The 134,188-nt window shown below is 40.4% G+C and overlaps 2 protein-coding genes across 3 annotated transcripts; one reads left to right on the top strand and one right to left on the bottom strand.

The window, feature by feature from the left end:
• Nucleotides 1-19,328: 19,328 nt before the first annotated feature.
• mlip (muscular LMNA-interacting protein) lies at nucleotides 19,329-96,213 on the top strand. Of its 2 annotated transcripts, none has more exons than XM_082153890.1 (12): nucleotides 19,329-19,502; nucleotides 54,127-54,243; nucleotides 55,700-55,825; nucleotides 56,996-58,669; nucleotides 59,272-59,343; nucleotides 59,763-59,843; nucleotides 60,500-60,583; nucleotides 60,680-60,739; nucleotides 61,153-61,203; nucleotides 71,983-72,027; nucleotides 72,325-72,459; nucleotides 94,191-96,213. In XM_082153890.1, the coding sequence occupies exons 1-12, from the start codon at nucleotides 19,467-19,469 to the stop codon at nucleotides 94,344-94,346; spliced, it is 2,637 nt and encodes an 878-aa protein (XP_082010016.1). In that variant the 5' UTR covers nucleotides 19,329-19,466; the 3' UTR covers nucleotides 94,347-96,213. The 2 variants fall into 2 exon arrangements, with proteins under 2 accessions (XP_082010016.1, XP_082010017.1); XM_082153891.1 differs by lacking the exon at nucleotides 19,329-19,502 and adding an exon at nucleotides 25,006-25,047.
• LOC309486550 (piggyBac transposable element-derived protein 4-like) lies at nucleotides 20,591-25,022 on the bottom strand (the record flags this gene model as incomplete). The annotated part of the gene is made up of 2 exons (XM_082153899.1): nucleotides 20,591-22,620; nucleotides 23,772-25,022. The coding sequence occupies 2 exons, from the start codon at nucleotides 25,020-25,022 to the stop codon at nucleotides 22,174-22,176; spliced, it is 1,698 nt and encodes a 565-aa protein (XP_082010025.1). The 3' UTR covers nucleotides 20,591-22,173.
• Nucleotides 96,214-134,188: the final 37,975 nt, after the last annotated feature.

Below are 134,188 nucleotides of genomic sequence, written 5' to 3'. Positions count from 1 at the left end.
ATTGCTGCATTAACAAAGATTAATAAATACTGTAACAAATACATTGCTCATTGTAAGTAAATGCATTAACTAATATTAACAAATGAGACCTTACTGTAAAGTGTTACCATCATTTCTAGTTGCATATTCTTTTTTTATGCCAGTGCCAAAGACAAATTTCCATAACATTGACATGGATAAGAAGTAATTGACTGACAGCTGTGACCGGGGGGGAAATCTGAGGAGTTTCAATTGAATCAATTTGCATTCATAAAGCAGAAATCTTGGTGGCTTCACTGCAGAATATTTAACCTAATTTCTGAGGCTACGTCTACATTAATCCGAAAACATTTAAAAATGCTCTCCATCCACCCTAGCGTTTTCAGGTGAGAAACGCATGAAAACGCTAAATTCACCTTTACTGTGCATGTGTAAAACCTCTCTCTCAGATGATACAGATGGAAATAAATGATAAAGTTGTCACGCAATTCTTCTGGCAGGATCATTTTATTTAGAAAAATATCTCAGTATTCACTGAAGCGTCCAGGTCACACACACTCACCATTATAATGTTTGGTCGCAGGACAGCAAATGTTTTTGAGAAAGGTCTCTGTGTAAACGACAAAAAAGTGAACCTCTGAAAACGATGATGTCGTGCACATGCGTATTACGTGTTCAGTCTACAGTAGAGGTCTTCTCGGGTCCTAAAAACTGTACCCGACCCGAATCGACCCGATTCACTACTTACCCGAACCCGACGTGCATAAATTAATTTTTTTTTAAGAAAAACCCGACCCGAGACAGACCCGATAAAATTAGACCCGAGTCCGACCCGACCTGACGCCATTTCCTTTAGAACCCGACTGGACCCGAACGTAAACGGCATTTACATTGTGTACAGCCTGCAGCCCTGCGTTTCTCAAAAATGCACTTAACATAGGCCTACGCGCTGGAGTGCTGAAATGTCAATCACACATCACGGTAACCCATTACATCCTATAAAATTTGGCATAATGTTATTTACCGGACCATACGATGATTAACATTAGAACCACCATAGGGTAAAATTTACCGATGGCTGTTTTTCAAATGTAGCCTATAACAGATTTTCAATAAAATATCCAAAGTCTCCCAGTCATTGACTTTTACTAAAATTGTGTTATTTAGCCTACAATCCCGTTGTTAAAAGGTTGTTTAGATAAAACCAGATTAAAAACAAGGCATTAGAACCGCCATAGCAGGTCAAATACCATGTAGGCATATGTCTTTATTTTTGCAACTTTTCTTTATTTGAGCAACGTGTCTGCTTACTGTAAACAGTCACACAATGCACGTTCAAAATAAGATGTTTTAGCCTGCTCATAAATGTTCAAACTTTGGATTAATTATAAAAAAAATTTTTGCAATTTTTATCGTTTATTGTTTGCTGCTATTTATTCAAGTCTGCCCGTTTCCTGAAGAAAATTCCGATCTATGATGTAGCCTAATGGATTTTTTTTTTTTCTGATTACCCCAAGATTATTGGGGTTGTTCTCTTATTCAAATGATAAATTATATAACTAAGCAAATTAATAACTGAGTAAATAAATGCGGAGGCAACCGTGCTTATAGCCCATTGCACTTAGAAGCGCGGATTCGCTCTCTCACTTAGAAAAAGTGAGAGAACGGTGTCATAGAGTTGTTTTAAATAATGCAATTTTGTTAAATGCCCAACATAGTTTGGGTCTTCTCGGGTCCATTTGGAAAAAGCATATTTATTTTAAATTACCCGAGACCCGAGGCCACTAATACCGAACCCGACCCGTGTCCGAGACATTCGTCTGAGTTTTGGACCCGAAACCGCTCGGGTCTCGGGTCGGACCTCGGGTTTTCAGATCCAAGTGGACCCGTGAAGACCTCTAGTCTATAGTGTTTCATCGCCATCTACTGGCCTGGCTGAAGAATACAGCGTTTTTAGTCGTTTTCGTGGATCCGTGTGAATGGGGATCGTTTTGACAATGGTGTCGTCTGTACGTGGAAAACTCAAAGGAAAAACTTCTGCTTGACAGGAAAATAAAACAACCCGATTGGCTGCAATCACAAAATCCCATCCTCTGAAATTTCTCTCTGCCATATCTAAGGAAACAGAGAGAGATTTCATCCCACTGAGCGGCAGAGGTGAAGTGTGTCAGTGGGATAGGCATGACTCGAGGTTACGAAGTGATTATTCCAGCATTAGGAGGCTTATAAAGGCTCGCTGAGTGACGGACAGGACCAGCTGAGGCCAGAACCCACAACACGACATGCTGAGAAGATTGTGGGCCTTTCTTTTAGTCCGGCGAGGTTAAGAATAATAACGCAAGGTGGACGCGCACAAGAAAAATAAATTGATTTGTTTGGAAACTCAAAATTATTTTGCAGTTGTACGCTGAATAAGCCAGGCAGTTGAAGTACTACATGTTTACTGATTAGCCAGGGGATGGTTTGTTTTTTCTTCCACCTTTCTTTTCCCATTCCTGTCAGCCTCCCAGGACATATCTATGCTTTTTCCATTTCCACGGACAACTGAGTACAACAGACCGAGAACAGTTCACGCTTTTCGATGTTGCTTTTCAGCTCCCTGGGTTTCAGGCTCACTGAGCACATTCTCCTGACAACAGTATAAACTCATTTTAAAATCACTGGAGTTTACAGAGAACGATTGATTTGGAGGCAGCGTCTACAATAGAAGAGTAATGTCGTGATTCGGTCATCATTGATCAAGCACAACGGCCGTGAATCTAAGGTTAAAGGTGCTGTCTGTCAATATGGATGTGTGTGTTCAGTAAAGCAGATGCTAATTTGTTTGATTAATCCTGCAGTAATACCAGAGTTAAACAAGAACGGCATAAAGCAACATCCCTCATACGGAAGACCAGAAGACCTCGCACTATGCTCTCTCGACCACTGATTATTCACGAGTTTACACGTACATGAAATCAGATGTAGTCATTTATGCATATTTGGCGTGCTGTCTGGGATAGGGCTGCGAGCACAGAATTTGGCCCGAAGTCAGAGTACTCCCCCCTTTTGACTGAGATAGAAATCCAGCCAAGAGTGAGATGATGGAGTGGTGGAGGGATGCTGTGAAACTGTCATGGGACATCAATGTAACTATTGCAAGTCTCAATTAAACTACTGCATATTTAAATTAACCCCTGGGGTCGGCGGTATCGCCGGCGATACCAGCTCGCTTTTTTTTTTATCAGTTCAAAAGAGATTCATTTTGCTCTGTTGACTTTGATATTACAAACAAGTTTCATACATCAATCGATTCTGTTAAATGTGTATTATTTTTGTGTATACTCACAATAAAAACAAAGTGTTGTGCTTTTCGCCAAATAAAGAAAAATAAACACGAAGCGAGTTCTGCCTTCTCTCTGCCAGTGAAGTCCATTCTGAAACGTGTCCGAAAATATACAATAACTCAGCGAATACTCAGTCAAACAGGCATACAGACACACAGGCATGAAGCTTGAATTCTCTTCTTTTAAATGAAGTAATTTATATAAAAAAAATATATTCTCTGTTTATGTAATCTTTATGAAAAGAGAGAGATGTCAGTCGTTCTCATCTCAGCTCATTACGTTTTAATCGGCCACGCCCACGGAGAGCGCGCGCTATTCAAACGCAAATGACTGAGACGATCCCATACAAACTGTGAACGCCCCCATATCAGCTCGAGAAAACACATCAAGTTTATTCAGATCATTGTACTTGTTTACACTGTCTCGCAGCGCTGTGAGGAATAATAATAATGGAAAATGTACCTCAGAAGTGCTGGTATTTCGAGGAGCAACGGATGGAATACTGTAGTAAGTTTTTTTTCATTCTCAAGTAAATCGCGTTTCTGTGTGTGAATGAATGATCTGCTTTTAGCAAACTATTTAGCTATACTGAGTAAAAATCGACTGAAATATGTTGAAATAAAATGTATTTGTATAAGCAACGTATTAAACTGCAAATTAACATTTATATTCCTTATAATAAAAACGAAAGACCTATGTTACAGACAAATGAAAGACAACATTTCATTGATTAGTTTTGGATAGATTACACATTTTTACTGTAAAATATCTGCCACCTCAAATAAGCTTTTGTTTGCCAATTTTTGCTAATATGTTAAATATAGTATGTTTTGTCAATGTAGGCTATATTCGAAGTAATGAATCCTTAACTTTGAAATATGTATGATAAAATGTATACTTTAGTTTTTACAAAGAAAGATTACACTTCAATTGTTGTTGTAATTGTAACCTTTTTAATAAAAAATATATATTTACAAGGTAGATGTAAACAAATTTTAAAAGGTAAATATAAGCCTTTTCTTTAAATAATTTTTATTGTGTTTTATTATTGACAAATTTGGGGAGAGGATACATATTCCAAAACTGAAAATACAGTATAAGAATTAACTGCACAATTACTAGACATGTTTTCAGATATTATAAAATTTGCAAGCACAATTTGTGAAAAAAATAAAATAAAAATGACATGCTTCCAACTGTGAACCAATTTGGTAGAATATATATATATATATTGCTCTTGCATTCTTTCTTGTGGCTATAGGTGACACACCTGAATGAATGGCTCATTAAGTATGCGGGCCCCATTGTCTCCTCAGGTGTGAATCACTAAATATGCATGATGGTGTTGAATCGTTGACGCCCCTTGCGCATATTTCCTTTACAAACAAAAAGTGTTTTACAAGATTTAAATCAATGTATTGTGTTATGTGAATGATTAGGTAGGATGATTTTCACATCATTTTGAAGAAAAAACTCTAGGCAACGACATCCATTAGTCAAAAGTCTTATTGACACATATTTAGTATGTGTTTTGTGGCCTTATTTCAGAAACTTTAGTTTTTAGTTTTTTCAATAACCATGCATAAACATTATTCTCTCAAAAATACAAACATGTACATGCATGTTGCTCACATATTATGGTAGCCCTGTTTGTGCTAAATAGAGTGTAACTAGATGTACCGCATCGCGGTACAAAATATGACCGCCGCTCAGGCCTGCACTGGCTTTCCACAAAAATAAATGACGTGGAGTAATTTGGCTGTATTGCGTGTTTATGTATATACCTAAAAAAAGTAATAGTATGTGCATGTCTGTCTGTGTGTGTGTGTGTGTGTGTGTGTGTGTGTGTGTGTGTGTATGTGTGTGTATTTGTGTATGTGTGTGTCTGTGTGTGTGTGTGTGTGTGTGTGTGTGTGTGTGTGTGTGTGTGTGTCTGTGCGTGTATGTATGTGTGCGTACATGTGTGCACGTGTGTGTTTGTGTGTGTGTGTGTCTGTGCATGTGGATTTGTATGTGTGTGTATGGGTGTGTGTCTGTGCGTGTGGATGTCAGTGTGTGTGCATGCTTGCGTTTGTTTGTATTCCTGCATGTGTGTGTGTGACAGTATCATCCTAAACCAGCAACCCTTCGCTCAACAGCACCATCTACAGGCCGATGAGTGTACAGTCACTAAATGTGCACATAAATGAATTTATTTTATACCCCCCCATGGATGAAATTCTACAAAACTTAGCAGAGGATACCCCCAGAGGTTGTCAAGTTAATCATACACATGAAATATGGTGCAGTTCTGAACATCTCCACTGAAGATAGGGGCGATTAAAGCAGAATAATATTGCATTTTCATTTTTTATGGGAGGGGCGCAAATCACAAATGAGTGATTATGGGCTAGGTTGATGTGCTATAAAAATTTCTTCATCCTCGGTGCCACGGTTCAGGTAGTTATTTAGGAAAAACTGAATTTTTTTGGGTTTGGGGGGGCCCAGCGCGGGGGGGGGGGGAGTGGCCCCCGGGGACCAAACGAAATTTTTCCGTAGAAGTCTAGTGGGGCTACATGCCCACCAAATTTCATGTTCCCCGGTGTTTCGGTGTCCCTGGTATCGTTGACGAAAAATGTACGGGGGCCCCAGCGCAGGGGGGGGAAGTGGCCCCCGGGGACCAAACGAAATTTTTCCGTAAAAGTCTAGTAGACCAACATACCATAAAAATTTCTTCATCCTCGGTGCCACGGTTCAGGTAGTTATTTAGGAAAAACTGCATTTTTGGGGGTTTGGGGGGGCCCAGCGCGGGGGGGGAGTGGCCCCCGGGGACCAAACGAAATTTTTCCGTAGAAGTGTAGTGGGGCTACATGCCCACCAAATTTCATGTTCCCCGGTGCTTCGGTGTCCCTGGTATCGTTGACGAAAAATTTACGGGGGCCCCAGCGCGGGGAGGGGGGAGTGGCCCCCGGGGACCAAACGAAATTTTTCCGTAAAAGTCTAGTAGACGAACATACCATAAAAATTTCTTCATCCTCGGTGCCACGGTTCAGGTAGTTATTTAGGAAAAACTGAATTTTTTTGGGTTTGGGGGGGCCCAGCGCGGGGGGGGAGTGGCCCCCGGGGACCAAACGAAATTTTTCCGTAGAAGTCTAGTGGGGCTACATGCCCACCAAATTTCATGTTCCCCGGTGTTTCGGTGTCCCTGGTATCGTTGACGAAAAATTTACGGGGGCCCCAGCGCGGGTGGGGAAGTGGCCCCCGCGGACCAAACGAAATTTTTCCGTAAAAGTCTAGTAGACCAACATACCATAAAAATTTCTTCATCCTCGGTGCCACGGTTCAGGTAGTTATTTAGGAAAAACTGCATTTTTTTGGGTTTGGGGGGGCCCAGCGCGGGGGGGGAGTGGCCCCCGGGGACCAAACGAAATTTTTCCTTAGAAGTCTAGTGGGGCTACATGCCCACCAAATTTCATGTTCCCCGGTGTTTCGGTGTCCCTGGTATCGTTGACGAAAAATTTAAGGGGGCCCCAGCGTGGGGGGGGAAGTGGCCCCCGGGGACCAAACGAAATTTTTCCGTAAAAGTCTAGTAGACCAACATACCATAAAAATTTCTTCATCCTCGGTGCCACGGTTCAGGTAGTTATTTAGGAAAAACTGCATTTTTGGGGGTTTGGGGGGGCCCAGCGCGGGGGGGGGGAGTGGCCCCCGGGGACCAAACGAAATTTTTCCTTAGAAGTCTAGTGGGGCTACATGCCCACCAAATTTCATGTTCCCCGGTGCTTCGGTGTCCCTGGTATCGTTGACGAAAAATTCAGTAAGGTGACGAAAAAAAAAAAAAAAAAAAACTTTGACAATCCCTATATGACCGGCTAGCTACGCTAGCGGCGGTCATAATTATACCTTTGCCATTAATATGTTTATAAGCAACTGAAAAAAGCACAAATGTCAGGGCATGTCAGAACATCTCAAGGACCCCAAAACCCCTCAGATCCCAGAGGGTTAACCAACAATTAAACTATGTGGCACAGTGACAGTTCCCGTGTTTCAATTAAACAAACATTTCAGTCAGCAATGTGATCTGAACTAGCTTAGGTACTTTTTGGGAGAATGAGAGGCAGGTTCTTTTTGATGAACAAAATCATCTCTGCATGATCAGCTGTGATTCTGTTTCTGTCGTCATTCACAATATGTGACACTGAGCTGAACAGCCTTTCACTGTCAACACTACTGCATGGTGCTGAGAGGTATCTGGATGCCATTTTGGCCAGAGTAGGGAACCGCACTTTGTTAACTGCCCAGTATTGTAGTGGTTTGTCTTCTCGAGAAATTGTGGTCTCCCCTAGGTATGTCTCTAATTGTGCAGTAGAACCTACTTGAGCTCTGTTTAGAGAGACTGGTGCTTGCTCATCTGCTATTTCATCAAATATACTGTCCAGGCTGCTGCTTGCCTGGTCCCTGCGTGGTTTTCTGGCAGGAGGTTCGTGCAGGTCATGATTCTCCTCTTCTCCAGACGACCTCAACAGCTCACGCATCAGCATCTCCTTGGCATTTGCAGCAGTGTTGGTGTTAGAGAAAAAAAGATTTGTATACCTATAACAGAGGGAGAAAAAAATGAGGCTATCTGACAATAGGTATTTATTAAAATAACATAGCCTAATCAAATAATTTATTAAATGAAAATGAAATACTAAAATGTACTTTTCAGCAAGACATAGGCAACTTTTAACTCGCTATCTAGCACACACACAGATACACACACAGACACACACACACACACACACACACACACACACACACACACACACACACACACACACACACACACACACACACACACACACACACACACACACACACACCTACCTGGGGTCGAGTAGAGTAGCGATGCTGTAGAGGGGTTGTTCTTCCACATCAGAAAATCGCCTCCTGACAGCTGCAGCTAAAGTCCCTTTCATAGTTTTGATGCCATGGTCATCGTCGGTCTCTCTAGACAGAAATCGCTGCAGTACAGTGACAGCAGGAATCACATCTGCTGCCATAGCTTCAGAAGAGCTAACTTTTCGTGTTAACTCCTCAAACGGACCCAGAAAAGTTACAGCCTTCTCCAGCAGTGCCCACTGGTGAGCCGTGAGATTATCAGGGAGTTCATGTTCGGAAACAAAAACTCCTAGAGCCCGTTTCTGCTCAATCAGGGACTGGATCATGTAAAATGTACTGTTCCAGCGGGTCTGTACGTCCTGCTGTAGTCGTTTTGCAGGCTGACCGATCTCTAACTGAATGTCTTCGAGGCAGGAGTAGGCTAGAGGAGAATGTTTAAAATGGCCAACGATTTTGCGTCCGATAGCCAATGCATCAGCAACACTTCTCTGTGACAAAAGTCCTTCGTGGACCACCCAGCTGGAGAGTGTGAGCGGCACAAGGTAAGCTGGGGAGTCCAGCATCATTCATGCCCTTAATCATATTTTTAGCGTTGTCTCGTAGCACAACGTGGACAGAGGTTTTCGGAATGCACCAGGTCTGAAGCATCCCATCGAACGCACCTGCTATGGCTTTGCTGGTGTGCGAGCCCCGGAACGGCTTTGCTTGTAAGGTGGCTTGGCGAAGAGTAAAGTTGTCATCAATCCACTGTACAGTTAAACTGAACAGAGACATTGGGCAGACACTGCTTGACCAAATATCTGTTGTAAAACTGACGGTTGAAACATCACGCAACAGGCCACTGACGTGCTTGTTCACGTCATGAAACACTTTCGGTAGCATAGCGGTTGTAATGTAATGGCGACTCGGAATTTCGTATCGCGGCTCCAGTATGCCAAGAAGATGTCGAAATCCTATATTTTCAACAGCCGACAATGGCTGGTCATCAAGTGCAATAAAGTATGCAATTCCCTCTGTTATTTTTAGTGCCTGTGGATTATCTCTGGACATCTTCTCGCGCTTCTGTAAAACATGTGTTAATGTTGGCTGCTGAGTTGCTTGTTTAGCTTGACTAAACTGTGTGTATTCAGCGCTATGATGCGTCTTCAGATGTTTAATTAGATTGCTGGTGTTAAACGATGTACTTTCTTTTCCTCCTCTCGACACCTTAGCTGAACATAACTTACAGTCTGCCTTGCTGCTGTCATCATCCCTTATCTTGAAATGAGCCCAAACCGCCGACATTTTACGTTCCTATGCCTCAGTTCACCTAGACAAAGCGGCGGCTCGCGGCGGCCAGTTTTCTAAACCTGCGGTCATCGCCGCTGAGGTCACCGGCGCTGCCGGAGGATTGTGAGTGGGGGGGGAACACCTCGCGCCCACGAGGTGGACTTATAGTTATGAACCGTGATTCTGCGCTGCTTGAGGGCAGGACGAGTGACACAGTGTAGGGTTCAAGAGGGAGAAAAGGCTCTTTTTGTGAAGATATAATTTGCTTTATTGAAAATTTTGTTTGAACACAAGCAACAACATTCACACATTTTGAACACACGTCGCTCAGACTCGAACACTGAGGGACTATGTGCGTTAGAGCACGACGGGGGGTCTCTTGCCCGGATCTCTTGCCCGGATCGTCAGGACGACTGCTTTGAAGCCGCCGCGTTCGTAGCTGGCTTCCCACTTTCTCTGCGCGGGCTGTTCCTTCGGGCTGCCCCCCTCTTCCTGGCGCCTTGCCACTGGCCGGTTCGACCGCCACGGCGATCCGGATCGGTGCGGGGGGTTGTTGGCTGCCTGGCAGGAGCTTGAGGGCGGCGTGAGGCCGACGAAGAGCGGGAGCGAGGCTGAGGTGGCGGTGCGCGGCGAGGGATGACGTGACTCATCGCTTTCGCTTTCTTCGCTCCGTGACTTTATCCACCGCGTCCCCGAACAGGCCGGTCGAGGTGATTGGCGCGTTGAGTAGCGTCTTCCTATCGCCGTCCTTTACATCCGATAGGGTGAGCCAGAGGTGCCTGTGAAGGACCACCAGATACCCCATCGAGCGGCCGACAGCCTGAGCGGCGAGCTTGGTAGCCACGAGCGCGAGGTCTGTCGCTGAACGCAGGTCTCGGATAACGGCAGCATCTGCCGAGGCGGCGCCATCCATAGACTTAAGCAGTTTTGCTTGCAGGACTTGTAGGATCGCCATAGCGTGAAGCGCGGATACCGCCTCCCACGCTGCCCCGTAAGGCCTTGTCCGCCTGGTGGGCCGTGAATCTACAGGGTTTGGACGGCAAAGTGCGGTCCGAGCCCAGGGCAGGTGTCGAGTTCGGGCAGAGGTGCGCGGCGACGGTTTCTTCGACGGGGGGCATGTGCAGGTATCCGTGAGCCTCTGCATCGTCCACAGGGGCGAACATGGCCTGCGTAGAAGCGAGGGTGCGCGCCGACTGGGGTGCAGCCCAAGACTTCACTACCTGGTCATGTACGTCAGGAAAAAACGGGGTTCCTTTTTTCGAAGCGGCCTGACGGCGGCTCGATTGGAGGAACCACGTGTCGAGCTTACTCTTGGACGGCTCGTCTGGAGCGTTCCATGAGAGGTCGAGCTCGTCGACGGCCATGGATAGGATCCTAAGGAGCTCCTCCTGGAGGTCCGCCGGATTCTCCTGCTCCGCCCGGGTGTACTCGGATCCCCAGTCCTTCTCTGATGCTGACAGGGACATCGAGTCGCCCTCTTCAATGGCCCTGAAGGAGGGCCCCTTCAAGGGCCCCTTCAATGGCCCTTTCAGGCCGCCATTGTAAATAAGAACTTGTTCTTAATGACTTGCCTGTAAAAATAAAGGTAAAAAAAAAAAAAAAAAAAAGGAAACAAAGTCAGCGACTTCGAGAGGGGCGCGAAAGGTGGCGTCGGGGAAGCTCACCGCTTCCCGTTCCCTGTCCCTTTGGTTGGGGGGGCTCACCAGCGGCTCTCTGGCGGCGGTGAGCCCGATCCCCGCTGCTGCGCGAGCCTCGCCCCGTCTGGCTTTGAGAGCTCGCATCGGCAGGTCCGCGCAGTTCTCGCACGACATGCCGTCCGATAGGGCTGCCTCGGCGTGAGCCAGTCCCATACACGCGACGCAGAACAGGTGCGTGTCCGGAGGCACAATGGGGCCTGAGCACAAGTTGCACGTGGTCGCCATCGGATGCTGAAGACAGTAATCCTTCGTATCTTCCGTGCACTTTCAACGACGGCGAAATCGATAGTAGGTTGTATGGTTAATATCTCAGTTAGCACACGATTTGAGCGTGAAGAGAGAGATTCTGATGAAATTGACGCGACACCTGCATTTATACTGCCAGCGGGCTTGTCAGTATTTGCATATTTGCGTCAATTGGCCAGCTGTCAGCTGGCGTTAGCCATAAGATTTCAGCAGAAGTGGAGTAGGGGAGGAGTTCCCATATACAACATCCGTAATGTCGAAGTTCCGCCTTGAAAGGGAACTCTTTCTCGCAACTCTCACAACTCTTTTACTCTGTTTCCAGGTACAAAAAGATGGGATGGCTCGCCAGTCCAAACCAGGGACAAGAATCGACAGCCAGGACAGAAGTCAGGATCACAGCAGCAATTCAGAAACTCACAAAAGAGAGAAATAAAACAAGAAACAAAAAAACCCGGCCTTGCAAAAACAAAGCCAAAACAATCATTAGTTAAACTCATTCAAATAAACAGTTTCAAATTACTAATATGTCTGTTTCAATTATTTGGATACAGGAAACCAATACATGCTAGTCACCATGTGCTTGATTAACACACTAGAGTCTAGGCCTATGAGCTAGCAAAGCTAGCACCGCATGGCACACACTTTACAATAGAGAAAAATATAATCTCAACCAAAAGTACGTCTTTCAAACATTTAAACATAACTATATGCACTCACATATTATATCAGAAAACACTTAAAGCATTTTCAAACTATTTTTTACATCACTCATCACTTTTCAAATGTATTTTACACATTAAGATTGCAAAAACAGCATCCACATTCCCAAAATACATTTCTTATAAAGAAATTGGTACTCACCAAGGAGAAATATAAATCAGAGAACAAAAGAAAAAAATTTGTTTCAAGGAAAAAGATCGCAATATTGATCCTATCACGTTAGTGTTATCTTCTCGTCACAATCAGGTTCACAACGAACTTCTCAAAGCTTAAACATAAATCTACTTCTCACTTTTTAATGATCTATTGCTGGATTATTAAACAGCTATTCTCAGATCATTTAATCTGCTATCACTGTTGTGTCGTTCGCAATCTCTCTCAATCTCACTCATTTCTGCTTGTAGGGAGAACGGGGTAATGTGAGACATCGGGTAATGTGAGACACCCCCTATATCTAGGCAATGGAACACAATTGTGGTCATATGACCATTATGTTTTCAAGCCCCTTCCATTTCCCCTTGACCATGAAGGAGAGGACCTCATGGTGCTGTAGTAAGCATGTTTTTTTCACAAAAATATTTTTTTTGCATGTAAAAGTAAATTTTCTTGCTGTCAACTTAATCAACTGTTGTGCCAAAGCCAACTGATTCAGGTAGAAAAACTTATATCATACATGTTGATGAACTACCAACATATAAAACCATGTGATGATGTTAGCTGAAGATAAGCCTGAATTGCTAAGAGAGATCGTTTTTTTCTAAAATGTGGCGGTGGGGTAAAGTGAGACAAATGCTGTGGGGTAAAGTGAGACATGAGGCACAAGTTAAGTTTAGTCTTAAACATATTTTAATGTAATATTACATGACATATGTTTTATTTTTAATGTCATAAACATAGTAGAAAAGCCATCATGCCAAGGCAATACACCAGGAAGAAAACCTGGGGCAAAACACCCCTCGAGGAGATGGAGAGTGCAGCTGCTGAGACCAAGGAAGGAAAGAAGTCTATAAGAGCAGCTGCAAGGGAGATAAATATTGACAAGTCAAGCCTCCTAAGATTCATAAAGAAAAAAAAGAAGGGGGAAGTATAATCAGTAGCCTGGGGTGCAGTAGCTTAGGCAAAGAGGTGGAGCACCTTCTCCGTCTCACCTTGTCCAAATGGAGCGTTTGTCCCCTCCTCGACAAAACCCCCAAGGTCCGTTTTAGGACCGAGGTCGCTCCGACAGGAGCTCCGCACTCTCCCTGGGAGCCTGCTAGGGAGTAAAGTCAGCATGGGAATCTCGTCCATCTGCAACCTCACGGACACTGTCCGTTTTTGTTTTCGGAGGAGGACCTTCCTACACTGTGTCTCAAGCCCCTGGAGTCGCTTCGTCGTTTACCCAGACCGACTGTTCAACAAGCGTACGTTTTACCTTTGGGATCAACCGAGAAGCCCCGGACGGTGAACCGCGATGCGCAGGCTCCTTACACACGGGTCTCGCTCCACTCGGGCCTAGGCTCGAGACGACATGGCCACTCATAGGGCGCATGAGGAACCATCCGCCGGGGGCAGGGGCGGGAGGCATCTGGATCGAGGCTGTAACCGGGAAGGGTGCTTTCAAAGCGGGGGGAGGCGCAGGGCATAGTTCGGCTCTTAAGACGTGCCAGGGGGGCCCCAACTAATCCAAGCCTCCCGACGCGCCCGCGGCCACCTTTGCGGACATCCGTTTCAGACGGGCTATCTGAGTCTCCCGAGGTCAACGCGCAAATCGGGGAGGAGCAAGCTGCTCCATCCCCAGGCGCGTCCGAAGCTCCAATCGACCGGGCACCCCGACTTGACGGCCCGAAGGAGAGGGTGCGCTCCTCTGGGCCCCAGGCAACTCGGAGGCGCCTGTTTTCCATTACCTAGTCCAATAAGAGCTCCAGACGGACAAATCCGAATCTGGCTCAGGACGGGCCACCCTCCCTGGGCTGGCCAGGGGAGGTCTGACTGCATTGATTTTTCCAAATGTATCACAATAATTTGGACATAGTTCTTTTTTTTTTAGGAGGAATTTCCTCCAGTGTGCCATTCACCCGTAGCACGCCAAGGGCGTTGCACCTTCACTTGGATGCGCACCGGTGGGTCATCCAAAAAATTTGCTTAATTGACCAATCTCCATGATTCTGTTACTAGTCCGACATTAGTTCTGGAATGTGTGGTTGTCAAGCTAGCTGTCAAGATTCTTACTGTTACAACATGTGTTGTTATGGAAGTTTCAGAGTGGAAAAAGTAAGTGTATCAGTTAACCCCCAGCTGGTTCACTTTACCCCCTGATTTCTCTGGTCTGTCTCAGTTTACCCCTAAGCTGGGGTAAAGTGAGACACAAGACCACTTTTTTAAAAACAATCATATTTTCACTGCCCTTCATCCTGAATACATTGTAATAATTTCCATTGCTAGGAAACATCCTGAATTAATGGGAAGTGTGTAAATTTGACTGATATATCATTTTAGCTCGCTTAGATGGGAACAAATGTAAAAAATGTCTCACTTTACCCCACTCTCCCCCTACGCGATCTTCTGGTAACTTTCCAACAGGGGCGGAGATAACCTTTCACCTCACCAATAAGGATTCAGTTCAACTTCTATGTTTTGGATTATTTATAATAAAATAAATACATTTTACTTCATGTTCTTCTTTTCTTACTATTAATTTTATAGTGATATAAATAAAATAATACTAATTATTAATATTAGTGACCCGAGTTAATGACCTGGGTTACATTATGCATTTCAGAAATGTACATATACAAATCACAGTTAGCTAAAACTTTATTAATTTAAACAATGTAATAATTTAAGGCAGAAACAATGAGCTCACTGAAGTAATGAATACTTGTTTGTTAAATGAGTATGACAGAAAATTGTAGCATTGCTGCATTAACAAAGATTAATAAATACTGTAACAAATATGTTGCTCATTGTAAGGAAATGCATTAACTAATATTAACAAATGAGACCTTACTGTAAAGTGTTAACATTATTTCTAGTTGCATATTCTTTTTTTATGCCAGTGCCAAAGACAAATTTCCATAACATTGACATGGATAAGAAGTAATTGACTGACAGCTGTGACCGGGGGGGAAATCTGAGGAGTTTCAATTGAAGCAATTTGCATTCATAAAGCAGAAATCTTGGTGGCTTCACTGCAGCATGGGTTAGGAGTTAGAAGGTGAATAAAATTGCATTTAATCAAATCTGGCCAATTTTCCCTAATACAAATAACATGAGGTGTTTTTTTTAAGCATACAACTATGACTAAACCTTACATTCACTATATAGGCTAATCTAGCATGTTCCCTTTCCCTGCAACACGCGTGTGTTTCTATAATCACATGGATAAAGGGACATCTTAACGGGAATACTTTCAGCAATGCTAAAAGCCAATCTTTCAATGAAATCCAGCAAGCTTCAGAGAATGTATGGGGAGATAGATTAAGTGAAGGCCTCTGGATGAAAGAACACAACATCTAAAGTCTTCAATAACGCTAGAAAGTGTCCTTGAGCACATTATGAGGTGCTGCCGTAGATAGTCCTATTCACAGTGTTTTTTTTTTTTTTTTTTTATATGCTACACCTGCCTGCTTTATCAACATATAAACTTTGTCATAACCTCATTTCTGAGGCTACGTCTACATTAATCCGAATACATTGGAAAACGGCGTTTTCATTTAAAAATGCTCTCCATCCACACTAGCATAAAATATCTCAGCATTCACAGGTCGCACTCACCATTATACGTTTGGTCTAAAACTGCTCTCATGTTTGGCCGCAGGACAGCAAATGTTTTTGAGAAAGGTCTCTGTGTAAATGACAAAAAAGTGAACCTCTGAAAACGATGATGTCGTGCACATGCGTATTACGTGTTCAGTCTACAGTGTTTCCTCGCCATCTACTGGCCTGGCTGAAGAATACAGAGTTTTTAGTCGTTTTCGCGGATCCGTGTGAATGGGGATCGTTTTGACAATGGTGTCGTCTGTACGCGGAAAACTCAAAGGAAAAATAAAACAACCCGTTTGGCTGCAATCACAAATTCCCATCCTCTGAAATGTCTCTCATCCATATCTAAGGAAACAGAGAGAGATTTCATCCCACTGAGCGGCAGAGGTGAAGTGTGTCAGTGGGATAGGCATGACTCGAGGTTACGAAGTGATTATTCCAGCATTAGGAGGCTTATAAAGGCTCGCTGAGTGACGGACAGGACCAGCTGAGGCCAGAACCCACAACACGACATGCTGAGAAGATTGTGGGCCTTTCTTTTAGACCAGCGTGGTTAAGAATAATTACACGAGGTGGACGCGCACCAGAATAATAGAATAGAATGAATAGAATAGAATGAGGCAATTATATAGCGCTTTCATATGTACTACTGTACACCCAAAGCACTTTGCAATCATATCAGGAGATCTCTCCTCAACCACCAGTGTGCAGCATCCACTTGGATAAATCTATAATAAATAGATTTGTTTGGAAACTCAAAATTATTTTGCAGTTGTACGCTGAATAAGCCAGGCAGTTGAAGTACTACATGTTTACTGATTAGCCAGGGGATGGTTTGTTTTTTCTTCCACCTTTCTTTTCCCATTCCTGTCAGCCTCCCAGGACACATCTATACATTTTCCATTTCCAGGCACAACTGAGTACAACAGACCGAGAACAGTTCACGCTTTTCGATGTTGCTTTTCAGCTCCCTGGGTTTCAGGCTCACTGAGCACATTCTCCTGACAACAGTATAAACTAATTTTAAAATCACTGGAGTTTACAGAGAACGATTGATTTGGAGGCAGCGTCTACAATAGAAGAGTAATGTCGTGATTCGGTCATCATTGATCAAGCACAACGGCCGTGAATCTAAGGTTAAAGGTGCTGTCTGTCAATATGGATGTGTGTGTTCAGTAAAGCAGATGCTAATTTGTTTGATTAATCCTGCAGTAATACCAGAGTTAAACAAGAACGGCATAAAGCAACATCCCTCATACGGAAGACCAGATTAATGCATGCGTATCACAATTTATCAGACAGTATTACATCATTTTTGTTAACAATATATACTGGGTATTTATATATATATATAGCTCATAGAGAGAGAGAGAGAGAGAGAGAGAGAGAGAGGAAAAATGTATATATTAAGAGGTTATTGTAGAGAAAGCTGGTATTGTTGCAGTATTCTTCATCATATGCATCACTGCATCATTTTTTGCAGACAATTTAGAAAACTTGGCATGAGGTTTGACAGTCTGAGGTTTCACAGGGATGAAGAAGAGCCCCAGAGCCACAAACAAGCACCATCTGTCTCGAAGTTAGAAAGCACAGCATGCAAATCTATTATAATTCAATTAATTAGTTTCTACAGCAGAAAACTATTATATATTGTTTTTTGTTTGTTTTTTCAAATCTGAATATGTAAAACTCTTCCTTTTTTAACCTTTTATTTGATACTATTAAGTCTACAGTGACCTATTTTTTTGGGATGTTTTTATATAAATATATATATATATATATTAATATATGCTGGTAAAATATATGCACTACCAGTCAAATGTTTGAGATAATTAAGAACTTTTCATGTTTTTGAAAGAAGTCTCTTCTGCTCACCAATTCTGCATATTATTTGATCAAAAATACAATAAAAACAGTAATACTGTAGCCTGGAAATCCAGACCTAAATCTAAAAGATTAATGGTCTGGCGTCGACTAATGAAAATCGGCCAGCTCGAGGGGCGGCATCAAGCATGCATTTGAAAATCTCACTGCACGCAATTGGATAACACTACGACCAATCACAACAAGCCCCATACGCTTAGCTACCAGCGGAGCTAACTGGTAGATTAGACTCTTACCGTATCCGGTCGGCAAAACAGCAAAAACGTCCTTCTTGCAAAGGAAGGATTCGAGTGGCGTCTTCTGTTCCTGTTTTAGATAAAAAGCCAAGTCTAACTCGTTCATTGTAGCGGCCAAAGCCGTTTCAAACAACTGGTGTTCATCCATAGCCATCTTGCAATGTTTACTTATGACTTCGTCGTCACAGCGCTGTCGTCATCTCGCCTCTGGCCCGCCTATATCAGATAACCCGATGTGATTGGTGCAGCTCGGATACAAGGGCATATTTAATGAGCATCATTACTCGACACCAGAGTAACTCGCTGAGCAAATTCAACTTGTGCTCTCGCCAGAACTCTGGATTACCAGGGTAGTAATATTGTGAAATAACATTTAATATATAAATCTTTTGTAACATTATAAATGCCTTTATTGACACTTGTGATCAATTTAATGCGTCCTTTCTTAATAAAAGTAAGGTAGCACTTTAGTTAACAGAATGCTTCTTATGTTAATTTCAATATTTACTAATACATTTTTAAAATCAAAAGTTGTATTTGTTAACATTAGTTAATGCACTGTAAACTAACATGAACAGTTCGATTTTTATTAACTAACGTTTACAAAGATTAACAAATACAGTAACAAATGTATTGATCATGGTTAGTTCATGTTAGTTAATCCATTAACTAATGTTAACTAATGAACCTTATTGTAAAGTGTTACCAGTATTTCTTTCTAGACTTTTTAATGGTAGTACATCATGGTTTCCACAAAAATATTAAGCAGCAAAACACTGATAATAATGATAAATGTTTCTTGATCATCAAATCATCATATTAAACTGACTTCTGAAGGATCATGTGACACTGAAGACTGGAGTAATGATGCTGAAAATTCAGCTTTGATCACAGGAATAAATTACAGTTTACTAGATATTCACATAGAAAACAGCTGTTTTACATTGTAAAAATATGTCACTATTTTTACTGTATTTTTGATCAGATAAATACAGCCTTGGTGAGCAGAAGACACTTTCAAAAACATTTACAAGTTTAATTATTTCAAACTTTTGACCAGAAGTGTTGAATTAAATAGAAAAAAAAAAACAAAAAAAACATTATGACGGGGACCAATTTCTTGCTAATAGGCAAATGTTGGGTAAATGTTTTAGACCGAAAGCAAAAAATACATCCCAATGCTATACAGTAACTCCCAATTATTACAGCTGCACACTTTCACGTTTTATTTAACAGCTCAAAAGTAAATGATCCATCTGTGGTAATCCAGTGGGATCGTCCCGTCATCACGGATGGCTGTTATTGTTGTCACAGGCTCCTGATGTCTGTGGACTATTTGTGGCTTTCTAGGCTCTATAAATGGAAACCTGCTGCGCTCAAGAGTTATCGGGACACCACACACTCTCACTCATGTCAAAGCTGAACACGCAGGGCACGGGAATGCCAGTATAGCAGCAAACAAGCCTTCAGCACAACACACACACACACACACACACACACACACACACATGGCCCTGGAACAGCCACACCGGACCTGGGGAAAGGTAAGCCCAAACGCCTGGGATCTAGAAAGGAAAAGCAGTCAGTTGTTGTGTGGATTTGGTCCTTCAGGATTGACAGTGTCTCTGTTTAAACAAGAACATTTTCTTTCGGTGTGTGTGAAGTGCGCAGTTGAGTGGAATTAGTCGTTCGGTTTAAGCAAATGTTTAAGATGTTTGAGTGGAGTAGAGAGTCATTGTCAATGAAGATGGAAGAAACAAATGTTGCTGGAAAGTTCATGGTCAGAAAGGCAACAGGTGCAACTTGTATTGCTTGAATTCTTCGCAAACCACTTGACTATAGTCATTAATATTTTCTCATTAACCAAATCACTGAGATGAGTTTTGGAGTCTTATTTTAAATTAATTCAAATATAATATATGACAGGCAGAACATGGAAAACACACACATAGACACATATGGTAACGCTTTAAGGTTTCATTTGTTAACATGAACTAATGATAAACAATACATACAGCATTTAATAATCTGAATTAATGTTAATTAAAATCCAAAGCATGTTCGTTAATGCATTAATAAATGCTAACAAATTAGATCATATTATAAAGTGTAACCTTATATATTTACACCATTTAAAGTCCCCCTGTGGTGAAACTCAAGCTTTTAATGTAGTTTATGTGTCTATGTGGTGTTATTAATGTGCTCTAAGACAAACCATGTGTAAATTCATAAGTCGACAGCATTGCTGAGTATTTCCTCCTTAAAACTGCAGTGAACCAAAGACAGTCTCAAACACACGCTTTGAAATCGCTGGTGTTTCTGACGTCACAAACTACCTTGTAACCAATCAGATCAACGTGTGATCGTCAACCAGTGGATCTCTGAGCTGAGTGAGTGAGTGGAGGCGGGGCTCATTTGCATATTCATAGAACCGCCGCCGCGCATACTAAATGAGGCAAGGGTGTCGAGTTACATTCAAGATATTTTAACCCTTGTGTGCTGTTCGTTTGGGACTCGTGCTGTTTGCGGTCTTCAGAAATCCCAGGCAATAAAATGTAATTTTGTAACAATTTTTGTTTTAGACAAATATCATTTTACTCAGGTTTTTATACAAAACAGCTTTTTATTTAAAATTCACTTTATAAAAGACCCACATTTCTAACTTTAGTTCATGGGGATCACATGGATAATTTGACATGGTTTACAGTAAGATTTTTTCCCATCTTTTAGAAAATGCCATTTTAAAAGTAAAAAATTATCACTTTAACCAGTAGATGGCTATAGAGCTCCACTATTTACTATTTGCTATTTGACTAACTGAAAGACATCTTTTCACAAATTTTTCCAGTTGGATTCACATTTCTACATATTATGAAATCAAAATTCTAAAAAAATTAAATAAAATTTTTTTTTTACTTAAAGGTACAATATGTAAGAATTTTGTAATAAAATATCCAGAAATCACTTGCACAGTGTGATATATTTCCTGCAGTTGTGTACTTACAATATCCCAAAAGTTCCCAAAGATTTTTAATTTCAGAGAAATTCCGATTTTAAATAATTGGCCGTCCCGGAAAACCTGTTCACTTGTCGCCTGTCACTGACGTAATATCCGCGTTATCCCTGGTTTCCGCTCAAGTACTGCCATAGTAACCATGACGACAGACGTGGACAACTGTGCATAATGAGTGTAGTGCGTAACCTCTGGCTGCACGCTGTTGTTGTTTCGTTCAAACATTATGGACCATGGCAAGCAGACTTTGGGAAAAAAGGAGAACTAAAACGAGGATCAATATCAGCGACTAACTTGGACTTGACAGCGCTTCACGAGTCACGACTTCACACAGACGCAGCTCTTGTATGTACTTTATTAGACAGGTGAGCAAATGTACATAAAACTAATCAATGTTTTATAGCTCAACATGATGAAATGTTAGAATATGATCAGTGTGTTATTCTAATGTTGATCTAGCTCACTGCTAGTCTCATACAGACAAACTAACACATAGAATAACATTATAACTTTAACACACTCAAATGCAGTTTAGTGTGATAGTGTAGAGCAAGTGAAACAGCGCTGCGTTACCTCACAAGTTTCATTCGTCTAATACAGGTCTAATACACTGACCTGTGTGAGCACTAATACAGCACTTGCGTTTGGTAGAATGAAATCTCCATTCCTTTATATCGGTGGGACTCGCGTGTGGCAAGTGTATTCACTCATCCATAAACATTATTAGATCCATTGGCTTGACGACAAGTTCCATAATTCCGTCATCAACTTACGCCTTTGTTATTGTAAGAGGTTAGCGACCCCTAGCGGCGAAAAAAATTACATATTGTACCTTTAAGTAAACAAACAAAACAGTTTTTCATTAATGTTACATTATGATTAGAATCAAACCTAAACAAGATGTTACAAAGTGAAAATTTGGAGTGTTTAGAGTTTATTTATCTATTTATCTTTGTTTATCTATTTTTCATATAATTCTACAAATGTAATCTACTTCAGTTACTAAATAAAGAGAACATTATTTTACATATTGAGCATACACAACGTGAACATCAAAATGCAATGAACTGAACAGCAAGAACAAATGAGAAAATAAAGCAGTAACAAATGAAAAATTCGTAAATATAAAAAAAAACCCTTAAATATGTAAAAATCGAACACCTAGGAGGGATAATCGGTGGTCTCGTCTCATACAGTGTTGATCACGAGTCAGCGCACTGCAGGCAATAGGCATGGTAAACCGCATGACTTCTGCAGATGGGGTTAGTGCAGGTTCTGCACATCACTGTGGTTTTCCGATCCTTTTCACGGGAACAGAAGAAGCATCTCATCTTCTTCCTGGGAGTTGCTTCTGTGTGTGATGTGGAAGCTTCATTCTCCACCTCCAGAGGTCTTCTGGCTTTGTTCAGGACACAGAGAGAGGCTGGTGTGGGTGGAGGGTGCTGTCGATTCTCCATAAGCGGAGCCACCAGAGCTTTTCCAAGCTCCTCCAGAAATAGCCTTCTCCTGAAGCTTTTCCCCGAGTGCCATTCTGGACGGGTGTCACACCACAGCACGTAGGAATTCAGCGCAGAGACGTCAAGCATGTTGAAAAACAGCGCCATCGGCCAACGAGCCGTCTTTCGTTTGCAGGTGTGAGTGGCGACCATCTGAAATATTACAAACACACACTTAGTTCATCTGCTGCTGTCTGATTGCAAAATTAATATGATTAGGGCTGCAACAACTAATCGATAAAATCGTTTATTATCGACAATGAAAATAATCGACAACGAATGTGATTATCGATTAGTCGCGTCTGCGTGCTGTGACCGGGAAAACACCAGCAAGTCACGTCGTTTTACAGTAGTGAATACTAGGGCTGCACGATTAATCGCAACTTACATGAAATCGCATGTAAATCGAGTTGGCTTATCATGATTATGAAAGCCTGCGATTATTTGTTATGCGCAGCTTGTCAGTGACGTACGGCTCTGTAAACGCTGCTCCATCTACAAACACAGAGTTTGAGTCACTTATAACGTGCATTTGAAAAAGCAAACATTAACATTTATGAACCTCTTGACAAAAAGACAACATTTAATAACATGCTTTACTCCAAACTCACTTCATTACAACAGTCGAGTATTTCCATTTTGCATATTCTGACAAGTGTCTTGTTAAAGGGATACTCCACCGTTTTTTCCTATTAAACTATGTTTTTCCCTTAACTAAGACGAGTTGATACATACCTCTCTCATCTCAGTGCGTGCACTTAATCGCTCTGGCGCGCGGCGACACTCTGATAGCACTTAGCTTAGCCCAGTATATTCAATGGTATCTAACAGAAATGAATTTAGAAGTGACCAAACACATCAACGTTTTCCCTATTTAAAAACAGTTACACGAGTAGTTATACGACCAAGTATGGTGACACAAAATAAAACGTGGTGCTTTTCTAAGCGGGTTAAAAAGGATAACTATAATGTATGGCGGAATAGCACTTTTGGGGGTACTTCGACTCGGCGAAGTAAAAAGTCACGCCTGATCCTCTTCCTCTCACTTCTGTCAATAGTGGGAAGAGGATCAGAAACATCTTCAAACAGATGAAGCGCAGTAGAATAGGAGCGCAATTCAATAATAATAATTAAAAAAATTATCGAAGAATTAATTCTCCGATTAATCGAAGAAACAATCAACAGATTAATCGATAATCAAAATAATCGTTAGTTGCAGCCCTAAATATGACACTCACTTTATAACTACTATTCACATTTCAATAAAAATAAATAAATAGAAAATGCAATAAATAAATGAATACCTTATATAGGTTGTCCACTCCTCCTTTGGATTTGTTATAATCCAGGATTATGGTTGGCTTCTTGTCGTGTCTGCTGCTCACTGAGGCGTCCCTGTGTAGTGTGCTCAGCAAAAGCACAGTTTCCCCTTTTTTGGGACAGTAAGAAACAAGGGACTGTGTTTCCGTAAAGGCAAACATTGACGAAAAGCAAGCTCTGCCTTTTGTTGCAAGCAGGGCAGGAGGGAGTTCGGGCTTATTTTTTCCAATTATCCCAACCATTGTAAGCCTCCTCTTTAGCAGCTCCTGGGAAAGAGCATGTGATGTGAACGAATGATCACAGAAGATCGTGTGACCCCGCAGGCCTTCGGTGACATCAAGCACGACTCTCGTCCCCGGGTCCTTTTTCTGATTTCCACTCACAGACTTGCCTGTGTAAACTTGCATTTGCCAGGCGTAGCTTGTTTTTGAATCGCATGCTGCGCAAATTTTGATGCCGTATTTCGCTGGCTTACTGGGCATGTACTGTCTGAATGGACAGCGCCCTCTAAAGGGCACCAGGAACTCATCAACCGTGACGTTCGGGCCAGGATTGTACATCATGGGCAGACGTTCGACCCATTTGTTCCACACGAGCCGGATTGGTGCTAATTTATCTTTTGAAGAAATTCTTGTCTGCTTATTGTCAAACCTGATGATCCTTGAAATTTTCCTGAAGGTTTTTAAAGGCATGACTGCACCAAAAATTGCCCTTCCGGAATCTGGATGCCATAAACTTGCCATGGCCTCATTGTTTGCACAGTAAACACCAGCGAGAATAACAACACCAATATAGGCCTGAATATCTGCCAAATCCAGATCCGTCCACTCATCAGCAAACACTCGTCTCCCCTCCACATTTGACATTTCAAGCACAATCTTTTGAATTTCCTCTATCAAAAACAGCTCAAAGGTTGATTTGATGTCCTTAGCATGAGAAGATGTGTACATGGTTATTCCTGTGGTCATCTGCAGTGCTGGCTTTGATTTTTTTGCACGAGAAGGTGATGATGTCCAGCCAATGCTTCTATCTTTAGAGAGGTAAGTGTCCTCATCAGCATCCTCTTCATCTGCATTTTCCTCATAAGTTTCGTTGTGATCTTGGTCCTGCTCTAGGTGATCTTCTGTTTCAGAAGCTTCATCAAAGTCCTCTGATTCAGCATCGGCCACATCTTCACCATCACTAGAGTCTAAAACATAACCCAGGGTCTCCTGAAGACTGAACTGTTTCGCCATGATGTTGAATCAGAATGAACTGCATGTAAGTCACAGTTACACCTGAGGCTTTACTTGTCAAACGGTGTTGGATTTTTCTGGACCTCAGCGATTAACTTCTCCGCAGTGTCATCTGCCATTTTAAATGCATGGGCCCTTAAATTAGAATGGATTCTGATTGGCTGTCAGTGTTTTATCGTTCAACAGCTGGAAAAAAAATCGTTTTGAAAGTGATCCCTATGATATAGTTTCTCTATATTGTTATTGTTATAGATGTGGTGTGAACTCTGCTATTCTTTTAATATTGAGAAAGATTTTTAGAACTATATCTTTATTGTTCCCTATCTTTATCATTATCGTCCTTGGTGTGAACGGGCCTTAATTCCAATTATCCCACAAATAATGTGGCCAAATAACACAAAGAAATGTGAATGGGGGATATTATACAATTTACTTAAGTAAAGGTGAAATTAAGTATTCAGTACATGTGATTACATGTGTATGAAGTTGAAAAATTCCAATAGGAACCCTCAATTCAATTGACACCAAGATCAATGAAAATGCAAATCATTAATAATAATAATAGTGAGCCCACACACTCATCCATGTCTCTCATTCATTCACAGTCTTAAACAAAATAAATAGTCAGCGTGGTGGCAAAAAAAAGAAAGAAAAACACAGTGCGCTTCAAAATTAAATAAATAACTTAACTGCACGTGCTTAGTAGTACTCACGACCCGAGAAGATTGCAACTGTACAGGGCTGCAAGTTCAGTCAGCCAACAGTTTAGCAGATATGTGTGAATATAGTGAAGAAAACTCGCGAATCATCAGAGAGAATGAATGTCTTTTCCCATGGACGAGGAGGTTATCTCGGTCAATAAACAAATAACTAAAGAAACAACTGTCCGTTTCCTGTGCAAAATATTATATCATCAGTCCATGTAACTTATAAAATAGATTACAAACATTACTGGGTGTACTTTATTATATTTTTAGAGAACTAACGCGGATTGCCAGTTCCTTTCACATTCTCCTCGCGAGCTGCATAGATAAGCCCCGCCCCCTCACGACCAGTAAACATGGGAATTGACCATCAGAAAACCAGTACAATAAAGATGGGCAGGTATATCAGTGCAAGCATGTTAGGGTGTATAAACACATGTAAATGCTAGTAGCCTACTGTAAAACCAAACTTATTAACCCTTTGTAGTTTGTATTTCTATGCATGAATAAAATCCCATCTGGGCTACACAGACTAACTCTGATAGCAGGAGATCTTCTGCCTCAAACTCTGTGATCTCGGTATTTGAACCGTTTGTCTGTGTGTTTGTGCTAAATTGTATTGTCTCAGACAATACTTAGATCTAAAAAAAAAAGTGTTGACAACAGTACAAAGTCTCATACCATTTGGACAAAGAGAACATTGTTTATTTATTTCGGCAAACGTCATTTGGGGTCACAGCGCACAAGGCATGAATAATTTTTTTTTCCAAGGAAAAAACGTTTAAATATGTAATTTTGATGATCAAATATGAGTTTTATGGGACACAATTATTGACTACAGGGGGACTTTATTTAGAAATGAATGAAATTTTAGTATGACTACAGTGGAAGGTCTAGAGCAACAACGTTTAACGAATGAATAATACTATTTATTCACAATATAATGTGACTGTTTAAATGCTTGACTGACTCTCATTAGCATTACGGGAGTGTTGTGTGCATAACACCTTGTGTTGGCTCTGACTCATGTTGCATAAGCTATATTTATCTATGAGGAATTATGCCAGACGCTTCACCTTTTACTCTTGGTTTAGCGCCAACTTTTAATGTTTGTCAAATAATCCAGGCAGGTTACCATGAAATAAGTTTACAACCATACACAATCAATGATATGTTTGACAGATGAGTTCTCAGGCAGCTTCTCATTGCAAAGCGATGCATAATGAAAGGGTTAAGGCAGCAGAATAGGGGAGGTACAGAACTGCCTCTCCGAAGAAAAAGCCCTGCTAGTGTTTCCCAGCTTTGATGCAGTCTCTTATCATATGGCAAAACCCAAAAGTCCTTGACAGCCTTTGGACTCTTTGAGGCGAGCTGGAAGCTGATGGGTGTGTTCTGGGGTATAAATTCTCCTAAAACCCAAAAACACACCCATCAGCTTCCAGCTCGCCTCAAAGAGTCCAAAGTTTTCAGACTCCCGTTGACATGACTGCTTAGGGTAATATTTTCAAAGATGAATTCAGGCAGGATAGAATGAAAATAGATGGTTATTTACAGTGCAGATGCCAACAGGGCCAGTTATCAGCTTCAAAAGGTCAGAGTAAACACAATGAAAAGTTAAGACAGCATGAGCTTAACCCTCTACTGCATCTACTTCATTAAAAACAAATACATATAAATGTCTTGTTAATATGGATGCACGATATATCGGCCACAATATTGGTATCGGCCGATATGTTCATTTTGAACTTTATCGTTATCAGCCCGGTAAGAAAATTTGCCCGATATATTAAAGACGATAAATAATGTATTATTTGCTTCAGCTGAGACACTTCAGATATTCACCATTGAATTGCTTGAAATATGATTGGAATCACTTCAAAAAAGAAAAAAAAATACAGTTCAGTGCATTATGTGCAGCGCAAGTCTGTCATATGGGCTACATAAAATTATAATGACAACATTATGATTGTGTGTTTGGGACATGGCCTTTAATGGTGAGACTTTGTTTTTGTAATCAGTCTCTCAGAAAGTATATAAAAAAATTGGATTTTGATTGATCGGCCCAGTGTTGGGGGTAACCAGTTACAAAGTAAAGGATTACAGTAACGATATTACTTTTTTGGATAACGAAATAAAGTAACGCATTACACTAAAAATATCGGTAACTACACTACTTTACTAGACTATAGGAACGCGCTTTCCTGCGTTACTCAAGCCGTGCTTGCCTGCGTGTAAAGCTCTGATCTGTTTAAGTGGTGCGTGCATGCCTGTGTGTGTGTATGTGTGTGTGTGTGTGTGTGTGTGTGTGTGCTTGCACCGTTGTCATAGAGATCGATTTGAGTGACGTAGCTGCTGGTGCGAAGGGGAGCGGGAAATGGAGACGGAGACAGGGGGGTTTCGGCCAGTGGCGATAGTACATTACTTTCAGTTTACTGCTCGAAAGGACAAAAATATTCGCGTGAAATGCACTCTATGCCCAGGCAGCAAGTACTGGCCATCGGGACTACCGGGAGATTCCCAGTGGGCTGACGTGCCTTTTGGGCAGTGTTGGGGGTAACGAGTTACAAAGTAACGGATTACAGTAACGATATTACTTTTTTGGGTAACGAAATAAAGTAACGCATTACACTAAAAATATCGGTAACTACACTACTTTACTAGACTATAGGAACGCGTTTTCCTGCGTTACCCAATTCGTGTTTGCCTGCGTGTAAAGCTCTGATCTGTTTGTGCTGCGTGTCTGTCTGTCTGTGCGTGTGTGTGTGTGTGTGTGTGTGTGCGCGCACGGCACCGTTGTCATAGAGATCGATTTGAGTGACGTAGCTGCTGGTGCGAAGGGGAGCGGGAAATGGAGACGGAGGAGACGGACAGAGGGTTTCGGCCAGTGGCGATATTCACATTTCTTTCAGTTTATTGCTCGAAAGGACCAAAATATTCGCGTGAAATGCACTTTATATGCTCAGGCAGCAAGTACTGACCATCGGGACTACCGGGAGATTCCCAGTGGGCTGACGTGCCTTTTGGGTCGACATCTCATTTTTTTTTAATTTTTTTTTTTTTTTTTTTTTTAACGGACCATAAAACTCGTACATCAGCGGCCCATTCGTTTTGCTTAATTGGCGGCGCTGGGTTAAGTAAGTGCGTGCCGGTGTAATGCATTAGTTAAAAAAAGTATTCGTCAGTTTGTTTGTTTTTCCTGATAGCTGACCGGCCCATGAAACACCTTGGCCCATTGGATCTTTTCTTGATTGACACTGGGCTGGTCCAATCACATCTTTAAACACCTCCCCCTTTGGGCTTTGAGCGAGCGTGCAAGTGTGTCAGTGTGTATCTGTCAAAATAGTCTGAGAGATGGAGAAGAAACGCAAGGAATGTGCAGAGAAAATTAGCGTGAAAAATAGACACAGACCCTTCAAGCAGACGCTGTAAACTGTGTCAAAATGTTTTCTGCAGCAGCAGGACCTTCATCAGCTCCCGTGGCTGATGATGAGGATCAGGACAGACATGAGAAAGTGTAGAGCCTGCGGTAAGCAGAACTAACAGTTACTTTCAAAACACTTAGGCTATCCCATAAACAAAATAAATACATTTTAAATATATTTTCAGAGTATATTTTGGAATATATGCAAATATTTGAAATTGGCCCAATAAATATATTTCACACTTAACATCATATATTTTTGTTATATTTCAGAATATATTTCAATGTACTTTTTTTCTGTATGGGTCCCCAAAAGTGTCAAAATATATGTGGCATATATTCCAAATACATTGAAATATATTCTGAAATATAACAAAAATATATGATGTTAAGTGTGAAATATATTTATTGGGCCAATTTCAAATATTTGCATATATTCCAAAATATACTCTGAAAATATATTTCAAATATATTTATTTTGTGTATGGGATGTCATGAGTGTAGGAACCCATTACCCAGTAACACATTATTTCCACATCTGCATAGTTGACGATTACCGTAATTTACTATAAATTTAATGAGACGCGTTTGTAAACCATGTTTTCCATCAAAATAAAAGATCATGTGCTTATATCTCTTTCAAGTATAGAAATTAGTACAAAACTAATTATGAAAGTTTCCTTTATTTTTCAGTGCATTTGTTTTACAATATATGCATATTAGTGTGCTATTATTATTATGGCCAAAATGCCAGGGCCGATTTTTTTTTGTCCCAGTCCAGCCCTGATTATGTGTCTACCACCGCAGACATTTGTCCTTTATCCTGTTGTTTGTGGATTTTACAGTGAGGCATATTTCTTTGTGCAGACATGTATATTGTTCTTTCATATGGTTTTACATGCCATTTTGTATAGGCTACATTTATAAACACTATGCGGACAGGCTAAGTGATGATAGGGCTATGATTTTGGTCCGTATCTACAGGGTAAATTAAGAAATGGGAAAGTAAAGTAATAAGTAGTGAAGTTACTTTTCAAATGCAGTAACTAGTAAAGTAATCTCATTACAATTTACAGAAGTAACTAGTAACTAGTAACTAATTACTTTTTTTGAGTAACTACCCCAACACTGCTTTTGGGCCTCATACTTTTTTTCTTTTTCAGTTTTTTTGTCGCAAGGAATGTGCAGAGAAATAGCGTGAAAAATAGACACAGACCCTTCAAGCAGACGCTGTAAAATGTGTCAAAATGTTTTCTGCAGCAGCAGGACCTTCATCAGCTCCCGTGGCTGATGATGAAGATAGTGAGGAGGATAAGGACAGAGATGAGAAAGTGTAGAGCCTGTGGTAAGCAGAACTAACAGTTACTTTCAAAACACTTATAGGCTTTGTCATGAGTGTAGGAACCCATTACCCAGTAACGCATTATTTCCACATCTGCATAGTTGACGATTACCGTAATTTACTATACATTTAATGAGACGCGTTTGTAAACCATGTTTTCCGCCAAAATAAAAGCTTGATGCAGTTTCCGTCAAAATAAAAGATCATGTGCTTATATCTCTTTCAAGTATAGAAATTAGTACAAAACTAATTGTGAAAGTTTCCTTTATTTTTCAGTGCATTTGTTTTACAATATATGTCTATTAGTGTGCTATTATTATTATGGCCAAAATGCCAGGGCCGATTTTTTTTGTCCCAGTCCAGCCCTGATTATGTGTCTACCACCGCGGACATTTGTCCTTTATCCAGTTGTTTGTGGATTTTACAGTGAGGCATATTTCTTTGTGCAGACATGGATATTGTTCTTTCATATGGTTTTACATGCCATTTTGTATAGGCTACATTTATAAACACTATGCGGACAGGCTAAGTGATGATAGGGCTATGATGTTTGTCCGTATCTACAGGGTAAATTAAGAAATGGGAAAGTAAAGTAATAAGTAGTGAAGTTACTTTTCAAATGCAGTAACTAGTAAAGTAATCTCATTACAATTTACAGAAGTAACTATTAACTAGTAACTAATTACTTTTTTTGAGTAACTACCCCAACACTGGATCGGCCAATATATCGGTTATCGGCTTTCAAATATAAAGAATTATCGGTTATCGGACATAATGTTCATATCGGTGTATCCCTACTTGTTAACGTATAAATATCAGAAAATGGAATTGAAAAGTTTTTACATTGTTTAAAATCTGTAATTCTTCCATTTCAAGGCTTTATGCAAAATTTATCAAATAAATTGCTTGTAGCAGAAAAGAATATCAATGTTGCCATATTTTGTGCACATAGTGATTGGAGTGTCTTCACATCCGGCATACGTCTGATTCAAAATCAGGTCCCCTGAAGCACAACTGCACTGTGTTTGAGGGACTTCAGTGGTTTAAATATACCTAAAAACGACATTGTCACTCACCATCAGGTGTTTCCCTAAACTGATGCCCCACCTACAATCAGGGCTCCTGCTGGCCAAACGGGGATGTGAAAACATTAAATTTCAGGACTGAGTTATCAAAGATAGTTTAGATTCAGGACCTGAGCTATTCAAAATTTTAACTTTGCGCAAGTCCTTAATTTCCCACACTTGATATAATAATTTAATACAAGTGGCCATGTGTTGCAGTGATTTGCACATGGGTAAGGGGTTAAATTTTTTTGTTTCATTAATAACTTTAATAGTTTGACAATGGTATCAATGAGCAAATATTTTCCAGTACATATCTGGAAATTCAGTACATATTTAGGCAATAAGGTGATGCTATATTTCGCGTATATCTAACTGGCCCTACTCACAGCACTCAGAGTAGGATTCGAACCAGCGTCAACCCGAATGGGATGTAGACACACTAACAAGGACACAAAAAAAAAAAAAAAAACTCACTATCCGGGTAACGGATCCAGTGTAACTGGTCCCAAATGCACCACTCCGAGTGGGATTTGAACCTTGTCGACCGGCACTGGAGGCATAAGAAAGACGTCTTAAATGCGGTGAGTCTATCTGCAAGTACAAACACCAGGCGAATTGAATAAATGGGGTATAATGTATATGCCCAGCTACAGGAGAAAGTGCAAGAATCAGATTTTTTTTGCATTACCACTGGACGAGAGCAATGACGTACAGGACACAGAACAGCTGCTAATTTTTCTTCGTGGAGTTAGCTCAAACTTTGAAGTGTCCGAGGAGCTGGCAGCCCTACAAAGTCTGAAGTGGGAATTGATCATGAAGGTGGTGGTGTCATGTATAAACTTCATCAGTGCAAACGGATCTTCTCTCCGAGCTAGAGACAGTCTGCTCACGGAGATGTGCTTTACTACACAAGAGTCAGATTTGAGAGTTGAGAGGCGTTTTTACGAGCTTCTAACCGAAATCAACGCCTTTCTTCTGACAAAGGGCAAAACGGTCCCAGCACTGATTGACACAGAATGGAAATGGGACCTTGCCTTTTTAACAGGTTTGACAAATGTTGAATGGCCTCAGCTTGCAGCTCCAAGGCAAGGGGAAACTTATATGTGACATGTACTCCCACATAAAAGCATTTGAGGTGAAACCAAGCGGCAACCTCCCTGTCTCTCTCTTGAAACCAACACGGAAGTGAATTAAACGGCAATTCAGCTTGAGACCGGCTGCAAAAGTGAGTCAAATCTGCATCTCAACATGTTGAAATGCCCAACTTTACAGCAGAAAAACACGTTTACACCCTCGAGCAAAAAGTGGCTTTGGTCTATACAGCTCATTTTGCCCTTCATGACAACTGTGAGGGGGGTGACTCATCCATTTAAATTATATTAAGCCTTCAATTTCTGCATAATTAAAGGTGTCCACTTTTGAGTGACAGGTGGATTCCCGCTGCTGTGGTCATCAGTTATCATTAGCCGTTTGTCTGCTGTCTGTTAGCCGTCACGTTACCTCAGCTCATTGTCTGACTGTAAAAATAAATAAATTCGGGAGTGACGCGCTGCCAAGATGGCGACGGTCGGCCACGCCCACTTTAGGCTTCAGAAACGGTCTTCAGAAACCCACGGGTGACGTCACGGACACTACGTCCATATTTTTTTACAGTCTATGGGTGAAACTAGCACTGCTTGTGAGACAAGTGTAAAAGCAAGACTTCGCCCATCTCCCTGTTACCCAAAGCCTCTCAGCTGAGAAACCAGCAGCCCCATTCCCAGCTGAAAACTCAGTGGAAGTGCTGGAGATGCTGAAGGCAGAGTTTGATGTGCCTTTCCATGAGGTACATGTCCATTGAATTCAATGCTGCCCTCCCTAACGAGACATAATACCCAAACATCAAAAGCCATGCAATGAAGTCCACACTTTTTGGCAGCGCATATATCTGTGAGCAAACCTTTTCACGCATGAAACTGATGAGAACTCAGATGAGATCGAGACTCACTGATGAACATTAGCATCAGTCGTTGAGAGTGGCTGTGATTGGAGTGGAACCTGACATTGGACTTTTAATAGGCTATAAATCTCTTCAAAAGTAATGCTCATTTGTCTATATGAGATAATAAACTAATCTAGCATTAGGAGGCACAATAAATACATTTTAAATCATAAAATCTCCACTAGTGTTGTCAAAAGTACCGACTTCGGTTCTGAAATGTAAAAACGTGACGGTTTGATCGCTGTTGAGTGGAATCATAAACACCTCTGATTGGCCATTGTACTCACACGCTCATCAAATATGTCTGTGATTGGCTACAGTGATGAGCGCACAGAAGTGTTTGAGAGTGTTTTGGAAGCGTGAGTGTTTGAAAGCACAAGCAGGACTCTATCAGCGGACCGGTGCTGCTTTCAAACACTCCCGCGTGTATCTGTGTAAGCGCTCGGTGAAGAGCGATGTTGATGTATATATACAACATGTTTTTGAAGTGCTGATCATTGTAGTCACAGACATATTTAATGAGTGTGTGAGTACAATGGCCAATCAGAGGAAATTACGATTCCGTTCATCAGTGCTCAAAACGTCAAATTTTTTACATTTCAGAACCGACTTGGTACTGAAGTGATAATAGATAATCAAAGTAACAGAGATTTTTTGGCCTTTACAGCAGCTCTATAATAAAGTTATTGTCCAGCTAAAGTTAGTTTTTGATTGTTTCACTTTCATTGCAAAGATCATTAATTATTAACTTACACAACACCGTTTAAACTGAAAACAGAAAACTTTTAGGGCCCTATCTCGCACCCAGCGCAATTGACTTTGTACACCGACGCATGTATCATTCCAATTTTGCAGCCGCGCACAGCTGACTTTTCCCTCCACAGACGCACGTCAGTAAACTAAGGAATGAACTTGCGCTCCCGGGGGCGGTTCAGCGAAAAGAGGAGGCGTGTTCCAGCGCAAACGTTCCCTGGTGCTATTTTGCAGGTTTAGAAAACAATTCCGCCACAGACCAGGAGAAACCTAGTCTAAAGTCAGTGGCGCGTTGCGCATGTTATTCATGTGCTATTTTAAGAGCGCATGCTTGGCCATAATCAATGTAGCGTGTGCACAACGCATACACTTTGATTCTCTCATCTACACACTGATGCAGCAGTTCTCATTTTTGCAAATCATACATTATTACAAGGAAAAATATTAACACACGAGGGAAATCATTGTTGTGTCCATGAAGATGTGAAAAAACATGCATAAATCTAGCTTACACATTTACCCAAATTATTATACGCCTGTTTAACCGAAGTTAATTTGGGTGTGTTTCTCCATCCCCAATGTCACTTCTCTGTGTTTTACGGCCCTGACGAGAGCGTCGGTCTCCTCGGCTGTGAACCGCTCCTGGCGCGCGTCTGGCAAATCCGCCGTTATAATAGCAATCCGCCATGGAACAAGCGCGCCTGCTCTTAAAGGGAATGTGAGATGATGCTCTGATTGGTTTATTTCACGTTACGCCCAAACCACACCTATGAGTAATGAAGCTACTTCAGACCAACACATTTTAGATTTGCGTCGGGCGCAAGAGTCATTTATCCCGCCGGTATAATAGCAACAGCGCCCGAGATCCGCCCACAAAGTTACTTGCATTTCGCGCTTGATACTTTCGTTTCAGATCGTTAAAATAGGGCCCTTCATGTGTTCTGGCCGTTTATTTGCACGACAACAGTGTTTGATGGCTCGAGAAGGAAACTTTGAAATGGGTTCCAAGGTGCAATTTCTTTTGAAAAAGGTTATCATCTCCGTGTAAACTTAAAAAACGTGAATCTGTGTTAACAAGGACACTATAGACTACAGCCTCTAGCATGAGTCACTTGTGAGGAGTGTGAGGTTTAGTTGCTGTTAAGGCTGAAGTGCATTATTAGGCACAATGAATATTAAATTGAGCGCCTAATCCATTGCCATTGCCATGATCGGCTATGGGTACTGTACTGTCATGAACATAGTAGCTCAAACCAGTGTATTAGAATAAAAAACAAACAAACATCAAATCAAGTCCACAACAGCTACAGTATCTTTACAAAAGATAAATAGATATTGCAGGTCGACTGTAAAAGACTGATTAGACAGCACAAGACAACATCCATTTGTTTGTTGTAAAGTTGAAGTGTGAAGTTTTTTTTTTTTTGAAGGAATCAGTGTTTCTGAACAAGACATAGCTTTATTGTTCACTTTTAATATACTGACTTATGTTTCTCGTACACACAAGTCTTGTTCTCTGTTCTGCTGTAAACAACTCTGGAATGAGGCGTCAGCTGCGTTTTAAACTCTGATGCCAAATGCTTTATAGGCCAAGAGCGAAAATACAACCAAAGGTCAACTCAGCATTATTGTTGTGTGCGACCAAATCATTACTCAAACTAAATCTGGGCTGTAAACAGTTTCTTTCAAAGCCTGTAGAGCCACAGCGATTATTTTTAGAGAACAACCTGTGCAAGACTAACCGGTGAAAACTGCCCAGTTTTCAGTGCATCGGTTCTTCAAAGTTTGTTGAATTGCTAATCAAAGAGATGCTGGATCTGAGTCCTGTGTTATGGATATAACACTATGCTGGGAACAGCTTGGGACAAACACACCCCTTGCTTGGGTATGGCATGGAAATGTGAGACTTAAGGAACGGTATGATCCACATAACACTGTGGGATACAGAGAGAGATTTTCTAGGCGAGTAGGAAATGCCTGCTGAGGCCTTTGACTGCTTCTGTTTGTTTGAGGCGTCTGCTGTCACTGTGGATACACTACAGGGGTGTTGCAAGCTCTGTGTGTAGCCCCCTTTTGCTGATAGTGTAAAAGTTTCTGTTATAAATATAATGTGAAGACTATAATCTTTATTTGCAGACACTCTGGAACTGCATGATAGTGTTACTGCATGTTGACTGGCTGATGAAACTACCAGGAACACACAGTCCCAAATCCTGCACTAGTGACTGTCCTGTGCTTGGACAGTCAATCCCTCCTGGTATCTTTAAAAGTATAATAACATTCTTGCACTTTAATGTCTCTCGCAATGGAACAAATCAAAGCTACTTTTGACTGGCCATCAGTGGAGAAGTGCCCCACCATCACACACACATACCAGTGGCGGAGATTAACTGGGGCTTGGGGGAAAAATGCCACTAAATTTAATAAAAAATGCCTCCAAAATCCATGATATGGTGCAAAAAAATCTTGCTGTTTAAGTTCTTGTTTTCAATATTTATAAGTAATACCACATATGGAAGAGTGCTGTTTTCACGAATATCAGCATGATTACAAATATGATATTGATTTTTACAACAGCTCAATAAACAAGAAGTTAATATTAGGTGACTTACATATTAGACTCACAATACTGTATTGCTTTTGGGTCTATTTTGCCAACAAAAATAGCTCTAAACAAATCCACGGTGGAGCGATTCTGCGTCTCCGAGCAACACAGTGATGTTTCGTTACTGAACGAATCCACATTTTTGAACAAATCGGTCTAATTAAAAGTCTGTGAAGTCGAAAAACGCCTAAAGATTCAGCGACTCACTCACAATAGCTTTATCCTTAAATGAATCAGCCGTTTTGAACAAATTGTTTGACTGGATGATTCAATGACTCATTTACTAAGACAATGATTAGTTTTAGTTTCACGATTAAAAGTATAATTTCATTTTAGCTGAGAGAGCGACTGAGATTGAAAGCTGTTTTGTTTGTGAATGGTTGAAGATATAGAATGAGTTTATAGATAAAATTAAGAGTGAAATATGAGATAACATTGTTAAATATAAGAGAGATAATAATTTAAGTTGTGCTTTTTTTCTCATTGGGGAGCCTCTATTACTGTGCATTTGGTATTGGAGATCATTATAGAGATCATTTGACAGGACACAATTTTGATCATTTTGATTGCTTGCTTTTATGCAAAAATTATATTTAGCATATTGCAGTGCTGTATTAACAACTGCTATGATCATGTCTTTGAAATGTTTAGTCACAGCATACATAAGAATATTTTTTATTACACAGTGAACATACGTATGCATGATGCATGTAAGGAAACGTTCAGTGGATTCAAAAGACAAGCAGCCTGATCTACTTTTTTCCTAGACTCTGTCTGCTACCATTACAGTGCAACTTTCTCTCTCTGTTTGAACACCAAACACTTTGACAAGAACTTCATGGTCGGCCTTTAAAGTCTATTTTTACCCTGCATCCGTGAGAGAAGGAAAGGCTGAATGTCAGAGCCAGAATCAAAGCTATTTTAACTCACATGAGGCTTGAAACGTATGGATGTATTGCACAAAAAAAAAAGAAAAGAAAAAAAGCGTAGGGTTCATTCGTTCTCATCACCAATGCCATAAGTATCTATTATCATCATCAGTAAATGAAGGACATGGCAGTGCGAGAAGGCGAATGATTTAATATGAGTAACACACAGGAACTTTGTAAAAATGCTGTCCTCTTTTGTAACAGTCATTACTTGCTCAAGAATGAGAAGACCTCTGTTGATTCCTGTTATTTCGTTTATCCGCTCTGACTAATTCATGGCTAGAGGGTTGAAAATCTCCTGCTAAGCTTTATTAGTTATCTTCATTAAGAAGATACTCAAGCCTATTGAATTTAAATTGACGAGAGACACTGGAAGGCAACGAACGGCTCTATGCAATCACATCTCTTTTTAAGCCTTCAGATTGTATTGCAAAAATTAGATGGTAAATTATGAGTTAATTCCATTATCTGGATTTGCTCAACGTGTGTGATGTACCTTGCATTTTAAGTGATAATTAATGACGTTGTTTGATGGGAAAATCTCTTTGACAATCCTCCTTTGTCTCGATTAAAAAAACAAAACAAGATAGCGTTTCTCAACTGACTGATGGTGCGTCCCAATTCGCATACTATCCATCCTAAATAGTATTCGAAAATAGAATTAGTACGTCCCAAATCGTAGTATGTTGAAATGAGTGTTCCAAAGATACCCGGATGGTCTACTATTTCCGGTCAGAATCCGAAGTGCAGATCGATGCGCAATATAACGGCTAATATTGCCCACAACCCATCGCGCGTTGGACGAGGATTCGGTTAGAACTACAAACACGAGTGAAAAGTGTTAAAAAAAAACTACAGACATGGAGGACGCGCGAGTCCGGCGGTTATGTAGAGAGGTTTAGATAAAGGGGATTGAGTGATTAATTATATCTGAGTATCTGACCTTACGAAAATGTATTTTTTCAATGTTGTCCACATTATACTGCATCTGCAGCAGCATTGAGAACTTTTGTAAAGATACGTTTAGCCATTAACTTTTAAATGCATCATTATAGTCAAATTGCAAACACATGAGGAGAGTCTCCGCATGAAAGACTCACGACTGGCAGATCAACGTGCAACTACATTTCTCTCCGAAACGATAAGAAATTAAATTAGATTGAATGGAGGATTTTAACTGTGACAAGATGATTGACAGGGCAGTTTACGGTGACAGGACGCACGCAACAGATCTGTCCGTTAAAGATGACGCAGTAGTATGTCCCAAAGCTTGCCTACTCTTTTGCTACACACTCAAAAGTATGTCTTTTTTCTTCACAAAAAGAGTACATACTTTTAGGGCGTAGTATAAGTAGGCGAATTGGGACGCAGCATGAGTGACAGAAAATATGACAAAAAAAATAAATAAAAAATTGTAGTCATGAACATACAGCGAGATAATAGTGGGAGAACTTCCAAGCTCAAGAGTAATTGTCTTGTTAAATGTGCCTCAATGTGGTTTTGTTCTTGAAGAATGATGCAGCGCTTGGGAAGTGGCTCAATCAAATGATTGAAAAGCCTGAAATCACATGTTAAATCCTCTCAAATATGGCTTTGGACTTTTTCTTATCTGATACAAAAATAAATCATAGCTCTTCTACATATTACAAAAAGAGATCAACCCTACTGGAACAACCTCGAGGGCCAAAGGCCTGTCAATTTACCATCGGGTTGAAACTAGGAATATTTACATCACCAATCATATGTTAAATAAAATTCAAGTTTTGGGCACTTGTGATCCATATCCAGCATCTGCTGCAATATTTCAGTCACTAAAAACAGCGGGATGTTCTAAACGCTTAACATGAAAACACTTAAAGTGCCTTAATGTAATAAAACAAGTGATAATTATAAAAAAATAGTCGATCTCCGTAACAGGGAGGAGAGTAAAGATGGAAAGCTCCTAAAGCTTAGTTCAATATAAATTCACGGATAATTAGTTTTTTTCTCGTTAGTGAAAATCAATATTGACCAATAACTGATCCTCATATAAGAAACAATATTAAAATTCAGAGTCAGTTCATTCGCATTCGGCATTTTTGACTGTCAAAATGCCGACAGACACAGAGACAGTGAGTTGTTCAAAACCTTTCTTTTAGTAAACTCTGTGTACACAAACACTGTTCTCAATGCTGGAGTTCATGTGTAGAGCCCCTGGTGAGACTTCCAGCAAAGTTTCATGTTGTGTCGAGCCTTCTTAGTGTTTTAAAAATAGCGATTTTTGATGCTATCATAAAAGTGCCCCATTCACTCCCATTCACAAGGCATTTAACCTAAAACGAAAATACTGTCAAACTTAAAAGTGGCGTTTCCATTCTAATTATGCTTTTACACGAAAGTTTGACTCGGGTAGATTAACAAAAAGACCCTAGGTTGCATTCTGGCAAGAGTTACCCTTTAAAAGATCAAATTCAGTATACACCTTATTGATAATGCATACTATATTTAATTGAACAGATGTTCCCAGAAAATTCTGGGTTAGTGTACTTGCCTATACATATGCATTATCAACAAGGTGTATATTGAATTCTTACTGCATTAGTACTGAGTAGAAACATAGTAAAAATAACTGTCAGGCAATGGAGAAAAGTCTTGTTTTGCCGTCCAGGTTGGCGTTCCTATAAGGGTGTGATGTCACGTTAAATCTATCAATTAATTGGTTGTAACATCCATCGAATATTCAAACAGACCACTGAATAACAGTTGTGGTCATACTGGAAGTTTACCTACACCTTGCATCTAATATTAATTAATACTAATTAGATGCGTTCAGGAGGTCATTTGTTCCGGCTGCCATTAGATTGCATAATGGATCTGATTGAAGTGCATCAATTATTTTCTACTAATTGTTTTGTGACTCTTTGTGTGTTTTTATGAGTGTCTTGTAGTGAGAATGTTTGTTGGTAACAGCACACACTGTAGGTTGCTGGACATCTGAATTTCCCCTGTGGGGATGAATAAAGGCATCTATCTATCTACTAATTAATATTAATTTGCTAACAAACAATATTGAGTAATTTACATGTATGACAAAAATTGACTTTTCAGCAGCAAAATTGAAATGAAGCACAACAAACTTTTGCCAAGCAGGAGTGTGGCTGTTTCTTTGAAGCCTCAGATTTATTGTCTGCTTATCAGTGTTAGGTCATTTTCACTTCTTTTCCTTGTTTGCACAACAGCAATTGCAATGACAATTTATTTAATATCCAAAGGCGGTATTTTTGCATTCCATTGACTCTGCGAGCGAGGTTTGAGACTGCTTTGTTGATTATAATTGGAGGGTTTGCGGGAGTGCAGAACAAAAAGCCACGTGAAACTGTTCAAGGTACCCCAGTCTGCGTCATCACAGGTTATGATGATTATAATGGGAGCGATCAAGTCATTAGCAGTGTGAGTGGGGTCTCATTCTGCACTCAAAGACAACCTTTTTTTTTTGTTCTTGAAACTGAATATTTGGGTGATACCCCAGCTAACTAAAATTCTTAGAATATGTTTTGCTAAAATATGTTTTGCCATTAAGTTTTGAAAACATTATTTCTGCACGTTCAAAACATCCAGTTTAACGTGTTAAGAACGTTTTTCTTGGTTTATGTGAACGTTTGAGGAACATTCATTCTATCATTTTGATAATATCATGAAAACATTATTTCAGAATGTTTGTGTCACGGTTCTGTTATATTTGGACTTTTAGTTTGTTTACCTTCAATCACATGTTTCCTTTGTTGTAGTTTTCCGCCACTCTTTAGTCGCTATGGTTTCTGTAACACAGTATGTTATTCGGGGAAGACAAAATTAAAAGCGGCAGCCCCTCATGGACGACTGCCACACACATAACCAAAACATAACGTAAAATAGTCCAAGCCTGGTCCTCTCTCATCCTTCACTGAAGAACATGCAACATTTCTACAGAAAGGCTCAGCTGGGACTCGAACCGGGAAAAGAGTACCAAAAACTGGGTTAAGACACACTTTTTCCAGATTGTTTACATTTTACCAGCGTTTAAAAGTTTTTTACAAAAATAACAGATAAGACTTTACTTTAAGATTGACATTTTACTGTAGTAGTACACTAAACTGTGTAAAAGTCTCTGGGAAGTACACAGTCCAAAACATGGAACTGTGAAGAGCAAAGCTTACAATATGTTTTCTAAACCAAAAACACAAGAGGAAAAAGAACACAAACTCAAACAGCACACTAGTCAAATCTAACAAGACATGTGGAAAACAACACAAAAGAGCAAGAAAACACCACAAACACCATTGTGTTCTGTGTATATGAACTGTTTCATACAGAGTTTCAAAGATTGTTGTTGTGATGCTTCAGGTTGAAGAGTGACTGAGAGGAACACTTGTCTGCAGAATCTGGATGTTCGGTTTAAAAATGGCGTGGAATGGATCCGTGAATGATAGAAAGACAACGAGAGAATTTAGTTCAGAATCAGATGCTGTTGCAGAAGAGGAAGTTCAAAGTCCTGTTTGCTTAGTGTAATGCATTAGGTTTAATGAAGTCGGTGTATAATACCTGCTTGTATATTTAATATACAACTTGCATTCATTGTTTGTTCCTTATGCATGTGTCTTGTGACTTCATGTTCTCTTCTCTTCAATTCTCTTTATTGATCAAAGAAGTAGTAACGCTAACAAAATGTTAGATGAACGCCAAACTAAGACATTCCAAAAAACACAATCCATAAACAGTGTATATATAAAAAAACGTTGTGCTAACGTTTTTAAAGACCAGATAACTCTGTACAAATGTTTTATTAACATCACTGGAAGAACATTTGTTCATAACTTTGAGAGAACCTTGCCAGAATGTTAGCTAAAGTTTGGAGAACGTTCCCTGTTTGCTGGGGATCTACTAGATGTGCATATAAGGCATGACGATACTAAGATATAAATATTATAACATCATGATTTTCTGTAAAGCTGCATTGAAACAATGTGTGAAAAGCGCTATACAAAAATTTGACTTTTATAAATAACACTCTAAGGATGTTTCATTAAAATTGTTCTATCAAAGTTTATCCAAACATTCCAAAAACATTCAGCAAATATCAATAACTTCATAAGGACGTTGCAAAAACATTGTTCTAAGAATATTTTCTCTCTACATCACGAGAACGTATATTAACTATTCATATCGTTATAAGAACTTTCCATACAGATCATTTTGAGAATGTTTTGTCCCAACATTAGCATAACTTTTAAAGAAATTAGCATAACTTTTATAGTTTCACTTATAGTGAAAGTTATGGGAACGTTCCCTCTTAGTGGGACTGTCCCCGGCAACACAGTTCATTTTCCTACTTTAAAGTTTGTGCAAGTCGTTCACAGCAAAAATGACAAATAGACAGGCAAAAGTGAGTTTTCTCAAAAGCATCCCCACTGGCGGATAATTACAGACAATAATGGTGCAGTAAGTGGTTTCTGAGAAAAACTGTTGATATTTAGCGGTGTTCACACCATGTCGTAATTACTGCAATTGTATGATGTAAAAAGTGTTCACTTAATTAGGGTAAGTGTACCCATTAGGCCCACTTTCAACTCTAAAGTCAAATTGAAAAAAGAGAAAATAATATTTTATGCTGATCATTATTTTAACCAATCCAGTGATTTGTTACTTCCCTGGCATTTTTTTTTTGCTTGCCAATCACATTTGGCAATGTTGAGTTAGCCCCACCCATGTGCTGTCTCAAGGGACCTCAAAGTCACCCCAAAACTTTGGTGTTTCGGGAAACCTTCAGAAATCAAATAAGAGATAAATGTATTGTTTTTTGTGTATGAACAAATAGTACTTCATAATTTTATATCATTTTCCTTTAAATGGAAAGATGAGTTTAATTAGCTTGCGTTCAAAGCTAATCTCTAGGTTAGCCTTACTGAAAGATAGACTGCCAAAGAATTAAGCATGTGAACTGCAAACAATAAATGTTTTGTGATTCATTTGACATTAATTTACAAATAAATACATCATGAATTGTTTTGTAGAGAAGATTATTTTCATAAATTAACTTTTTTTTAAAAGATGGGCTTAAATGGTACAGTGCCACAAAAGACATGCAAACTATAGCCAACACAAGCTAACCTTGAATGAAAAAAACTTAACATTTCTCAATGTGAGCACAATGAAAATTACTATGATACTAGTCCACAGTATATTTGAGCTCCATGCATGTATTTGTAAACATATCTTACATTTTTAAAGGAAAACATTGTCTTTTTTCTCCATTACTCACTGTGGAACCATTTAAGCCCACCTTATGTGTTTCAATGAGGACTCCCTCTAACTGCAATCTTTGATACATTTTCTGAAAGTGTTTAATGATAACATTTCTTTGTGTGCTTTTACCTTACTAACCTTTTTAACCTTACTTTACTTACTGCCTTCATTTACAACTATATTTAGATAGGCCTACAAATTACACACATTAATTAAAATGAGATCCTTTAGAGTCCTTTATGTATAACTGGGCATAATTCGGGAGCCAAGCCGAGTTAAGACTTGAGATTCCGGTTATGGAGAGGTCCCAGAGGGACCCTACATTCCCCACAGTCCTGAGTCCCTGGGACCATCCGGCTCCAAGATACCGCCACTTCCTGTCCAGCTTTGACCAGGCAAAACTCAGGACCCATAGTGGGCCCACTGGCTGACCCCTCCATGCCTGGAGTCCAGAGCCCCAACTCTGCTTTCTTCCCGAGATATGGTCACTTCCAGTGGAACTTTGATCGGGCATAACTCCAGAGTCAAGCCGACCTAAGGCAGCATACTCCCGGTGTGGGGGGCCCACTAGAAGACCCCCCGAAACCCCAGAGTATGGAGCCCAAACTCGGCTTCCTTTCAGAGATACACCCGGTTAAACTTCCACCTTTGACCAGGCATAACTCGGGAGCCAAGCTGACTTAAGGCTCCAGACTCTCGGTGTGGGGTGGCCCACTAGGAGGCCCCCCTAAGCCCAGAGTATGGAGCCCCAACTCGGCTTGGCTCCCGAGATACACCCGGTCAAACTTCCAGCTTGACTCCAGCAACTCCAGTCAAGCCGACTTAAGGCTTCAGACCACCGGCCACTAACACCTACCCATCCCACCCAGGGCTCTAATCAAACATTAGCAAAATACATTGTTTTAATACTTCCCTGTCACTGAATAAATATATTGATGTTTTACTTCTTTAAAATCAATACATTTTTATATTTTGTGAATTGTAAGGCACGCCAAATACGCATAATCTTTACTCTGTTTAATATGATGTAATTGTGAACTCGTGAAACACCAGATGGCGCTGTTTTCGACACTCTCGAAGCTTTGAATCTTTTCCTAGAAAAATTAGGGGAAAGCCTCAGTGCTTCATTTGCCCATTCCTACCTATTTGTACCATGTGACCACTGTACCACCTGACCTCTGCAGATTCATTTAGGCATTGATATCTGGTGCCATAAGAGGATGTTCTCTCTCCTCATCATGAGTGGACACGCCTCCTACTGCTGATTGGTTCTCTCTCCTCTCTCATCATGAGTGGACACACCCCCTACAGCCGATTGGCTCTCTCTCCTCCCTCATCATGAGTGGACACGCCCCCTACTGCTGATTGGCTCTCTCTCCTCCCTCATCATGAGTGGACACGCCCCCTACTGCTGATTGGTTCTCTCTCCTCTCTCATCATGAGTGGACACGCCCAGTGGTTAAATTGGCTTTTGTAGGGAGGGGGAGCCCTTATTTACGGTGGTCATCATTAAAAATCGCACCATAAAATGACTTAATGTGTTTTACACCAAAGGGGCTATTTTTCCCGTATTAATGTGTAAGGTAAGGTTGAGTAGTTATTCAAACAAAGATAAATACTTTACCATTTTAAAAAAAAAAAAATTCCCTTAATGTTAACAAGCAGGCAACGGATTTCACCCTCGGAAAACGTATGAAATTGAACATGTTTGAAAATATTGAAAATATTGGTTGGTTGTTTTGTAATGCTAGATAGGCCTATATACAGTGGTGGTCAGAATTAACGGCACCCCTGGTAAATAAGATCAAAAATGGCTGTAAAAAATAAATCTGCATTGTTTATCCTTTTGATCTTTCATTCAAAAAATGTGCAAAAATCTAACCTTTCATTGAAGTAAAAGAATTGAAAGTGGGGGGTAAATCACATTATAAAATAAATGTTTTTCTCCAAAACACGCTGGCCACAATTATTGGCACCCTGTTATTAAATACTTTTTGCAATCTCCTTTTGCCAAGATAACAGATCTGAATCTTCTCCTATAATGCCTGATGAGTTTGGAGAATAACTGACCAGAGATCAGAGATCATTCCTCCATACAGAATCTCTCCAGATCCTTCAGATTCACAAGTTCATGTTGGTGCTGCTTCTCTTCAGTTCACTCCACTCATCAGGTCAGGGAACTGGGACGGTCATGGCAGAAGCTTCATTTTGTGCTCAGTTACCCATTTTTGTGTTGATTTTGGGGCTGTTTACACCTGGCCACTTCATGCGTTTTCTCAGATCGGATAGCTATCTGATTTATCAAAACGATTCCATTTACACCTGGTCACATAAATGTGTTTTTGCAAAACGGATTTAAATTCGATCTTCAGTTCCCGACTTCCCGCTCTATATGCAGATTTAATGGAGTGCACATCACCGAAAGCAACAGATATGAGCTGCATTTTGTTGATCATCAGCTAAAATAAAAAAATCAAAGACAGCAATAAGAGAGAGCAGTAACAGCCCTGGTAAGATCATTTCGTTTCTTTACTTTTAATGATGATGATTGTGTGATAAGCGTCTGCGACTTACTTTCACTTTGATTTGCGATAGTTTGCACGTTTCTCATCTGCGGTGATGCGTGTTCCAGTAGCGTCGTCATATCTGGCTATAACATTACATATAGCCTATAACACGCTCTCACACGCTTATTTTTGGGAGGAGTACAATTTACATATGTGGTTTCAACAACCAGATGCATTTACACTTGTCCAGTTTTGTCTGGAATGCGGCCCAGACCACCTCCTGAAGTGGTTTGAGCGATCGGATTCAAATCCGTCTCGAATGCGTTTCGGAGGGCATTTACACCTGGTCTTTTCACGATCGGATAGCTATCCAATCTGAGAAAACGCATGAAGTGGCCAGGTGTAAACAGCCCCTTTGATGTTTGTTTTGGACCGTTGTCCTGATGGAAGATCCAACCACGGCCCATTATAAGATTTCTATCAGAGGCAGTCAGGTTTTAATTTTTTATCTGTTGGTATTTGCTAGGATCCATAATACCATGTTTCTGAACAAGAAGTCCAGGACCTCCAGCAGAAAAACAGGCCCACAACATATAAGATCCAGCAGTATATTTAAACGTAGGCATGGGGGACTCTTCATCCCTGTGCGCACTGAACACATCTGGTGGGTTTGCTGCCAAAAAGCCCTTTTTTTTTTTGTTTCATCTGACCACAGAATCCGGTCCCTTTTGAAGATCCAGTCGTGTCTGACAACTGAATATGCTGGAGTTTGTTTTTGGAGGAGCGAGGAAGATTTTTCTTGAAACCCTCCCCAAAAACATGTGGGGATGTAGGGGTTGTTTGATAATTTTTTTTAGGCTTTCTGACCCCAAGACTCAACTAATCTCTGCAATTCTCCATCTGTGATTGTTGAAGAGTCTTTGGCCACTCAAACCATCCTCCTCACCGTCTATTAAGGCAATATAGACACACGTCCTCTTCCTGGCAGATTCGTAACATCTTTAGTTGATTATAACTTCTTAATTATTGCCCTGATGGTCAAAATGGGGATTTTTCAATTCTTTAGCTATTTGCTTACAGTCACTTTCTATTTTGTGATGCTCAACAATCTTTTGATGCACATCAGAACTATATTCTTTGGTTTTACTCATTGTGATGGATGATTAAAGAAATTTGGCCTTTGTGTTTCCTCATATTTAAACTCCTGTGAAACAAGAAGTCATAGCTGGACAATTTCATGTTCCTAGTCACCCTGGTGTGCTAAATAAAGGTAAATATTAATGGGAATATACTTCAGAGATATTTACTTGTAAAAAATTCAAGGGGTGCCAATAATTGTGGCCGACATGTTTTGGAGAAAAACATTTATTTCATATTGTGATTTCCTCCCCACTCTCAATTCTTTTACTTCAATGAAAGGTTAGATTTTTGCGAATTTTTTGAATGAAAGATCAAAAGTATAAACAATGCAGATTATTTTTTTTACAGCCATTTTTGATCATATTTACCAGGGGTGCCATTAATTCTGTCCACCACTGTATAACCACCATTTAGCATTTAATATTTTGAGGTTAATTTTGAATTAGTCAGATGTTAGATAATTATATACTTATAATTATATACTTTAAATATTACATTAAATATATTAAATATATTTAAAAATATTTTACATTTTTATTTTTAAATATCAAATTGGTGTAAAAAAAAATCTGAACATTTTAGTAACTAAGCAGAATTGTATTAGGTTTATTAACAACAATTTATATTGTTTACATGGAACAATTTCTGATAAGCTGCTTTTTTTATTGCTTGACACAAATTTGATGATTTCAATTCAGTTCAGTGCTTGTGATTTGATTCAATATTGACTCATTTGGATAAATATTAGGTAGGCTACACAAGATAGGCATTCATTTTTCTCAAGACAAAAAAAAAAAAAAAAAAAAAAAAAAACTCACCTAATCAGCCCAGACATAATGCGTTTTTTAATTTATTATAACAACAACTGTATTTAACATTGTTCATTAGCTAGAGATCATCCGTTCACGTGACGCTATGGGAACTGTCACATCATATTTACAAGCGCCAAAACGGTATTTATTGCTTGAATTTCGAAATAAAATTGACAGAATCTGAGAGATGAGATTATTTTTTAGTAACCTGCTCTGTCTTGTCTGTGTCCTCTTTGCTTTGCGATTTTACTGTGCGTGAGAAAATTTATGTGGGGCGTCACGTGAGCGTGAATGCGTGAGAGTTGGCAGCTATGGCCTTAGCAGACAAATCAAATGAAAAACTAAACAGTGCGAGCGAGGCTACATTAGTCACACTAGAAAATGAAGTTGTAGGTCGTGTTTGAATAATTACGTATCTTATTTATCTGAGGTAAATTAAACCAAATACTCACGTATGCTCGATAAAGAATTAGACAGCACAATGAGCCCATCGGGCGGTTGAATTTAAAAGACTGACTTTCGCGGGTTTCCATGGTAGCGTCGATGGTGGGCGGGGTGCTGAACCAGAGAACGCAGGGATTAATGCATTATGACGTCTGATAATTCCATGTAGCCTGGGTGTCTCTGTCTAGTCTTGCTAATTATTTAGTCTCATATGCCATGTATTGCCATGAATAACAATATTTGGTGCTGAAGGAGACGGAGCTGAGCTCCGGCATGGTGTGTTGTGGACCCGAGGAGGCGGAGCTGCGCTCCGGTGCGCTCCGGCCCAATTTAACCTATGGACACGCCCCCTACTGCTGACTGGTTCTCTCTCCTCTCTCATCATGAGTGGACATGCCTCCTACTGATGATTGGTTCTCTCTCCTCTCTCATCATGAGTGGACACGCCTCCTACTGCTGATTGGTTCTCTCTCCTCTCTCATTATGAGTGATGCCCCCTACTGCTGATTGGCTCTCTCTCCTCCCTCATCATGAGTGGACATGTCCCCTACTGCTGATTGGCTCTCTCTCCTCCCTCATCATGAGTGGACATGTCCCCTACTGCTGATTGGTTCTCTCTCCTCTCTCATCATGAGTGGACATGCCTCCTACTGCTGATTGGTTCTCTCTCCTCTCTCATTATGAGTGATGCCCCCTACTGCTGATTGGTTCTCTCTCCTCTCTCATTATGAGTGATGCCCCCTACTGCTGATTGGCTCTCTCTCCTCCCTCATCATGAGTGGACATGTCCCCTACTGCTGATTGGTTCTCTCTCCTCTCTCATCATGAGTGGACATGCCTCCTACTGCTGATTGGTTCTCTCTCCTCTCTCATTATGAGTGATGCCCCCTACTGCTGATTGGTTCTCTCTCCTCCCTCATCATGAGTGGACACGCCCCCTACTGCTGATTGGCTCTCTTTCCTCCCTCATCATGAATGGACACGCCCCCTACTGCTGATTAGCTCTCTCTCCTCCCTCATCATGAGTGACACGCCCTACTGATTGGCTACAAGTGTGTTGTGTTGCTCAGTCCAATCCCCTTTCAACAGCGTTTCGACTTCGAGTGTGTTTGGGAAATGTCACGCACCTTACCATAACTGCGAGTTTCAACACACTGGCTGTAACAAAAGAAGTATGTCTGAATTCACAGTACTCATAAAAGAGCACTAATACCCGGATGATCTACTTCTTCCGGCGAGATTCTCTAGTGCGCGTATGATGGACACTTTACTATCCCATGAGGCCACAGGAGATGATTTACGAATGACAGTGAAGCGACGCAACTGACGCTGGAAGGTCACATGATAACAACAACATGGCGGATGTAGTACGTCCAGATTACATTCATACATTCATTCATATTACATACCCCTCAAGGCAGCCCAACTGTTTATGCATGCCATGATATTTTCCCATCTTTCTTATTGTGTTACTGTATGGAGCCAGGCTTCACAGTCAACTGTTAAACCCATTATTTCACTATATAAACAAGCATTGAAAATAATGGATCAAAAACAAACGAAATGGCATCATTGTATAATACTGAAAAAGTATAATTTGCTTAGTTATGATAGTTTTATTAAGTTCTCTTTTATCAAATAGATTTTTAAATGTGTGAATAATCTCGCACCAGCTGTACTTTGTCCATATGTGACAAAAACAAATACTAATAGAATCACCACTAGGGGATCAGCAAATGGCAACTGCAGGGTGGCACAGCGCAAAACCACTTTCGGTCAGTCATCTTTTTCTGTAAAAGGGATACATTTTTGGAATGCCCTACCAACAGAAATAAAACCACAAACCAATCGGAAACCGTTTAATGAAAAGGTGAAACACTGGCTGAAACAAAACCAAATCTGTGATCACTGATTATGTCACTGTGCAGACGCACTTATAAATGGACATGTACATACGGATAGAGAGATAGACGCGCGCCCACACACACACACACACACACACACACACACACACACACACACACACACACACACACACACACACACACACACACACACACACACACACACACACACACACACACACACAGATATATGTATATAATGTTGTGTTTTTTTTTATTTTTTATTGTTGTTTCTGGTGTTTGTTTCTGTTTTCTTGGTAATGGTGATGTATGTAGCCTAACCAGGGACAGGGGTTGCAAATTAGCTTCAGCTAGAAACCCTATATGCAACACATCTGTTCAAGTTATTGTAACCTGTTATAATGTGTCTCTTTTGCATTGTCCCTGACAAATAAACAAATAAATAATAAATACTACACACATGCCTAGTATATAGAACATGCTTTTTTTTTTTTTGCGGCCATGAAGTAAATACTTATTCAAAATAAGTGCCTACTCAAGAGAGTAGGTGATTTCAGACACTGCCACTACTAACTAACTAACTCAACCAGGCCCCACCCCTTTATTCCCGCCCCGGTAATTATTTAAATGAGGAATATCGTGTACTTTGTGCTTCGTAACATAATTTTCACGCTCAAACAGCAACATTACAAAAAAATCTGAAAATGTTATAAAAAACATAATAGGTTGTTCTTTAATGCATAATGCTGAATAAAATAGGAATAAAACATTAGGAATTAGCCTACACTTTTATCAAAGGTATTCTGCCAAATTGAACAGAGACATGTTCAGTACATAATTTAACTTAGCCAAGTCACAGAATATATAATATTTCATTTATACAAAATATCAGAATGTCTCTGTGCTCATGAGATTAAAGAACCAGATATGTTGTATAATCTTCCATATACAGTATCTGTTATGGTTTGTGTTTGTTTGTTCACTTTAGAGTTTGTTTTTGATCTCTTTTGCTTATGTCTATTTCTATAGGGTTAGGCTTATGCGGCTTAGGGTTAAACCTAACTAGGGCTAGGGCTAACCCTGGTTTTCAGTCTGTTAATAGTTCCCTGTGGTTTCTAATTGATTGTTGGTTCTGGTCAGGTGTGTCTTGTTTATTAGCTCCTCAGTTGTTGTCTATTTAAGCCTTGAGTTTCTTTCAGGTTTTTGTCAGGTCTACGTACTGTTAAGTTTTCTGTTCTGTTCTGTTCTTGGTCCTGAGATTCTGTTTTGTAAAGTTTGAGTTTGTTTTTTTAATAAACCTGCTGAACTTCGATCCTGTTTAATCTCTGCTGCAACCTGACCGTGACAGCATCTAATCGAGATTGTGAAAATAATGTTATGCATGTGTTCAAGGGCTCTTATTAATGCTTCAGGGATTTTTTATTTTTTTATTTTTTTTATCTCATTCCAAAGCTCTTAACAGGAATATCAATGAAAAGAGAAGATATAGATGATGAAACAGCCAAACAGGGACAGAAAGAAGAAAAGTGTCATAACTGTGTAGTTGGAACATGGCTTAAGGGCCGGAATTGTTGTGTAGGATCACAGGACAAAAATAACTCGCACTTTCACATGTTGAGATCACAGTGTTTTGATGGGAGCCACAACAGAGAATATAACTTTCACTTTTTTTAGAGCTCTTGTTTCTGGAAATATTTTCCCCCATTCATTTTCACAACTGGAAAGATTCTTCAGTAAAGAGTTCTACACCATAAACCAAACCAACCAGCTCTGAGATTAATAAATCATGATTACACACTTTAATTACAATCCCAAGAAGATGTGAATGTCATAATCAAATAAAGAACACAATAAAGAACAAAAATAACATTATTTACAGTGAACTTGAAAATCTCAAGGATTTGATGCCACTTACAAGGCAGTCGCAAACTAGTGATCATTTCATCTTCAAAAAAGCTTGTATCTTGTAAGCACAATTATCATGTAAACACATAATGTTTGCTAGGCAGACAAAGCCAGCCAATCAGATAAGAGCTTGCCAGATCGAGAAAAATCTTTGCAGTTTGTGCACAATATGCATGAGGCGGTCAGTGAATGGATTTTAGGCGGTTAATTGATGGTCAGCTTTAAGGCTTGTGAGCCTCTTGCAAAAGCAATCTGTCCTAACTAATGAAAGGGACCCGCTATTGATGATGTATCATTTATTGATTTTTTTCCACCTGCATCATTATTTATTGGCCTGTAATGTTTTTCAAATGAACCCCTAAACACAACATAAAAATGCAACAAAATGGTTTGTCAGTTTACATATTGGTTAAGCAGACAAGAAACATTAGATTATTCAAGAAATTCATGCATTGTTTTTGTATTCATGAGTTTGATTGGATTGTGAAAGATTAAGAGACAACAAGAGTCCAGGATGCATGGGAAATCCTTCACAACAACAACAACAACAACAAAAAAAAGCATAGTTTTAGTAACAACGCAATATTAATAATAAAGAATAAGTAGATGTATGTGCTTTAAATCAGATAATTATGACATCTGCTAGTAATCATACGCATGTCAAGAGAGCAAGCCAACAATCGTTAATTGTCCGATTTTAAAATGCGAGCAGGAAAGGGCCGTCCCTGACGCCTACATTTATACGCTGAATGGACCCTCTGTTGTTTCTGCATTCCAATGAATATACAACAGCTTGAAAGCAATCTGTGAGACCACACATTATAATCCTCCAATCGCTTCATGTCGAGTCAGCAGAAGGTAAAACACTTCCATTAAAGTTACTCTGTTCAGACAATTTTGGATTAGGATGCAAATGTGCTATGCAAGCGTTTTTTACTCATTTAAAATTTTGTCAGAAATGAAGTATGTCAAACTCTTGTCATCTCAAAAATGTCATCATTTTTTCAAGTACTTTGTCACTATTAGCAAGACAGGCACTTATTTCATCCTCAGGAGCTGCTAAATGATCAACCGAAATCCAGAAAAGGTGTGATTGCAAAATGAAGTGGTATAAATGGCTGTAGCATGATTTTATAATCACAGCTCTTGATTTGTGTTTCATTTTTTTTTCTTCAGTTTTCAGTTTTTGTAGCACTGAATGCTCCAATCAGACAAAATGAGGATGAAACATTTCACTCATCTGGAGACAGCGCTTGCTTTGTTTCTATCGTTTGTTGGTGCAGACAGAGGCTTGATGGCTCTCTGCTGTTTTCATTGGCTTCACACTGTTTCCCTGAAATTACTTTGATCTTATGTCTGTTTTTACAGGTCACCACTGTATTTGCAACCAAGCTCAAGTCTTTCACCTTTGTGCCACTTCTAAAAAGACTGCCCGTGGAGAACAGGATCTGGAAAAAGGTGCTTCAGGCAGGCAGACCAAACCAGGTGAGAAATACTCTTGAGATGGCTCAGTTTGGTTCCTGTAAATGAATGCCACACTGTGTCAATCAAAAACATTTTTTTCCATGGAACATGAATGTTTTGAAGAATTTTAAATAATCCAGCTCTTTGTATACAATGATAGTCCGTAGTGAACATGGGTTTAACCACTTAACTGTCACCCCCCTTTTTGAGAATAGACATGAAAATGCACTATCCAGACTTTGGTCTTGTTTTAAAGAAGACAATCAGCAGATTATTGCTGAAGTGAAAGCACCTCATAAAATGAAATTATGAAAAAGTTATGGAAGTTTAAATTGACTGTAAATCAAATTCACTGTACTAAATATTTATTTTATATAATATATATATATATATTTTACAAAAATATTTTTACTTTAAAATTACTATAAATCAAAGCCATATGTCTAACCAAGTTGTGTTCCAAATTTAAAGTTCATATCATAAAAATGTAAGTTCCTATGAGATTTTGCTTAGACACTGTACTACAAATAGCCACCGGGTGACACACCCATTGCATTGAATTTTGTTTTGATGCATTTTCCTGTAACAAATTAATACATTTCTGTCCAAATATCACTTCTATCACAAAATATGGAACCAGACTCAGACCTTTCCAACGGTGTTTTGTCAAGATTTGAAAAAGTTTTGATTATAAAGTAGTTAAAATACATTTTGTAATATAAAAGTTGACACCGCCCACTAGGGGAGGAGCCAGCTAAAATAAATTAGAGTACCGTTTCCATGGTAACACAACATTCAATTTCAAAACGTTTTTTACAGGATGAATTTTGAGTTCATAAGCTTTCAAATGATACCTAATTTATGATGATTCAAGCACTACATAAGTATCATAAAATCAGCTAATGACATCTGTGCTATTTGTATTCTGTAGAAGCTTTTTTGGAGGAACAGACCCAAATTTAAGTCATAATTCACAAATTGTTACCTCTACTGAAGCTCTCAAATATTTTTCACATTTAGATAAAAAATTCACAATCTTTTTTTTTTGCAGTAACGCTTTGCTTTGATCTTAATAACATTGTGTGTGTTAGGGACAGTCATATTTGAGTGAACTGTTCCTTTAATTAGCAAATACTTCTCAAATCTGAAATCAGAGACTTCAGTGATTCCCAGAGTCCCTTAGGAGAAGATGACCTATGTTTGTGTTAAAGGGAGACTGCAGAAGGCATTTGCTGAAGGGCTTACACAATCAGGGTGTGTCATGCGTTCTTGCATGTGAGCAATACATGAGGGACATGGACTTCTGGTAAAAAGATGTCCGAGCTGGAACGGGAAACACACGCACACATAAATGCATTCACTGACTCTCTTATATCGTCAAGATGCTCAGAAGCTAGAAATAGCCATGTGTAGCTTTGGTCACAGCTGCCATTTCAGGTTTGGAGTCTCTTAGTAACATTTCCTTTTCCAATGTCAGACCTCACGAGAGCCAGGGGACTTTGAGAAGAGCATGGCGGAGGAGGGTGTCTACAAGGCTGAGGTTATTTACGTCCAAGACCCTGAAGAGCTGGGAGAAACGCTAAAGAACACCACTAAAAGTGAGGTTAGTATTGTGGTATATTCTGTCAGAGGGGCAAACGCAAATTCCTCATGACATTTTTAAGCTAACACTTTACAATAAGGTTCATTAGTTAACATTAGTTAACTACCTTAGTTAACATGAACTAAGAATGAACAATACTTCTAAAGCATTTATTACATAATACATTATTAAAATCAAAGGTTGTATTTGTTAACATTAGTTAATGCACTGTGAACTAACATGAACAGACAATGAACGGCTGTATTTTTATTACCTAACATTAACAAAGATGAACAAATACAGCAACAAATGTATTGATCATTGTTAGTTCATGTTAGTTAATACATAAACTAATGTTAACTAATAAACCTTATTGTAAAGTGTTACCAAATTTTGTTCTTTAACTTCTTTAACTGCTGAACCTTCTTTAAAAATGCCACAATTGTATATACTTAATACGCTGTGACAGAATGATTGACAAGAAAACAAGATATTGAAGCAGTGACTTTCCAAGTAGTAATTTAAAGATGAAGGACTGTTTGTAGAGTACAATGTTCAAGTTGCTTTGGGACGAATCCTTAATATCTTTTAGCCGGCTCTAATGGGAGACATCATGATAATGAGTATACTGATCACACACGGCTGCTTTCTGTGTTGCAGTCCCCTGTTAATTAAACACACACATTAGCGTGCTTACACAGTAGATAAAGTTCTGGCCGAGCAATTGATGGATAGGTGCGTTTATTGTGTCTAATTAGTCTGTGCCACTAGTGTTTATCAGAAGCTTAAAAATAATGTTTTTAAACATGTTTCCAAGACTTCTCTCGCCAATGGCATATCCAGTAAGTGTCACTTAAACATATAAACCATCATGCATTTGGTGCTGAAATTACCAGCTTGCCATTTGAGATTGGATTTATGAAAGAACAATTGAATCGACTTCACTAAATTCTCATTGGGCAACAAGTGCCTCTAATTGGGCAACAAGTGCCTCTCATTGGACAACAAGTGCCTCTCAATGGACCACAAGTGGACCACATTTTAATGTCTACATAGACTTCTAATAATGAGTTATACTGTAATGGGCAATCAGGCCTGTTAATAAACAGTTTGCAGAAAACACTGATTAATCATCATTGCAATACCCAAATGAGTTCTGTTTATGGCTCTGTAATTTTCTTTCTTTCTCAGATTCAGTCAAGTGACAATGTAACCCTTAAACCACCCACCACCCTAGTTGGTCCTCACGCTGAATTCGGTAGCATAACCCCTGCCATGGAAACCACTGTTAACAAACACCCTGGCATTTCTCATCTAGGATTTCACAACACTGCTGAGGTCAGCTCAGGTCTGTTTTTAAATAGCGCGTCCCAGAGAGAGGAGGTCCTTAGCCCTGCCAGCTCCATGGATTTCCTCACATCCCCTGCTTCTTCCAAGGAGTCGATTCTCTCCGAGGGCTGGGACAAGGAGAGGAGCTGGTCTGCGCTCCACATGTTCTCACGAGACGGTTCTCCGAGTCCCTTTAGTCGCACAGTTTCCCCGTGTTCGTCTGTGCGGTCAGGGACTTTCACACCCTCTGTGGTGAGAATCAAGCGGCTCTCTTTGGCTCCGGGCTCCAGTTTGCTACAGATGTCATCTGTTTGCGGTACACCCTGTGACAGTCGTACAGCCTCACCCTGTCCTCTTTCGCCCCGTGCCCGGCACAGAACTCCTCCAACCCAACTCTCCCTGCTAACGGCAATCCTCAGGAAAGGCCGTCTACCTGTCCTGTCCTCTTCATCTCAAAGACCTTACACGCCCTGCTGGCCCATCAGTCCAGTTAACATGTCCTCCTGTTTAGCGTGCTCAGCTGCCTCTTCTGTCGCACCAATGAACGTGTCCAAAGCAAAGTCTTGTACCTCTATAGATACAAAGTCTTTTCAGATTTCAAAGCCACAGATTTGGAAACAAGAGCTGGTTAAGGCACCTGACGAATCCCCACTCATGAAACCACCAGAAAGACCTGGCTCATGCAGACATTTCACCAGTACTAGTAGCGTCATCTTACCTACAAATCACATCTCTTCGCCAAGCTCACCTGCAGTCCAGGCTGCCAATGCTCACCTGTCTAAATCAGGTCCCAAGGGAAACCGTTTGCCGACTGTTCCTAGCTCTCTTTTGTGTAGCTCCAACTCATGCACGAGATCTCCTAAATTAAGCTATCTGTCATGTTCCAGCAATGAGAACCATAAAAATCCATCAGTGTCAGGGGATTGTCCTGTATCTATGGATCCATATAAGTCAGGCGAATCTTTAATACATAATGATGAAACAAAACCCCATGATAGGCCAAAATATTCATTGCCACTGAAACAGAGTCAGAAATCATCTGAGCTCTCCAATGAACCATATCTGAAACACATAGGAAGATCATCTGACAATTTAGACTCCTCTGTACCAAAACCCACTCTGAGTTCATGTAAATCTTCATCTCCTACTCTGAAACACACTTTCGAATCACACAGTAATTCCATATCTCCCGTTATAAGCAACAAAGAGAATAAACAAAGTACTCTTTTCCAAAATGCTCGCATAAATGACGTGGAAAGAGTGCACCTATCATCCCCGGATTTTAGGCTGTCTCCTTCTCCTAGACCCATGGGTCTCGCCCGCCTGTCCTACACACCTCCAGCCTCTCCTGCTTGTCCTCCCGTCCACCCAAGCTCCCGGTCCTCCACCCCAGATCGCTATGCCCTCTCGCCCTCCCCGGCGGTCCCGAGCCGTCAACTTTCCCCCTCTCCCTCATACTCTTTCTGTTCATCACCCTCTCCATCCCTATGGGGAAGCACACCAGACTGCGCAGATGGGGACTGTAAAAATAGAAAGGTACAGTGCATGGCCTTTCGCTGTTACCTGCAAGCTACTTGCATGCCCTACCACTGATAAGTGGCACTCATTCCAGCAGTGACATGCCTCCCGCATTGCTGGGAAACATGATATGCATCATACTCTTGCAAAAGCAGTAAATCTTTAGCAAAGGGCAAGTTTTGCATGTTTCGTGTTTGCCGGTGCCCTTGGTTCGAACAATACACGCATGGTATACCACAGTAGAGATGTTTGCACGGCTATCTCTGGGGAGTACGGTTTTAAGCTTTTTCCACATAACACGAATGCAGACTGAGATATTCTGACCTGATGGTGATGTTTAAGTTGATCTGCAGTCACATGCATGGGTATATTGGCTTTTTTTATACATATATATTTAATAATAAATTCATGGATATGAATTCATCCCCCCAATAAGGAGAAATAACCACATGGCTATTTATTATTGATAACTTTTTCCATGCAAAAACAACAATATTGTGATATGACTGTTTCATGATTTACTCATATACCACCTTGCTTAGCACGGGGACTGTATATTATGTTGTTTAATTCTGCTTTTGACTTTTTATGACTTCTCAACCATTCTTTCCTAAAAAAAGACACGCAGGATCAAATCCACCTACAAGGCGCTCGCTGCTATTCCTACAAATACTCTACTCCTGGAACAGCAGGTGAGCTGCTTTATCTAATTACTCTAAATGACAGCTATTATTTAGTGCAATTCATAAATGGATCTCATTCAGTGTCAATTTAAGCCATTGAATCAGTGTTATATTTGGATTCCATGCAATTGTATTGTCGTTAAAGAGGTTGAAATTTAATCATTATTTTTTTTTTCGTTCATGGACAGCAGAATGGATTTTTTCATAAGCTATCAAAGGGACCCTTAACAGAACATTAGACATTATAGGAGAGGTCAAAATGTACTGAACAGGGTCAGAAAATAGTGGGATAATCAATATAAGACGCGAGCAGACTCACATCTTTGGGATTTAGTAGCTTCTAAAACCTCCTCCTACCCACTTGCTAAGGTCAAGAATATATTGCATCATTAAAAGATTAAAGCTTCATCATTTTGTCCCTGCTGAAGGCTATAGATGAAGATGTCAACAAGAAAGAGGCGTCGCTCAACCCTGCAGACAACTATTCTTGGGAGGACCCTCATGAAGAGGTAGAATGAGACACGAACACCTGAATTCACTGGGTATAACAGTATACCATGTGCTGGCCGGTAGAACCTGTAGATATTTTGCTATATAACTCTATATTTCAGTGGGCAATAATGCTTTACATTATTTTACGTGTGAAAATACATAATGAGAGACTAGGATGTGCCCCAAATAAAGATCAGCACAAACTATCATTTTTATAAATGACTTTTAGAACCTTGACATGCATCTTTGCACTGATAATTTTGCATCAATAATCCATTAATTAAATGGAATAAATAATAAAATGAGATGAAGTACCAATAACAAATAAGTATTTAACTCTCTGGACTTTCCACAAATATGCATCTCTGTTTAATATATAACATATAGTACTATGCAAAAGTCTTAGGCATGTTAATACACATCCCCCCCCCCCCCCCCCCAAAAAAAATGGTTTTAAGTCAGTTATTTATATCTTTTGCTGTAGTGTGTCAGTAGGAATTGTCAGTATTAACATGCCTAAGACTTTTGCACAGTACTGTATATTTTTATTTTGGTGAAATGTCCAGCAAAATGAACTACATTCTGATATTGCATGTACCAGTCCTGTGATGCACTGTAGCGTCAGCTTTTGTCTTAGTGTGACTGATGTGTGAAAGTGAATGTGTGTGTGCAGATGTGCTCTCCTGCGCAGCTCCGTCAGCAGTCTGCAGACCTGTACGCCACCATTGATGAAGTCCTCGAGGACTCAATCCAAGAAGTGAGCTGCCATCGTAACACACTCTGCTCAGAGCAGACCTTAACAATATTCCTTTTATCTACCGATTTTCATGTTTTAATCTATTTTTTCCCCCAGCATCAATCAGGCCATGTGAACAAAGCCACTATGCAGTCTTTGGCAGTGGAGACATCAAGGGTATGTAATTAGATATTGACACTGGGAATTAACTCATCTTCATTTTGATTATTCACAACAAAATCACGTTCAATCAGATCATAAATGAGTCTAGGAATAAAATATTTTTCTTGTTTATGTGTATAATCTTTGACGTTGACTTTAACTATGAGTTATAAAAAAAAAGTAGAAAAAATATAAAATCAAATAAAAAAGAAAATAAATTGTCATTTGTAAGAGCTACATTTTCCTGATTATTTTCAAAGAATACGTCTGTTAGCAATATAAGATGAAGAATTGGATCATCCACTCTGACTAACACTTTCAGCCCCTGCTGTTCAAACCCAGCTTTCCAATTTGATTATATTCACTGTACTTGTGTTGAAAATGTGTGCATAAATCATTCTTTTCTCTTTTATTCTGAATTTCTAAAGTCACAGACGTCATCACCATCACCAAAACTATTGGGTCGGGAAACAAGATATGTGAGTATTTCCACTGATCTTTGTACATATTTTACACTCAGGCTTCTGAGAAGGCAAATCTGACAAATCATGAATTATAGAAGTGTTAGTCCTGGAAATATTCTTATTTTGCAGTCCTTCACATTAAAATGCAATCTCAGAGCTCTAGAAACATTGCTACTGTAAGACTTTGATAACACATTTTTGTCAATTTTATTATTTTTATTCAATTCTACTATCGTGAATCTGAGCACACAAGCCAATCAAAGACCCAGATTTCACACCTAGATTTTAGATCCAACTGTTTATCCTACAGAAGTATAGAAAACTTATTGGATGCATAGAAAAAAAAAAAGACATGGGAAGCATTTTCATCTTCCAAATGTTGACAAGCCTATTTTCCCTGCTGTTCCCCGTCAGAACAGAACCGAGAGTCATTTTGGGGTCTCAACCCACCAGTAGAAACACTGGTAATCAGAGTAAATGTCTGTTATTCAGTCAGATCCAATCACACAGTTCAGCCTGTATTGCCCACATGCTGCTGCATTATGCCTATGAATATAAAGTGTGTACACGTTACAGCAGTTGACCCATTAACTGAACCCTTCTTCTATTGCCAGAGGATTTTCATTTACTTGAGAATGCAGGTATTCTGACCTTTACTGAAGTATTCAATTTATAATAATGGTATTTTAGACCCTGTTTACACTCTGAGAGCAGAATTTTATCTCGCTTATACGATTTTCTTATCTTTCTATAAATTACAGGAAAGTCTGTCTTTCTGTCTGTCTGTCTGTGTGTGCCTGTTATACGCATATCTCTCGAACCGTTAGTCCAATGGATTTCAAACTTGACAGGTGTCTCGCTACGGGCACGAGTAAGAGCCAAGTTTGACGTTGTTTGGATTAGAAATGCAAAAGATATCGTTAAATATCTCGGTAATACCGCGGCCACTCCCCCTCTCACACTGGCCACTCCCCCTCTCACACTGCACTCTGGCCACTCCCCCTCTCACACTGCAGACTGGCACTGGCCACTCCCCCTCTCACACTGCACACTCCCCCTCTCACACTGCACACTGGCTACTCCCCCTCTCACACTGCACACTGGCCACTCCCCCTCTCAAACTGACACTGGCCACTCCCCCTCTCACACTGCACACTGGCCACTCCCCCTCTCACACTGAAACTGACCACTCCCCCTCTCACACTGCACACTGGCCACTCCCCCTCTCACACTGCACACTGGCCACTCCCCCTCTCACACTGCACACTGGCTACTCCCCCTCTCACACTGACACTGACCACTCCCCCTCTCACACTGACACTGACCACTCCCCCTTTCACACTGCACATTGGCCACTCCCCCTCTCACACTGACACTGGCCACTCCCCCTCTCACACTGCACACTGGCCACTCCCCCTCTCACACTGACACTGACCACTCCCCCTCTCACACTGACACTGACCACTCCCCCTTTCACACTGCACATTGGCCACTCCCCCTCTCACACTGACACTGGCCACTCCCCCTCTCACACTGCACACTGGCACTGGCCACTCCCCCTCTCACACTGACACTGGCACTGGCCACTCCCCCTCTCACACTGACACTGGCCACTCCCCCTCTCACACTGCACACTGGCACTGGCCACTCCCCCTCTCACACTGCACACTGGCCATCACACTGCTAGTTCAGGTCAGGATAATCATATTTTCTGTCTACACCTGTTTAGCCTTACGTTGACTGAGCTAATGTTAACATACACTGCTGCTAGGTAACTTCAGACTGTTAGCTAAACATTTAATGTACAACATTCTGTGTAACCTACAAAAAAAAAAAAATTATCTGTGTTGGCCAACCATGAAAACGAGTCCACTTTAAACCGCAGCATTTTCTGTCAGCACTGTATGACATGTAGGCTATGACAACGTTAATATAACGCATGCGATTCATTTTTGTCCAGCTTTAACGTGTTAAAATATTTAACGCAATTAACGCAGCATCCGTTTGTTCTGTCATTCTTTAGCTAGCGCTATTCCTGATGGATCACGCTCTTATTCATGCAAATGCTTTTAAACCATTCATGCGGGAGAAGACAAAAGAGAACGTGCTGTCACTGAATGTCCTCCTGACACACACACACACACACACACACACACACACACACACACACACACACACACACACACACACACACACACACACACACACACACACACACACACACACACACACACACGCGCACACACACACGCACACACACAGGACACACAGAAAGACGCGCGCCAATATCAAATTCTCTTTCGCGCTTGAAGGAACAATATATGTGATGCAGGCAATGTAGCTCGACTACGCCACCCAATTGAAGAGCTGGGACTCTATTAATTAAATAACTGCAAGTTCTTTTAATTTGGTGGGAGCAACACAACAGATTCACCAAGACAACAAATTTAGTAAAAAAATATATTTATTATAATCTCTAGTTCAATAGAAAAAAGTGCTAATGCGCACACACACACTCAGGCTTTTAAAACTATTCATCAAGGTAAAAGCTGGACATCAGACAAACACGTTCAAGTCCACTGGAAGTCCATAGGTGCACAGTCCATAAGCAGTCCCTCGGCTCTCGCGCAAGTCCGTCTCACGCCAGGCAGTGACGTATACGCAGCAGTCCACCTGTCAATCACCGCACGCACCAGCACAACACTCACACAACAGGAAGAAAACCGCCAGTATCTCCACAGAAAACAAACACAGCATAGGCACAGAACCCCACTAGACAGCTATCAATCGTGCACTAATCAATTGCAGCACTACAATCCGTGAATATAAGTTATGGTATGACTACAGTGGATCAGACTGACGCTCTCTAATTTAGATGAGACCGTGGCGTGGATCTTAACTTCGGACAAGGCGAGACAGCATAACTTGGGATAGAACGTCACTCACCCATAAACTGGGAGCAGACGAATCTAACTCCCAGTCTCGTTGAACAGCGCTCCTCAACCACAGGACCAGAACGAACAAGGCGGGGCTCGGACAGCACCGCGGAGGGCAGCAGCAATCCCAGCGCAACAGAAGACGGCAGAAATTCCAGCAAAACAGAGGATGACAGCTAGATTAACACAGCAGAGGACGACAGCAATCCCAGCGTAACAGAGGAGACGAAAACACACGGCAGCCACCGAGTCGACAGCAGAACCGGCACATCAGCAGAACTTCAGGCTTCAATCCAAGCAGACAATTATCTGCGCGATGATCGCAGCCACAAATATAACAATCCAGCAATAACGTGGGGACAGAGTTGCAACAACAGAGTTCGCGGGGCAGCAGACACACAGTTTCAGTTCCTTCACTCTTTTGAGCCGTCTTTGATTTAACGTCAATTACCAACAGCTGTTCATCTGCTAATCAGCTGTCATACGAACAGCTAAGAGAGTACAGGGGGTGTTGCCCAACATTCTAAGTCACAATCAAACAGTAATATGTGCATAGAAAATCAAAAGAAAAACAACAGTGCAAAATACACACGCACACAGAACACAGCCAAATAAAATAAACCATAATCTCTACATATGACATCCCCCCACTCTTTAATGTTGGCAGTCCCTGACAACCACAGAGATCAAGTATCTACGTGTCTCTAAATCTCACTGGGGGCTGTCCCATATTTGAACGGACAGACCTCCTAGGGGCCACACCAGTACCTGGGTCATCTAAAACAGGCAGGTCTACCCATGGTACATATAGAGGTTGGGGTTCACAAACAGAAGATACTGGCAGCTCAGGATGCAATACAAGGGCACCTTGGGGTGGATTAATACAAGGTTTAAGAGAATTCCTATGCAGGACCCTCTCTTTCCCTGTGTGCTCAGATTTAACACGATAGGTTAAACCCTCTTTATTCAACTGTTCTACCACTACATAAGGCTCTGGGTCCCACTTGCCACAAAGCTTTCCCCTTCCCCCATCTCGCCTATTCCTTCGCCACACCCGTTCCCCAAGAGCTAAAGGAAGTGACTTGGCCTTACGGTCATATTGTCTTTTATACTGCTCTGCAGCCTGGCCCATAGACTTAGCTGCTGAAGAGTATGCATACAACAGGTGTTGATGGTGTTCCCCCACCCAACTGTCCCAGCTATATCGGGCATGCTGGTTCTCTACGCCCAGGGCTACATCCACAGGCAATCGGACATGCCGTCCAAACATCAGGTATGAAGGGGCGTACCCTGTTGAGCTGTGTAAGGTGGCATTGTAAGCTTGGACAAGGGCAGGGAGATGTTCAGGCCAGCGCCCTTGCTTTTCATCCTCCAAGGTCCGCAGCATGCTCAGGAGGGTCTGGTTAAGTCGCTCACACATGCCGTTTCCCTGGGGGTGGTACGGGGTGGTCCTGCTCTTAGAGATGCCATAAAGGCTACATAGTTCGGCCACCAGCTGGGATTCGAAATTTGGGCCTTGGTCCGAATGGAATCTCATCGGACACCCAAAGGTCTGTATAACCGCTTGCCACAGGACCCTAGCGGTAGTCCTCGCCGTCTGATCTCTTGTGGGGATAGCCCAGGCATAGCGGCTGAACATATCTGTCATTACTAAAATGTTTTGATATTGGTCATGGGGCCTCCCTAAAGAAAGGAAGTCTAGCTCAATGATCTCAAGGGGGAAGGACACAGTAATGGGTTTTAGGGGTGCTTTAGGCACAGCATCCATTTTCTTCACCTGGCAACGAGGACACAGGGAGTGGTATTGTTGGACCTGAGTCTGCATACCTGGCCAAAAGAAATGTCGACGTAGGCAGCCTATGGTTCTCTCCACGCCCAAGTGTCCAACAGCATTATGATGTTTCTCCCACACCTCTTTGCGTTGTGGAGTAGGGCAGACAATCTGGAGACGAACTTCATGAGTGTTATAGTCAGTGACTCGACGACACAAAACTCCATCCCGCATCACCAGCCTTACCCGCTGTTGCAGCAGCTGCTTCACCCCAAGCGGAGCAGCTCGCCACTCTTGCCCCATTGGAAACTTCGCACTTTCCACATACCTCCGCACTTGGTCCAAGTCCTTGTCCTCAGACTGTTTGGCTCGCCAGTCATCCATCGACAGCCCTTCTGTTGATTGTACATCTGCCATTGCTGCCACGTTAGTCACATCAGCACCTAGAGGGGCTTTGACAGGTACTCTGGAAAGGGCATCTGCATTAGCATTTTCCCTACCCGAACGATACTTCACATGGTAATCAAAGGCAGCTAGTTGGGCTACCCACCTTTGTTCCGTGGCCCCCAGGCGGGCAGTCTGCAAGTGGGCTACAGGATTATTATCGGTGTAAACAATCACTTTGGCCCCCATCAGGTAATCTTTAAATTTTTCTACTATGGCCCACTTTAAAGCTAGCAATTCCAATTTGAAGGAGCTGTAATTAGCATCATTCTTCTCACTAGGATGCAGGCTCCTACTGGCATAGGCCACAACTCGCTCGCGCCCATCCTGTAGCTGGGCTAAAACAGCCCCCAGACCAGCATGGCTCGCGTCAGTGTATAACACAAAAGGTTCTGCATAGTTAGCATAGGCTAAGATAGGGGCCTCGGTTAAAGCAGTTTTTAGACGGTCAAAGGCTTGTTGACACTCACCGGACCAAGAGATCTGACGAGATCCTGTTCTCTTATCTGCAGGGGCTCCAATTAAGAGGGCATTCAAGGGGCGTGCTATCTTTGCAAAGTTGGCAATAAAGCGGCGATAATAACCTGCTAGGCCCAAGAAAGCACGTACCTCTTTGATTGTCGTTGGAGCCGGCCATTCAGTCACAGCAGTAACCTTGGTAGGGTCTGGTTTCACTCCCTCTCCAGTGACCACATGGCCCAGGAATCTTACTTCCCTCCGTAGCAGCTGGCACTTCTCTACCTTCAGCTTGAGCCCATGGTGTTGCAATCGCTCAAAGACAGCCTCCAGATGGCGTAAATGGGAGGAAAAATCTGGGGAATAGACAATGATATCATCCAAATAAACGAGTACAGAGTCAGTGATTTGGCCACTCAAGCATTGCTGCATAAGCCGCTGGAACGTCGCTGGAGCATTGCAGAGGCCAAATGGCATCCTCTGAAACTCGTATAGACCTAGTGGGGTGGTGAAGGCAGTCTTGGGTCTGTCTTGGGGGTCGACTCCGACCTGCCAATAACCACTGGCTAAGTCAAGTGTGGTGAACCAGGAGGCTTGAGTCAGGGAAGTTAAAGTCTCCTCTATACGAGGGAGCGGAAAGGCATCTTTATGAGTCAGGGCGTTCAATTTACGATAGTCAACGCAAAAGCGCCAACTGCCGTCTTTCTTGCGGACCATCACGATGGGTGCAGCCCAAGGGCTGGAGCTTGGCTGGATAACCTTCTTCTCTAACATATCGGCTAACAGGGCACGCATTTCTTGGTACATCATAGGTGGTAGAGGGCGATATTTTTCTCTTACTGGGGGCGCACCGCTAGTATGGATTTGGTGCTGCACCGCATCAGTATGCCCAAAGTCCTCCTCATGGAGGGCAAACACCCTGATCCACCTTTGTAGGAGCGCTTTAAAGTCTTGCTTCTGTTGTTCAGTCAAGTCATCTCTGCCTTGTAAATCTCCTAATACCTCGACAGGTGGTTCCACTGGTCCTCCATCTCCAGCCTCCACAATATCCACTGCGACAGTTCCATCATCTTGCACAGTCAGGCTTAGATCTGTTTGGCCATGAACATCAGCGCGGTCAACATGAAACACTTTCGCCAGCTTCTGGTAGCGGCCTATAAAGACAGGGTAAGAGGTCACATTCTGGATACGAATAGGAAGTCGGCCATGTTTGACGAATGCAACAGTCTTTGCCACAGAAAAAGCCCCTAGCTCAGGCAGCGCTTCAATCAGGCCACAATAGTCCTGCCCCCTCGGGCCCATCCGCGCACGCCCCCAGACCACCACCTCGCTTCTGGCTGGAACAGTTAGGCCCCTGCGGCTTGCTGGACGTACAAACCCCATGTATCCATCTTCCCCCCCGACGACAGCTGTCCGTTGGCACACAGCAAATGCACCCGTCCAGGCTTTCCTTGTCCCTTGATCCTGAAACACAGTCTTCAGGCCATCTGGTCGATTAAGTAAGTCATGCCAGCAGGTTGTAATAACATTCATACCAATCAGTAATGGAGCAGTTAGACAATGATCAGCTACAATAACAACCCCCCTCCCTGAAATATTAGCACCTCCTATTTCGAAATCCATCACCACATAGCCTTGATAAGGGATGGATAACCCATTAGCCGCTCTGAGTGTCAATTTATTGGGGGCCACACCATATGATAGGGCATCTGCTGGGTAGTGTTGGTCGAATACACTCTGTCGCATTAACGTCACTTGTGAACCGGTGTCAATTACTCCAATTAGGGGCACACCATTTACTTTAACCTCAACCTTGGGGCAGTCACCTACAAATACAGCCCTTTGTCCTGCTTCTTCCAAATTCCCTGCTACTTGGGCCTCAGTAGCAGGACAAACTAGTTTAAATCAGCATTGGACTCAGATGGGGGTCTACAGAACCTGGCAATATGTCCAGTGCGGCCACACTGGCGGCAAATAGGCTTACCGTCTGCAGCCCAGGTGTTAGGTGTGTAAGACTGGAACCTCCTCCTGAGTGGCGGCTGATTAGGGTATTGTGAGTATCGTATAGGCTCACCTGCAGCGGGTTGTAACTGCCGGGTCATTTCTTGTCTTAATACATTCATCTGCCCCCTCACCTCCTGGAGGAGCTCCCGCCGAAAAGTCTCAGCCCAGTCATCCTTCCCTGTTACTGATTTAAGAACAGAGGACTCACCCACAGCCTGCGCTACAGTTTCATGCCCAGCCCCAGGCCGCTGTTCACTTTCCAGCAACAAGATCTCTTCCAATACAGTGTTGAAAGTGGCATCTGGATTACGGCGTGCATAGGTTCTGATGGTACTCCTCAGTTCTGCGTTACGGAGTCCCATCAAGAGCTGGTCTAGCAGGTGACTTTCATCAAGAGGGCCATCTGGGTCTCGCTTCCTTAGTCTACAAAACAATTCCCGCAACCTGAGAACGTAAGTTCTTAAACTCTCACTGGCAGTTTGTGTGCAGCTAAAAAATTGTAATCTCAAATTTGCCACAGGGACCTGATCTCCATACAGGGTGTCTAAATATCTCAAAATTTTTACTACAGTATCACGGTCTGTATCCCCTAAAACACAAACCTCCCGCTTAGCTTCATCTGTTAATGCCCCCAACACTATACTGACTTTTTGCTGCTCATTAAACTCTCGTGTCTGCAATAAACTCTGAATTTGTTCTTTCCACTCACTGAATTTTAAATCACCCCCCACCCCTTTAAACTTAGGAATCCAGGGTGCACCCGCATAAATTGGCATCATCATCATGTTCAAAACAGATAAATAAAATAAGAAGAAGAAGAAAAAAAAATAAAAATAAAATAATAATAATAATAATAAACAACTAATATATATATATATATATCTAAAAGTTATAACAAAGTTATGTAGTTTGGCTAACCTGTATGTGAAGCTCCAAACCAAATCCTGCCGACTACGCCAAAATGTGATGCAGGCAATGTAGCTCGACTACGCCACCCAATTGAAGAGCTGGGACTCGATTAATTAAATAACTGCAAGTTCTTTTAATTTGGTGGGAGCAACACAACAGATTCACCAAGACAACAAATTTAGTAAAAAAATATATTTATTATAATCTCTAGTTCAATAGAAAAAAGTGCTAATGCGCACACACACACTCAGGCTTTTAAAACTATTCATCAAGGTAAAAGCTGGACATCAGACAAACACGTTCAAGTCCACTGGAAGTCCATAGGTGCACAGTCCATAAGCAGTCCCTCGGCTCTCGCGCAAGTCCGTCTCACGCCAGGCAGTGACGTATACGCAGCAGTCCACCTGTCAATCACCGCACGCACCAGCACAACACTCACACAACAGGAAGAAAACCGCCAGTATCTCCACAGAAAACAAACACAGCATAGGCACAGAACCCCACTAGACAGCTATCAATCGTGCACTAATCAATTGCAGCACTACAATCCGTGAATATAAGTTATGGTATGACTACAGTGGATCAGACTGACGCTCTCTAATTTAGATGAGACCGTGGCGTGGATCTTAACTTCGGACAAGGCGAGACAGCATAACTTGGGATAGAACGTCACTCACCCATAAACTGGGAGCAGACGAATCTAACTCCCAGTCTCGTTGAACAGCGCTCCTCAACCACAGGACCAGAACGAACAAGGCGGGGCTCGGACAGCACCGCGGAGGGCAGCAGCAATCCCAGCGCAACAGAAGACGGCAGAAATTCCAGCAAAACAGAGGATGACAGCTAGATTAACACAGCAGAGGACGACAGCAATCCCAGCGTAACAGAGGAGACGAAAACACACGGCAGCCACCGAGTCGACAGCAGAACCGGCACATCAGCAGAACTTCAGGCTTCAATCCAAGCAGACAATTATCTGCGCGATGATCGCAGCCACAAATATAACAATCCAGCAATAACGTGGGGACAGAGTTGCAACAACAGAGTTCGCGGGGCAGCAGACACACAGTTTCAGTTCCTTCACTCTTTTGAGCCGTCTTTGATTTAACGTCAATTACCAACAGCTGTTCATCTGCTAATCAGCTGTCATACGAACAGCTAAGAGAGTACAGGGGGTGTTGGCCAACATTCTAAGTCACAATCAAACAGTAATATGTGCATAGAAAATCAAAAGAAAAACAACAGTGCAAAATACACACGCACACAGAACACAGCCAAATAAAATAAACCATAATCTCTACATATGACATCTACAATACCCAGAACAAAACACACACATTTATGCCCAAATGTCCTTTTTTTCGAGGATCCTCACAAGAACAGTCTTAAATGAGTTTAATAAAATCTTAAATGAAAGCAAAGAGTAGTGAGTAAGGATTAATCTATATGTAATTTATAATTTATACAGTGCGGACTGTTTGATAATCTCAATTTCTGTACATTTCATACCTGTTGGACAGAATAAATATGACATTAATTATGGGTGTATGTGAGGATTGTTTTAAGTTCACTTAAATTAAAAGTTGTTATATTTTTTGAAGCCTAATAAATGTTTAAAATTTGAGGGGAAAATCATTTTCATAGAGACAGTAGCTACAGTATATTAATATAAGTGATACTGGCCTTCATTCATAAAAAGATGCTATTAAACAACTATTTAAAATATACTGTCTTTATGTTGTTTCTACATTACAGTGGAAATTGAGTCTCACTTTATTTAAATTTTATTTACACACAAAACATTAATGGCTAACATTTCTGACTTTGAGAGAAATGATTCTCTCAAGTCTTGGCGATCGGCCCCTATTAAACAATAAAGAAAGACATAGTTTAGTAGCCTACTATTCTTTTTGGCAGGATTTATCATTATAATCAAATCACGGGCACTTTGCACATAGTCATACGCAAATTACAGGATTTGCAGACTCTGTTTACTGTCATTGTTTCACAGATTTTGCCAATAGACAGATTTTATGGAATATCACAAACTCAAAGATTATAGGCATGGAGCTGAATAATATGATATGAAATCACTTCAAATAATATTATAACAATTAAGAACATATTTTGGAATCACTTAGTTTTGAAAACTATTTAATTCATTCTAAGTGTTCTTCAGGTTAATCATGAATCTATTGTCAAATGTAAAACAATGTTGAATATGCAGATGCATCTTTTATAGATGTCATGAGTAAAGCCATCTTTTTTTTCTAGGCAAGCTCTCCTTTTCAACCCTTGGCAACTACTGAAAAAACACTGGTAAGTATTGTGTGTGTGTGTGTGTGTGTGTGTGTGTGTGTGTGTGTGTGTGTGTGTGTGTGTGTGTGTGTGTGTGTGTGTGTGTGTGTGAAATGTATTTGATTATCATATTTATTTGCATTTAAAATGTTTTCCTCAGTTTCTGCTACATTACGTTGTTCAGTAGATATGAAGAGGAGATTTTGTAAAAAATAATGTTTCTATTTAGGATATGCGCCAGATAAACAAGAGCTGGCTGTTTTTATTGGCAGGAATTATTGATTTATAATAAAAAACATTCTTGTTTATCTGTCTTAGACAAAGACAAAGCCTGGAGTTATTAGACCAGTCACAGCAACATCCAGAGTTACAGATGATCAACATGATGAAGAATTCCACCCAAATCCTTTCAAGAACCTTCAAGAGAACAAATCCAGTCGCTACCAATACAAGGTGTGTTTCTCTGAAGAATCGTGCTCAGTGAACAAAACTCAACGTCAAACTAATATATGTATAAGGGATAATGTACCTCCAGCGGGTTGTTATCTCCCATGACGGAGTGATCAGGATCAGGTCTTCATCAGCCTGAAGGGGGTTTCATCATCCCGCTTATTACTCGGCTACTTGCCACACAAGTAAATAATTAGACACGAAATATTGATCTGAGTTGAAGTAGTTTATCAGGTGTTTAAACCTAAAACTTCTGCAGAGAGAGCAGCTGCAGCGCGGCAATCCTTTCATCCATCCATCCATCCATTCATCCTTCATTCTATTCATATATCCATCATCCATCCATCCATCCATCCATCCATCCATCCATCCATCCATCCATCCATCCATCCATCCATCCATTCTATTCATATACTGTATCTATCCATCCATTCATCCTTCATTCTATTCATCCATCCATCCATTCATCCTTCAGTCTATTCATATATCCATCATCCATCCATCCATCCATCCATCCATCCATCCATCCATCCATTCATTCTATTCATATACTGTATCTATCCATCCATTCATCCATTCATCCTTCATTCTATTCATCTATCCATCATCCATCCATCCATCCATCCATCATCCATCCATCCATCCATCCATTCATCCTTCAGTCTATTCATATATCCATCATCCATCCATCCATCCATCCATCCATCCATCCATCCATCCATCCATTCTATTCATATACTGTATCTATCCATCCATTCATCCATTCATCCTTCATTCTATTCATCTATCCATCCGTCCATCCATTCACCCATACATCCTTCATTCTATTCATCTATCCATCCGCCCATCCGTCCATCCATTCATCCATACATCCTTCATTCTATTCATCCATCCATCCATCCATCCATTCATCCTTCATTCTATTCATATATCCGTCCATTCATCCATTCATTCTATTCATATATACGTCTATTCATCCATCCATTCATCCTTCATTCTATTCATCCATACATCCTTCATTCTATCCATCCATCCATCCATCCATCCATCCATCCATCCATCCATCCATCCATCCATCCATCCATCCATCAGTCCGTCCATCCATCCATCCGTCCATCCATACATCCTTCATTCTATTCATCCATACATCCTTCATTCTATCCATCCATCCATCCATCCATCCATCCATCCATCCATCCATCCATCCATCCATCCATCCATCCATCCATCCGTCCATCCATTCATCCTTCATTCTATTCATATATCCATCCATCCATCCGTCCATCCCTCCCTCCCGTGTTTGGGTATTTTACATCAGGGAACAAGCAAATCAAAGGTCAACATTCCATATGTACTTCAGTAGGAATTTAAAATGTGCCACTAGAAAGGATTGATCAGAGTAGTGTAGCTGCAACATGTCATGCTGGGTTTGACTTTTTTCCAGCGTGTAGATTTAAAAATCTTGTTTTCCCCTGTTGTTTGATTTCATGGAAACAGACACCAGTGATTTTGCCAAGAGATCTCTTATTTATTTTATATAAGACATAGGAAGAAGAGACAATGGATAAAACGAAGGTCTTGATTCAGCAGCCTTTCCATCTCTTCCATCTCTTCCTGATTTTCGAACAGAAGGGCTTGGTTTTTATACCATTAGCATCTCTCTGCCATAGACAAAGACTATCAGTTATTGTATATGTTGACCAGAAAACTGCATTATCAGAAAAACACATGATGTGAGACACATGATTATAATGTGACTAAAACAGTACATCACCAGAGAAACATGTGGTTTCCATTAACATATGAATGTATCTCCTTATACTATGCTCGGTGAAAACACTGCACATACATTTCAGTCTAACTTCAACACGCACTCACCCAAAGTCTCTTCTCCATGATTCACAAAACACAATGATTACAAATGATTATAAATGTATATAAAAATTATAACACAGATACATAATACTACTGATTATGAATATTAATAAAGAGTAATAATAATACTAAAAACATTAAATGATGAAATTTGAGTCTTCAGTCCCTCCACTGGAACTACGGCCGTCAGTTCCACCATCATTCCCAGGTGGCCAACCTATAGAAGTGATAGTGAGGAGGAAAAGCAGACCAAGAAATAGAATAGAAGACAGAAGAATAGAAACAGAAAAGAAGGAAAACAAAACAAAACAAAGAACAAAATAACAAAGAACCCCAACCCATGTTATGTCCCCGCATACTATGTGTCATTTAACATCTATGTGTATGTATTTAAAAATGAACCCCAATCATCTAAGGAAAGAAAAGCTAATAAGTCTTCTGCCAGTGCCTCGACTCGTTAATTACTTAACTCCTCAAGTTCCTGGCCAAAACAACAAACTAAAATAAACGTTGATGTTAAAGGATCCTGTCCCTTGGGGTAGAAAATCAGTAAGCGGGTGTTCATTGTTTGTGAGGTTGTGTTTTGTATGTAGTGTAGAATGTGTAAAATCTTCTATTTCACACCAATTTTCCCATTCTTGGTTTTATCAATATGTCTCGTATTGAGAATAACTTACAACCATCTCTAATCAATGTCAATGAACTTGATTCCTGAAATGGAAGCAGAGAAATAATTAAACATCACTTCTTTATTCCCAATCTTTGAAGCTAATGGATGAACAGTGCTCAATATCAGGCCATAAGCCGTCATTATCATTTTGTTCATTCACTAAGCAAGGTTTAACTTGTGACCAATGATACCATCTATCTGTTCCTACACCCTTCCCTTTAAGGCAAACACTTGTATCAATTGTTAAGAGTATCTCATATGGTCCCTCCCATCTAGGTTCTAAACCTTTCCTAGCAATACGTTTGACCATAACAAAACTGCCTAACTCAGGAATGTGTGGAATGTCAGTAGTGGTATGTTTTTCATCCCATTGCTGTTGAGCTTCTCGCACTTTCTTATTATTGTCTTTGGTAGCTTTGTCCAGCATTGTGAGATAGCGTCGTAACTTCTCTTGGAACAAAGTAGAATCTCCTCCTGTTCCCGCAGGTGGCGGAGCATCAGGAGGTAGAACCATTGCTCTTCCAGTCATCAGTTCAAAAGGAGTTAGTCCTGTTACTCTGTTTGGAGTTGCTCTCAAGTTCCACAGAATAGCAGGTAATAACTTATGCCAACCTTGGCCAGTTTGCAGAATGGCTTTGGTAAGAGCGGTTTTCAATGATCTGTTCATTCGTTCTACCATACCAGAGCTTTCCGGATGGTACGGAATGTGACATTTTTGTTTGATCCCCATCAATTTCATTGCTTCCTTCATCAGTTTTCCAGTGAAGTGAGTTCCATTGTCAGAATCAATTTCATATGGAAGACCCCAGCGAGGAAAAACTTCTTCCACCATTACTCGTGCTGCCGCTTCAGCAGTGCAAGTCCTTGTAGGGAATGCTTCCACCCACCTAGTAAATCTGTCCATGATTACTAGAATGTATTGGTACCCTCCACTGGGTGATAAAGGTCCTGTGAAATCAATTTGGAGGTGTGTCCATGGACCTGTTGGTCTGGGTGCATGTGACATTCGCACCTTTACAGATTTTCCCACATTTGCTTTCATGCAAATTAAGCATCTTCTACAGTAATCATCAATGTCTCTCATCATTCGTGGCCACCACCACGTCTCACTGATTTGAGCTTTCATTGCTTTTGCTCCAGCATGCACTTTCCCATGATACAGCTGCATTAGTTCTCTTCTTGTTCCAATAGGCATCACCACTTGTCCTGTTGGAATTCTCCAGATACCTTGATCATCCTCTTTCGCTCCCGCTTTTATCCATTGTTCTTTCTCTTCATCTGTCTCTGTTTGATATGACAGAAGATGGCGCTCAGGATTATCTTTGCTGTTTTCCTGTGCCATGGTAACAGGAGTAAGAGGTAGTAGAGCTGCTTCTCTAGCTGCTGCATCTGCTGCCGTGTTTCCTTGACTTTCTTTGGATTTGTCAGATTGATGTGATTTTACTTTGATCACGGCTGCTTCTCTGGGTAAGCGACATGCTGCAATTAAGCGACGAATTATGGAAGCATGTTGTATTTCGCTCCCACTGCTAGTAATAAGTCCACGTCTTTTCCACAGAGCAAGATAGTCATGGACCACGCCAAAAGCATAACGACTATCTGTGTAGATGTTGACTCGATCTCCTTCTGATAGTTCAAAAGCTTCTGTAAGTGCCGTGAGCTCAGCTACTTGTGCTGAAAATTGCCCTGGAAGAGCTCCTTTCTTCACAACAGTTCCATCAGCTTCCACTACAGCCCATCCAGTATGTCGTTTTCCATCAACGTAATAACTGGATCCATCAACCCATAACTCCTTATCTGGATTTTCAAGAGGGATTGGATTAACAGGACCATGGCTTTCCTCTTCTACTTGTTTTTCACATTCATGTGGTGTTCCCTCATGTGGTTCTAGCATCATTGTTGCAGGGTTAAGGGATGTGTCTCTGATTATTTCCACTCTCAAATCCTTGTTCAACAAAGTTGCTTCCCATTTTGCTCTTCTTGCGTCAGTTATGGTCTTGATGTTTGTGTTGTTCAACAACGTCACTATACTGTGTGGAGTGTGCAGTATGATAGTTTGTGCTCCTATCAAATTTTCCACAGCATCCACTGCCCATGTGGCACCATCGAGAGCTTGTATACATCGTGGTTGACCAATCATTGTGACAGGAATCTTTGTGGAAAAGTATCCAACTGGTCTGTATCGATCACCAGGTTTTTGACACAGTACTGCTGAGTAGGTCTCATTTCCCACCCTGGTCCACAAATGAAATGGTAATCGTCCATCAGGGAGTCCCAAGGCTGGGGCTGATGTCAGTTTCTCTTTCATAGACGTAAATGCTTCCTCAGCTTCTGGTGTCCAATTTATCTGTTCCACTCCAGGCTTTCCTCCCTTATACAAGTCGATGAGGGGGCTAGTGATGCTGGCAAAATCAGGTATATACTGGCGACAGTAGTTGAAAAGTCCCATCACCTTCCGTATTCCTGTAACTGTTAGAGGTTTTGGAAGTTGTCGTAGTGCCTCTACACGCTCTGTTGTCATTCTCCTTCCCTCGACAGATATTTCTTGGCCCAAGTAGATAACTTTGGTTTTGGCCAGCTGTGCTTTGTCGGGATTGACTTTGAATCCTCCTTTCTTGAGGGCTTGTAGGACAACATTTAGAGCAAATATGTGGCTGTTTTCATCTGGGCTTGCAATCAACAAGTCATCAACGTATTGGAGGCAAACACTTCCTGAACTCTCAATTTCAGCTTTTCGCTCTGTTAAGAACTGATCCAAAGTTCTATGGAATACCACAGGAGATAAATTTAGCCCTTGTGGGAGTCGGTTCCAGGCAAACTGTTTTGCCCCCACTGTAAAGGCCAATTTCTCTTGAGATCTTTCGTCAATAGGTATAGACCAGAAAGCCGACAGTACATCTAGTACCGTGGAAATTCTTGCATTTCCTGGAATATCATTCAGAATGGTGGCTGGATTGGCCACAATAGGATGCGGTTTTGGTGTTACACTGTTAAGTCTTGTGTAATCGATGGTTAATCTCCATGAGTTATCCGATTTCTTGACAGGCCAGACAGGACTATTAGTGGTAGATGAAGTTTGTCTGATGATTCCTTCAGCTTCCAAGTCTGCCACTATCTCTTCCACGGCTTGTCTCGCTTCAGGTCGGATAGGGTATTGTTTATGAGGGGCATGTATCGGTCCCTCAATAACAACGGGATCAATGTTGGCTTTACCGCAATCCAATTTGTGTTTAGCCCAAACATCTGGATATAAACTGCACAGAAGTCCCCACACACCGTCTTTTCCCCAATCTCTGATAATTGGTTTTGCTGTACCAACAGACGTTAAATTACATGTGCGATCTTCGTGTGGTATTATCCCAGCTGTTGTAGCGATTTGACGACTGTCAGTAAATATGATCATGTTCAACAATGGAAGAATGTCCATGCCAATAAGGCTTCCTTGTGAATTCGGACCCACCCAGAAAGATGTCCATAAGACTTCATCTTCATGTATTTGCAAAGGAACTTGTATACTTTTGCGAAATTTAGTGATACCTCCTCCAACTCCTTCAACTTCCATAGTTTCATCTGTTGTAGGTAGGTTCAAATCTGTTATTGAAATCGCCGCTCCTGTGTCGACCAAAATGTCACATGGGTGGCCCCCTATTAATGCATTGACGAAAAGGCGATTGTCTCTTTTCTTACTAATACAGGGGGCCGCTGATTCCTATTGCGGATGCATAATTCCCTCTATGAGCTGACGGACTTGTGCTTCAGTCCACGTCTTCCCTTGAGAGGTTTCATCATATTTCTTCGCACTGACTTGTTTAAATGATGGACCTTGACCTTCTGCTCCACCTCCTTTAGCCCAACAATCTTTTATTGAGTGGCCACGCTTTCCACAGTTGGTGCAGAAAATCATCCTCTTCTTTGTGTCCATGTTGTATTGAGCTGTTGCCACTCCTCTTCGATTTGGCTTGTTTCCTTCTTCCTTGTTTGATCTCATAGCCATCTCTAAGCGCCCAGCCCATTGCAAAATCTGATCATATGTCTCACCTGGATTGACTCCAAGTGATAAGGCTTGTTGGTATTTTGTACTAAGTCCATCCACAAGTGTGTCAGTGAACTGTACATCATCTCTGTCAGGTTGTTTCTTAGCACAGAGAGCCCATCTCTCGTAAGCATTCCACTTACGCAGAGCATATTCATCTGGAGATTCATCATCCTTTTGCTTAATCAATGTCACTAATGTGAAAGGAATTTTTCCGCTGCCCAAGATTTCTTGGATTTCTTTTCGAAACACATCTAATGCTTGCCAAAGACCCAGGGGTCGTCCCTGGTCATCAATCCACAGATTTATCCATTGGGCTGTTGTTATGGAAGCTGGCAAGCGTTCCCATCTGTCTCTTGGGATTTTAGCTTTCACAATGGTGTGTATGTCTTTTAATGTCATTTGATGTGCTTCAACCAGAGAGTCTAATTCTCTCCAAAACTCTGTGTTTGGATCTTGTCTCTTCAGAGGAGGCAAGGCTGTGAGAATAGCTTGACGTTCTCCTGGTGTGAATGGTCTCTCTTCTGTCATCATTTCAGATTGTAAGTCTTCCTTTTTAACAACAGGTGAAGAAAATTCAGGACCAATCTTGTCAACTGTGATCATGTCATCATCTCTTGTCTCATCACCCCAGTCAGATCCATAATTACGAGCTGGTGTACATCGCAACATGTCTCGGTTTGGCTGGGCTGATTTAGATCTTGTTATTACTGGAGCTGCTTGTGCAGATGCAATGTACATCTTGTCAACTGGACCTCCATTTGATCTCGAAGGTTGAGACTGTGTCACAGGTTTAGATGAACTTGTATATTGTTCAGGCAAAGCTGGATAGATTGGTTTATAAGGAGGAGGCGTTACTGTGGTTGCGGATTTCACTGGTAGTTGTGAATATTTTCTTTCCGCTTCAGTTATTATATTTGTCCAATCTGGATCAAATGAATCATCACAGGTTGTATTTTCTCCATCTGAACATTTAATAGACATGATTTTGTTCAACTTGTTAAATGCTTCAATTTGAGGCTTCATTGCTTCAGCAAGTGGAACTGGACCGCCATTTATATCACAACAAATTCCACCTTGCTTTACAATCCAATGAGCTGCCAGTATTGGAAATGCTTGTGATTTTATCTTGTCTTTTTGAGACTCGAACCAGTGTAACTGTGCATCCATATTTGCATTTATGTCAAGTCCTTTTTTCAAAAGCTTAGCTTGTTTCTTGTTCTTTCTTTCAAGGTACCAAGCCGAAATTGTTCTGCTGTTACAGTCACTTTCTGCCATCTTGCAAAGTTACTTTGTGCCGCTCAGAACAGCAGGGATGTGTGTGTCTGTGAGTGTGTTTCTCTAAGGGTGGGGCTATGGTACTCTGCTTCTCTCTCGCTCTCTCTGTATATTATGTGTGTGCGCTCAGAACTGCAAGCCTATGTATGTGTGTGTATGCATATGTGCATGCATGTATGTGTGTGTGTGTGTGTGTGTCAGAGGCTACCCTTCTTCTCTCTCTCTCTCTCCCTTCTCCAAACTACAGTATGTGTGTGCATGAAGGTATGGAGCAAATTCTGAAGGGAGGGGCTGCCTCACTCTTTCTCCCTTTACAGAACAAAAGAAAATTTTATAGAAAAGTTAACTTCAATGTTTTTCAGTATTTTGTTTAGGTTCCAGTTAACTCAAAACAATTTTTTTTTTTTTTTTTTTTTATATTTGTGGATTTTCTCTCAGATTAATTTCTTGTTTTCTTTTTCCTTTTTTTTCTTTCTTCAAGCTTACTCTGATCAGTATCCTCAAAATATTTGAACAGCTTTACGGTCAAAATTGGAATGCACGCGATCCTAACTATTTTAACTCGTATTACTCCAGTGTATTAACGTGCTTTAGAGTTTTACCTGCCATCGTTTTAAACAGACTCGCCACACTTTAACCACTCATGTCAATCGAGCTTTGCTTGTGTTTCACCTCCTCGCCTCGAGTACGAATCTTCCGTGTGTTGGATATATTTTAGAGATCACTCTGCCATCGTTTTAAACAGTCTCGCCATATTATCCAACCACCAATCAGTGACAACCAGCAAATAATAGTTTTACCGTCTTACAGCTAATTCTCCCAAATTTTTGACTAGATGGTCTTTTTTCTAAAAAAGATCCTTCTCAATCCCAGCATATCAAATAACTTTAGAGGTTTACTTTTCAGATAACTTAAATAAGCCAAATTAAATTGAATTATTTTTACTTTTTTTATTTTTATTACTATGTCTTATATTCATTGGCAAAATACTGGTACATGAAATCACACAGTTCTTTTAAGCAGTTTCAGTCACTGTCTCTAATCATCAGGCAGACTTAGAACTATTTTATAAGAATAAAAAAAAGTCTTACCTGCAAGCAATGATTGAGACAATGCATATGCAAATCCTGTTCTGTGACGCCAAATTGTAGATTTAAAAATCTTGTTTTCCCCTGTTGTTTGATTTCATGGAAACAGACACCAGTGATTTTGCCAAGAGATCTCTTATTTATTTTATATAAGACATAGGAAGAAGAGACAATGGATAAAACGAAGGTCTTGATTCAGCAGCCTTTCCATCTCTTCCATCTCTTCCTGATTTTCGAACAGAAGGGCTTGGTTTTTATACCATTAGCATCTCTCTGCCATAGACAAAGACTATCAGTTATTGTATATGTTGACCAGAAAACTGCATTATCAGAAAAACACATGATGTGAGACACATGATTATAATGTGACTAAAACAGTACATCACCAGAGAAACATGTGGTTTCCATTAACATATGAATGTATCTCCTTATACTATGCTCGGTGAAAACACTGCACATACATTTCAGTCTAACTTCAACACGCACTCACCCAAAGTCTCTTCTCCATGATTCACAAAACACAATGATTACAAATGATTATAAATGTATATAAAAATTATAACACAGATACATAATACTACTGATTATGAATATTAATAAAGAGTAATAATAATACTAAAAACATTAAATGATGAAATTTGAGTCTTCACAGCGGGATCAGGAAGTGCATGCATGACAAGAACCCTGTGTCATGAGCAATTCCCCACATCAGGACAGATCACACTGATAGACCCAACAGGACCCTCAGAGAGACCAAACACATCCTCCATGTATCAAACTAATGACATGCTGATTTACCCTAAACACAGACACTGCCATCCAGTTTTTTTAATACTATTTTTCAAATGAATTACTCTTTTCATTTGAATTATGCAAGTAATTTTAACGTTTCAATGTACGCCAAAAAAACGATAGGGTGTTCCATTCATCATTTTAAGTTTCTGAAGGGTGTTAATGCAACAAAAAAAGTTAAATGCCAATGTAATTTTTTGTTCCTCTGCAAATGTTGCTGCTACTCAGAGAATACTCGATTATGGACACAGCTCCAGACTTGACATTTGACACAAAAATGAAGAGACTTTCTCGATCTTGTTAGGTCAAGTCTGATTGGCTGGTTTTACACAGCTCCTGAGAGTAACGCCACACAGGTGTGTATAATTTGCCTGTCTGGAAGCTAAGACTCGGTCTGAAATCACCCCTTTTTGAGGAAAAGCCATTTGTAGACCATAGTGGGCATTATTGAGTGCACTCATTCAGTCCCATAATGCACCATAGAAATGAGGATTTGTACTTTATTTTACAGCACATGTACCTACAGTCTACTTACTCCTAAAAGGAAAAATCCTTTTAATTAACAGATTGGGCCGTACAGACACACAGGGAGCACATCACTTGCGGTCTTGTGGACTTATAATGTATATGCCAAAAAACTGCAGGGTGTTCCATTCGTCATTTTAAGTTTAAGTGAAATGCCAATGCCATTTTTTTTAAAGTGCATTTTTCTCTGGGTCTAATAGAAAATCATGGAATTTAAACCTGTTTCAGTTTCAGTTTGTCTAAAAGGAAATAATTAAGAAATTCTGCTCACCAAGGCGGCATTTATTTGATAAAAAACAATAAAAAAAACTGTATTATTGTGAAATATTATGACAATTTAAAATGACTGTTTTCTATTTTTATATATTTTAAAGTGTAATTTATTCCTCAGATGAAAGCTGAATTTTCAGCATCTCCAGTCTTCAGTGTCACATGATCCTTCAGAAATCATTCTAATATTATGATTTGATGCTCAAAAAACATTCATTATTATTTTCAATGTTGAAAAAAAAATGTAATTTTTGTTTTTCAAAATTCTTTGATGAATAGAAAGTTCAAAAGAACAGCATTTATTTAAAATAGAATATTTTCTAACATTATAAATGTCTTTACTGTAACTTTTGATCAGTTTAACTCATCCTTGATGAATAAATCTATTGATTTATTTTATTTATTTCCCCCAAAAAAGAAATAAACAATTCTTACTGACCCCAAACTTTTGAACGGTCGTGTTTAATGTTACAAAAGCTTTAGATTTCAGATAAATGCTGTTCTTTTGAACTTTCTATTCATCATAGCATCATGAAATAAGAATGTAAAATACTGTTTTCAACATTGATAATAATCATAAATGTTTCAAATCAAATCATCATATTAGAATGATTTCTGAAGGATCATGTGACACTGAAGACTGGTAACATTAAAAATCTTACCGATCTAAAACTTTTGACCGGTAGTGTGTATATATATATATATATATATATATATATATATTATAGTGACCAATGCTGGGTGTAATGCATTACTAAGTAATTATTACTGTAATTAGTTTTCCTTTGAAAAGTAAGTAAAAGATTACCATTAATTTTTCTTTCATTTAATTACAGTTACTTCTGGTGTAATTGCATTTTATTCTGTGAAGACTATATTAAACAATAGTGGATTTAACATCAAAATCATAGTCTAATGTTGAAATGTATGTTTTTAATGCAAACTTCTCCCATTAAATACTTGGTCAGATCAAGAATAATTAAGAAGCAAAGAATTAAAAGAGCAGTTTCATGTCTATCCTTGTATTGTTCAACTGGCCGAGGGTTGATATGAGATTTACAAAGTAATTTTCACGTTCTATTGGGTTTTCAATTTGATTTTCAAAGACTTTTAATTTCAAATCAATATTTCCGGTTTCCTTTTTGATTTGCCTGTTGTCATAGTTACTCGTTTGTTCATTGATTAACACACACCTGCTCCTTGTTTTCATCATCAGTTCTCTCACCCTGCATCCCAATGTTCATATCCATCCTCAATAGTATGTGAGATTATGTGTCCCTAAGCATAGTATGCTGAAAAGAATATGCCAAAATCCCTCGGATGTTTGTGCGTCGCACACTGTTACGTTTATCTCTTTGCATTGGATTATCGCTCTTTTGTTTAATTTAATAAAGTTACGCAGTATTTAGATCTGCTGCATATCACCTCATCCTCATCTTCATCCTCAGCCAAGCCATCACAGTGATTAGAAACAAATAATGCAATACTTTTTAGAGAGAGTAATTAGTACAATAATCTAATGACATTGTTGAAGATGTAATTAGCCGCTAATTACATTTTTAAGGCGGCTCTACAGCAGACTCTCACGTTGTGTGGAATATATTCCACAAAGCAATTCAATACAACATCTAAGTGCTAATAAACATTGAATAAACATCAAGCCAAAAAGGGAAGGTTCAGTTTAAGCGATGTGTGTACTTTGACATTTTCTCTGATCTTTGTAAACAATATCCCATGATACATTGAGGCTTAATTGTCTATCATTGTTCACCCCTTATCTACCATCGGCACAGATTCATGTGATGAGACAGCGGCGATGATGAAACATAAATCACAGAAAATGTGAGCTCTTTAGTAACGACCACGTGTACGTCAAACACAAGCTTTTAGAAGCTGTCTAAGGTTGAGGATGCCAGTGTCCTGACACCGTAAACACAGTATTTATCTCTTAACAGGCTTTTATATACGATCGCAGGCGGTAAAAGTCATCAGGATTTGTCACTAAATTATTGTCTTTGAAGAGGATTACAGATAAACAAAAGATACATTTATTGTGAGGTGAACGTCTCCAGACTCTCCTTTAGCATGACATTTACAAAAGACTTCAGGTGTGTTTGACATTCACGGCTCGTTTCATTTCCACTGGAAAGGCTTATGTTGTCATATTTATTCAGCAATGATTCTTTGTTAACATCCTAAAGCAGATGCGTGCCCTCAATGACTCTTACAGTGGAATTCTTACTGCCTACTTCACATGTAGAAAGATTTAAAATCATTATACCTAAGGTACATTTTTAGTAACTTCGTTGTGTTGTATCTTTAATCATTTTTCCCCTCTAATTTCGAAAAGGGTTGAAATTATACATTTGCCAGCATTTCTTTTGGCTTCTCCCTCCACCCAGACTTTGACTTCATTAATTTGTTAATTATGTAGGTATAGAAGTGTATATAGTAAATAAGTGTATAGTAAATGCTCAGTCATGCCAGTAATCTACAATAGTGGCCAAAAGTGGCCCGTTTTTAACTACCATACGATCTTGATTAAACCATCAAAATATGAGGAAAATATTTTAAAATATTCTAAATATGAGGGAAGAACAAAGCATTACACGTGGTTAAGGTATTTATCTGACACAATTATTTGTCAGAAAAGGCAAAAACTACAGCATACATTGACTACAACATAATTAGTTATTCATATTTCGTTGGTTCCCTCTTGTTTTTGTCATGTGTTCATAATTTATTTGCATGACAGCCTGGCCAAAAATGATGGCATGTTTCATTGCTTAATCACAAATAAAACAATCGACTCGTTCAACTTGCCTACAAAATCTTTACAACATTTTTAATGATATTTGAATGAAGGGCAAGATGTACCTACCTTATTTCAACGTAAATCCCCATATATCCTCAATAATCATGACCTACTGGAAAAGAAAACTAATGAAAATGCAGGGATCCAAAGGAGAAATATGATTGAGAAATATAAGTGAGATGATCTGATTCACATTCACAGTAAGGACAGATGAGGTTTGTCTGTCAGTGTTCAGATCTTGAGAGTGTGTCATTAATTTAAATCCTGCAGCTCTGTGCTGTGATAGAAAAATATGCATATTTCTTTTGAATGATTGAAAAGCCGTCTGCCTTGTAAATAATATCAATAGTTCATAGATTCATGAAATGTTCACTCAGTGTTGATTTTAAACACATAAGAAGGAAGCAGGTAAAATCCTTAAACGGACCTGTATCCCCTTAAAAGAATAGTTAATAAAAAAAAAAAAAAGTGAATTATAAAGAACATGTGATGTTTAGACTGCAAAGATAAATACCATTGATAGTCTCTCGCTGTCAAGCAGAGCAATATGGCTTTCATCCAAAGGAAACTTCAAGGCTTTTCTTGGCAGAGTCATTTATTTTGCATATACAGCTTATCAACATTCAATGTTTCACTTCCTATGCAGAGGAGGTCTGCTTCAGTGAATCAATCACCTTGACAAAGGAAGCCTGTATGATCATTAAATGTGCAAATTAGTTATAAAAGCTGTTTGCTTATGTATTCAAGCTGTCAATGTGACAGCATATAACTAGACAAGCAATGAGCGCAGTAATTTTGACCGCTGTTAATCTAAGTATGCCATGAAGCAGAACTTCATTTACATAGATAGACTGACATTTGCAAACGAATAACAGCAGTCATGAGTTTGCTTGTGTGCGTTTCAGCATTTCTCCGAGAGCTGACGTTGTTATCTTCAGGAATTATTCCTGTCTGGTTGATGCAGACATATTAAAAAAGCTGAAAATTCAGCATTGCATCACAGGAATAAATTACATTTTAAAATATATTCAAATTGGAAAAAAAAGTTATTTTTATATTTATATTAAATATTTCTGTTTTTACTGTATTTTTGGTCACATAAATACAGCCTTGATGAGCAGAAGAGACTTTAAAAAGTCATAGTCATTCCAAACTTGTGACCCCAGGTGTGTATGAACTCTCACTTTCAGCTGCTTTTTCCCCAGAAAATTTCTTAAAGGGGTGGTTGATTATGATTTGACTTTTTTTAACTTTAGTTAGTGTGTAATGTTGCTGTTTGAGCGTAAACAACATCTGCAAAGTTGCAATGCTCAAAGTTCAAAGCAAAGGGAGATATTTGCTTTAAAATAAATTGCTTTTTAAAGACTACAACAAACGGCTGGTAGAGACTACACCACATTCCTCACGGGTTAGTGACATCACCAACCCTAAGATTTACATAAACCCCACCCCCTAAACACGATTTATAGATTATCAAGACAGAATATGCTAATTATTGACTAGAAGATAACTACACATAAGCTACATAAATTCATCAACTAACCATTCAGAAATGTCCTGTTGCTTCTACATGTTGTCACTTCTTCTTGAGTCTCTCTATCATTGTCTGAATGGTTTGAACATAAAAGGCTAAAAGTTTTAGAAATTTCCAGTGCATGTCTGTGTGAGTGCAAGCTGTTGAAGCTCCGCCCCCTGTACCGGGAGCAGCAGCTCATTTGCATTTAAAGGAACAGACACAAAACGGTGTGTTTTTGCTCACCCTCAAAAAGTGACAATTTTAACATGCTATATCAAAATATATGTGGGGTATTTTGAGCTAAATCTTCACATACACACTCTGGGGACATCATAGACTTATTTTACATCTTGTGAAAATGGCATTATACGACCGCTTTAATGTGTAAATATTTGTATGAACAAAAAAAGATTCAACAAATGAGACATAAACTGAACAAATTTAACAGATATTTGACAAACAGAAATGGAGTCCCTGAACAAAGCGGGGGAAACAGTTGAAAGTTAAAAGTGTATCTTGTGAGTCCACCAGTTATGGAAGCTTGAACACTGAATACAAAATAAAAACAGTAATCACGACTTTTCATCTCACAGCAATTCAGATTTTTTTTTCTCTCTCAATTGCAAGTTTACATCTCGCAATTCTCTAGTTTTTATCTCAGAATTACGTGGGATAAAGTCACAATTGCGAGTTATAAAGTCAGAATTGTCTTTTATTTGCGAGTTGTCTCGCAATTGTAAAATAAAAAGTTTCAATTATCTTTTAAAACGTTTTATTCTGTGGCGGAAACAAGCTTCCATACCCAGCACTTCTTCAGTGCATCTCATCCTCGTGGACCGCTCCAGATTGGTCAGTTCTTGCTGTGAGATGTTACTCCGCTCTTCCACCGAGACACTTGACTTCTCAAACACGTCTGAGGTCACATGGTTTGGCTCTGCACTGCATTATGTGGTTTATTGCTCTGTTCACACACACAGTCCTCATGTTCCCGCAGGAGATCAGGGATCATCTTTCTCCTGGTGTTTATCAGAGTCAGTAGAAAGCTCTCTTCAGCGTTACTTGAGCTTGATTTTGGTAAAATGACACACAAGTGTCTGACCATATATAAATCCACAATATCAACGTTGTCGTTAATTATTTTTAAAATACAGTTTTTCCATTTCCTGAAAAGGCAACTCAAGCTCATTGGAAAAACAAACCTGTGGCAAAAGTTTTTGAAAACACAAAAAACGTAATAGTATGTACATATCACTGCAGTTTTCAACAGAAATGAACACTAGGCAGTGAACCAGCAAGCTCTTTTAATGGTTTTCACACACAATTATGATTACAGGGGCAGATTATGGATTAATAAAGACTTGTTTTCACGTGGCTCCTTGCACAATTATGTTATGATGACCTCAATACACTTTTTACCATAGTGCATGACATGTAAACGAATATATTTTGGAGTTTGCATCATTTAACCAGCTCCATATGTTGGTTTTACTGATGTAATAAGCTTGCTGGAGAGCTCAGCTGGGACAGAATAATACTTGTGATGTGGAGAGATCGGATGTGAATCCCTTGAAAGACGAATCACGATAAAAGTTCAAAAACAAGCTAAAATGACATGGCTGTGTTTTTATGTCACAGTTGCTTTTGTTTACACCGTCAGGTAGGTTTAGGGTTTAGTGTCGGTGTATGTTACTTTAAAATGGAGTATTAATCTTTTAGGAGTGTGACTTCTGACCTGTAATGCCCTGAATCATAATCATACAGTGTTCACTCGTTGGCCAGAGGAGAACTGAGCGACTGAGTCTGGGTTCTCACATGGGTTTTTCTACATTTCTGTCTCCTGATGGAGTTTTGCTTCCTTTCCACTGTCGCCTTCGGCTTTCGGCTTTCGGCTTGCTTAGTTGGGGACATTTAATATTCAACAATAATATTGATCTGTGTTACAAACTTTTTGAGTCTAGGGAGAAGGCGGCGTGCAACATCATGTACTGGAAAACATCTCACACAAACCAGTCTAATTTAGTTAAGGTGATCATTTATTACAGAGAGAAACGAGATGAAAAGAATACCCCAAGATACTTATTTACATAAATGTACAACTTATACAAATCATAACCAAGGAAAAGGTTCACAAAAGAAAGAGGTAAAGAGAAAAGAACTAGACCGTGCCAAATCAATCTTGCATTGACACCATTATATGAGAACTGAACTGAGCTGGACGATGACATCACCGTTTTCTCCAGAACGACTATATATATATATATAAATGAACTAAATTAATATCATTTTTACAACAAAAATGAACCATCACTGAACTTACTTAATCTGGACTATGACGCTATTTTCTTCTAGAAACAAACTTTGTTGCATTATTTTCCTGTTATCACTGTAAAGCGTCTTTGAAACACTCTGTATTGTAAAAAGCACTGTAAAAATAAAGGTAACTTGACTTTTACTAACCGCCACTAACCAGACATTTCAATTCAGAACTGCGGTGATACGTACAAATGAAATGATACGTTGCCATATTCAAGAAGATTATTTCCTTATTATTATTTCATATCAGGGTTCAGTGACATTTGACTGTCATATTTTTGCTTTTTCATAGATTTTTGATGTCTTTATGATGATATTTCTGTGCTCACAACGCTGTCATTATGACACACAGAGAAATCAATATGTGATTGTAAATGTGTCATGAAAAGCTCCCAGTATCAGAGCCCTCTCTGACTCCCTGTAGGGCTCTGAGGTTGAGATGTGATCTCATTACACCTGACTGATGGCCTGGATGACATGTGGCTGATAAAGTCTGATAAACAGCTGGTGAAGTGGTAGCTGTAATGAGGGATACGATGGATAGGTAAGGAGAAGAGTGATTGATAGCCTATCAGATATCCATTTAGACACTGGAAGTAGGTGAACAATATTCAAGAATAACTCATGAATATTAGATTAGAGAACTGAATTTGATCGAAAAACCTTGCCCACTGAAAAAGCAAATGCATGACTTATAATAATCATAAAAATAATATAATTTTGGCGGCTGCTATTATGCAGTATAGGTCTAAATGAGTCTTTATAAATATACTAATACTTACTTATAAATAAATAAATATAAATGGAGCTATACTTCATTATAAGCATGGACTTCACAGAGAGTGTTGCCGGAGGGGCCAGAACTCAGAGTATTTCAGACAGACTGTAAATTGAGGTGCTCCAAAAATGTATAGTTTGTTCAAATTTTTTTTTTTTTTTTATATATATATTAGAGGTGGGCATAGATTAATTTTTTTAATCTAGATTAATTTTGAAATTAATCTAGATTAATCTAGATTAAAATGGCTCATTTGAATTCTGCCGAAGGCATTCAGAATATGTGTGCTACCCAAATAATGACTATAAAAGTAAGTCTTTGAGAACGGGTTTCTCAAGCCAGGTGGCGCATTAGACCAGGGGCTCATCTCCTGTTTCCAAAATGCATCACAAACTGCTTGAGAAAGCTGTTCTACTCATAGACTGTAAAAGGTTACTACTGTACTGTTACCGTCCGTAGGCAACATTAGGTAGGCCTATGTTATTATCAACTACTATAGGCTATCAATTAGGGATGGGCGATATGGCCTAAAATCTATATTGTGATATACATTGCAGCCTCTTGCGATAACGATATACAGTATATTATAATAAAACCATTTCAGAACAGATTACACAGACCCATGCTAAACTGCTAAATGTTTTTTTTTTAAAGGGTGTATGTAGTTTTGAGAACATATATTGTGCAAAACTGTAAGTATACAACATCATTTTGCAGATAAATAAAATTTAAGTACACTAGCTGCAGAGACTTAAGCAGGTCTAATGTTTATTATGGCTTGGAGCTTATGAAACCCCAAATTTAAAATTAGAATATTGTCTAACTGATGTCTTTTCAGTTAAAAAGAAACACAACAATGATTCTTAAAATTGAGATTATGTGCTACACCACTAAGATATATTGGAATGGGAATAATACGCGCGCGCTGGTATTCAGTGATATCATGTTTCGTTTTGAATTTGAGGTGGTAGAACGGATTAGTCAGCCCGGTATCACCCCAAAACGTCATATACTGACGCGTCTTGACCATGCGTCAACATACGACGAAAAGGGTACCCCTATAACGTCAATATGAGACGCAGACAGAAGCGCACCAGCAGCGCCTCCTAGCGGTACCATAACGCATACCTAAACCTACCCATAACCCGAATCGTCACACATGGACGTTAGGGGGTACCCTTTTCGTCGTATGTTGACGCATGGTCAAGACGCGTCAGTATATGACGTTTTGGGGTGAGACTGTGTTAGATTAGTCGTGTGTTAACTTACCGAACTGTTACCCCACACACTCTGTATTGCTGCTGCTCGTCTGACGGCTTAAACCCGAACCAAGTCCAAATAATGGATGTTGCACCGATCTTTTTCACCAGCTTTCACGTTCAGCCGTGTTTACTTAAGATGACGACGAATATGCGTTGCAGCCGGGTTTACCTCGCGGCCGTGGGTAGATTGCGTCATCATAGCTTGTGTAGTATAGAGCCATCTCCCAACCCAACTTGGAGAATAGATTAACGGCGATAATTTTTTTATCGCGCGATAAGAGTCTCGCGTTAACGCAGCACGTTAACGCCGATAACGGCCCACCACTAATATATATTATAGAATGTTAACCTATTCAAGTAGATCCAGACAGATAATAATGCTTTTTTTATTTTTTTATTTTTTAAATAGCATCATATGGGCTCTTTAATGTTTTGGTTCTTAATACATTTGCGGTGTATGAAAAGTTTCTGCATTTGCTTTACTGTAATAATTCCTGTAGCTGGACTTCTGAGAAAAGGCATTTATTCCTATTGATAATTCTCACTCTCTCGATCGAAAAAAGAAAGAAAAGAAGAAGCTATCTTGCCTCTGTGTCATGTAATAGAAAGATGTCCCCTGTTATGTAAATGTCCAGGTCTCTCATTATCGAGTGTGTGATAGAGATGGGCTGAATGCGGAGGCTCTTGGCGACGGCTGATATTCTCAGGCCACTAGAGATGGAGATCTGGAGCGCTGAGCTTCTCTCGAGGACTAGCTGATTAAGAGCTTGTGGATTGGCTGAGAACGAGCGACGAGAGCCGTGTCCAGTGTCGTTCTTCACCCGGACTGAGGGGTTTCACAGAATCAGAGGGACACTCTTTCTCTGTGTGAATGTTTCCTCTGTTTTATCCTTGAATCTTTCAGAAAGACTATTATATATTGTCCTGCTGCTATTTTTATTTTTTCTGTCACCTTTATTAAAGAAGAATATAGAGTGAATGATTCAAACTTGCATCACTAACAAAAGATTTTTATTTTTTTTATAAATGAAAAAATATTGGTAGTATCATGGTAGTCTTTGATGTAAATACTGGTACTTGTGTTCGATTAGTACTTTCTGCACTTCAACCTCGGGTTATCATGGTTCTAAACCCTGCTTTTAACCCCACGTAGAGGAACGTTTCACACTTGTAATGTAGAAGAGGGTTAGCATCGTGTTTTACCCGGGGTTATGAAACTTTTGTGCTGTTAAACATGCATTGCAATGCCAAACTTGTACAGTGTGAAATGATGCGCCGTTATAATGTTACGGCTTGATGCCTAGCAACCGACAGCCAATCCCGTGCCTCACATTCACGTGCTTTGGAAAGTCTCAGAAACACTACGCTTTGTATAAACAATCGGCTGTGATTCAGTATTTGCACAAAGCTAGAACCTTTATGTAAAAATAGCTTTTACAGCATTCATCCAATCAATGACACTGACACCGCAAATAAGAACCTTAAAGATGTAGTTCTTCAGTTCACATTTACACACACCCACATCATCCAAGATGTTCATGTCTTTCTTTCTCCAGTCGAAAAGAAATGAAGGTTTTTGAGGAAAACATTCCAGGATTTTTCTCCATATAGTGACTTCAATGGAGTCCAACGGGTTGAAGGTCCAAATTGCAGTTTCAAAGACTTTCTATGAAGCTGCACTGAACCTCACATTTGGACCTTCAACCCGTTGACCCCCATTGAACTCACGGTTTCACTTTATTTTGATGGTCCCTTTAACACATTCTGTTGTCTAGAAGTAACATTGCACCTACATGTCTACTAACTCTCATTAGAGTATTAGTAGAGTATTAGTAGACTGGTAGGGTTAGGGTTAGAATAAGTTGACGTACTTGCATAGTTACTTATAGTAGAATGTCTGTTGAAGGATCATCACAATAAAGTGTTATCAGATATTAAGCAGACAGTCTACTAATACTCTAATGAGATTTAGTTGACATGTAGTTACAAATGTACTTATAGTCAACAGAATGTTCAAAAGGGACCATCAAAATAAAGTGTTACCGAAGTCACTATATGGAGAAACATCCTGGAATGTTTTCCTCAAAAACCTTCTTTTCTTTTCGACTGGAGAAAGACAGACATGAACATCTTGGATGACGTGGGGGAGAGCAAATCATCAGGAAATTATAATTCTGAAGTGAACTAATCCTTTAACCCAGGGTTTAAGAGTCTAGCGTGAAATGGCAGCGTATGAACACCCAGAATGAATGATTAACCCCGGGTGAATCATGAGCAATGTGAAACATGTATCATGGTGTATCATGGCGTTACCATTTGCAATCTCATTAAATCCATCCCAGGTTTATCAATATTTGCATTATGGCATGGTTAATTTATTAATAGGTGGTGTGTTAGTGTCACAATCCTAAACATATAAGCGTTCTTTTCTTTTTATAAGATAAACGGTTTTGTGGTTCAGTGGTTTGATGATACACAGGCTCTTCTCCTGTTTGATTAAGCAGTGCATGTGTTTTCAGTTTGCCAGCGGTGGTGAACCCCGAGCAGAAGCTGGAGGAGCTTGTGGAGAGCGGAGAGGAGACTGTAAGACCAGGCTGACATCTCTGATCACGCAGACCAGGATCTCCACACAAGATCCTCCCACCGCCATCAACACCCAGGAGACGCACATATGATGCCGACAGCGGAGCCTGATCTGACTGTGACCGCACATCAAGACGGCTGTTCAGTGCAACACACGCCAAGCATTCATTCCACTATTAAAGGTGCACAAAAGAAGTTGAGATGAATTGTCCCTTCATGGTGGAACATTTAAATCAAAAGGCAATTTGATATCATTGACAAAACGCCAATACTCTCCATCAGAACCTCATCAGGAACATGTCAAGTTCAGATTTCATCTTAAAATCAAAAGAAATATATATTTTGCTAACAGAAAATTTTGATTTTTTGGTAACACTTTATTTTACGGTGTTCTTGTTGCATATATTATATGTACTTACCATAGTATTAACTGTAAATTATGCATAATTACATGCAACTAACCCTCAACCAAATCCTACCCTAACCCTATAGTAAGTACATGTAGTTGCTTAATATTACTCAGAACTTAAATATATAATTACATTGTAACAATGACACCTTAAAATAAAGTGTAACTGATTTATTTATTTATTTATTTATTTATCTTTCCCATATTTGATGCAATTTAATACGAGTTAAACACCCTTTTTTACTCAGTTATCCTTTTCGGTAACACTTTACTTAAAGCTTTATATATAATGCATTATAAAGGTATTTTTAATGCAGCATTTTTTATGCACCTTATAATGCATTGAATAATCTCATTAATAATTAAAACCACAGTTATGATACTAATATATTCATTGTTACTCCTTTAGAAAGTTTAATGCATTAAAACTCAAGACAAACAACCAATTTCAGATGTAACAAGGAGTCTGCAAATATTAAAATGCATTTTAACTCTGGTTACAATTATTTATGAAAACATGTAATGTTTATACATTGTATAAACATAATGTTTACACTAAGAATAATTATTGGAATGACAGGCTTACATTTATTTTTTTTTTTTTCTTGTTGATTTTGCTGTGAAATGTGTCTCATTTTTGTAACATTCTCCGAATAAGAGACTTTAAATAATAGACATGTAATTACAGCCATCCAGTCGAAGAGAGATTGCTCTGAAAATGGCCTTACTGTCAGCATCACATCTACACAGTCAGCTAATAATGAATATATGCCATGTCTAAGACATTTCTTTGTACTGTTTGAACTCAAAATTCATATCATAAATTTTATTCTCATGCCTATCTACTTTTTGGTTTAGATTCGTTGGGTTTTTACATCCATTTCTTACGGCTTCTTTCTCCAAGCACTCAACTCAAAATCACCCTTGCTTGCAAAAACCCCAAAGACATTTCTTATGTGTCGTATGATTTTTGTTTTGTTTTTTACCTTTCAATCAATTTTCATTTAGAGCACAGAATTGGTCTGATATTTGATTTGTTAGTAAGCCATTTACTGCAGATATGCAGTTCTGTCAAAACCTGCATTAATGGAGCCTGGAGAAAAATCAATATCAGCCCTGTCAATACTGGTCTGACTCTATAGGGTTTCCTAACTGTGCATTCTCAACTGTCTACAGTAGATTTTCCCAGAAGTGTTGTGGACCATCCAGACTTTCACAGTTTGTAGTTTTCTGGAGGTCAACATGATATCAGTTTTGTTGCAGTCTCACACATCTGTACAGGTAAGTTTAGGGGGCTCAGTGGTGTTAAGGTCAGGTAAAACACTAGTATATGTGATATATAGAGTCATTGTCATGTTGAAAAAGTGCCCAACAACGCAGGGAATGAGGAGAGGGTATACCATCTTCTGTTTCAAAGTTTTCATTACATGTGTAAGCTCGTGCTCGATCGGCCCAAAGTCCGGCATCCGACCAGCACAGAAGGTCTTTACGTGTTACTGTCTTTTCTCGAGGCAAAGTATTTTTGATTAAATGCAATACATTTTCTCATATGTATTCTCTCGTTATTTCATCTGACTCCATGAAAAAGTTTTAATGATATCTATGCATCATTAAATGTGAGCGAATGTTTGATTATTCTTTTTAACTCTTTAATGATAATGTCAAAGTCAGTTAGAATAATCAAATGTAACAATTTATTATGTCAGGTAAATGTATCATGCCAATTACATAATCAATTCAAAGATAATCAATACAAAACATCAAAAGCTCTGGATTAAAGAGAAGAGATTCAAACCTGACATTTAAGAAATACATGAGGCTGAGAGTCTTATAGAGGAATCTGAGAGGAATCTGAAGCACAGAAAGGCCCAGAGCCCTTTGCTGCATTTCATTATATAGACAGAACCTCTTTCACATGGAAACATCTGCTAACAATGGAAATTTGCATTCAGAGGTTACACCTTTTGGGGGTATGAGACCATTTGCCAGGAGACCACCTTCCTTTGTGTGCCAGTTATCTCTTAACTCTTAAAACCTTATTACCTTTTGTTTTACCTATTTGGAAATGAGACATTTGTACCAGTCGCACTGAGACATTTCAAATGATACCAAACATGTATAATACTCGATGATAATCATTCACATTAAACCATTTAGATTCTTGGGTGAGTTTTTGGTGGTCTTCGCATGGGGGAGAAGGAGTGGGGGATGTAGATTAGGATGACTCGGAAGTGAGACTTTCGTCTCGATAGTGCACAAGGGTGAGTTCAAATTTTAATTTCCAGAGAGGTCCTTTGTCCTCTCAGGGCCTCAAGTAGACTGCCTGGCATTTATCTAATTTCTCAAGTCTTACAGTTATTTCAGTCTTACACATGTGTGAATTCACGATGCCATTGATACAGCTCATCTGCTCCCAACCGTCAACACTCATTCATCCCTATAGTTGAAGCTCGCTACAGCAAGCATCGCTCCAGGGCAAGATGTGCTGTTGAGCTGGCTTTCGGCATGCTGTGTCATCGTCACATGTGTTTTGCCAGTGTTTTTGATATAAACATCAAGAGTAGGAAGATATGGAGCAGGTGAGATGAGAAAAAGATATCAAATAAATGCCATATCAAATTTTATTAAAATGGGACAACTCCCCTCACCTATTTTTAAACTAATTTTGTGCATAAAAATACTGGATGGAAGCCTCAAGATGTGCATAAATTCAAAAATAAGGTAAATAAGGCTTTAAAACAACATCAAGGTGAGTAGGCTAAATAATTACTGAATTTCCATTTTTGTGTGAACTGTCCCAAAGACAGTTACAGAAAAATAGTGAAGGGGTAAATACACTTTAAACAGAAAAAATACATCGTTTGGTAAGCGACGTAGGCCTATGCAGTGGCTTTCAAACCAACCGAAATCACTAGTTTATGAAATCTCTATTTCACCTTTCTTTTCTTTTTTTTTTGAATTGTAAGGACATTTTTACTCATTCATATAGCTGCCTGTTACAGGCACGGCGCCAGGATTCCAGTGTTGGATGTTTCCTTAAGCAAACGGCCACCAGCTGCTTTTTAGATACATCCTTACACTCGTCTGCTAAAATAGCACAGAAAGATCCCTCATGCAGTTCACCTTTAATCCGTCGCAACAGGAGAGTGCACGCAGCCTCCAACAGGTCATTCTGAATTTCGTGACTGAGCATCTTTGCACTGTTAGGGATCGCATCTAGTCGCTCTCGAGTTGCTCTTTTGGAGCATGTTTATGACAGATGATTTTGTCAAGTTCTGTGCCCGAGTATTGATTGAAACTGTCGGGCAGTGTTGTTGATCTGTATTGTTGAAAACTTAAAACAATTAAACGGAATTGTGAAATATTCGGCCTCATGTTATCCGAGCAGAACTAAACTATGTTTTGGGAAAAAATATGAGATTGCTGACCACTTTTACAGTCTATAGGCCTTAGGTCTATAGAGAGATGCGCTAAAGCACAGCCAGGGATGATGCGTAATGGAGATTCCAAAGCGCTCTTCTTTGGTCAGAACCAAGGAGAGCGATCACGGATAGGTCCGTCCTATGTACCGAAACTTTTTACAATGCAACAAAATATTTAAAGAGCATCAAGCTATTAAAATATCTATTATGTAAGCACAGATATAACAGTATATTAGTCAGTCATTTTTATTAGGTTAAACAGTGATTTGATAACGTTTTTAATTTAAGGCCTACCCACAATTGGTCTGGCCCATCCAAACCTGGAATCCTGGCGCCATGCCTGCCGTCATCGCCTCTATCAGCGCTACAGGTAGAAGTAGGTGACATATTAACTGCAGTATATTGGGCAAATCTAATGGGACAGGACAAATCACATCCTACATTAATGGTACTTGAGCAGTGTTGGGAGTATGTAACAGTTTTGGATGGAGGGTTGGAGATTTAGTAAAGGAGTTGGCTATAAAAGAGTTAAGTATTACTCCAAGAGTGGCTTTACCAGCAGTCTCTTTGTGGATTTTGCCACAGCCATCAGTTGATTTACAGATGCTGGAACAGAGACAAGAAGAAGGTCAGAGTGAACTCGAGGAAATCCAGGTAAGGGAATACCTGTGGTTAAAGTATGGGCATAAAACACAAATACAGATGCATAAAAAAAAAACAGATAGTGAACACAGCGTTTTTGTCATTCCAAAAATTCTAATATCCAGAAAAGCAAGGATCTCACATAAATTATCATTTTTTTTCAGTGGAGTTAATTGCAATAGTGATGGCATTCAGATAGATAACTGAGAGAATTAAAATATGTGTTGGTTTGTTCAGACTCCAGTTCTGCTCTTATGAGCATTGAAGCACAACAATCAGATACGAGACAGGATTTAGTAGTGGAAATTCTGCAGGAATTATATCTATTACAGCAGAAAAGTGTAAGGATAATATTCATGTGGGTTCCAGCTCACGTGGGGGTGAAAGGGAATGAAGCAGAAGACAACCTGACGAAACAAGCTCTGGAGGACACTAGAATAGAAATGGAAATATCATATATTAGATATGAAATTAAAGCTATAATTAAAAAACAAATAAATCAAAGATGGCAACAACAGTGGGAAACAGGAAGTAAAGGTAGACGTATGTAATACAGCCAAAAGTGGGTAAAAGTAGGTACTCAGGTGGAAGTAGAAGAGAGGAAAACATTTTATCCAGACTCAGAATATGACATACTATGAATAAAACAATGCAATTAATGTCAACGCATTAATAAAGCGATGTGAATGGTGTGGAGAAAGTGAAACAGTAGAACACGTAATCATGTATTGTGAAACGCACAAAGATGACAGAGAAAAGTAATTAGAAGAGGTTCAGAGGGAAGAGGAGATTGATAATCATTTGAGGTACCTATTAAACCCTGAACAAAGACGTAATACAGGTTTAATTAACAGGATTTGAGCATTTTTTGTGTGTGTGTATTTTTCCTCAAGCCAGAGGAGCTGAACTCGCAGCACTGGCTGAAGCATAGATTCTTACTGAGCAGGGGAGGATGGGAAGCGGGTAAGTAGTTAGAGTCTCTTGATCGAGTTCACAGTAGGTGGTGGTAATGCGCGAAATTGGTGCGAACCGCCTAAAGTAAACGGGAAGAAGAAGAAAAAAGAATATGGGTGATCTTCTTTCTCAGTACTCCACTTTTGTGGCATGTTTGTGGCAGCCAAGTTCAGTTATAGAAGCATGCAACATCTGGTAGGTGACGTTTGCTCGCTCTCATTGGCTATCGCGGGTATCAGGCAGCCCGATCAAGAGTCGTAAACATCAAACATGATCATGCGGGCTACGATGAGATCGGGAGCAGTAAAATAATCGTAATGACACCATTTCACCACAATTGAGGATTTTTTTGGACACAAAGTTGGTTGCGAGAAACCTCGCATTAGGCTGCGCCCCCGATCGCTTGGGGCGCAAATCGGGCTCAAAATCGGCCTTAAAATATCAGAGATGGGAAATAAAATACTTCGTTACTGTACTTAAGTAGATTTTTCCGATATTTTTATTTTACTATTTATTTTTGTCCCGACTTTTTACTTTTACTCCTTAGATTTTTAACACGAATATCGGCTCTTTCTACTCCTTACATTTTACAAAATTGGCTCGTTACTTTAATTTAAAATAATTTCAGTGGTTACCGTTATTATTTTTCGCGTCATCAATATCGAATTCAATCTAATTGGATGGGAATATACGTTGCACTTAACGCACCACTACAAGACGACTCGACAGATTCGGCGGCAAATCATTTCGGCTTGATGGCGGTAACGTTAGCGCGTAGTATGGACGGCGACATTATAGAAAACGGAGATCCCAGAGATTCGGCAGACAAGCAGCAAGACATTCCCAATCATCCATGGCCTTATCTGAGAGAGATGTGTGAGCATCAAGACTCCTGGCGAATGTTCTGCAAATTGTGCCAACCGAAACACCACGAATACTATTTGAATTTTATTACGTTGCCGTACATGTGAGTCCATGATAAATCCCAGGCACTAACTCGCAGTTATAATTAAATTCACTGGGTGGCGCTATATATACTATATACTTTAATATATATTGTATGTAAGCTCATGTGTATATTGCCTAATCGTAAGCTTGATCAGAAATGATGACAAAAACGTACAAAACTTCAACTTAAAAAATAACGTCTTTTTGGTTAAACGTCATTTAAATAAACTAATATTCGATTTTTATGAGCCCGAATATTCTAATGCAATATTTTTGAAAAATGCCCATCACAATCATAGGGAGAGATACAGAAATCTCACTTCAGTTGTTCAGAAAAGAAAGTCAACCCCGGATGCAGGCCCATCACCCAAACAACCAAAGTTATGGGAAGCCAAGAGAGTGTCACAGGTCAGTGTGGATAAAGGAATCATTGATTTGTCAATGAGAGGTCTACACCCACTCAGTGTAGTTGAGCAGCAGGGGTTCATAGACCTTCTGCTTCTCCAGCCCAATCTAGCAGTGATGTCTCGTGGCACTCTTAGAAACAAAGTGGAGAAAGCAACACAACAAATAAAAAATTATCTGAAATTGATCTTGAATAAAGTTGAGTTTATTGCAACCACCACAGATTGCTGGACCGCACACAGACAGGGTTTTATAGGTGTCACTGCACATTGGATAGATAGTGCAACTCTGCAGAGGTGCTGTGCTGCCCTAGCGTGCAAACAGCTAAAAGGGTCACATACTTTTTCTGCCCTTACTAGTGCTCTCAACGATATACACGTGGAGTGCAACATCCGCGAAAAGATCGTTTGCACAACAACTGACAATGGTTAAAATTTTATAAAGGCCTATGGATAAAAATAACAATCCAGATACTGCACTTCAGGGTGCGAGGGCAAGTACGGGAGAAGGAGAGAGTGATGAAGAAGAAGAAGAGGGGGGAGATATCACATGTGTCGAGTTTGTTGGATGAAGATAATGGCTTGGAATACCAGCTGCCAAAGCATCAACGTTGTGCCTGCCACCTCTCAACCTGAAACATGTCTTGAAAGCAAATGGAAATCCAGTGTACAAGCGGCTGTCTCGTTCAGCATTCTCCAAGTCTTCAAGTCTGTGGAGCAAAAACTCAAGATCTTCCACAGCTGCTGAAATCATAGAGGATAACTGCAAACTGTGACACGGTGGAACTCCCTTTTATCTAAATTTTCGAAATTCTTATATTTGTTGTTGTCAGGTTCACTCCTGTTGAGCTTGCTTTTCCGGCAGAGTATACAAAGAGCATGAGCCCATTTGCAAATGCGCTTGATGTTCTTCAGGGAGAGGCCAATGTGCAGATGGGATGGTTGGTACCTGAAATAACCCTACTCCTCCAGGTGAAGCTCCAGCACCTCTGCATTTCCTCCAAGTCCTGTAGAAAAACGTTTCGGACAGTTGCTCACAGATCCAGAGCTAATTGCCGCTGCCATTCTCGTCCCCAAATTCAAGACCTGCTGGACAAGTGATGAATGTATCCTATAAAACTGTATCATATAATAGTAAAAAGTCCAGCATTTGAAGTATTCCTAACTTAGTGCAAACAAAATGACAATATTTATGTAATCCTTATATTATTCTTATGTTGTAAACCATCTTAGAGAATGTTGACATCTAATTTGGTTTTGTAGTCCATAGGCTTGGACTATATCAAAAGTCACCTGAAGGAAAAAGTTGTGGTGAATGAAGGTGATACCTCCCATTCTTCTTCTTCGGAGGAGGACTTTTTTTCAGCAATCAAGCAGTCCAGTTCCCAAGAAAATACCAAACAGCTGGAGACTTACCTGGGGTCCCCAGGTGATACAATGGAGGTACCGAACTCTTTCCCGGCAGTATGCCACCTGTCATTGAGGCTTAACACTGCACTGCCAGCCTCCGCTGCCGGCGAGAGATGGTTCAGCACTGCAGGACTGACTTTTACACCAAAAAGGGCACGTGTTGATTCCAAGAACTTTGAAAATCAGCTTCTTTTGAAGCTAAACAAAGGTTTCTGGTAGTTTTCGATCATACAAACACACATTCACACTGATACTCATGTGTACACACATACACACACACACACACACACACACACACACACACACACACACACACACACACACACACACACACACACACACACACACACACACACACACACACACACACACACACACACGTCTGGTTCACTATCTTTGTGGGGACTCTCCATAGACTTAATGGTTTTTATACAGTACAAACTGTATATTCTGTCCCCTTACACTAACCCTACCCCTAAACCTACCCATCACAGAACACTTTCTGCATTTTTACATTTTCAAAAAAATACAATTTAGTATGTTTATTTACCCATTCCCCTCATGGGGACCGCTCCACAATGGAGGTGATCTCAGGTTTTACTATCCTTGTGGGGACATTTGGTTCCCACAATGTAATATAAATCAAACGCACACACACACACACACACACACACACACACACACACACACACACACACACACACACACACACACACACACACACACATTGATGCTAAAAAAGAAGGTTCTGGTTGTTATGTATATGCCTTGAAAGTTATTCCACAGGTTTTGAAGGGTCTTAGGGTTTCACCCAACATCAAGCACACACAGACTTTGAGATATACATTTGATCACTTGCGGTCTCTCTCTCTCCCTGTCCATCCCAGACACACACACTCATTTTTTCACTCACTCACTGTCCTACGTTATGACACGTTACACATTACAGAAGGTGTGTATATCTGTCCTATACACAATTACGTTATGACGCGTTACACATTACAGAAGGTGTGTATATCTGTCCTATACACAATTACATTATGACACGTTACACTACACAGAAGGTGTGTATACTCCAGTTGCTCCCAAGTTCTTGAAGGGATTCAGGACGAATCCAGGCACATCTACAGATTTGAGAGCATACATCACTTGCCATTTTTCTTTTGCTGGATGTCAATTGTCTATTTGCATATCAATAAAGATTTTTTAAATACAATGCACATTGAATTTGCAATTTCTCCAACTTTTAAATTGTGAGCCTGACATATTACTTTTATTATTATTAGCACTCCATGTTCAAAGATTTACTAGCTGTCACTATTTCTTATACGCTGCTGTATAGTGGTTGTTAGTTGAAACTCTAAAAGTATGGGGAACTTCTTAATTAATGTCTGTTTAGTAATTCATTTTTTATCCTTTATTTTCTTTCCAGAACTGTTAAAGAGTTGGATTCCCATGCTAAACATGGACAAAGTTTCAAAAATTAAGTTGTACGTTTGATGGAGTATTTCTGTGCCAAAAATACTCCTTCCGGTTTGTCACAAGTTTCGGAAAGTTTTTTTCGAGTATGGGCGTGTGTGACGTCAGATGAGGCGGAATTTCCTTATACGGGTCCTAAGGGCACTTCTCCCGGAAGAGCGCGCGCGCACCCGTAGACCAGAGCGAGAGAGCGAAAGCAGTACGCCTATCAAAGCGCTGTGCTCGGCTTTAGGGAAGTCATCGGCTGCACTGCAGTCAAAGGACTTAAAGAAATAAACAATGTCACCAAAGAAGTGTGTTTTTGGTTGCCAGGGCAAGACAACCCTGCACAGATTCCCAAAGAACCCAGCGTTAAGGGACCAGTGGATGGAGTTTGTTTTTCCAGAGCATCAACGGAGTTGTGCAAGTGTTGTTGTTTGTTCCCTGCATTTCGACGATGATTGTTTTATAAACAAGGCAACCGTCTCCTTACCTTTTTTTTTTTTTTAAATCACAAATTATGTCAGCCATGTAATTTACAGTCACACTGTAATTGCTGACATTGTCATTAATTTCAATTTGAATTATATGATGAGATAGGGACTATGCATGCATGTAATTACATCCTATTACAGCAATACACTGGTTGGATAATACCTCAAATGTTATATAATGATCCCCAAAGTTTATAAATGAAGGTGAAGGAATAATGTGGTAAAATCTTTTATGAAGACAGTCCTAAAGTACATTTAGTAAGCTAATTGTATGCTATCATATTAAGTCTTACAAACTACAACTTTACACATTATAATGCATTTCAAGACATAAGTATTTAACCGGTTCTATTTCTTGGCAGCAAACGTTTTCCGCCTCAGTTGGCGTCAAACTGCACTTCCCACATGTACACCTTTAAAGAAAAAAATATATAATACGACGACGACATAAAGTGGAAATTAGTCATTTACAAAAACCGCTAAGCAAATATATACAGTTCCAGTACACACCACATAGAGAGGTCCTGCTGTAGTCGTTGCTGCTGCTGCTCGTGTTCAATTTCAGCCTCGGGATCTGATTCTGGATCATAAATGTATGGCTGAATCTGATTGTTAGTCATGGTTTGTTTTGGATAACGTTTTTTTTCCTCACGGTAAAGGATGTCACAGCTTCCAGACGCTCTCAACGCAAAAGCTGCGGGCGCTCGTGATTCTTTAGCTCCGCCCACACGGCACGCCTCCAGCCGCTCGGTTTTTTCCGGAAAGACTCGGTACAGCCTATCTTTCTTTTATAAATATAATAAAACTAAAGACTTTTTGGAGATATGAAGGATGCAGTACTACTCTATAGCTCCTCAAGATTAACATGAGATTGACTGAAACTGAGTGTTTCACCCCCCCCCCCCTTTAAGGGGAAGATTAAACAAGAGAAACTGGATCTGGATCACAATTGAATTCATATCTTGCTACTCAGTCAGAATCTTATTAACCTGGAGTCCCAGTCTCTGTCACAATCAACATATACAGTATGTAATGTTTTAGGCCTATTGGCAGACATTTAAAGTGTAGGCAATGGCATATAAATAACCTTTTTTCCAAATCCACTGAAGTTTCTCAGCTTGCACGTAAGGTCCAGGTAGCTTTGCATAAAAAAAAATGGTTGTCATTCGCAAGGCTACTTTTACTTTTATACTTTAAGTAAATTTCCAAGCCTGTGCTTTGTAACTTTTACTTGAGTAAAGAAGTTAAATCAGTACTTCTACTTTTACAAGAGTATTTTTTAACACAAGTATCTGTACTTCTACTTGAGTACGGGAAGTGAGTACTTTTGCCATCTCTGTAAAATATTAAAGTGTGTGGCCAGTCTTACTGTTTTCATAACCTTCTCAGTCATTACACTGCTGAAAACAAGTGAAGTGCACAGTTGATCAGGCTGGTGATTGCCCACCCAAGCAATCAGGACCCAGGTGGGCCAAATCCCATTTCTGCCAGAACAAATTAAAGAGCAAGAGATCCCGGTACCACTTCAGTGCACACTGAGCTGAGACACCACCCAATACTTACAGCAACTGACTTTCAAAAGCTACACTTCAAGTCTTCATAGTCAGAACTGTGGACTGGTGCCAAACCTATAATCACGTTTCTTTGCTTTAACCAATGTGCTAATTACAGGTTGGCCATTAGAGCCCCAAAACCAGTTTGAAGCTGAAATTTCTGACATCACTCAGCGGTACGGCAGCTTTTCATGATAACCTATTTTTACAGCTGGTAAAGCCTGCCAAAAAACTTTCTAAACATATGTGAACTACAACTTGTAGTTGACCATAAAAATCATGATGGCATCCCACATGAAAGTAAAGTCTTGCTACTGTAACTTTTTTACTGTAAAAATCATGATAAATCATAGCGACTACAAATATTATGAATGTTTTCATTAAAAAGTCTCCACTCAGACTTAAGCAGCTCCCTTGCATGTCATTTTTTTTATCTAATTACGGGAAGTGTTTATTGAGTGGACGAGAATCTCCAGTGCTTCTCAGTTCTCATTAGCCCTCACAAACTGTCTGTTTCATAACAAGCCCTTTAGACACAGAAGCAAGTCGGCAGCTCGGGTGCTTGAACAGACCAGATTAACAACATAATTGTCTCCATAGTGGTGTAACAAAAATGTCACTGATATTTAAAATGTCTCATTGTAAGTGTGTACAAGTGAACCTTTTCTAATGGATAAAGGACAGCCTCTCAAGTACCTTCTTTAATAAGCTTGTATTCAGTTCACCTCAGATAGGGAGCTTGTATTCAGTTCACCTTCAGTTATTGTCCTCTAAGTAGATTTAAGCATTCACAGTTTCTTTGTGGCGTATTGAAGACGGGCAACATAAGAAACGGTCTCTCAAATACATGGGTCAGTCAATAGAAGTGTTAAACTAAAAACGTTGCTGCGAGCCGGTCGACAGATAATGAGGAAGATGCTGAGCGTGATGAACCTGCGAGAGCCAGATTTAGCGCTTAAGTCTGAGCTCAGACAGATCTTTACTTTCCACTTGTGTAGACGGATCAACAGAAGACTGTTATTTGAAAACAGCCAAAGTTAGTTTAGATTAAACTCTTGCATACTAATTTATTGAATCCGGATTAAAGGCTGATAATGTAATTGTGGACTAACAAATGGTGGTGATTTACTGTCAATAACTGCACAATTAACCACATATGCAAATAGGTTTAAAGGGGTATTTTTCATGTAATAAAAAAAAATTTCCCCCAAAAATAGACAATTTACAACCCACATAAACAAGTCCCCTGGTTTTATGCAGTAAAATTGTCTCTTTTCACCCCATGTGGCACTTTATGTGTGAATTGCTCTATACGTGCGTCTCATCCACATGTACCATCATATACTGATGCCGTATGGGAGGAGAATAGAGTTCAAGTGGTGGCCAAAACATCCAGACATATTTACAACTGACTGTCTCTCAAATCACCTCCACTTAGAGTTTTGTGTGACCAGATTGCGATCCATCTCAAATGCATTTTGGAGATGATCTGCACTTGGTCTTGTCATGATTGGATAGTTTTTTTTTTTATTAGTAAAAATGCAAGTGACTATATAAATACCCTTTAAGTAACATGACTGACTAATTCATAATAACGATAGACCCAGCAATTCCTCCTCCCCCAGGTATTTTTTCTGAGCAGAAAAATGTTGAGCAGTAGGATTATATAAAATATATGATATAAAATTAATATAAAAGTATATACAATTGCAAAATAAACAATCATTGATCAGTACATTTTACTTTTAATACTTAAGTACAATACAAATCAAGTATACTTTTGTACTTTTACTAAAGTTGGAAAGGAGTACTAAAAATGAAGTATAAAAAACATAATTCCATCAGGTAGGCTAAAGCTTTAAGCATAAAAGGTCCATGGCTGTAGGCTACAGGTACATAAAATATCCTTTAGTGTCTATTTGAATGTGCAGCAGCTTTTTCCACATAGTCTAATGCTGTTTTCACAAAATTAAATGTTCTCTAATCCAAACTTTTACATTTCTTAATTATTGTAATGCAATTAACATTTAACATTTGACTTCTACTCAGCCAGCAGCAAGAAGGCAGAGGACCGGCAACACCACCTCTGACAGATGAAGAGGAGATGGCCACAATGACCAGTATTGGAAGAATATTCAAATCCAGCAGGAAAAAGAATAACTGTAGGAAATAAAGACCAAATAAATTGGGAATAATATGTGTTTATTTGACAGTTGTGGTGGTGGTTACAGCATATATCTCTACCCTTCCATCTGGCATCCATACAGTAATGTTTCATTTTCGGAAGGTGCGATGATGGGAATATGCGTGTCATCAATGCATCCAACCACATTAGAAATCCTATAAAGGAAATTCAGATTATTAAGTTACTGAGGTCGCAGCAAGATGTTACCAAGTGAACTTCATTTATCAGATTAATCTCATTTAAAATGATTTGATCACCACTGACCTGCAATCCTGTGAATCTCCTCTTAGATGGTGTCTGCGTGATGAGAATATGCGCAGTGAATGACTGTATCTGCACTGCAAAAATAAATTCAAAAATTCTTACTTTGTATTATTGTCTTGTTGTTTCCAGTAAAAATATAAAAAAAATAATCTTAAATCAAGATGCATTTTCTACAAACGAGAAATTACATGAGGTATTAAGTCTTGTTTAAACTATTTGACTAATTTTGATTATTTTGATTATTTTCCCTCATTTCAGGGTTAACATAATCAGAGTTTTCACTCAACCCCCAACCCCCAACCCCCCCTTCCCCTCTTCCTCCTCCTCCTCCTCCTCCTGTTTGCCCTTGCCTTCTACCCTGTTGTGTTCTGGATTGTCTGCCTGTGTTTATGACCTTTGCCTGCATGTTTTTGGACATTGGATTATCCCTTTAATAAAATACGCCGTTTGGATCATCCTTCGTGCATGACAGCGTTACTTTACTTGTTACTTGAAAAAGTAATCTGATTACGTGACTCGCGTTACTTGTAATGAATTACCTCCGACATTAATAATGATTGTCTTTATTAATTTACTTAAAACCACATGTTCCACGAGGTCCTTGTTTGTGTTAGCATGAATATACTGTACAATTCCACTTCGGCTTCAATTAGTTCCAATTTTTTTTTTGGTCTCTTAAAGTTTCAGAACAATTGCTGAAAGGAGGATGAAATTCCCTGAGGAAAATGTGATATTACCTACAAGTCCAAATCACTGCACCATGGATTTACACTGAAGAGAAATCTGAATTTGCACCATCGTTCATCAGCTGTACCCCGCCAGGTCTGTCCAGTCTCTCAGTGCATGCTGAGCCAGAGCCATAGTTAACAGGTAATACAAGTCTATTTTAAACTTATGTTTGAATATAGCAAGAATTGATTAAACTATGTTATGATTTTAGATTTATATGTGATCTTAGCAGTTGAACTGGCAAAGGTCCGCTATGCTCTCTTATGAAAATGTATTCTAGGGTCCCTCCACAGTTTCAGAAGAATGATGTAGGATACAGTATAATTCTTTTATAGAATTTTTGGCCATTAAAACAAAATTATTCACAAATCTTGCTCTATGTGGTGCATTATTTCAATTCATGGTCCCTCTCCAAATAAATAATTTGATCCTTCACTCTGTTGAACATTCGGAAACCGAACAACTGAGAGAAGGTCAGATGGGGAGTGACTTACTGGGAGAAAATTGTATCTGCTCACAGAAAGAGAAAAGGGTAAGGGAAAGATATCTTTTCTAGGTGAATTTATTATTTACTCACCCTCAAGCTGTTCCAAATAGGGGTGGGACGATACAGGTACCTCACGATTCAATTCTGTGGCGATATGTGGTCCGCAATATGATAATATCACGATTCGCGATATCTACGATATTCAATATATTGGAAGAAATTTCATCAACGATATATCACGATATATGTGACTGAAAAGAAAAAGAAGGAATAAGGAAATAAGGAAATTTTATGCATTTATTAATGCCAACATTTCCAACATTGTGCAAAGAAATATGCATTTGCATAATAACTCACTGCCTCCTGGTCTTAAATATAAACACTGTACATCTAGACAGATAAAAGTGCATGAACATTACAAAACAACATGAACATTAACATGTGTAAACCATAATACTGAAACGTCAGTAGTAAGTTACTGTAAACAGTGGACACATCAAGGCATATTCTTCTTGAGGAACACTAACTGATCAGCATGCTCAGATGTAAGAGCACACCTCTGAGCAGAGATTATGTCACCGGTGGTAGAAAAGATTCTCTCTGATGGCACGCTAGTCCCTGGCACACACAGGTACCTCTGGGCCAGCTTGGCAAGGTGTGGGTACTTGCATGCCTCAGATTTCCACCAACCCAACGGCTCATCTGAGAGTGGTAGAGGTGAGGATTCTTGATATTGCTGAACCTCCTTTTCAGCCTTGGAGTTAGGTGATGATGGGGTCAGGGAAGATCTGGCATGCTGGAATGTTTGTCCAAGGAGGTTTGCAAGTGCGGATCTCCTTTTTTTTGGTGTGTGTGGTGGTCGCTCCTCATCACTGGTGTCATCAGCAGGACCACTCTCTTCAGTGCTTCCTCCCTCCTCTACATTACCATCAGACTGCATTCCCACATCTGCATTCCCCTGTAAGACAAAAAAGCATTTGGCACATCTTCATTGTTATTTTTGTTATTAATGAAATAACATGTTCATCACAACAAGAAATCATCAGCCCCTAATCATTTTAAAATTTAACACATCTTTGCACATGGTTAGATGTGTGGATGACATTTTTCTACCAGCAGTGCAAGAGTTGAAAGTTTAAAAGGTACAAACACAATGAGAATTTCAATGACCTAAGTAACTGCTGTTCAGTTTTTACAAGTTGTAATTACCATCAGGGCAGCAGCCTTGGACACAACCATGGCATACGTCTCCTGCACTTCTGAAGGCGACAAGAAGAGCATCGACTTAAACCTGGGGTCTAAGGCGGAGGCAACGTAGAGGAAGTTTTTCTCCTCTGCAGACATGTAGCGCTTTGATAGGTCTCCATGGATGGCACACTTTATGTCCTTGACGAGAGGGGCATCCTCAATTGTGCTGAGTGTGTCGCTCAGAAGTTGGGCGTGAAGAGGAGCAATGATGGAAACAGTTGGACTTTTCTCCTCACACATGCTCTTTGTTGCTACCAGCATTGGATGGAGGGCTTTCACAACCTCTTCTGTATTCTTGATGTCTCCATCAGTCAGGGTAGAGATGTCAGTGGTATTCTTTCTGACCTTTAAAGAAGGAAGGAAAAGAACAGAATGAAGTCAAAAGTTTAAACTTTATAATGCACATATTCCTTATTAATCCAGACCAAGAAGTCAGGAAAAAGCACTTTACACTAAGGAACAAAATATATATCATGTTAACAATAATATTTTATAACACATTACAGTTATCATATGCAATTCAGTAACAAAACAATAAACGCCTTACCTCTGGAGATAAGAGGGCAGCAGTAACAGCTGGCTGTTGCTCAAGAAACCGGCTGATCATCTCATAGGCACTGTTCCAGCGGACAACAACATCAGTTATCAGCTTGTGGTGCGGAAGGCCTAACATCTTCTGGTTCCTCTTCAGTGCCTCAGCTGCTGAGGTGCTCCTGTGGAAGAATGTGCAAATTCTCCTAATTCTCCCGAGCAGTCGAGCGACATTTGGCAGTTTGAGGGCACGCTGCACCGCGAGATTCAAAACATGAGCGAAACAGCGAACGTGCGGATATCCAGCAATCTCAACAGCTACGGACATATTCGCTGCGTTGTCAGTCACCACTGCTGGCTCTTTCTCGGTGAGCTTCCACTCGTCTACAGCCTTCTTAAGCACCTCTGCCATGTGAGCGCCAGTATGACTGTCATTCATAGCCCGAGTCTGAAGGACGTAGCTTTGGGCATCCCAGTTGTCGTCTATGAAGTGGGCAGTAATAGTTACGAAGGACTCGGTGGCCCTTGACGTCCAACCATCACAGGTTAGTGCAACTCGTTTAGCAGACCGGAGCGCACCCTCCACTTTGGCTCTGGTATCTGCATACAATGCAGGGATGACTTTGTCTGTAAAGTGCCGACGACTCGGTATCTCGTATCTCGGTTCCAGTGTTGTCAACATTCTGCAAAATCCATCATTCTCGACCACGCTGTAAGGGCGAAGGTCCTTGCAAATAAATTCGGCGATGGACTTAGTGATACTCTGTGCCCTCGGCGACCCAAAGGGGAGCTTTGCTTTGAACGCAGTAGTGATTGTCGGCTGACTTGGTTTGCCCTCATTATCACCTGAGAGTAGTTCACCGTGATAGCGAACGAGGTGCATTTGCAGATTCGTAGTGTTGCTGTTATATTTTATCTTTGCAAAGCAGTTCTTGCAGATTGCATAGTCTTTATCCAGTGCCTTTCCGTCGACTGTCTCGTAAAACCCGAAGTGTCTCCACACTTTAGAGTGGAAACTAGCGGGTGGGTCTTTGATAAATTTTTTATTGTTTTCCGCCATTCTTCTCGCTTCTCTTTTTTTCTGCAATTCTCTGTTGTTGTTAGTTAACTTGTGTTCTTCACCGGCCGCTGTTTGCGCCACTTTACCCCTATTTACTCGAACAGTGCCCCCCGCAAACAGAATGGTAGATATTGGGTAGTGACAGTGACACTGACAGCGGGTAAATTAATCATTTTGTGTTGATATAAAATATCGATATTGGGCGTTAGTGTATCGATTATTTATTGCGACAGAGAGCACAACAATATATTGCAATATCGATTTTTTTTCCCACCCCTAGTTCCAAACCTGTATGGGTTTCTGTCTTCTGCTGAACACAAAAGAATCTATTTTGAAGAATGTGGGTAACCAAACAGCTGTGAGCCATTGACTTCCATAGTATTTTCCCCCCATACTATGGAAGTCAATGGGGCTCATCAACTGTTAGGTTAGCCATATTCTTCAAAATATATTCTTTTTTGTTCAGCAGAAGACAGAAATCCATACAGGTTTGGAACAACTTGAGGGTGAATAAATGATGAGAGAATTTTCATTTTTGGGTGAACTATCCCTTTAACAGCAATGCAGGTCAAAATGAACTATAATAAGTATTCAAAGAAAATACATAAAACATAAAATAAAAAAAAAGATCAGGAACAAGGAACAGAAAAACATAGGTCTTCGATTAAAGAAATACTGAGAACATATTGTCAGAGACGGTGTTCCTGTCTGAGCTTGAGTACAACATGAGGAATATACAATCATGTGAGTGGAAATTGGCACTCGAGCTTGTGATTTCTTTTTTCCTGCAATTGTGATTTCTGAGGTAGCATAAAAATCTGTTAAGAGCAACCAAATATGTGTTGCGTATCTTCTTTGTGGTGTATAGAAGTGGCTGGATTGGCACACCTGAGCAGAATGAAATTGGGTGATAATGCCATGAAGGGACTTCACAACCCTGCAGTACACCAGTGAGTGCAAGTCAATCCTGAAGACGGATTCATATGACCTCAGCACAGAGCTATGACTCTAGAAGACGTTTCCACTTTATTTTGTTCAAAACGAGCTTTCAAGCCAGATTATAAAGCTATCTCTCAAAGACATCTAAAACAACTCAATAGCAGTTTCTTCTGTAGTAGAGAAACAGATGTGGGTTGTAGATATTCTTTAGATAAGATGTTGTGACTGCAGAGGTTTACTCATCACACTTCCAATGTGTGGTTGCTGTGGTATGAAATATTTAAGCCAGTATCTGTGTTATTTTTGATACCAATTGACATCATATTCCCCTTAAAACAATCATCTGTAGAACTAATTTCGTACCCAAATCATACAGTAAGTGTGTGCGTGAGTGTGAGTGTGACCGAGAGAGAGATTAAGTGTGTGAATTAGCTGAGCCTCTCAACAGTGTTTGGCAGCAGCGTATAATATTACTAATAAAGTGAAGCTGTAATTTTAACTACTGAGAAATGTCATAGATTTTCAGGGGACGTTTACACAGCACCATTTTTAATTAAAAACGGAAAACTTTTTGAGGGCCTGAATTTGCAATCTTTTGAAAATGGGTTTCAAAGAGCAAGTTTTTGGAAACAATAGCATTATCTTCTGTGATGGATTTTTTTAATTAATCATAACTAACATTTATTTTTCTTCCAGGATGAACAATTATGTGATTTTGAAACCTGAAATGTCTCCAAACACTTTGGTCAAAGTCAGTCAGTCAGTGAATCATCTCTGAATATAACAAAAGGGGGAACTAAACTAAACAGATGTGTAAATATATAAACTCATGACTTTGAGTAACAAAGTTTCTACCTAGTGACAGAAGGGTTTGCTGAATAAGAACCAATCATATTGTAGGAAAATGATGTAATGAATAATGTCACCTTTGCCTTGCTCCTATTCTATAAACACTGTTGTAATCTTTTTGCTGGTGGGATTCTCTCTGATATTGGTCTGAGATCCTCCGGCCGTGATTAAAGCATATTTTAAGGCATTGTCTAGAGTCAATGCTGTGTAGCAAGTTATAGGAGCACTAGATATATTTTTTCCCAAGTGATAGTGTTCATAGGGGTCAAGACGTTGACCGATTGATCGATTGACCGTTGATCGATTAGGAGACGCGCTAGAGGATAAATACTATTGAACGTTGATCAGGAGACATTAACGGGTGTCGATCAGGAGACGTTTGCGTCGATTAGGAGACGACTCAGGTAAACTTAAGTCAGGTGCATAGGGGAAAAACGTGAAGGAAAAATGCGTACATTTTTAGTACATTGTTGTCGTGTAAACGTACTGTCATTTAAGAACTATTTTGTTCTCTGCTGAACATATTTTATTTTATAAACTGCATCTTGCAAAAAAAAAAAAAAAAAAAAAAAAATGCAAAGGAATTAATATTGCACGTGAATTCATATGATTTTTTTAAACAAGTCGGTTACACTTTATTTTACATTACATGTACTTACAGTGTACTTACCTAAGAAAGTACTGGTTGATAAAAGGTAACTACATGGGTTAAGGCTAGGTTTAGGTTCAGGGTTAGTACCTAGTTATTACCCAGTTATTGTAATTAATTACTATAATTTGAAGTCTTAAGTCTTTATTTCCTGATGGTGTGAATGAAAAATTTGAACTTTCTTGCTTTTTGTATTTTTTTAATTTGTATTGTATTATTTACATATTTGTAATATTTATATTATTGGCAACGTTTACTTGTGCTTGTGTATAGCTTTTAATCAAGTTGCACTTTTTTGCATAATGCCAGACCGTTTCTAGTCTGGATCAAATTCAGTTGGCAGTTAGCAATTCTTTTGATTGTTTGACCTGACTTTTTTTTTCTTTATGCACCTGAAGTAAAAAAATCCCCCATAATTAATTTGTATGAATGTTTTATAATCGACACTTCTTCTAGTAAAACCAAAAGGTTATCATTGTTGCTCTCTGTTCCACTATCTGACCTGTAAATTAATCCAATAATCACATTCTCGTTATTGCTACATTTAATCTTAACAAAAATACTTTCTTGGAATTCTGAAACAGTTACCATTTCTTTTGCTTCTAAAGTTTTGTGTACATAAAGCAGTAAGCCTCTACCTTTATCATTCTCTATATTCCTTGAAAACATATTATAATCCTCTATATCATCCAAGTTGAATTCTGTAGGGATCATCTGTTGCTCATGGCACTTTGATTTAACTTCTATAATTCCTATTATATGAATAAGCGGGAGTAATCTCAAACGAACAGGAAATTCAGGCAATTTGTTATGAAATTGATCTGCATTGGTGTATAAACATAATTTGTTAGGCGGAGATTTACACTCCTGTGCTACTTTAACAGAGACGGGATCAGGCTGTTTAAGTCACTCAGTCTTAGGGATTCTCACCACTCTCCTTGCCCAGGGAGGTCCACGGACTCTGAAGGTGTATTCTCCTGATGACTTCCGCTGTTTTTCCTTTGCTTCTTCATATAGCTCCTTTTCCTTTTCTCTCACAGTCTTTATCAGATCATTTGCTAATCTCACGTTTCTATGCTTATCCGTTTGGTGCAGCGCAGAGATCTTCCTGAACAGGCTAATCTTTAACTCCATACTTTGCAGAGTAACCAGAACAGGTCTCCCCAGTCTCACAGGTTCATCTGCACCCTCACTCCTGCTGTATTTTCCAAGCCGGGCAACTCTCACGAAGGAATCCACAGTTGTACGGACCTTGCACGTTTTAAACACATCTTTTACGGCGTCTACATCTTTTTGATGTCGCTCTTCCCTCTCCTCCCCGTCACTCTCTTTTATTCCAAACAGCACAATGTTCCGTTCTCTTGATTTCCTTTCGTCCAGTTCAGTGAGAACTTTGCTAAAGGCAAAATAATTCACCTTTGGTTCAGTGTTTTCCACAACTTCGGCCCAACTCAGAGTACCTTTTTTCTGGTGCTCGTTTAGCTGCTCCCGTATGATTTCGACCACCCTCGTCTCATCGCATTTTTCCACCAACTTATTTTCCATCTCCTGCATTCGTTGCTCAAATTTTTGGATTATAATTTGGCACTTTTCCTCAATCATTTGCTCCATCGCGATTTTCTTTTCCACACTTTCCTCGCAGTATGGGCAGAACCACATTATGCCTGTGTTTTGCTTCTGCAATATGACGTACTCCACTTCATCTTTTTTTAGACATTTAATTCAGTAATCCTTCTTGCAGCGCTTACACATTAGGGTTTTTGCTTCCAAGTTTCCAGCAGGAATATGGCATAAGTGACAAACAATTTCTTTGTCCGGTCGCGGCCTGCTGCCTGCCGCTTGCACCTTGTTGCCATCCGCCATCTTCTTATTACCAGTTATGGTGTGGATCTAATCACACCTTATTAAACGAGATGGTAAACCAACAAAGGGAGGAATCCAAAATAATAAAAAAAATCACAACAGCTAAACATAAGCAAAATGATTATGTTTAGACAATAACTGACAACACCAGACTAAAACAAAGGACTATTAATACACAAGGTCTAAACAAGAAACAGGTGTGGGAAATCAAAAACATGGCAACAAACTCACAGGAGAAAAACTAGGTAGTGATACAGAAACAAGGAAGCAAATACATGTGAAAAAAAAAGTACATGATGTAATCAGTAAAAATCTGACATTGCTAACCCCCCACTAGGCGACACATGGCACCATAGACAAAAGACAGACAACAAACTGTCAAGGTGGAAGGAGGTAATGATGGATCCCAGGGGGAGGTAAAGAGGGTCTGGACCATGGAGTGGGGGACCATGGCCACAGTGAAGCCAGTGGAGGAGATGACCATGGCAGAGCCAGCAGAGAAGAGAACCACAGAGGAGCTGTTAGAACAGGAGACTCCCATGGAGGAGCCAGAGGAGATGGAAACCACCATGGTGTGACTGGATGAGTTGAAGACCATGGTGGAGGCAGCGGAGTGGAAGATCCCGGGAATGACAGCAGAATTGGTGACCTCTGGGATGCCGGCCAAGCAGGAGACATAAGGGATGTTGGTTGAACTGAAGAACGTGGGTGAACAGGAAAAGCAGATGACCAAGGTGGAGCTGAGCCAGCAGAGCCAGTGAAGATCTGGCGGAGCTGTTGACCATAGAGGAGGAGAAAGATGGAGGAACCATGGACCCAGCAGATGAAGAGGGGTTTTCCAGGTCATAACCAATGAGCGAGGATCGGCTTTTGTGAAACGGCTTTTTGCTATGTCGAGAGAAGGATAGCCTCCGTGGCTGTGATGAAGGGGGGAATCCACTAAGCTGCCATTACAGAGTCACAAAATGTCCCTTTAAGACCATCTATGTGTCAAACTCCGGTCCTGGGCCCTCTGGTCCTGGGCCCTCTAGTCCTGCAGAGTTTAGCTCCAACCAGCTCCAAAACACCTGCCTGGAAGTTTCTAGTAATCCTGAAGACCTTGATTAGCTGGATCAGGTGTGTTTGATTAGGGTTGAAGCTAAACTCTGCAGGGCTGTGCCCCTCCAGGAACTGAGTTTGATACCCCTGATCTAGGGGAAACAAGGATCTGAGATGTTAAATTAATCCAGCGTGATAAAACACAAATTTCCTGTTGTGTGTTCCCAACCATGATTTCACTCCTGAGGTCTCTACTTCTCCACCGGTCCAGCCCAACAGTCTGGTTCCTACCAATTCCCTGATCCTTCTTCCTCTGCTGGTTCTGTCCAGTCTCCTAGCTCTGAATCCTCCAACAGTCCTGTCCGATTCCCAAGCTCCACCTCCTTCACTGGTTCTGCCCAGTTCTTTGGCTCTGTTTCCTCCGCTAGATACATTCAGTTCCCTGGCTCCACCGGGGTCCTCCATGCCTCTGGCTCAATTAATATTATCATTCTCACTGGCTCCATCTCGGTCCTCTGACTCAGGGGTGCGTTTCCCAAAAGCATCGTTAGCCAACTATGGTCGCAAGTTCAGTCGTTATCAGCATAGTTCAACGAGTCTGTGTTTCCTGAAACAGATCTCGACCTGTGGTTAGAAGCAGGTTTCTTGTTTGCATGACATGTGGACTCAATAAATCCTTATCTTGAGCAAAATAAGCAAGCTGACATTCAGTACAATCTATACCTTTTATTTACAATACATACAAATGTCATATGTCTTTTAGTTTGTCAAGAGATTTAACGCACCGTTTTTGAAGAGTGCGCATGTATGTACGTGCAGAAAAATGAGAACTGAGAAAAATTATAATTAGTCCTCAGATGTCATTTCCGTAATTTATAGCAAAACATCTAGCATTAATTCGATCTCAAACAGATTAATTAAAAATAGTTACTTCTCCACCCCCTGCGTGACATCATTAACCAACGTGGTTGAACAACAAATTTGTAACAATAGAGTTTTGGCAAACAGTCGTGACTAGCTAGTTGATTTCTTCAACAATGGTAGTTAAGTAGCGAGTTACGTCGTTGTACGGGAAACGCACCCCTGTCTGGGTCCTCTGAGTCTATGTTTAGTCCTTAGGTCCTTTTTTTCCTTAGTGATTGATTTGGTTCCCATGGTATTTGATTTTAGTTCCACCTATGCCTTGTTAAATTTCACATTTAGCCCTGTGCATATGAGGAGTTAATTTGCAAAAACAGATAACATTTCATAAGTCATGTTTTTATTATTATTGTGCATTCCAAGCAGTGGCGGAACTAGAGTTTTATACATGGGGTGGCCAGGGGCTGGCCACTGCTACTTTCGGGGGCACACACACACACACACACACACACACACACACACACACACACACACACACACACACACACACACACACACACACACACACACACACACACACACAGTGGAAAAGCTTGTGGAAGGAATTGGGTCACTCTGTTTCTGTCTATAATACCCCTTTTCCACCAACAAGAACCGGGTGCTGGTTCAGAGCTAGGGCTATTGCCAGTTCGGAGTTGGTTCGACTGACGAACCGGTTTGCGTTTCCACCGGCCAGAGAGCCACAACAGAGCTATATCTTACGTCACTGCATACGTATCATGTTGCCCAGCAACGCTAGAGAGGTAGCGCCAAACACAAACATACCAGACTTGTTCGAGACGCATCGGCTTCTCGCAGAATGATCAGCACATGAAATCAAAGCACTGCGAAAGCGATCAAAAAGCACAAGGAGTCGTATGATCTCCAAACACTCCCGCAGCTCTGATCGGTCCACGCTGCTCCGATGCATCTCGAACAAGGCATCAACAATAATAGACGTTGCGTTACTATGGATGCTCATGGGTTTGCGAAAATAAATCGGCATCCAAACACGGCGAATCCAACGCGTTCGTGCAGCTCGCCGTAACTTACATAGACGGATATTATTTACATTTACATTTACATTTAGTCATTTAGCAGACGCCTTTATCCAAAGCGACTTACAAATTAGGACAAAAATTCAGCGAGTCATCATAAAGAGGCAAAAACAACAACAACGCAAGAAGTGCTCAAAATACGAAGTTCAGGTATTATTCAGAGTAGCATAAGCCTGATAAGTGATGTTTCAAAGGGAAAGGATTTTTAAAAAAAAAAAAATTTTTTTTTTTTTTTATAAGGTTAAGTGCTCACGGAAGAGATGGGTTTTCAGCTGTCTTTTGAATGTTGTCAGGGATTCTGCATTCCGGATGAGGGTGGGGAGAGCGTTCCACCAGCATGGAACTGTGAATGAGAATGTTCTGGAAAGTGATTTTGTGGCTTTCTGTGATGGAACCACGAGACGTCGCTCGTTGACCGATCGTAGGTGTCTGGTAGGGATGTAGACTCGTAGGAGTGAGTGAAAGTAGGAGGGAGCTGAGCCTGTGATGGATCTGTAAGCAAGCGTCAGTGCCTTGAACTTGATGCGAGCAGCGAGAGGTAGCCAGTGCAGAGAGGTGAACAGAGGAGTGACGTGGGCCCTCTTGGGCTCGTTGAAGACAAGACGAGCTGCAGCATTCTGGATCATCTGTAGGGGTTTGGTCGCACATGCTGGAAGTCCAGCCAGAAGAGCATTGCAGTAGTCGAGCCTAGAGATGACCAGGGCCTGGACGATAAGTTGCGTTGCATGCTCAGTTAGGAAAGGCCTGATCTTCCTGATGTTGTGCAGTGCAAACCTGCATGATCGAGCTGTCTTTGAAATGTGATCAGTGAAGGTCAGCTGGTCATCAAACGTTACTCCAAGATTTCTGACCGATCTTGATGGGGTGATTAATGATGACTCTAGCTGGATGGTGAAGTCGTGCTGTAGAGACGGATTGGCAGGGAGGACGAGAAGCTCAGTCTTTGCCAGGTTGAGCTGCAGGTGATGTTCCTTCATCCATGTGGAGATGTCCGCCAGACAGCTTGAGACCCGTGCAGCTACTGTGGGATCATCTGGTTGAAATGAGAGGAAGAGCTGCGTGTCATCAGCATAGCAGTGGTAGGAAAAACCGTGTGCCTGTATGATGTGTCCCAGTGATGTGGTGTAGATGGAGAAGAGGAGGGGACCAAGAACTGAACCCTGGGGAACACCTGTGGTCAGCTGATGTGCTCTGGATACCTCACCTCTCCATGCGACCTTGAAGGACCTACCTGTGAGATAGGACTCAAACCAGTGGAGTGAAGTTCCTGTGATGCCCAGTGATGAGAGGGTGGACAGAAGGATCTGATGATTCACAGTGTCGAAGGCAGCAGACAGATCCAGGAGAATGAGGACTGAAGATTTGGAAGCAGCTTTTGCGATCCGTAGGGCTTCTGTGACTGACAGTAATGCAGTCTCAGTTGAATGCCCTTTCTTGAAGCCAGATTGGTTGACATCCAGCTGGTTGTTTAGAGACAAGAAGGATGTTAGTTGGTTGAAGACAGCTCTTTCAAGTGTCTTCGCAATGAATGGTAGGAGAGAGATAGGTCTGTAATTGTCTACAAATGATGTGTTTAGCGTTGGTTTTTTGAGCAGTGGAGTAACCCGAGCCTGCTTGAATGCTGTAGGGAAGGTGCCAGTATGGAGGGATGAGTTGATGATGTGTGTGAGTGATGGTAGAAGTGTGGGAGAGATGGCTTGTAGAAGGTGTGAGGGGATGGGGTCAAGAGGGCAGGTGGTAGGGTGACTGGAGAGGAGAAGTGTAGATACTTCTTCCTCGGTTAGCGAAGAAAAGGAGGACAGAGGGATATTGGCTATGGAAGGGGTCGGTCTGGGTTCCTGTGTGTGTGGAGCTGAGAACTGACTGCTGATAGCTGTTGTTTTGGTGGTGAAGAAGTTCGCAAAATCGTCAGCAGTTAAGGAGGAGGCGGGTGGTGGTGGAGGTGGACAGAGGAGAGAGTTGAATGTCTTGAAGAGTAATCGTGTGTTGGAGGAGCTGTTGATCTTGTTGTGGAAGTATGAAGATTTTGCAGCATGAACATCAACAGAAAAGGAAGAGAGGAGAGATTGATACATACTCAGGTCAGATGCGTTATAATCGAGCTGCTATTAGCTCGACTAGCTGCTATTTAAAAATGGCGGTCACAAGTTTCTCTTCAGTCTTGTTGGCCACGATAACCCCGCCCCCAGCCTCTGACGCAAGCGGTTCTTTCTTGGCTCCGTTCTAGACCCTGCAATGATTTGGTGCTACTTAAGAACCAGTTTTACTGGTTCGGAGCTGGTGCTTTGGCGGTGGAAAAACAAAGAACCGATTTGAAACTAGGCTCTGGCTCCGAACCAGCACCAGCTCTGCCTTGGTGGAAAAGGGGTATAAGTGTTGAACATCCAAAATATTTGCAGAAAACAAAGCTGAAGCACCAAGGAGATAAGATACCGTTGCATGTGTCTGTTATGAACTGCTGCGTTTATTTACAAAAAAACTCACATTTACAAAAAATTTATTTTTATTTTTTTATTATTAGATATAGCAGGCATCAAGCAGACATGTACTTGACAAATTTAAACAATTTTAGTGCCCATCAATATCAAATCTTATCCTAGGAAGATTTAATACAACATCATTATTTCTTTATAATAATTTATAATTATTATTTATAATTATAATTATTTAATTCCTAAATTTTTTTTTTGTGTTCATTTTTGGGTGAACTATCCTTTTAATCTGGCAAAATCATCTCAACTTAAATTCCTGAATTGGGTATGTGATTGACTGCCTGTGTCTGGTAGATGCTCTGACCTGTTGCTGGTTCTGAAGTCTGACCACACTGACTCTGACTAGCCAGTGGTGATGCAAGGGCTGGGGTCTATTTGCACCTGATCTGCCTGTTAGTCCAGTCATTTTAAGCCAAAATTGGGGGTCAACCTTGAACAAATTGCAACAGAAGCAAACTCAACTGATTTTGTATCCTCAATATGTCCTGAGTAAGGAAAAAAAAGCCCAGAAGAATCCCATTAGGGGAAAGTTTTGAAAAAGACCCAAATATACCCTATTCATACGCCTATTCATTCTCTTTCTCAAGTGAATAGGGTAAAAATTTTAACCTTTAGATATCACCATGAAAATTACTGAGTTGATTACTTGCATCAAGACAAACAAAAATTTGTATTACAAGTTTTTTTTTAATTGTTTGTTAACATGGACAAACGGTGCATAATCTAATTACGTATGTGCTAATTTGCATAAATACCACAACAGATCTAAACACTGGGTATAGCCAGGTGAACATGTCTTGTTGAATCTTGTTGACACATAACAGTAAAATACTTAATGTTAAGGTCTGAATGGAACCCGTTTAGGCTATACCCATGAGCATTAATACATAGAGGCAGGAAGAAGTACTTTAGAAAGCAGCCTTTATTAATGTTTAAGAGATGGGGTTTGGGTCTGGGTCTGTGGGACTGTTTCTGGGGGACGAGTCTGAGGGAAGAACAGGAGACAATGGTAAGGAGAATGCAGAAGACAAAAGGTAGGTAAAATAAAAAGTGAATCCCCAGAAACAGTTTTCTAAACTTTCCCCTAATGGGATTCTTCGGGACTTTTTTTTTTCCTTACTCAGGACATATTGAGGATACAAAATCAGTTGAGTTTGCTTCTGTTGCAATTTGTTCAACCTTATTTCATAAAATGACTGGACTATGTTTGTGCTTATTTAAAAAGAACTCTGATATCTCTCCCTTTCTTTTCATGTTTAATTGACCCTGTTCAAAAATATGACAAATTTAAAATATGATTCCAATCATATTCATATTCTAATCATCATCCAATTACCAACATTTTTATCTTAACTCTTTCTCGCCAGCATAAAAAATAAAATAAAAATAAAAAATAAAAATAAATTGTCAGCCACCATTAGCGTTTTTGGTAATTTTCACAATTTCATGGCACCCCAGAATATTTTGTTGTATGAATATCTGAACATACCAAAATAAAGAACAGACCCTGTGCTTTTAAACAAAGAAAAACCTGTTTTATTCTAGCTTCGTGTGTCTTTTTTTATCAACACTTGAATGTTGGCAAGTTTCATAAAAAGCAAAATGAGCAAAAAGCTGAGAAAATCGCATTTTTATCAAAGACTACATCTAGATCAGATTCAGAATGATGATCAAAACACAGTAGATCGAGTCCATCAACACCCTACACCCATAAAACTTCACAGTCATATAGCGATCGCATTGTGATATCGCTTATTTCTGTTCTTCTTTGCCTGCGTTTTGATCTGGAGGTAACGTTAGCCAACTCATTCAGGAGATGCGTAATAGCTCCCTACCGTAAACTCGTCAATGGCAGGGAGAGAGTAATTTAAATTACATTCATAACTATACATTAAATCAACTAAGTTACCAGTCAAGTTACCAATTTGATCATTGCTAGCCCTATTCTGAACTGAAGTTACCTAATCGATTTCAAACTTCCAAATGTTAACTCGCTGAACACTGTGGCCTATCCTCACATTAGCTAGAACATTTGTATACTGTAACGTACACACGGCATGGTACTGTATATGCGTGTATTAATGTATTCGGAGCAAACAACCCTGATGCTAAACCTTAAAAACTTACTTCAAATATGATGTTTTCTTATTCTTCGGTGAAGTTTGGTATCTTGCAACCATCTCTCGTCCTCTGCTCGTCCGTTTGAAAACTGCACGCGCGCCGCGCTGCCGGTGAACATAATTTATTTATTTTTAAATCAGCATCAGCAACTGCCAATAGCAAATACAATTTTGGGGTGGCACCCGGGGTGGCCAATCGCATGTCAGGGGTGTCCAGTGCCACCCCGGACCCCCCTCTGGCTCCGCCACTGATTCCAAGTAATATCATTCAGACTGCAGTTGGGTGGTTTTGATTAAGTAATAATAACTCAAAAAGTACAGGTAATTTACTAAGTTAAAGTTCATCGAATTTTTAAAAATATATATTAAAAGTTAGTTTTTTAGCAAAAGCAGATTACTCCACATTTCATGTTTCAGAGTTAAACAAAACCAATTACACACAATACAGGGAGCTTTTCCCTCAACACTGTAACGTGCTGCTTTATTAAGGTTCCGTGAAAAAGTTTCAGCTTTTATTTTCCACTTACGCCCCGAAAAAGAAATTCCTCGATCACTTTTAGTCAACTTTGACAAAACTCCTCTCAGCTAGAGCGTATTTTCTAAGCGATTAGCAGCCTAGTCACCTGACCTGAATACTGCGTGCTGATTTGCTGCGCTGATTCGCTACGCGCTGAACGGACTTATCGGGATGTGTTCACAAACAACAAGTGTGCTTGTCGGTTTCTGCTGTAAAACATGAACTCGCAATGCCTTGACAGTGGACAATACCAGCTTTTGTGATAAAAAGTGTTTAGGGTTCAGAACGTGCTATACTGTATGTGGAGAATAACACACAGCAATCAGTTCATTTTTTTATTTTTAGATGTGGTGTTTATCAGTTTTTGCAAATGAACTTTATAGACCTGTTTTTGTGTGTGTGTGTGTGTGTGTGTGTGTGTGTGTGTGTGTGTGTGTGTTGTCCATTCTTGTCTATGTAAGGTGTGGTTTTATTGGTGTTCTTGGAAAACCACCTATGATCCCAGTGTTCCAAGAGTTTGTTTTCATTTAATAAAAATAAACTGCTTGCGATTAGATCCATGTTTAATCTCTCTTTGCCTGAATCGACCATGACAGCCAAAGTTTGGAGCAAACCCGGTCGTTACCTGGATGTCAGCAATGAAGGCAGGTCATGGAGATGTGGATGCTGCTCCGCAGGGATTTCTTGATTTGCATGTGTTAACTGTGATGTCTTCCAAAAAAGGCATAATCTAGTCAGAGACCACAAGGGCTATCTGTGCACACAGATAAAATCATTCACAAGGCAGCTCTGACAAGCATCTATCACATGTGTTTCCGTCTGTGTGCGAGCGTGTTTCTGCAGAGTATGTGTGTGTGCATGCAGAGAGAGAGAGAGAGAGAGAGAGAGAGAGAGAGAGAGAGAGAGAGAGAGAGAGAGAGAGAGAGAGAGAGAGAGAGAATAGATAAAAGGTAATTTAGTGTGAAAAACAAGGAAATTGTTTATAACCTGGATTATAAAGTTTTTCGAAACTATAAAATAGTTTGTTGTTTAATTTTCTAGCTGAATGAACATTCTATTTGGTGGGAATGCTGAATACAATCATAGCAGACAGAAAAATGGCAGTTAAAAGCTTTGTTTCCTAAGGTTACACGCTGCTTATTATAAAAGTGCCGTGGTTGAAGAAACACCCATGCATTTGATTCAGAAGATGCTTTCATCCGAAGCAATTTACAGATCTATAAATACTGACCTACACATGACATATCATTTATACTCATCATGTACGTCAATATGAAAAGATGTTCACAACAGATGCAAAGAAGTTAGTGCTGTGTAGCATTGAGTATGCATTAGGTTATTAACAGGGTGGGTGTTGGGGGAGGTATCTGTGGCGTGTGCACAAACTGTGATTGACAGTCAGATCTCACACAGCCCGATGCTGATTGGACCAGAAGAACCGGGAGCGGTGGATTTTTGCAAAACAAATAACAGGCTCCAGGTGGAGGTAAAAGCGCAGGTTTTTTTTCTAAAACTGGCTGATTTATGTTGTTCTGTCGGAGCATAGTGTTGTTTTCAGTAAATATTATTTTAAAAAATCTTGCCGACGGCAGCTTTAACTAATATGGAAACAAGCTTAAAGGTGTTGGGTGACGTCACTTCTTGTTGACGTTCAAAGTATTGTCAAACAAAATTGGAGGCTAGCTCGACCCTTCCTCCTCCTTATCCCGTCCCCCCACCCCCCAATATGAATATGTCAACCCTGAATATGTCATAAACCAGGTTTGATCTCTCTCTATCTCTCTCTCTGTCTCTCTCTCCCTGTCTCTCTCTCTCTCTCTCTCTCCCTCACTCCCTTCATTCCTACCACTTTCCCCCAGCTGATCATCATCACCTGTTTTCTCTTCAGTCTAATTTTGCCTGCTACTTCTAGTTACCGTTCTTCCTGCTTCTTTGCCTGATTATTGTTGATTTGTCAAGGCTCATTATCTCTGCTGTTGTGTTTCACCAGCCAAGTTATCGACTTTTGTGTTTACCAGTTCTGTGTCCGCCTGACGGCAGACTACTTTTGTTCCCTTTTCTATTAAACTTTGTTTCTGTACCTGCCTTCGCTCTTGGGTCCTCTGTTTATCCTGACAGAATAATCTGGCCATCATGGACCCAGCGAAGGAAGCACCCTTTCGTGCAGCGGTCGAGGTACAGGAAGCCATGCACTTTCGCCTGGACCCGCCATCTTTCCAGAGGATTCAGAATTCTCCCGAACCCAGGATCAACAACCCACCGTGTTATGTGGGTGAGCCCACTGAATCTCGCGCCTTCCTAACGCAATGTGAAGTTGTGTTTTCCCTTCAGCCCACCACTTATGCTGAGGACCGCACCAGAGTTGCCTTTGCGGTTTCCTTGCTAACCTGACGGGTGCGTGAGTGGGGAACGGCCATCTGGGATTCGCAGACAGACTGCTGCAATCAATCCGTGCTGTTTAAAGAGGAGATGATCAAGGTGTTCGATCGATCTGTTTACGGTCGCGAAGCCTCACGTCTACTCGCTGTGCTGCGTCAGGGGAAGCGATCCATTGCTGACTTCACTGTAGAATTCCTCACTCTGGTTACCAAATGCGGGTGGAATGAACCTGCCTTGGTGGCACGCTTCCTGGAAGGGCTGAACACGGACCTCAAGGATGAGATCTATGCTCGTGAACCACCAGCCCATCTGGTTCAGCTGATTGAGTTGGCTATTCGCCTAGATAAGCGCTTTGAACTGCACCGTTGCGCTCGGGTATGGTGACCGAGCAACAAGCTGCCACGCCCACTGCTACTTCTCCTCCAATGGGCGGTCTGGAGCCGGAGCCCATGCAGTTGGGGGTATCCGAATCTCTGCTGCTGAACGCCAACGGCGGATACTGAACCGACTCTGTCTCTACTGCGGCTCTGTGAGTCACTTTGTCTCGACCTGCCAACTAAGAGCCAGGGCTCGCCAGTAGACAGTGGATTACTGGCGAGCGCAATTGCCTTTTCCCCATCGCCGAAGACTCGCACCACCTTTTTTTTTAAGCTGATGGCTTACACCCAAGCAGATTCGGAGCAGATCTTCTGTCAGATAACATCTCCAAAATGTTAAATACCCTTTGACTAGTAACCAAAAGTCCAAATCATAGTCTCTGCTGCACCAATTCAACTGATATAAATACTAGTGTAGAACATTGCATAGAAACCGTGTCTATTCCTCGTTTAGTGAGATCAAATAATAAATCTAATGCAGGATCTAGGAAAAATCTAATTGTTATTAAAACAGAAAATGTTGCTATTAGTAAACAAAAACTATTTCTAAAGCTAGGTCTTCTAAACATTAGATCACTCACACCTAAGGCAGTTATTGTAAATGAAATAGTCACAGATAATAGCTTTGCGGATTTTCTCTCAGACCTATTAGTCAATGTCGATAAAGCACTAATTGTTGGAGATTTTAACATACACGTAGATAATCCAAATGATGCGTTAGGAGCTGCGTTTACAGATTTATTAAATTCATTTGGGGTCAAGCAAAACGTCACCGGACCAACACATCGTCTTAATCATACACTCGATTTAATGATATCACATGGAACCGATCCAACCGATATAGATATCATTCCACAAAGTGATGAAGTCACTGATCACTACATGGTAACTTGCATATTACGTACTGCTGTAATATGTCATGCGGCGTCGCGTTATCAACCAGGCAGAACAATCCTCCCATCCACCATAGATAATTTCTCAAATTACTTATCTAATCTGTCTCAGCTGCTGCCTGAACCCAAACAAACAGATGAACTAGAAGAACTAACTAGCACTATGAGCACCATTCTCTCTAGAACATTGGATGTGGTTGCACCTATTAAATTAAAAAAGGTCAGAGAGAAAAATAAAGCACCATGGTATTACAATACTACGCATGTTTTAAAGAGAGAAACGCGTATTTTAGAGCGTAAATGGAAACAAACTAATTTAGAGGTCTTTAGAATCGCGTGGAAAGACAGTATGTCACGTTATAAAAAGGCCCTAAAAGTGGCCAGGGCTGAGCACCTCCGCAAACTAATAGAAAACAACCAAAACAATCCAAGGTTTTTATTTAACACCGTGGCTAGACTAACAAATAAACAGACGTCACCCGAACAAAATATCCCGTTACAGTTCAGTAGTAATGATTTCATGAACTTCTTCACTGAGAAAATAGAAAGCATCAGAACCACAATTGTAAACGTTCAATCTTCAATCGCGCCTTATAATTCAGCTTCAATTATCACCCCGAAAGAACAATTACAGTGCTTTGCAACTATAGAACAAAAAGAGTTAAATAAACTTATCACTTCATCTAAAACAACAACATGTTTATTAGATCCTATACCAACTAAACTACTGAAAGAAGTGTTACCTGTAGTGGAAGATCCTCTCCTCAATATTATTAACTCGTCTTTATCTTTAGGTCATGTTCCAAGAACATTTAAACTGGCAGTTATAAAACCTCTCATTAAGAAACCACAATTAGATCATAATAATCTAGCAAATTATAGACCCATTTCAAATCTTCCATTTATGTCTAAAATATTAGAAAAAGTGGTGTCCGCTCAACTGGGCTCTTTCTTGCAACAAAATGAGATCTATGAAAAGTTTCAGTCTGGATTCAGACCGCATCATAGCACTGAAACTGCGCTCGTTAAAATCACAAATGATTTACTTTTAGCTTCTGACCAAGGCTGTATCTCAATACTAGTTTTACTTGATCTTAGTGCTGCGTTCGATACTATAGATCATACATTACTCTTAGATCGACTACAAAATTATACTGGTGTTCAAGGACAAGCACTAAGCTGGTTCAAATCATACCTATCTGACCGCTACCATTTTGTCTATTTAAATGGAGAAAAATCGATCATAACTCCAGTAAACTATGGAGTGCCGCAGGGATCTGTATTAGGCCCTCTGTTATTTTCAATATATATGATGCCACTTGGAAATATTATAAGGAAACATGGAATTAGTTTCCATTGTTATGCTGATGACACTCAAATATATATTTCATCACGGCCGGATGAAAACGCAAAAATTTCCAAATTGACAGAGTGTGTTAAAGATATAAAAGATTGGATGACCCGTAATTTTCTTTTATTAAATCCAGACAAGACAGAGGTAATACTTATCGGTTCAAAAAAACGCCCACAAAACCTCGCACAATACAACTTTAACATCATAGGATGTCCTGTTACTTTATCCTCTACAGTAAAAGACCTGGGTGTCATACTCGATTGCAACCTGTCTTTTGAAAATCATATTTCATATGTTACAAAAACAGCATTTTTCCACCTTAGAAACATTGCTAAGCTACGTAATATGCTATCAGTTTCTGATGCAGAAAAGTTAGTTCATGCATTCATGACCTCGAGACTGGATTACTGTAATGCTTTACTAGCTGGTTGTCCTGCATCCTCAATAAACAAGCTACAGTTAGTCCAAAATGCCGCCGCTAGAGTTCTTACTAGATCAAGAAAATATGATCATATAACACCGATTTTATCATCACTGCATTGGTTACCTATAAAGTTCCGTATTAATTACAAGGTATTGCTACTGACCTATAAAGCCCTAAACGGCTTAGCTCCAGTCTATTTAACGGATCTTCTATCACCCTATAATCCATCGCGCTCTTTAAGATCACTAAATTCAAGGCTTTTGGTCATACCTAGGATATCCAGAACCACCAAAGGAGGCATTTTATCCAAGATGGCGCCGCGGATGGCTGCCTCGGTGTTGAGCTCTCCAGTTGTTACACTGTTTTTGTTAGTTTGTCCTGTTTTATGTTTGTCATTCGCTATCAGTTATACCAGGGACGAACTGCTGAACATTCGGCAGCGCACACCAACTGATCACCAACCAGTTTTTGATTCTTCTGGCGTTTTGCGGAACATTGTCGTCGGTTGCGCCGCTGCACTGTGGAAACAGTATAAGACGCGCAGGCGTGGGAAGCGAGCCGGCACACTCGTGAAGCTCAGGCAGCGCGGATTCAGAACGGCGCTGCCTAGCATCCATCTGGCGAATGTCCGCTCTCTCCCTAACAAAATGGACGAACTACTTCTGCTCTCACGCAAAAACAAGGACTTTACCAACTCTGCTGCTCTGTGTTTCACGGAAACCTGGCTGAACGAAGCCATTCCGGACAGCGCGTTACATCTACCGGACTTTCAGCTGTTCAGAGCGGATCGCGATATGGAGTCAACGGGGAAAACGCGCGGTGGTGGGACATGCTTTTACATCAACAGAAGGTGGTGTACTGATGTAACTGTGTTAAGGAAGATGTGCTGTCCTGATGTGGAAGTGCTTTTCATTAACTGTAAGCCGTTCTACTCGCCGCGGGAGTTTTCCTCGCTCGTTCTCATCAGTGTTTACATTCCACCGCAAGCACACGTGAGTACGGCGCTGCAACAGCTGGCTGATCTGATCACAGAAACAGAACAACAACACCCGGACTCTGTTCTTATCATTCTCGGAGACTTTAATCAGGCAAAACTCACACGTGAACTGCCTAAATTCAAACAGCACATTACATGCCCCACCAGAGACAATAATATTTTGGACCATTGCTACACCACAACAAAGGATGCATATCGCTCCGTCGCCAGAGCAGCTCTAGGACTTTCCGATCACTGCCTGGTTCATCTTCTACCAACTTACAGGCAAAAACTTAAAACTGCTAAGCCAGTAATAAGGACTGTAAAGAGATGGACCAACGACACAGAGCAGGTCTTACAAGCCTGTTTTGAATGCACTGACTGGAGTGTTTTTGAAGCTGCTGCCAGCGATCTGGACGAGCTCACAGAGACTGTAACATCATACATCAGTTTCTGTGAGGATTTATGCATCCCTACCAGGACTTACTTATCATTCAACAATGATAAACCATGGTTCACACCAAAACTCAGACAGCTTCGTCAGGTCAAAGAAGATGCCTACAGGAGTGGGGATAGGATCTTGTATAATCAGGCCAGGAACACATTGACAAAGGAGATTGAAGTGGCTAAGAAGAGCTATGCCAAAAAGCTGGAAAACCAGTTTTCCTCCAACGACCCTGCATCAGTGTGGAAAGGCCTGAAAGACATTACCAACTACAAGACACCATCCCCCAGCATCGACAGCAACAAGCATCTTGCGAACGAGCTGAATGTCTTTTACTGTAGATTTGAGACCCCCGATCAGACACCCCATACCCGCCCTGACCATCTCTCTACACAGCCATCAACACCTCCAGCCATCCCCCTCCCCTCCCCCCCTGCACTTCAGATCAGTGAGGATAATGTGCGTCAGATCTTCAGGAAACAGAAGAGAAGGAAAGCACCAGGCCCAGACGGTGTTTCACCAGCCTGTCTGAAAACCTGCGCTGACCAGCTGGCCTCTATCTTCTCACTGATCTTCAACAGATCACTGGAGCAGTGCAAAGTCCCTTTCTGCTTTAAACGCTCCACCATCATCCCAATCCCGAAGAAACCAAAGATCACAGGACTCAATGACTACAGACCTGTTGCCTTAACATCTGTGGCCATGAAGTCATTCGAAAGACTGGTGTTAGCATATCTGAAGGACATCACTGGACCCTTGCTGGACCCCCTGCAGTTTGCCTACAGAGCAAACCGGTCTGTGGATGATGTGGTCAATATGGGACTGCATTACACCCTACAACATCTGGACAAACCAGGGACCTATGCAAGGATTCTGTTCGTGGACTTTAGTTCTGCCTTCAACACCATCGTCCCATCACTGCTCCAGACCAAACTGACCCAGCTCTCTGTCCCTAGCTCCATCTGTCAATGGATCACCAGCTTTCTGACAGACAGACAACAGCTAGTCAGAATGGGCAAAATCACGTCCGACAGCCGCACCATCAGCACCGGTGCTCCACAGGGATGTGTTCTCTCACCACTGCTCTTCTCCCTGTACACAAATGACTGCACCTCTAAAGACACCTCTGTCAAGCTCCTGAAGTTTGCGGACGACACTACTGTTATCGGACTCATCCGGAACGGTGACGAGTCTGCGTACAGACAGGAGGTGGAGCAGCTGGCTCTTTGGTGCAGTTATAACAACCTGGAGCTGAACACGCTCAAAACAGTGGAGATGATCGTGGACTTCAGGAGAAACCCCCCTGCACTCCCTTCACTCACCATCATGGACAGCACTGTGACTGCAGTAGAGTCATTCAGGTTCCTGGGCACCACCATCTCTCAGGATCTGAAGTGGGACACTCACATAGACTCTATTGTGAAGAAAGCCCAACAGAGACTGTACTTCCTGCGTCAGCTGAGGAAATTCAACCTGCCACAGGAGCTGCTCGTACAGTTCTACTCAGCTGTCATCCAGTCCATCCTCTGCACTTCCATCACCGTCTGGTTCGGCTCTGCTACCAAAACCGACCTCCGTAGACTACAGCGGATAGTTCGGACTGCTGAGCGAATCACTGGCACTACCCTTCCCACACTCAAAGTACTGCACTCATCCAGAGTGAGTAAAAGGGCTCGCAAAATCACTCTGGACCCGTCACACCCAGCACACTTTCTGTTTGAACTGTTACCGTCTGGTCGACGCTACAGAGCACCGAGCACAAAAACAACCAGACACAGGAAAAGTTTCTTTCCCCAGGCCATCTACCTCATGAACACTTAAATGTTCCCCTACTGTGGAACAAACATGTGCAATACTTCCCTCAGACATTTCATTATAGCACCTTATAACTTTATATATATTTATAATTTATAATCTTTTATTTCTATTTTATTGTAATTTTTTTCTATTTTTTATTTATACTTATGTTACTTGTCACTTGTCTTGTCACTTTATATTGTATGTGTACTGGAAGCTACTGTCACCAAGACAAATTCCTCGTATGCGCAAGCATACTTGGCAATAAAGCTCTTTCTGATTCTGAGAGCATTCTCACATTTGGCTCCAAAACTCTGGAATAGTCTTCCTGATACTGTTCGTTGCTCAGACTCGCTCTCCCAGTTTAAAACTAGATTAAAGTCGCATCTCTTCAGCCAGGCATTCATATAATCCTACAGTTCAAACTACAATCCGGCCTCTAGCTCATAAATGCCAGAGGAGAACTGGCCCCCGACTGAGCCTGGGTTCTCCCAAGGTTTTTTTTTTTCTCCATTAGGTCACCTGATGGAGTTTTAGGACACCATTAGGTCACTTGATGAAGTTTTTCGGTTCCTTGCCACTGTTGCCTTTGGCTTGCTCAGTTGGGGATATTTTGGGGATATTTAATTTAATTTTATCAATCAATAAATTCCTCTTGAAACAAAC

The sequence above is a fragment of the Leuciscus leuciscus genome, assembly GCF_965113295.1.
Source record: "Leuciscus leuciscus genome assembly, chromosome: 22".
Classification (NCBI taxonomy): Eukaryota; Metazoa; Chordata; class Actinopteri; order Cypriniformes; family Leuciscidae; genus Leuciscus; species Leuciscus leuciscus.
This window is presented reverse-complemented; position numbering and strand designations above follow the sequence as displayed.

What these genes read in the sequence shown, in the direction of transcription:
- mlip (XM_082153890.1), top strand. Translation starts at nt 19,467, where the DNA reads ATGGCCCTGGAACAGCCACACCGGACCTGGGGAAAG. An exon ending in CACACCGGACCTGGGGAAAG is followed by an intron (nt 19,503 to 54,126) that starts GTAAGCCCAAAC and finishes CTGTTTTTACAG; the next exon opens with GTCACCACTGTATTTGCAAC. An exon ending in CTCTACTCCTGGAACAGCAG is followed by an intron (nt 59,344 to 59,762) that starts GTGAGCTGCTTT and finishes TCCCTGCTGAAG; the next exon opens with GCTATAGATGAAGATGTCAA.